We start from the raw sequence: 121,896 nt of genomic DNA, 5'->3' as shown, positions 1-121,896 counted from the left end.
AAAGCTCGGACAGTTTGGCTGTGTGACACTTTAAAATCACACATCACTTGTATATGTTAAAGGTTCAGTGTGTAGAATTTAGTGACATCTAATGGTGAAGTTGCATGTTGCAGCTGAATACTACTCACCTCACCCTCCCCTTCCAAACATGAAAGAGAACCTGTGGAAGCCTTCAGTTGTCATAAAAACTCAAAAGGTGTTTAGTTTGTCCAGTCTGGGCTACTGTAAACAACATGGCAGCCTCCGTAGAGAGGACTTGCTCACAATGTAAATATAAAGTATTTAAATGTAAAGGGCTCATTCTAGGGTAAAGAAAACAACAATTCGTACAATTTAGATGAAACACACTAGTGAAAATATCACTAGGATTATATATATATTCAATTTCTACCAATAGATCCCTTTCACCTAAATCTTACACATCGAACCTTTAAGTCTACACTGCAGACGCGTCTCACCACTGAATCACTAAAGGAGCTTCCTAAGCATTTTATGTGAGGAAAACCTTGAAGAGACGACTTCACTGTTAAACATCTGCAGTGTGCGTGGCAATAATACATAAAAAAACCCAAAGTGGATGGTTGGTGATTGTGCAAGTTCAAAAACGTTTCAGTGTTTAAAATATTTACAAAATATCTGAATGATACTAAAAATGATATGCCAACAATGCATTGCTCTCAAAAATATATAAAATTAGAACAGAACACAAACAGCAGAGGATGATTTAAAGTGCTACACTAACGTACTGTGAAGCCTCGAAAAAAATTAAATAATAATAATAAAAAAATCAATCCCTGGTGTCGTTCAGTAAGCAAATCCTAGACAAATGGACGTGGCGACACACACACACATGCACACACACACGCACACACACACGCACACCGTGATACAACCACAGAGGAGGGCCCTGATTTCGTAGTTAGTAGATTTGTGTACCGCGGCAGCTCCCTGACCTAAAAAGGCGTCTTCGCCGCAGTGGCTCCGCCTGTGGAGCGGCCGAGTCCGAGCCGCTGGGTGGGACTGGTGGCGCCCGCTGCCATGCTGTGCTGTCCATATGGCTTTGGATGGAAAGATCCCAGTTTCTCTCTCCATTTATCCGCATCTTCTGCATCCACTTCAGTTGTTTTTCATGGTGACATCTCGAGTGGGCGTCTGTTCCTCTTCGTCTTCCTCCTCGTCTTCCTCCTCCTCGTCCTCCTGCTGCTCGTTGTCGTTCTTCCTGCGCCGGTTCTCGTTCAGGTCCTCCTCGTCATTCTGAGCACAGGCGGCAGTGGCGGATGCCGCGGCCTGAGTGGAGGAGGCGGGCTTCTTCTTTTCCCTTCTCTCCTCGTCCTCATTTTCATTCTCATTCTCATTCTCATTTTCATTTTCATTCTCATTCTCATTCTCGTTCTCGTTCTCGTTCTCCTCCTCTCCCTCCTCTTCCTCCTCCTCGTCCTCCTCCTCGCGGTCGAGAGGGAAGTAGCCGGTGCCTTTCACCGTGTCCTGCCGCTGGTAGAACAGCACGTAGCCTGCTTTGGACTAGAAACACACACACACAAATTACTCAGCTATACTGCAGATAATTCACAAAATTGAGTTCCAGTTTTTAAACACTTCAAAACTATTAATTCAAATTAAGCTGGAGTCTGATGATGATGTAGTTGTTTTGTTTTTCCTGGAATATTTTAAAAGACTTTCCAAACTTTCTCCGACTTCACTGTCACTTTACTAACAATTACTGCACATGTGAACGACCGTAAGAGCAACAAAATACCTATGACCACGGAAATCAGGGTCCTCAGCAACGTATTGATGCTTTTTGAGCACAGTTGGAAATCTTTGAGATAATACTAATTCATCCCAATTCGTCACAGCCTTAGAAGTACATTACTTTGATGAAATGAAATGTTCTGGTCTGTTTCCAGTGAATTGGTTTTTGATGAAAGTACAGTGGGACGGCTGCCTGGCTTTACAAAATGGGGACACTCACCACTATTTGATCATCGTTGGCAGGAGACACGCTGCTGTCATCAAAGTTGTACCACTTTCCGTCGTCTTTGTTCTTCGCGTAAGCAGTGTCTGAGCAGGACCAAGAGAAGAATACAATATTAAACACAGTACAAGACTGTTAAACAGGTTTTCCTCTTCATAACTGCACTTTTATATACTCACACTGGTTTATTGTGTTATAAAGTGCTGACACATTTCATCAACACAACCATGATTAAGTTGTGTATGGAGAATCAATGTGACACACACAAACTTTTACTCTGAAAAGCGTATCCATTGACAAGTGAGAACATTTTGAAAGACGGTATTTCAGTGACTGTGATAAATTGTGTTTGTGAATCTTACAGTGGCCTCCTCCCATTCCGCCATAGTGGTTGGACACAGCAATGAGGTCGTAGCGACACGGCCCAGAGTTGGGGTTGATCAGGAACTCAGACATGTCCAGATCGCTAAAGGAAAAAACGCAGAAAGGTTGTCATGTGCATAACATTTTTTCTAAAAAGGAGGAATTATATAAATGTCCAGCACTCCTCAGCACAGCAGCTATGCCAACGATCCAATACATTATAGATACATACGTAGAAACTACTTATCTGATACTGTACAATTCATCCTGACTACACAGTACAATATGACATGAGTTGTGATTCAATGCGATATGATGCGACGCAATCAATATGGTTCTTCTTCAAGGGCGAGTTAGTAATTCTGAGGAACGACTGTTGATACTTGAAAACAAATACACCCCCTCCCATGACTGCCGCACCACTGGTGTTCGTGACTGGCTGCTGCCTGCTCGGTGAATTTTACGTACCGGCGTCAGGTCACCGCAGCCCACAGTCCGGAGACAACTCTTACGCCGTTATCAGACAAGACCTGCGGGTAAAATCTGGAGAATTGGCTACGGAGTTTACCCGCAGTTTGCTTTTCATATATGCACAACACAGTAGGAGGTTCTCTGCACAGACGCGTTCACAACAGCAACAAATCCTTCGCATTATTCAGGCGAGAGGTGGAGCAGCCGGGTGCAGCAGGCAGAGGCAGGAAGTGACGCATTAACTCTGCTGTGTAGATCACGAGATTTTCTTAACACACAGAGACCGGTGTCGGTTTTTGACGGTGTCTTCTACGTGTGTGTTTCTGCTTTTTCACTTTGTTTTTTCCCTTTTGCGTCTATCGCGTGTTAGAAGCATTATCAATCCCCCCACTCACTCACAGTGAATCGAGCGGTGGTTCCTCTGCTGTGTTCACACATCGAATTCTCCTGGATTTCTACAGACTTTATACTCGGGTCAGGCAGAGAAAGAAACTGCGGTGTGTCTCACAAGGACATTTGTGTTCACACATGCATCTCCTCCGGAGAAAATACAGAGAGACCGTGGAGCTCAGTGCGTGTCTGAAAGCCTGCCTCTAGTGGTCTCTCCACCGTTTAAATGGCTCAACGATGTTCACACGTGTTTCCCCTTTCGTCATTTAAATTATATATATTTAAAATTGTCCTTCTCTCTTGGAAAATCTAAAGTGTTGCCAAACATTTGATTTGCAGCGAGTCTGTGGAACTTGTAACTCTTCTTCTGTGTCTCCCCCGGACACGGCAACTCACGCACGACTTGGTCCAGAGACTTAATAAGGCCACAAACAGAAGTGGGGATGAAAGAGCATGTTTGTTTGTGTATGTGTACCTCAGTGGAAAGTCAACAAGGGAGTCCAGTTTGTCCCTCATGTAGCGGCTGTAGGAGAAGCGTTTCAGATGGACCACCAGCACTGGCGGCAGAGACCACAGGTCCAGCTTCTTAGTGGCCTGTTGGTGCTGCTTACAGTTTGGACAGTACCTGCGAAAGTGGACACGGTTTAAGAAAAGCGTCATAATGCAGAATTCGATCAGACGCTGGTGTTGCCACATGCCTGTAACTTGTGTTTTCAAAAGTGTGGCGTGTGTTTCTCACCACGGGTCCTCTGCTCCCAGTTTTTCTTTTGTGGTGAACAACTCAATGCAGTCCTTCAGCTTGAAGAATGCCTTCTTCTGGGGCTTGTACTCCATGCTCTTGTGCTTGTCAAAGTCCTGCCCACCCACACACACACACACACACACACACACACACACACACACACACACACACACACACACACACACACACACACACACACACACACACACACACACACACACACACACACACACACACACACACACACACACACACACACACACAAACAGAACTGTAAGGAAACTACTTGTATCAGCGCTGTGTCTTTGGACATAGATGACGTCCTTGTACAAAAATAGAATAAAAACTGCTAACACTTCACCACAGAGAGGCCTTATATTAGTATTATACAATTCCTGATGTTAAAACGAAGGCCTATAAATTCTCATCAAGTGTGTGACCACGTATTTCTAATTAAAGCTGTTTTACACACGATATGTTGTGTATAAACTTGTGTAATGTGTCTTGGACATTGAAAGCTTTTCTTAAGGAAGCAGTAGCTGCAGCGGACACCAAACGTCTGACCTTTTCACTACAAGACGCTCAAGCTTGTCACCATGACTCCCTGTTGCTCCTGTCTGGGTCAAGCTGCCATATTTCATTACGTGACAGCAGACTGCTTTTCCTCTACACTAACAGTCTACGTGCTATAAAGTGATTCAGCTCCTCTGATACACTAATGCTGTAATACAAGATTTCTGGGTCTGATAATGACAAAAGAGTCTGATATTGGTGTTACCTCGACAACGGTCTCGTCAAAGTACTTTTTCTTGATCTCTGGTTCCCAGTCCAAAGAGAGATAAGAGCGGTCTGTAAAAAGGTGAAGAGATGACAAATCAGATGAGTCACTGTTGAATTTGACCCTACACTCTTTAAAACCATTGTTAGGATCTAACTGCAGGATAATTTACTCTGGTGCTTCGAAAATGACTCTTGTGAATAAATTGGAAAATGTATTCAATAATTTTTTAAATATGTTTATAGCCCTTGGGTACTGAATGATGAACCTTAATATACCATGCTTGAATTCTAAATTGGTAATATTTTGGGTGGATTATTTTCTTCTCCCCGCTTCGTACCGCTGAGTCTGAGGTGTCCCTCGTCGAAGCGGATCTGCCTGGTGTCCTCCTTGATGAGTGAAAAGTCAGTTTTGCCCATGTTATTGAACTGGAATGTAAAAAGTCTCTTTCTGTTGTGCTCGGCCGTCGGCTGGCCTTTGGTGGAGTTCTGCGGGGCGACCACGCCGTTCTCCAGTTCGTTGTCCCCTCCCACGGAGTCCTCCGATTGGCTGTTGTCGTTCTCGGAAGGCAGCTCCTGATCCTGGCTGGACTCGTCGTCTTGCTCGTCAGTCTCCATCTCGCCTGCAGGACAACATAGCAAATTAAATCAAGCCAGGAAAAATAAAGGGAAGGTCCCACATACACGAATACAAAGCGAATATCGCAGGTCGAAGTTCACCAAAGTAGAACTCCACACAAAGCCACTCTGACAAACTGGAAGCAAACGCGAGGCAAAGATTCACCATTGATACATTTGCATGCGTGACCCTCAACACAAAAAGCACTCACTTGGTGACCCTTCCTCCAGGAGTCCATTAGTGGCGTTACCATTGACAGTGTGTTGTTTGGGTGGCTGTGTCTCTTCACAATCCTCCTCATCCTCCTCTACAGCAGGTCGCACAAACCGGCTGCAAAAGGAATGTTTACATTTTTATTTACAACAACTTTCTCACAAGAATGTTTTGTGGGCATCATCAAAACACACAAGCATTTGTGTCAAGTTCGTGGACCTACCAGAGGCGCAGGAGCAGCATGTTGTAGAGTTTGTCTTCACTGAGGGTTCTGGGTACAGCGATGAGGAAGGGCTGTCCGAACAGCGGCGTGCTGGTGTGGTTGTAGCCCGACTGTTTGTACTTCTCCCTCAGGTGCACCGGGATCACTACGTGGTCTGTGTCCTCCACCCTGTTCACCGCAACTTCAAACCTGCAAACACATGTGAGGTCTGTTTTGAAGTCACACTGGAGAAGTCAGCAGCAGATGTGAATGTTGAAACCTGTTTCTACTATATTTATATTTTTTGAAAATAAAGCAATTTAAACAGTTGGACTGGCATCTATTTTATTTTGTTAATTTTCTTCAGTCACATCTATTAGATATTACTAAGAACTTATATCTTCATATCAAAACTGAAGCTGATTGATGAGACAGAATTATTTAAGTTTAGTACATATGGTGTTTGACCTGTTTGTTCTGTGGTTGAGTTTTTTTGAGTAACTAAGGATTTTACAAAAACACTTTCCCTGGATGATAATGTCCTGTCAACAGAATTTAGACAATGAAGTGACAAAGGCAATGGCTGAGGGTAGAGGTGAAGATGTGTGTGGATGAATTCAAGCTAAAGTGGGTTTGTAAATTTGTAGCAAAGAGACATGGAAGCAATATCTTAAATATGTAAAAAACTGGAATGTGTTTAATATGTTTAACTTTGCCCAGTAAACATTACGTTGAAGATCAGCCAGAATTAATGCGAAATATCTGAAATTGTACCATGAATTAGTTACAATTAGTGCTCAAATATGGTAAACAAAGGCCATAGACTTCACATGAAAGGACTCTGTTTGTAATCTGAATGTAAATAATGCTGTTGTCGTAATCAAACTTTGATGAAAGAGTTTTCTTGTCAGCCATGCTCAACACTCACACGTAGATATCGTCTCTCTCCATGATGCTGCTGAGGTTCTCGTTGGTGGCAAAGATACGGTGGAAACGGTGGTTGTAGATGTCCGTTACAATCATCTGGAGGATTAGAGACGTATAGAAATACAATGAGTGAAGAAAGAAAAAGTCAGAAACCTAAACTGGCATATGAACCTAGCCCTTAGATTATTAATTGTACCTGTATACACATTTTAATCCAGATTCTTTTCTTTTGATTCATTTAAAAGGAAATGGGTTAAACATTTTCTCCACTCACTGCTGGGGTCAGTTGGGCAGGGTCAGTTTAAAAGGGAAAGGACTGTTTTGTGCTGTCCAAGCAGATGTTCAGCATTAGAATGTAATGGCTAATACAGGGTTAGAGCGGAGCTGAGCTGACTGCGATGATTATACCTTCTCAGCAGGAACCCCAGACAGGCTGGAGAGGGAGGTACACAGATCAGAGATGTAGCCCACCTTCGGCACAGTCAGCTTGTACTGAAACAGAAACACAAGGGCTTTACTCCCAACTGTCTTCACATGAGATCATTATGTTATGATACAACACTGACGTGTGTTTGCATTTTACTTGTGTGGGTTTGGCCAGAGCGTCCAGTCTGACTAGATAGACCTCCAGCGTCCGCTCCTTCTTCATGGGAAGGGGCAGGGTCAAGTAGCAGAAAGGATCGAAGGTCACAGACACTTTGGAGCACACAGGACACACCAGAGTTGACTTGAAAAGGCCGTGGAAGATATCCACGATGATGGAGTTGTTTCGCTTGATGTGGTTCTCCCATGCTTCCTCTGCCACGACCTGGAAGAGAGCGCACAACACAAACCTGCTTTTACAAGAGACCTCAAAACTGGAAAACCATTAACAATTGAAATAAAAAACTTGCATCCAAAATGGAAACTGTTGAGAAGGGATATTTTCTAGCAGAGAATATCTGAATGCTTGAAGAATCAATGTATGAGAAGGTGAGCGGACTAACTAAGTTATTAATAACAATAAGCACATCAAATATTAATGATCTTTAAATGGAGATTATTAACTTGTATAACTAGAATGACTGCACTACGGTTGTATGCCACATTTTTGAGGCCACTGTGACCTTGACATTTGACAACCAAAATCCAATCAGTGAGTCCAAGTGAATTGTGCCAGATGTAATGAAATTCCCTACTGACAGTCCCAATATATCACATTCACAGGGACGTGAGGTCACTGTGACTTTTGACCTCCAGGCACAAAAATCAAATTCATTCATCTTTGAGTGAATGTTTGTACCAAATTTTAAGACATTCCCTCAAGCTTATCTTAAGATATAATATCCACGAAAACCATAAACATACTTTGTGAGACCATTGTGACCTTCACCATTGACCATTGGCTACCAAAATGAAAGCCAAGTTCCAGTGAATGTTTGTGCCAAATGTGAAAGAATTCCCTCGAGGCGTTTCGGATTTATCGCATTCACAAGACAAAAATGTGCTTTGTGAGGTCACCGTGACCTTGACCACCAAAATCAAATCAGATCATCCTTGAGTCTAAGTGAATACGACTTCCCTCAAGGCATTTGTTGAGATTACGTGTTCACGAGAATGGGACTGACGGAAAACCCGAAAGCGCAATACATCTGGCCACTGGCTGTTGCTGGCGCGGATGCAAAAACATGACGACATTTTTATTCATATCTTTTACAGGGACTGATCAAAACTTTGGCACAAAGTCACAGCACTTTCAGATCTGGAGATGATTTAACACATTTTTGTGGGGTATTTTCCAAAAGTCCTGATCATGACCTTATCGGGTCTGCCGTTGGCGTCCTTGAGCTGGATGTAGGGCTTCTTCCTGATGCGGTTGAAGTCCTCGTGAAGGCCGTCCAAGAGAAAGGCCAACAGCTCGTGGGAGTCCTGCTGCTGGTAGCCTGAGAACTGGGGGGCGAAGCGGCCCACCTGGGTCTGGAGGATAACAACATGTAGACAGATTGAAAAAAAAAAAAAAATGACAAAAACAAAAGGAAGAATGAAAAGCTCAGAGGATTTCCCCCCAATATTAGACAACCGTAAGATTAAATAATTCTATATTTCCAAAAATATAACACACTTCCTAGTGTAGCCTGTTAGTTTTTGTGTCTTTTTAAATGTTAGCTCCACACATTTAGTGATTCATCCCCCACAGTTTCATGCAAGACTTTTGTTTATCTGTAGGATTATGCGCTGGTTATTCTATTATGGTTATTTAAATTATGGTCTAGTTTCCTACTTGTGTTTTTGTATCTTTCTATTACTTATTGCAAAGACATCCTTTTTCAGATATATGAAAGATAACAGCTACTCTATTTTACAACTAATTTTCTGAATAAAATAATAATATTGTGTTATTGTTATTGAACTTAACATAACGAAATACTCAAAGATACTCATGTATTTGTCTCCATGCAGTCACCTTGAAAGGCCTCGGGGTGACATAGCTGTATTTGCCCGACCACAGCTGCTTGATAAGCTCAGCGTAGGCCCTGGCGATCTCTCCTTTCATTCCCAGCGGGTTGTCCTCGTTTAGCTCGTCTGTGTACTTGTCTTTGAGGAAGAACTCCGTCAGTGGAAGGATATTGCTTAAACACTAAGGAGGAGCAGAAGCATGAGAGGACAATAATCAGAAGAGGGTCAATTTAGGCTCTGCATGAGATCAAACCACCATGCTGTCACTGACTGCTAGCATGAACCCATCTACATTTCCAACCTTTGCCGACTTGGAAAGAATTACAACAACTTTCTTCTTAGAACTGTGTAGAGCCCCCTGGAGGCCAGCGTTTTACCTGCACAGCAGAGTTCATGAAGCAGGTGTTTCCCAGGTTGGAGAGTCCACAGAGGCCTGAGCGATCACTCTGCCTGCTCTGGTCTGAGTAGTCGTAACTGTTACTGTAGGGGTGGTAGGAAGGCAGACTATAGCTCGAGTTCTTCACACTGTGCAATAAACATACAAACGCACAAACAGGCAGGTTATATACGGATGGGTGGATGTTGGTCATGAACATCGATTCTACACAGATATATTATACTACATACTACTATCTATGTTAAGTTGGTAATAAGTCGGTGAAAAATAAAGAAGACTCAACCAAACCACAATCCAAACCTATAACCCCCCCAGAAATATTTGCTCAGGCTCTCTTAACAATCAGATAGAGCCTAAAGCTGGGCCTCCCCAACTGCAGCACTCAGCAGACCTCTGGGGTGGCTGCAAGTCAGTATTGGTAGTTTCTGACTCCCACTGGTCAAGGGAAACAGCTGTGATGGCGGTGGAAGCGGTGGCCTCGCAGTTCAACACGCGGTGATCCACCCTTCTGCTCTCCAGCTCCACCGCCTCCGGTCTCAGGCACCACCAGCAACACAGGAGCATGACATCTCAGCACCACCCCGGCCCATGCCGGCCCACATGTCCGCACAAAACTAACCGACCAGCAGCCCAGGTGAGGTTTGGTTCTGGTCCGACGCATACAAATCCTGGGGCTTGAGGGGTCCGGGAAGGTAAAGTCCAGCTCCAGTCTTCCACTGTTGAGTCCTCAAGATAACTCAGCTTAATCTAGTGCAGCTCCTGCAGCAGCTTCAATACAGTCCAGATCAAGTTTAGGCCTGCGTTTGACTTTCGAGTCCAGCACGGGCCAACAACCAAACCACAACGCACATAAACACACAAACACACAAACACACACTCTTTCTTTCTCAGAGCTAACTAAGCATCATCCCTCTTCTATCCTCCCCCCTTCGTCTTTTTCGGCCTCTACCGCCTGTCATCTTGTTATCCTCTCTGCCTCGGATGTCCTGTCCCGTCCCGTCCTGTCCTCTGGTCTCCTGCTCCTCCCTCTGGCCTGCCTGCTGCTCTCTGCTGCGCTACAGCTACCAGCAGATATTTATAGCAGCATCAGCAGCAACAAGGATGCTCAAGACTACCGCTACTGAAGCTAGAGGTGCACAGAGAGAGAGAGGGAGGGAGAATATAGGGGGAGGGGCGGACAGTACAAGGGGGAGAGGCTGACAGAAGAGAAATGAGGGGATGGAGGGGGCAGCTGATCCACTGCATCCAGCTGAGGCTGCAGTATTCACAGGCCTGACTCTATCTTAGTATCTCTCTACCCCTCTCTCTTACATACATTAACATGTTCACTCATGTCGACACAACATTTATCTCCTTTTCTTACACTCGGCTACACATTACTCTGCAGCTCGTCTCAACACACACATTTCCTGATCTTATTTTCCCTCTCCTGCTGTTAAAATGCACCATATGACAGTTATATCACATCGAAACACACACACACACACACACACACACACACACACACACACACACACACACACACACACACACACACACACACACACACACACACACACACACACACACACACACACACACACCCTCCCCTCTTTCCTCCTTGTTAATATGCCATGGGTGTCTGTATGAGAGCTTTTTAAAAGGAGGGTTTAAATAAATAAAACAAGACCCAGAGAGAGGGGTGGTTTCATCACTGGGTGTGGAGGCAAGCGATGAGGGGAAGCAGGAGCAGATGAAATGTATTCTGAAGGTCACTTAGAGACTGCAGAACATGTGCATCGCAATGAGTTCAGGGGAGAGGGAAAGAGACCAAGAGATACATGGACACAGCGAGAGAGAGAGAGAGAGCTGGGGGGCTCGCTGCCAGAATCTGGGGACACCACCTCACGAGACGGTGACACTGCTACTGCTGCTGAGCGTCGCTACAGAGGCTAAACTGGCCGCAACGTAACCGCACAAATCAAATGGACAAGTGTTATGTAATGTGGGAACACTTCAAATGAAAAAAATAAAACAGACTCCATGCATAATTTAGAGGAAACGACAGCACTGGCACTACAGTGAATCAGTGACAGGAGAGCTGATTTGACTCAAGATCCAATTTCCCCCAAGTCACCCACTCTACGCATTCCACCGACAGGAAACTGTGACGCTGCTATCAAACAATATAATGCAGAGAAATGACAATGTGACACCACGTTACCAAGCTACAAGCCAGTACTGAAAAATAACTGGTGTTTAAAGTAGAGGAAGGGCGGGCTCGCTTCACTTTCAACACCTTCCTTCTTTATCAATATTGATTTTTTAGGTGGCGAGCTTGTGGTCGTTATTTATGAATTCCAACAGTATTGAGAAATGCAGTGCAGAGTGTCTATATATAAGACGCACACAGAGACCCACTCCAGCATGCAGTAAATCTCACACACATTAGGTGGAAGGAGGGGACAGTAACAGTCTCCTGGACAGCAGAGGCACAAACGCTCCACCCACAGTCGAGCAGTGCTCTCTAGCAGAGGGCTGACAAATCCTCTGGGGCCCAATTGCTTGGGAGGAAAATCGGGTTACAGTTACGTTTTCAGAAAACAGAAACTGAAAGCTGAAAGCTGAATAGAAACTGAGCTGTGATTCATTTTTGGCAGAGCAAAAAAAACAAGACTTGTGTTGCAACATTCCTGTCACCTCTGCCTCAGGTTATTAAATGCTGAACAAGACTGTGCTTTATTTGTCTGATTAATTTTTGATATCTCTGAAAGCACTGATTTTCCCATTAATTCTGTGGACTGTGGTGACCCGCCATTTTCTAATTTGTGCCGCCACAGTTTCATAATGAGCTGAAAAATGTTTTCCACTTCTCATAATAACATAAAAGATTTAGAATTTGGTGTTTTGCTCTGTGTGGAAGGAAAGCTACTTGCCTCGTGCTCGCTCTCGCTAATGTACTACCGCTTCCTCGTTCTATCGTCCATAAAGTTGTTACTGTCCACGCAGACAGTTAAGAGCTCATAGTTTCACCTGCAGTTTTGTGTGTACCCACAAGTGGTATGCAATGCAGTTCTCTCTCATGATTCTCAAACACAGCTGGGAAGGCGGCATTTAACAACAAAAACTAGAGTAAAAACAAATGATAAAGAGATCTGAGCGGCCAAGTCTTGAAGAGGCCATTTATCTAATAATCGATCAAATAATTCCTGTCTGTCTGTCTGTGGCTCACATATCTCAAGAACCGTTCATCTCATCAGCTTTGAGGGCCTAAGGAAGCACAGTATTGGACACGCAATATGTTCAATATTGCTAAACTTTGAACAAACAGAAGACCAGCTCTCTGTAGCCGCAGCAGCCGATTTAAAGAACGTTAGTCAAGTTGTTGATCTCGACATCAGTGTGTTCACAACAACTGCAACCGATTCTCCATTACAGGGTTGTGCACACTGATTCGAGCTTCACCAAACTTTGTGCAGCAGTGGTGGTGCAGCTTTAGGGTTCAGCGGAGTCCAGCAGCCAGTTTTCACTTGCCGCAGGTCACTTTTACAGCTTTAGACAGAAAGATGCAACCAGCATTACCACAAGCCAAACAAACAGCCCATTCCAAACAGACAGGTAAGAACAGGTACTGCACTCGTCTTTTAAAATGAAGAAACAACTAAATCTGAGTGAAAACACTTTCGTTAATCAGTGACTTAGTTTCATGAGGAGAATGTTGGTATTAAAGATAACAAATAGGTCCAAAGATTATGGAGCAGGTCCTCTATTACGGTTTCATTATCTTTGTACTGGAATTATGTGCACATTAAGATACAACAGCACTGCAATAAAACAACATAAGGGGCTGCGTTGGTGTTCGACTTCTGTTTCAGGTAGCAGTGAGAGTACACAGAAACATCTACTGCAACAGTAGAAACACACAGTGAAACAGGTCAATTTTTATGCCTAATGGCCCTGTTGTTTCCTGCATTGGCTGCGTCACCAAACTGGCCAAATGAATAACGGCTGTGTGGCTGATCTGCTGCATCTCCCAGGTGTCGGTTGTTCACACCGGGAGCTTGTCTGCTGCAGAGCTGGTAGGTGAGGTTTCTAGTATGACTACTGTATCTCATTCAAATTAAAGTCAGCCTATGTACTTAACTAATTGCCAGGACTCTACGGTATGAAGCTGTGTATCTTCCAGTCATGTCAATATGTCACAATCACTGTCACTGACAGTGATTGGCGTGTCTCACACAGGCTACTTGAACCTGATAACGTGGGCGAAATGAAAAGCAAGACATTGCACAACACACACACGCGCCACTCACGCGTCAAGTGTGGCTTGGGCGTAAGGAGATTGTGTTTTTTCCCCTTAGGACTTAAGTGAGTCTGAATGTAGCCGAAAAAGGAGATGAAGGCCAAGTACCACATAGAGGCCATTTTTTGAAAAAATTAAGACCAAGCACAATAGGAAAATTCATCAGACTCAGGTAAATCAAACCCTAAAAGCTTGAAAACAATTAAGTTTGATTCATTTGGTTGTGTGATTTGGATTTATCTACGTTTTGAATCAGGGAACAAGCAGTATAAGCATTCTGTCTTTCTGCGACTTGTGATTGCATCGCTAAACAAATTGCTGACATGTTGTGATCAACTCTTGTATGAGACTAAGATAGAACAGACCTTGTGGCACAGATTAATGGGTAAAATTATTTTCACATCAACCATAATCATGCAGCCCGAGCCGTAGCTATCAATCAGTCACGTAGAAAATCTGATGCAAACTAAGAACTTAACACAATTAAACGCTGACTGAGGCACCAGTGGGCCATTTATAGAGAGCACTGCTGTCACTGAAGAAAATTCCAACGAGATCAATCCCATGTAAGCCCCGACCCCTGCCCTGCTATCAGCTGAAACTGCATCATCAGGAGAGTTTTAAGCCCCAGACCACAGCCAGAGATAGACCTGTAGAAAACAAACTATGACACAGTTTACCATGGGATAATGTAAACTGCTTGACTGGTTTGTGGAATGTAAATTGAGCTGAGACACAGTTTGCATCAATCAAACTTAATCCATTAAATTTCAGCAAGAATTAACGCAGACTTTCTTTAGCCCGCTTTCACTTTGGAAGCCAGCACTGAGCTACATCTAAAGGCTCCATCTCTGGCTGTCAACATCCACGCCCACCCCTCAGCTATTCAAGCCCACTACTGAGCCTTACTTCCTGCTGTTGAAGGTGCTGTTATGATTGTTTGTGAGAGATGAAGGCGAGATCTTTGGCAAAGCAGAGAGATTGGAAGCACCAGATGACCTTCAAAAGATAAAGAATAGATCATGAGTTAGAGTAGAGAAAATAAGGAGCCTTTCCAAGAAAGGTGTGTGAGTGTCCATTAAATTAAACTGAGATGAGATCAAATAAATAAATTGAGGGATATGTAAGCAACAAAACGTCAAGCAAAAGAGGAAGTCATAGAGAGGAGGGAATTTTTTAAGATGATGAGGTGCTGTAGTGACAGAGCATTGAAACTTTACAAAGGGTTTTGCAATTTCCAAAGCAAAGGCAATAAAATACAACTTCCAAGAAAAGGAATTCTGGTGCTGTGTCACATCATGTTACATTTGTATCCCTTCATACCGACCAAAACAAAGAAATTCCTAGGCAATTAAAAAATTCACTGCTTACTATCTGTAATCTTTTGGAAAAAAATCACCAGCCGTGTTTGGATACAGAGTGGAAATTGCATTCCACTCCTGAGGTAACTTCCTTCTGTCAACAGAGAAATATAAGCCAGGTGATGTTTTGTGTCGATTCACTTACTTGGGGGCCGTGGAGCCTCGGGGCCAAGAGCCATCCTCGTTCTTCTGCTCTATTACAAGAACCTGTGGGAGACGGAAAAGAAGAAGGGGGGGGATTTCAGCGAGTTTCCACCGTGTTTCAAAAGAATAGTTCACCCAAAAATGAAGAATTCTGGTTGAACTATCCCTTTAGGTTATGTTTATGTTTCCATCGGTTTCGGAGAAATTAAAGGTTTTTATCAACGTTGGCAATTCTGTCCGCTCTTCAGAAAACCCCGGAGTGCATTTTTATCCGCTGCGGTAATGGGTTAAATGCATTTATCACAACTTGTTTTTAAATGCAACGCTGGATTTTTTGAGAATAAAGATTATTGGGTAACAACCTGTTTCAGCTGCAGCTAAAATGTCAGTGGCTGTTTCAAATGGGACAAAGACAGGGATCTTATCTGTCGTTTCCCTTGGTGAGGATTTGTCTAAGACTTAGCGATCCTCAGGAAACTGATGCTGGTAAGCGGGACGGCCTGTTGCCTCACTGTGGCCAGGTGTCCGAATAAATCTGTGTTAAGAGTCAACTGCCAGGTGGATGCCAAGACATACATGTTAAGTTAAAGCAGCTTACGAAGAGAGGTTGTGTCCCTCGCATGGCAGCTGACAAACAGTGTTTTGACACTGTAACCATCTCCTTACAGGAGAGTCAATCTCAAATGATCTCAGCACAACTCCACCTTCACTATCAAAGGTGATTGATTATAATTACATTAATTCATTTTCTTCTAAATAAATTAAAATTTTGGTTTTTCATTTACCCAGGAGTGAAATTTGGGAGATATTAGATTTCGTAGTACATTGTGAAAAAACTGAGTGCACATCTTTGACTCGATGTTCAAATAGGTTTTTGAGGGCCTGAACATTGCACTTTGATTAGTCATTGTGCCCTCTGCTGTTCAAGATAACCTGTCGGACACAGATTCAAGCTAAGTAGAAAAAGACGCGATTGTTTAATCTCCACTCTGCTGTGACCAAAAAAGACTAATTGGTAGAAGACAAATGAGGAAAAGCTAAACTAGAGCTTTCACTGAGCTCAGGAATACTAACCGTTTACAAAGCAAGTTATATTTGGAGACCTCTGTGTCAATTTTATCAAAAATGTTTGGTCATAAGCCATGTCGGGTTATTCCTACCTGTCCTTGGTAGAGGCCAGCATCCTGGATGGTGCTGTCAGGTTTATTGAGAGGCTCGAACGTGTTGCTCATGTACCTGTTCCACAGCCTGGTCTCCTGCTCATCAGGAATGCTGAACAGCTTCCTCATCTCCTTCTCGATCATATCTGCAGCAAAGTGTGAACAAGAAAACATTAGTTTGGTTTAAAACAGAAATAGGCAGGAGATTACCAACACTTACCTAGAAAATGGGAAGTGAAAAGATGTTGAAACCGTTCCACCACACATAAGGAAGTAATCAGTAAATTCATCTATAGCCATGTTTGAATCAAAAATTGCAGAACTTTTGGAGCATGAATAGACATGGTTGATATAATGACATTTAAATGAAAATAATAAATGCACTGAAATCAGGACTTTTGAAGCAATCTTGTGTTTAACTTATGGCTCATTAAGGGATATTAGTGGTGAAGACAAAGAAATAACAGCAGTAAAAGAATCTTGTGCATGTTTGTTCAAACATCGAAAAAAAACATAAGAACACTGTGTATAATTGTTACCTTTTGTGAATGTGTGCACCTTGTGACTGCATATGTTAAGAGTTTACAAATCCTCTGTATTCCATGAACAAAATTATGACAGTCACTGTTACTTAATGTTTTGAGCAATGTTTTAAAAAGCAAGACAGCCAGTGTGAATATATTTTAGTGAAGTCCTGTATCTTTCACAGTGTCCTTTAGTCAGTATGTGTGTGTTGAAAAGAGGGTAAATAAAGATGGCTGAAAATCAACTATGACCATGCAAGTTTAAAGACAGATGCATCACAGTGACTCGGACCTACCTATTGTGTCAGCTTTACTGAAGCGTCTGGTGATCACATTGTCGATGTTGCTGTCATTACAGAGCTTCAGCTCCGTCAGGTACACCTCCACCTTGCAGTGCTTCACAAACATACCCTGCTCGACCACCTGGAGGAAAGAAATGGGGGTATTATTAACTATTCAAATCTTCTATGTTGAGTCCATGATTAATTGTACAGTATACTGCAGTTATACAGGTGTTAATGTGTCTAATGACAGGTAAGCTTTCTATACAAGTAACCCTAAAGAGTATTCAAGGTATTTTCAGCTCTTTCTTACTATCATCAAAGTCAAAACAAATGCTAAAAGTCTGATGCCACCATAAATTACATCTACATATCCCTTGAGCAGATAGAAAGTAGTGTCTTGCTTGACAGCTAGTAACCAAGGAGAGAATATCCCCAGGAGTAGTAAGCTTCCAACTTTACCAGCACGTCAGATGCAGCGCTTATATGTTATTCTACGTAATTTCTATGTTAAACATTGAAATTAAATAGGTAAGTTGTGGATTGTATGCGCTGCCTTTTTCTTGTGGTTAACAAAGCAGGGTTTGCTGCCCTGGTTGCCACTCGTCTGGTGTCCTGATAGGAGCACACTCAGACTGAAGTGCCTAAATTAGCAGCACCTCGTGGAAACAGCTGAGGGGTCCCAGCCTATTTATTTCACCACTGAGCCCCTCTGACACACACGCTCACACACATACACAGGGTAACAACTTCACAAATGTCCCTGAGAACTGCAGTAGTCTTGCACACACACTCGCAGCTCATATTCTCCCCCAGCCCCTCCCCTCCCCTCCGCTACAGAAGCCCCGATCCCCCCGGTGGGCCCATCCTATCCCTTAGCACAACACCCATGTGTTTTTAGCTCCGAGCTAAAAGCTCAACTCATCGCCAAACTCTTGACAAGAATTTCTCAAATCAGAGCCGAGCCAGAACCAGTCAGCCCACCCACTCCTCCCATACTGGTTATGCCTGTCGCACTGATCTCGCAAGCTTCCCTCAGTGTGACCTCAGCCGGCATTCCTCCACTTCAAAAAACAAGGACGCGCAGTAACAATTCACCGGTGCTGGCAATCAGACCGGGACACAGGACAGTGGAAGGGAACATCGGACCAAACATTTAACCAAAATCCTCTTACATCCTTTTTTAAACGCGTGATCCCCCGCACCTCAGGATGACAACCCCATAGAAGAAACACATAGCTTAAAAAAAGAAAGAAAGACTAATAATGGACCTCCTGCATGTTGTGTCCTGCAGATCGCTCCATGTAGCCTTTCAGTCATCCAGAACGATGCCTGAAAATAGAAACCCGGCGGCCACCCGATATGTCCCACTACATACATGGCAAAAGAGGAGGGTCAATGGAAGGCAAGGGGGGGTGAGAGAGTATGATAGAGATGGAGGGGGGAGAGGAGCCTCTTCTCGCGGCCATGATGCCATGACTAGTGAGATTTGAGGCAGGGATTTGATACTGTGGGTTCAGTTGAGTTGTGGCCGCAATCATGAAGTATTCCACTGACTAAACTAACCACACACGTTCAGCCTTACAGTGAAAAGAGAAATGAATGCGAAACTGAATGAAATGAAAGAAAGACAGCATTGATGTTGCTTTCAGTTGATGCTAAGTAAATATCCACTAGATCAATGTTATCTTTGTTTCATGCTGCAGTGGATCTTTGTACGTCAAACTGACACATCCGCCAGCTTATCAATCCATCAATTCTCTAATGGCGTAACACAAACTAAATATAATGTATAATGAGCAGCAGAGGAGCCACATCATACAATTATAAAGAATTATAACTCTGCTGTTACACATCATTTTCCTGATTCAGAACTCAAATTTGTCAAGAACTCTTTTACTGTAGAGACACACACACACGCGCACATTATCCCTTCCAGCCTGACACAAGCCACACTCAACACAACCAACTACTAACCACAACCATTATAATGTATCAGAGAAAACCACCATTGCTGGCATCACGTTGCTCGACTGGCACACGCTCTTTCCCTCAAAATCCATTCATACTCCCGAGCGAATGATTGAACCTTTACCTTGCGTGCGATTGGCTCCTGCCCGTCTGTCAGCGCGTACCAGCTGACGAGCTTGTTCCAGCCCTCTGTGGGGACCAGGATGTAGTCCAGCTCGTCGATGAGGTTTTCCTTGATGGCGAGCACGTCCCCATCTAGATGGAGGGAAGGAAGAAAGGCACATTCAGTGAGACTACAATAACTAGTCCCTTACGCTACTGACCCTGCGATGACTGTCTCACAAAACACAAAAGAAGACAAAGGAGCTGGAGAGCTTTCTATGAACGCCCCCTACCCCAACTCGGAAAAGCATTCACCAACAATGTTGTTTTCATCCCCCTTTTCCTCTGAACTCTTTGTTGCCACTTCCAGAATGAATAAGCCACACGGTCCGAGGGGCCACGGAGTAATGTTAGCTCCACAGACTATTTAACAATAAATGCAACAAGGTCATTTGAGTAAAGAGCTGGATCATCAGGTGTCTTACCTCTGAGAAGACCAGCGTTATCAACCGGGCCAGGGTAGACATTCTGGTCACCCATCTGGTATTTGTCCCAGCTGTCAAACCCCACATATCTCTTCCACTGTTTAAACCAGTGACTGTCCACCAGGTACCTGCAGGGAGGGGCAGGCAGGGATACATCAGTTCAGATACAGCAAGGTTGTTAACGGAGACACGTCAAGAGTCACACTTTATTAGTATGCATGTATATAGTGACAACAGGTAAATGTGCCTGTGTCATTACACAGATAGTTAGATGTAACAGCAGCTCTGTTGACGCCGGAGTTGAGTTCAGGTCGCTGCATGCCCGTCTCTCTGGCTCTGTGGTTTTGACAGGTGGTTTTTCTCCCCCGACTCCGCCCTGCCGAAGTCGACAGATGAACCCGCTGACGGGGAAACAGCTTGGAGCTCCGGTGGTCTAACCGGCTAGCTCCACACTAGCCTGCTAACTAGAGCTAATAACCGATGTGTAGCCGCGCCATCAGACACAAGTGAGGCGGTGGTTAGCAGGAGCTCAAACCAGTCGCCAAAACACAACATTTAAAAGACAAGCTGCGGTTCTTCATTGGCAGTCGCGCAGCTAGCGTTAGCTCAGGCGCCGCCGTACCGACACACATGAAGCTGACAAGATCCCGTTAGCTAGCTCGCGGCTAACTGTCAACACGGGTCGTCACCGCGGCTTCCTCCTCCGCCATGGCGCTGACAGCCTCGGCGGAGGAGGCCGACGGCTCCGCTGCGTCTCTGAAAGGCGTTCAGCCCGGGCCTCACCAAGTGTCCCCCTTCCTCAGCTGTGTTTTCAGCAGCGCCAAGACCTCTCCTCTCTGGGTGTCCAGATCCGCCGCTCCTCCTTCCGCCATCTTTCCTCGGACATCGCCCGCTGCATGGTGGGTAAGCGCGGGGCGTCACAGAGGCACGTAGGGAGCGACGCCATCGCCGCCGCAGCCAATCAGCGCACTCGTGTCCGGCGCAGGATCTGTGTGACGACACCCAGCGGTGAAAGTTATTATTCTGGAGAAATGCTCCAAAAGTGCCTCATCACGGTGATGCTGATCCACCTCCACACTGACAGTCCATAGACTGTATAGATTATATATATATATAAAGAAAACATGGCAAGAGTATGAATAAACAAATAAATACACACATGAATGAAAATAGATACAGTTTCTATTTATTTAATTCTTTATAAATGTTTTACATTCATGTATTTATTAATTTCCACATGTATCTATTTATTTCTGTATTTCTACATTTATTCCTAAATTTATTTATTTATGTATTATTTATTTATTTACTCAAGTATTCCTGTATTTCAATATGTATTTATATACGTCTATGTTTCTACATTTATTTACTCATTTATTTTTGTATTATATATTTATTTACTCATTTATTCCTGTATGTCAACATTTATTCATATATTTCAACAATTATATATTTCTAGTTTTTTTCTGTATTGCTACATTTGTTTATTTAATAATTTCTAAATATATTCATATATTTCAGTATTCCTACATTTATTTATTTCTACATTACTTTATTTATTCATATATTTATTTACAGATTTATTTCTATATCTTTTACATTTATTCTTTTATGTTTTTCTGTGTCCATATGTTTAGGTAGTTTAGGTAATCAGGTCGACGGGCTTGACTCAGTCTGAAGCCTGATTGGTTGTAGCACTGTGATCATTTGGTCTTCAACATCTGTCTTGAGTTGGCAGGTACACGGGAGAATCAATAAATGTAAAAATACAGAAATAATTCAGTGTAATTTTTCATCACATTCTATCATTCATATTCTTTCATTATTTATTTACTCCAGATATTTAGTATAGCACTTTCATAAAACCTAAACCTAAAGCAGCACAAGCAGCAATATACAGACTTTTAGCCCCAGCATTGACCCACAATCCAACTCAGTGGTATGTTATCATTAGAGCCACCCAGTCTGATAAATAAATAAAGTATATAAAGATACCCATGCCTTTCAGACTCCATGCCCACAGCTCATAATAGAGGATTTGTGTTACCAATTTGAACATAACACTCTACAAACGTAATAATGTGAAAAAGTGAAACAATGGGACAATAGTTCAACACAACATGAAAATTAGCATCTTTATTTAAAAATGTACTTACAAGATTCATATTATACAATATGAAACTACCCTGTATGTACCATGTTAATCCTCAACCTACTGCACATCTACAGAGTAATATATATAATTTTCACTGGCATTCTACATTTCCACAGTCTATTCACGTAAAATATAACATTTTAATTCAATTCTCGTAAACACAAAAAAAAATCTCCACAATCAGTTATGATAATACAATATATGATACAAATATGACCAAGTAGCCATGAAGTGATGTTACAGATAGACAAGGAGACTTCATTTAACAGTTGTAACCTGCACTCTAACTGTCATATGCATTTGCAGAAAAACTTTTTTGAAAGTTTTAGTGGCACCTGTGAAACCAAAATGCCAATGACTCATGAATTTCATCTTACATTGTATTGTGTTATTTACATCATCGATGAAATGCAGAGCCGAACAATCCATGCCAGCATATTAATGGATTTCATTTTGAGTAGAGCAAATCACTTTTGTCCCTGAAAAAAATGCCCTTGTCCCCTCCAAAACGTCTACATAATCCAATATATGAAAAGATACTTTTTAATCTCCAGTATCAGTCTTTTATCATATTACTGCTATCCCTGAAATGCCGGGCTCTGCCAAAACCCAACACTGTCGGCCTATTATCTCCTGAGTCCTCCACAAATTAAAGTAGATGATGTGACACTTTGTTACACCTTTCCCTGCAGTGATCTTAGGGGCGGAGGGAGGATGCAGCAAGTGATTGATGGAACCAAAAAACCCACACGTCTCTTTCGTACGTATCACCAGTGGAGCCTCATACGGTGGTGTCTTTGTCTGAGACGGGGCAGTAGCCGTTTTTAGTCATGGTGGCGTCCACCTCGGGAGCAAAGATGGCCAGCAGCCTCTCCTGCTCCCTCTTGGTTTTGGGTAAATCATCAGAGGGAGTGATGAGCAGCTGAATGCGCTGTAGAAAAATGTATGAAATCAGCGAGAGTAAGACCAGAGAAACCATTTCACAGTTAATAAGTACTCAGGGTCTTTTCACTGAGAAGTCGTCATAGTGCTTTACGGATTTAACGTTACCTCTCGGAATGTCCCCGGAGTCGTGCTGATCTTGTACACCATCCACAGCGGGATGCACATTATGGAGGAGAGAGCCAGCAGCCAGCCGATGGCATAGCCCCACCATGGGTACACATACTCGTTGTTGTACTTGAGAGGAGTGTATTTGATGATGGAGAAGGCAAAGGTACCCTGAAGAAACAAGCGCATAAATATTATGACTGTTGAAGAATGAACATCTCATTTCCTATGTTTTTTTTTTCTTATTATTTTAGAGCTTGGTCTTTCAGTTTGAGAGCAGGACTTATTAATTTCATGTTCAGATCTTGAAACGCTTTCACTCAAAACACTGCCCTCACATTCAAATAGCCTCTGCTTGTGCTCACAATGTGCACTTGCACAAATTTTCTGCGCTTCAGCTTCAGCTCTCCTCCGATCTTCTATTTTCTTTCCTCTGCGCTTAAACTTTTTTGTGCAACAAGTCTGTCAAAATTCTCCAGGCAGGTATAATGTTGATGAAACAAACTGTGAGAACACACTCTTAAATAAATATAGGAGGCAAAAAAATCCATAAATTCTTTTCATTTCTGTACGAGAAAAGAGTTGTGGTCGGCCTTTGTATTTTTGGAAAGCGGCTGCTGTTTGTTGATACTCACGATGCACGTGGCCGGGGTGAGGAACAACCAACAGTACTTGATGTACGGTCCTGGCCGGTACCCAATCATGTCCTCAATGTTGTCATAGAAACGTTCTGCACCTGCAAAAACACATACAAGACATTTCTTTTAATATGCACACGATCTTTGGAAAATACTTGTGAATCCTTCAGTATGTCTCCATTGTCACACTCACCGTAGACCCATGCTATGCAGACAGTCTCAAAGATGGACATGAAGAGCAGACACATCCCACTGGCTGCATAGTAGTCAAAGAGCTGGAAGACGTACATGCCCCCCTGAAGAGAGAGAGAGAGAGAGAGAGAGAGAGAGAGAGAGAGAGAGAGAGAGAGAGAGAGAGTATTAAGTCATTATTAAACAAGGATAAAATACTTAATTAAATAATCAAATGAACTAGGCAGAAATTTTGTTCAGGTTATGCTCGGTGCAACAAATCTATCTCAAGCAACACAAAAAACACAGGGAAATAAAGAATTGATATAATTAAACAGAGAAAATGACCTGAAATCCATTATATATATGAATATGTGATGAGTTATGGCTCTTGAACTTTCACGTCACTGTTATTCTGCGAGAGAAAGCAGGAATACAGTTAATTTACCATTCATAGTTTAAACTTGACCTCAGTCGTGACTCAGGCTGCGTAACAACGTTTGACACTCACCATGTTGTACAAAACCTTTCACTTGCTCGTACTTACAAAATGGCGACTTGTTGACACCTCTGCAGAGGATTCATGTTTCCAGCTGTGCAGAGGTGAAATCATGTCAACTGTGTTGGACTCTGTGAGAATCTATTTTAACATAATCCTCTCTAAACAACCATCTGCTGCCTTCTCCTCCTCGAGCATCAGCAACCTGGTTTGGAGCATATGGGTGTGTAACATATTTCATTTGCTTTAGTTTCACATGATCTGAATGCTGTTTTGGAAATAATTTCACCATATTGGGTCAAATATAATGAGTTAGAATTTAAAACAATATTTGATATGACAGTGAATATGCAAGTTATTATTACCTTTACTATGAAAATACTGTTATTTCCTGTTGAAACCTGAGTTGATGCTTGCAGATCTTGGTCTCTGCATGCATCTGTGAGTGTGCGCGTGTGAGTATGTGTGTGGTCCCAAAGTGTGACACCCCCCCACTTACCTCCGTCAGCATGATGAGGCCCATGAGAAAGGAGACGAAAGCAACAACCAAGAGGAAGAGCTCCCTGCGGTTCTTGCGGCGGAACACAGCGGGGTACATGTCCACGATCGCCGTCACGAGGCTCTCCACACACACAAACTGATGACAGGTAAACACAGTTCTTGATCAGTAATCCTTGATATTACAGAAAATAAAAAGTTCTGTAAACATCATTTGTGAACATGAATGAGCACACAGTTGTCTACCTGGCTGTCCAGCCCCAGAAACACAATCATGATGAAGAAGAGGGCGGCCCACACAGGAGAGAAGGGCATCATGCTCACAGCACGGGGGTAAGCTATGAAGGCAAGGCCAGGACCTACAGAGAGATGAAAACTGACTGAAAACTAGAGCTAACAAAAAATAAATGATGACCCTAAAGATAACGTAAGGATTATTGATGCTGTTCCTTCGTTTACAGAAGTCTCACCAGATTCTGCTACTTCTGAGATCGGGACGTTCTGTTCAAAAGACATGAAACCCAGGATGGAGAAGATCGCAAAGCCCGCCACAAAACTGGTGCCGCTGTTCAGACAGCACAGCGCGAGGCAGTCTCTGCAAAACACAGCACAGTTGTTTACATAAGACAAGAACACATATACTGTAATCTATAGAAAATGCACATGGAAACTTTTCAGTATCATTTTGGAGCATATTGTTCAGTGGAGGACGATGTTGTTCTTAAACAACATATGTGTATAAACACATTTATAAAAGAATAAAAACACTAAACAGGAGACAGACATGAGTTCTTATTTCAAAAGCTATATATAATGTTGATATTCATATTATATTGCAAACTGTACTATACTTCCTATAAATGAATATCAGTCTCTCTCTCTATACATATGTGTGTATATATATATATATACACACACAAAGACAATATTGCATAATATACAACCTATACTATACTGAGCAAAATAATGCTTTGTTCCACAACTTCCCATAATATTCTGTCTATAGGGAAAGGTGTATATTATGTACATATCTCTATATTTCTTACATTGTATTTTATTGCCTAGTTTTATTCTACTTTGTACTTTCACTTGTTATCTTGTCAACCTCTTTTTGACTATCGGCTGCTGTAACAAGTGAATTTCCCAAACATGTTTATCTGTTCTCATCTTGGTCAAATCCAAAGCAAAAACTGAAGAATTATGTTTCAGCAACAATTACTGATTTGAAGTATTTCTCCTGTAATTGGGTATTTACTTGTAGCAGTTATTGTTGTATTTGTTGTAGCTGCCCAGAGCTGTCAGCGACCCTAAACAGATGGCATAGGAGAAGAAGATCTGGGTGCCGGCATCCATCCACACCTAACACAGAGGAGACATGTAACAGGTGAGAGGGTGCTGAGCTGCTGCTTCACAGTCATGTGATGTATTACATACATGTACATCCAACATGGGAGTACTAATATACTCAGGCTGATGTATGGACGCAAACGTGCTGCTCAGTGTTTATATAATCCAAAGGAATTCACGTGCTTGGTTGTCACACATGGACTCATTGACCACAGCTGCTGCACCATAGTAACTGGTGAAACTCTTCCTGCCTTAAACACTGATTAACAAACCAAGTTTCCATACATATAGAAAGTGCAGGATCTGTGATTGAGCGCTCAATAGGAAAACAGATGTTTTATCATACAGAATAAACAAATTACATGTCAGCCATGGTTTTGACCCCTATAATAAACTGGGACAAGACTGAGCCAGATTAAGATGAGGAAATAAAAAAGGAATCTAACCACAGGAGAAAATTATGAAATGTTTTGAGCCCGGTTGAAACTCTCTCTGAGCCTGGTTAGCTGACTGTGTGCGGCTCAGTCCTGGTAGAGCTTCATGTTTACAGTCCCAGCGGCGTCCTGGCCCTGTGTTCGATCCCTGTGGTCTCTGCCTCTTTCATGAAGAGCAGGTGGGCCCAGCAGAAACTAGGCTCCCCAGCAGAGAACCATGGGAGACCTGCACCTGGTGCGCCATCGCACACAGGGACCAGAACACACACAGGCCCCTTCATTCGGGATTTTATGATTTTGTGGTTGGATCTAAGTATTGTATAAACAATCTGTGTGTATATGTGATGCATATGTCACGTTCCGCTCATCTTATCGGCTGCACACTTCACATGTGTATTGTAAATTGCCACAAGTTCATTTTGATAAATGGATTATTTTCATTTCTCCCTGTCGTCAGACATTCACCGGAGCTGATCTCCGTCATGTCAGCAACTTTCCTAGAATCAATTCCTCTTTAGCAATTTGCCTTCAAAGTAAGAGCACAGCGTTTGTTTTGTTGCTGCAATGCTTTATACTGAGCTTTTGAACTCAGAGCTTTTACTTTAAAAAAGTCGTAAACTTGGGTCTGAAGATTGTGTCTTTTATTTATTTCTGAAATAGCCAACATGCAATGTATAAGAACATAACAGTTCAGTAAATCTGAACCAAACACGTGAACAGTAATAAAGCAAATTCTGTTTAATTTAATGAAAAGCACTGACTATGAATTCTTCACTGCAGATAAACCTGGTGGGATGAACACACAGTTTTCGAACTTCACTCTGCACCATAGACTGTTTATAAAAAAGCTCTGCATACAAAGTCCAGCACAGAAACAATAAACAGTGACATAACATTGTAGAACTGTTTGAGGAGGACTCACTAATGACAGGGAATAAGTCTGAAGTCGCTCCAGCACTTAAACACAGGACAAGAGAGCAGCCCATTCCAAACAGGCAGGTTTAGAACCGACGCAGCACTAGTTAACCCAATAGTAATCACAAACCAGATATATGCATTCAACAGATTTTCTCGTTTGGTACCTGTGGGTCCGCCAGGCGTCCCAGGTCTGGGTAAAGGTAGAACTTGATGCCGATCGCAGCACCGGGCAGAGTGAGCCCCCTGATCAGCAGCACGATCAGCATCAGATAGGGGAAGGTCGCAGTGAAGTAGACCACCTACACACAGACACACACAGACGCACGTTATAAATGGAAACAACAAACATCCCAACTAGGAAGAATAAATACCAGATGTCATCCTGGAACTGTTATAATACATGTATTTGTACATCTCAGTTAGATGCAAATTAGGTCAAGACCCAAAGTCACCCCTCACCCACCTTTCCTGTGGATTTCACCCCCTTCCAGATGCAGAAGTAGCACATGATCCAGGCGATGAACAAACACAGGGCCAGGTCCCAGTTCAGAGAGCCCATCTGGTCGATGCCGGGGGAAATTCTCAGCGCTCTCCTCCTGCAGAGGCAACGGAGACGTATTATTATTATTATTATTATTGTTATTGTTATTGTTATTGTTATTGTTATTATTATTGTTATTGTTATTGTTATTGTTATTATTATTATTATATAAGTAATACATCGTTAGTGAGAGGTTAGTCTGAAAACTCACTCCCAGAACTCCAATACAGGAGAGGTGGCGTTGAGTGAGGAGTTGGAAGACAAGTTTCTCTTCTGGAACTCCATACAGTTTTCTAACAGGGAAAAAAGAAAGAAAAAGTATTATTAAATGTGTCACAGACATTGGGAGGACACCGTGTCGTGTTTTGACGCACACGTGTTACCTGTGTTCCACGTGTTGTTGCAGGACGACCAGGCCAGGTCCCAGGAGAAGGAATAGTACAGGTAGAAAATGCCCCAGGCCAGAACGATGATGTAGTAGAAGTTCAGCAGAGTCACTATCACCTGGGTGCCGTAGCCCAGTCCTGCAGGGAGTAAATACAGTTCACAGGTCAGATATAGAGCATAACATAAATAATTATGATAATGTTCCATATATCTACCCCCAGAATGAGAAGATATGGTCATTGTTAATCTCTTTGTCATCACTGCTTGTCTGTCTGAAGTTGTATAGAGTATTTTGTGGTCATTTTGTGTCTTTTAGTGTTTTTTTTGTTTCTTTGTGGTTATTGGTTGTCTCTTTGTGGTTATTGGTTGTCTCTTTGTGGTTGATTGTTGTCTCTGTTGCCATTTTTTGTCTCACCTGTTTGTGGTAGTGTGCTTGTTAACAGTTTGCCTACTCCAGCACAGGGGCACCCTGGCCCCTTGTGCCCCTGAGTGTGTGTCCAGGAGACTCATTCACTAACACACGTGCGGCTGAAGGTGACACATGTGTCCTTCTTACCTTCAAACAAGGGACTGATCTTCCTCCAGCAGGTGATGCCTCCCTGGCTGGTGAACTGGCCCAGGGCCGTCTCCAGGAAGAAGACGGGGACGCCACAGGTGAACAGGAAGATCATGTAGGGGATTAGGAATGCACCTGAGGGGAGGAAGAGCCAAGGATTCAGGGTTCAAGCTGACTGAAGCATGAAGTACAACATTACACATACTCAGAAATATTCCAAATGAGTGGAGTCAGAGCAATCAGAGCATCTAGAGGAACCCCCGACGAGGACGACGAGTCAGAGCTGAAATAAAAACACACACCATGGTCATCTCGAACCGCGACAAATGTGGATTTACACTAAAAGCCAATGATGAGTCCCCTGGAGTATCTTTCAGGTTTTATTCTATTTTCAATTTATTGTTGTGCACAGTTCTATTTATTTCATTTTTATTGTTTCTCTCTTTCAACTTTTTTAAAAGTTTTTAAATTTCTTTTACCTCATTTTACGTCTTTTAATCTCTTTAAATGATGCAGCTGTTTTTGTGAGATTGCCTTTAAATGATCTTTGATTTCAACCAGATTAAGTTTGTTTGAACAAACCTAAAACACAAACACACAGATACAAACTATAAACATGCATTTATTATCTCACAACTTAATTACTGCAACAGCCTTTTCTCTGCTCTAAACCTGACAATACTGAAATGACCGCAGTCTGTACAAAACTCAGCAGCTCCACTTTTAGCTTGAATACTAAGAAGTATTAATAACTACATGGAAGAACTCTATAAACATGTTTCATTAGTGCTCTTTTCTCTTATAGTATAATATATTTGGGCCTGAATCCCTGTCTCTCATGTCTCTCTTTCAGCTCGCGGGCTGACGTCCCGTCGGGCGGCCGAGGATGTTTGCTGTGCTCAGATTTCCGTCTCTCCACAGGGACAGCTGCTGCGAGCAAGGAGCAACAACAGCTGTCTGACCCTGTTCGGCTCTGACCCTGTTCGGCCCTGACCCCTGACCCCTGACCCCTGCCACCCCATGGAGAGAGGGGGAGAGACAAAGGCGTCCAATTTAGCAGCCACGCAGCCACGCCGCCACGTCCAAAATAAAGGAAGAATCACTGTGGTTAATGAAGTACTTGAGTTCCTTCATCCCACTCTTACCTCCTCCATTCTTGTAGCAGAGGTAGGGGAATCGCCACATGTTGCCCAGGCCGATGATGGAGCCTGCGACCGACAGGATGAACTCCAGCTTGTTGCTCCACTGGCCTCGCTCCTCCATCTTCTCCTCGGAGTGGGGCACCAGGTCAATGGCTTGGCTCGTACCATTGGGGACGCCTGCTTTGGCCACGTCTCCTGCAGATTCAGAGAAGAGGGGGAAGTGTCACAGCAGGATGTCGCCTGAATAAAAGCTGATCTCCTTGTTCTTAGTCATGCACCAAACAATGGCAGCTGCAGAGGCGGCAACTAAATATGTAAATGCAGAGCAAGTCATTAATGAGGAAATTTGTAGAAAAAAACCATCGCAAGAAGACAAACTCTGACCTTAGCGTACATTATGAACTACTGCAAGGTCAATGCAATCCTTGTGAGTTAAATCAAACAAACGGAGTAATCAAATTTTAAGAAATAAACTAAAATCTGTGAAAACAGTCAAATCTATTTCTACGAGAAATTGTTGACATGCGTCACTCACCCTTCATCGCTGTGTCGTGCAGAACTCTCGTTTCCAGCCCGGAGCTGCAGTCTCGGGAGATTTGATCTGTCAAAAATGCTGAAGTTTTAGTATTTAACACAAGCGGAGAGAGGGGCGAGGTTTGTAATGCCAAACTTAGGCCCAGCCCCCACCTTGCTTCCCTGGGTCTGCCCCCTTCAGAGCAAAGTCTATCGTCTGCCATCACTGGGTGGTTTTAATCAGGGGACACAGCACAAGAATCACATCAGATTACATTGGAACATCGGAACTCTGCTGAAGACACATTGATAAGGTCATCGTGTGAGGTTACGATTTTAGATTTCATGTATTTCCCTCCTGTAAAGATACACCATACGCCCATGACCTGCAGTGACATCGTTATTGAAGTCTATAAGGAATTTAAGAGACAAATCTTCCATCCCTGTGGAAGGATAAACTGTAGCCGTGCACAAGCAGCAGGTGGCAGGGATGTATTTGCATGAAATGCCGAGGGAGGAAAAGGAAGTTATGCAATCGATTATCTATTATCTCAGATCGTGATGCCACGTCCCCCTCCCAGCTCTATCTTCAGGGACAGAGCCACTCAGATGGAGGCTGAAGCAGTTGAGGTCAGTTCGCACCGGATTTGAGTCAGCTGAGTTAGGAGTTGATATGAGTACACTCACCCTCTCACACACACACACACAACCCAGCCCCCCTCTAGACACACCTCCCCTCCGCTCTATTTTCAGCCAATACCCATGTTTCTAAATTTTACAAACTGATTCCTTTGATCTTTAAAGACTCAACATGGAAAAAGAAATCACACAATAAATGGATGTTGAGTTTAAAAAACGAGACAAATCTATTGACGGATGAAAACAGTTTGTAAACAAAACTAAAAAGAAAACACATCTCATTTAACTTGCGTGTATTCATAGCAGAGCTCCAGAACATGAAACCACATCCTTCCTGAAATGGAGCCAATGAGTAACACGGGGAATGTGAAGCTTTAACTTAAAACTTGAAAATCAATCAACCTCTTCAATAGCACGACCATGAGTCACAGCTGAGTCCCTGAGCATGACTCCTGAGTCCAATTCAGATTATTGACAGGAAATAGAAGCTACAAATATTTTTAATATAACAGCCTGACCAAGATGGATTTTTTTTTTACAAACGAGAGGAAAAAACTTCCAATACGATACATATTTATTCAAAAAATTTGCAATAAGTTCCTGAGATGTCGTTATCAAAACCATATGACAAAGAAAATGTAACTGAGGTCTGATGTTTTACAGTTTAACGAAAATAAACATTTGCATTTTTTCTGCATTGTTTAATTGTAAAAATTCATATCGGCAAACATAAACACTGATACCGACATGTCTGTGAAAGGCTGATATGGGTCGACATTATTGGTCAAACAATAAATAAGTTTGGCTCAATTCTATATAAAGCCTATTATTTATTTGAACGTTTGAATTTCATGGGTGGCTGATATTACGGTTTAAAAATGTTTAATTTTGTTTTGGAAATCTCTCTCCATTTCCTCTGACAGACAACATACTAACGTGCCTTTTTTTAATCTTCACCTCTTACCATTTGTTTGTTTGTGAACAATAATACACAAAAACAAGAGAACGGGTTTCCACAAAACTTGGTAGCACGGGTCAGGGAAGAAATCATTACATTTTGCAGATCACTTTCTTCAGCATTGCTAAACAGGGCATTTTCACCTTTTTATAACCATTTTCCAAGGAAATAATTCATGAATCTTGACATTTTGGGAACTGATATATATGAATGTGTGTTTACTACTAGTAAAAGCACTGTAGATAAAAGCAAAAAAGTGAATTAAAGCAAAAATAAATACAACAACAACACAGTTTTCACTTATTTGACTAGGAATAGTTTATTAAAGGTGAGAAAACAAAAAAGCCACAATCCATTTGTTTAAATGCTTAAAAGCTATGTACATTATAAATAATTCCACTACATTACAACCATTTGTTTTTTTCCTAGTCTGACATCCTACATATTGAGAAGTAACCATCTGAAGGGCCAGGCAGAGGACAGAGAGGAGCGGTTCAGGGTTTCCAGTACAACACGACCGACGGGAACATGTTTGTTTATTTGCCAGTTTGCACTGAACACAACAGCTGGGGTTTGTTTGACTGGACGTTAAGTGACTTGTTATTCCAGAGGGAACTGGGGGAAATAGCTGGTGGACGTTTCTAGACGTAAAACGGCTGCAGGAGGACTAAGTGTCGTCTGTGCATTAACAACCTTTGCTGCACATCCGAATAGATCAGAGAGAAAATGTCTCACGGTCAGAGCGGGATTCTCCCAGATGCATGTCGTCTTTTTATCTTGTGCTCTGTAATCGATGCAGTCACAGAAACACCCTGAGTGTGGCCCTCCTCTTCTTCACACGGGGTTATTCTCCAAATCCGCAGCTGTACAGTCTTATAGGTTGATGGGTTGTAATGCTCGCCTGATTCCAGTTTTGTATTAAACTCATTGCGTGTGAGGTACAGTCTTCAAAGTCAGTCCTAGGCTGTCGTTTTAGCGCTAACTGCCTTGCTGAGGCTCTGGCTGCTGCTGCTGCTGCTGCTGGTGGAGCTGCTGGTGTGACGTTGTTGGGATTAGATGAGGGGCCGAGGCCACGTGAGACCACGAGGCCACGACAGACGAGGGCAGACTCTGAATGGATGTCGCCAGCACAACCACGCTCTCCTCCGCCACCTCCTCCACGGTCATGCCCACGGTCGCCCCGGTGGCCTTGCGCGAGCAGTCCACACAGATGTAGTCCTCGTTCTCGGCCATTTCGCACGTCACGCCCACGCACACCTGGTGGAACCACTCGTCGCAGCCGCCGTCACACTGCACCCAGTCCACCTGGAAATACACACACGGAGACAAATGCAGACGCGTGAGTGAGGAATGACAGTGCTGGTGGTTTGAATCCCTTCGCCAACTGGTCAAGATGCAGTTTATGTCCTTATCTGACTCATCGTATACAAGTAGTAGGGTTGTCACTATTTATTTGAAATCCGAATATTGATTTGAATGACCTGTTCAATTTAAAAATAAACAGTCGAGAAGCGCATCAGATTGTCTGAACTAGTTTGCCTCATGATCCAGCAGAGGGCGATGACTATCAGCTTGACCTATTGCATGACCTCTTGATTAAAGCTGCAACAATGAATCAATCAGTAATCGACTACTAAATTCATCTGCAACTATGTTGATAATTTATCGGTTTGAGTGTTTTTTTAAATGAAAAATAGTTAAAATTATCTGATATCAGCTTCTAAAATGATAATACTTTTGGATATCTTTGCTCCTAAATTCTTTGGTTCATGGACAAAACAAGAAATCTGCAGAGGTTCAGGAGACACAGATCGTTACTTTTTACAATTTTCTGACATTTATGGACAAAACAACCAATCAATACAAAGTACATGAGAAGCAGCGTGTGGAAGTATTTTGTATACTACACGGTGAACTGCAAAGTAACGTTCAAAGGTGAGGCCGTTTATCGACTTTGTACCATGTGGGCTCACCTGTTAGCTTTCCACCTAACTGAGGCAGCGGAGGAGGCACCACAGACAAGTTGATACGTTGTCATCCTCATCTGACTTGTGTGGTTGTGTTATTGTGTGTGTGTGTGTGTGTGTGTGTGTGTGTGTGTGTGTGTGTGTGTGTGTGTGTGTGTGTGTGTGTGTGTGTCGTGTCAAATTTTTCCCAACTTGATTTCTTTTAGAGAAAGTGACAGGCCAATGTGGAGACTCTTGAGGACAATAATTAATTAGGTTTTAAGCTTAATACAAACACATTATTCTTGAATCTTGCGTTATGGCCACAATGTGTTCTTTGAGACCACACTGACTGGGACCTTTGACCACAAAATTTCAACCAATCCCCCTCTTGAGTAGCAAATGGACATTTGGAGCCATTCAAACAGGCAGAAATTCCCTCAAAGCGTTCCGGATAGCAAAGTCACACGATGCCCAAAGCCGTGGGGCCGGCTTTGGGCGTCTCTCTAAAAACATGTGGCAGTGGTTTGTCAAGTTAAACACAAATTTAAGGAAAAAACATCACTAATGTGTCATTTTTTAACAGCGTGCGGCAAAGCTGTGAGTCAGTCATTGTTGTTTGATTGACCGAATACTGAGCCAAAAAAACCCCAAACTGAACACACACGCTAATTTTCTCTGCGCAGAACACAGATAAACTCCATGTGGTTAAAAGTGTTGTGTCGTGCTTCTTGCTTCCACCCACAGGACAGCAGGCTCATGAATGGACACTTTCACAAACACACACTCAACAATACACTATGAACTTCAGGAGCTGTTGCAATAATGTTCACCTTAAGATTCTGCTGCTGCTTTGCACAAAATATAATATGTGTATATATATTTTCATATTTGTTATTTTCATCAAACTTTATTTTATTTGTAAGCCAATCTTTACCCTTGTGTTTGACCTTTTTCTTTTGTGTTCAATCTCTTTTTTAATGTTTAATTGGAGGCCTAGCAAAGGAAGAATTTCATAGTACAGTGTGACGCCTGTTTCTATTGAACATATGACAATAGGGACTCTTGAAATTCAAATCTTTAGTGTTTAAGATTCTGCCTTTTTAGGACGGGAACTAGGTTTATTTTACATGCTAAGTTGGACATGAGGAGAACACGTAAAGACACAGCTCATCACATCCTGGACGAGCTCACTGGCAGTGAGAAGGAAACATCATTCTTATTAACACCACACAACTGTTAATGATCCCAGCTTCGTGTGCTGCCTGCATATCTCAGCACCTTCGTCATTACATCATCTGTGCTCCGCCCACAGAGCTGCAGGCCTACCAGTTCCTCCGCTCCGATTGGCTGCCCCGTGGGCACAGAGGGGGGGGGGGAGGAGACTGGCCACTGGTTAACTCGCCGCTGAGTCTGGAGCTCCGTCTAAAAAATGAGTCCCATCAGCGTGTCCTGTTAATACGTTATATGTAACTCTCTTTAAGGTGTTCCAGTGCGGTTATCAGCTTTCTGCGTTTCATTTTGAGATGTGTTTGTTATTAACTCTGTCCTCAGCAACAAAAGAACATCATTCACCAGGCGTTTACAGTTTCAACGACCTGTATGCTTGTTCCTATCAAAGAATCAACCGGTATTTACCGCCTCTCGAAGTGTGGGGGCGATGTTACTGAGCAGGTCAAGAGTTTTCCAACTGATGATGTACTCAGCCAACACTGTGGTCCAACATCAGCAGAGCACGCACAGAGATTTCACTCTGCAGAATGAGAGCGTTTGCCGAGAGCTGAATGGCAAAAAAATGGCAGATGCACTAAAATAATGCAAAACTGTCACAGCGGCAGGAGGGGTGTTGAGTGATCCGAGAGTGATGTTGTGATGTTATACGATCAAATGATTGCATTTTACTCAAAAATGAATAAATGTGAAAGATCCCAGTCTCCAAATTAATACATGAGGTTGTGCAATATCTTACAGACCAGTTCGACTTACTATTAGAAGAAATGTTCCGATTCCCGCATAAGGAATGCATTTACTGCCGGAAACGGCGGGTCAGGCATCGGCAAGTAAGCAAATCTATTAACGGATTTGTTACCGCGCAGTTCATTGAGATAAAACATCTTCTTCTCTGCTCCAAAACAACTAAGCTGTGTCTCGATTCAGGGTGCACAGGAGACCACGAATGCTGAACCAAAATGAGACGCTCTGGTCAACAGAGGCTGTCTGTGATCGGCAACAAGCTTGAGTTGCACATGAAGAGACATTTTTAATGTCCCTTGGTTTTTAAACTTGTGTAACGTTAGCTGCTCAGTTGAGTTGAAGAGTGACACTTGAGCACAGGACGTTTTGTCACTTGCCGCCCTTTGAAAAACAGTTTGTCACCAAAGTGCAATAAATCCTCAGATAGGTTGGGACGGGAAAGATTCACCAGTTGTATCCTTTGTTTCTCGGGAATGCGAAGCGACTGCATTTGAAGGAGCCTTCAAAATGGGACAGTAGTTGGACTTTCTGGGCAATATATCATACTGGAAAGTCCCACAAGTAAAACAACGACATGTACCATATGCAACACTACAATTTCGAGGGGGTGGCACTAGTGTTTTCCCAGGTTTATACATTTGTTTTTCTTTCTCAGTTATGACAGTCAAACTGGAAAATAAAATATGTTCTATGTCATTCATTCTCTGTATCTATTTGTTTTTCCAAGGGTTTAACCTGTTCAAGGTCATACAACAAGGAAGCAGTCATCACTTTGCAAGCAGGGTCAGTAGCAGAAAGCTATTACAATACATTATATAAGTTATTCTGTTTTTTTTTTAAAAATGCACTGATATCGGATTGGTACTAATTGAATCGGCCAATAAGCAAAGTCCAGGTGTCGGAATTGGAATAATGGTATTGGAAATTTTTTCATTATTACTCCAACATATTCAAATGTATTTCCGCAGAACATATAAATTGAGATGTCTTTTTTGAAAATGATATTAGAGCTGTAACAATAAGTCAACTGACGTAAAATGTAATCAACTATTACTCAATCAATCATTTAAAGAAAATAATACAAAACAATCTCTGGTTTCTGCTTTTTTCCTTTTTCAATATTAGATTTATATATATTATAAAGTGAATGTGCTTTGGGTTTTAAAATGTGGTTTTGGATTCAGAAAATAACTGACAGAAATATAAAGTTGCAGCAGGTCTTGAATCAATGAGACATAAGTGAATATTACATTTTAGAATGGGATTTTGAATTAAATTAAAAAAGTCACATTAATTGTGTCCATATTTCTACTAAATGCATTGCTTTGTATTTAAATGGAATATTTAATTGATTATAATAATATTTAAAGGAGACAGAACTTTGAGTTTTAAAAAGGTGCACAGTCACATGGTCACTTGACCACTGTTAATTGCTAAACCAACGCTGTGCCTATCAATCATCTATGATTCACCTCCTTGTGCCTCTTTCCCTGAAACACCCTCCCAACACAGGTCTTGATCTAAGGAGTGGAAACTCGGACGTATCTTAGCAAGAGAAATATTTCACAATATTATTTTTCATTAAACCAGTGGAGGCCAATGACCTGAGTTCTTACCTTATCTTTACAGGGTCTCTGGCAGTTCTTAGCCGCACACACAGCGTTCTCATCATTGGAGTCCTCAGCTCCGGACCAGTCGTACTTGGAGGGAATGTCGAGGATCTTCTTCTCCTTCCTCTTCTCCAGTCCCTCTCGGACGGCCTCTGCCTTGGCGGCCGCCTTCTCCTTTCTCTTCCTCTCCTTCTCCTCCTTGGCTAACCGTTTGGCGAGCTGCTTCATCTCTCGGTTTTTGTCCATGTTGAGCTTTAGTTTCTTTTTCTTGGGTTTCCCGCCCAGGCCGAGCTCCAGGCCGACCCTTTTCAGTTCCTTGGACTTGGCCGGTCGCATTTCTCCCATCACCTGGCCCCCGCCCACGGCTGCGGCGGCCATCAGCATGTGGTGGTGCTCGGCTCTTTCCAGCTTCCGTTTCCTCTTCTTCTCGGCATCTTTGAGCTTGAGCTTCAGGGGCTTGTCCATCAGAGAATCGTCGGGCTGTAGAACACAAGGAAACGATGAAGCTATAATTCAGTATTTCTTCCAGGGACTACTTTCCTAAATTTGACCTGCGTTTGCAAAAGTCTTCACCAGAACCAATCACAACAACTGACTCAAACACGATCCTGAGGTTGCGTAACAAATGCCCTCCCTACCTCCATGACCTGCAGGAATCTCTCCTCAGAGGGGGGGTGCGTGGCCTGCAGGATCCTCCAGATGTGCTGGGTCTCATCCAGGGACACCTCCAGCAGGTCTCCCAGCATCATCAGCTCCTCCAGCTGGGCCTTCGCCTGCGGGGACAGCTCCAGCACCGGCGGCTCCAGGCTGCGAGGGATGAGAGGGGTCTTCCTGGGCTGCTTTCTGGGTGTGCTAATGTCTGAAATGATACATTTTGAGTGTGAGGTGACAGAGGCACAAAGAAAAACTGGAGTCTCTAATTTCTCAAGAGTGTAATTAAAAATGTGAGTATGAATATAGAAAAACTGAATTTGAATCATTAAAGCTTGAAAGGTCAAGAGAAAAAAAGAGAGAGAGGGATAGATATGCAGAGTCAACAAAGCACATTGAGTGACGGGGGTGGAAAAAGTTAATGGGGCCTCACTTTGCACACAGGACTTGGAGGCGGAGGAGTAGGCATGCTCGGCACAGAAGGAGGGCGTGGCAGCCGGCCACATGTGACTGACCACCTCCTCGGATTTGACGGGAATCTCCTCGTCACAGAACAGGTAGGGCTTCACCTCACCTGGGTCCTAAAACAAAGAGAAGAACAGAGACAAAAGAATTAAAAAAAACATCCTGCTGGCTAACATGGGCTTTGAACAAGGTCACTCAATTCTGCCTCACTCACCTTCATATCGTAACCGTAGGTCTCCCTAATATCCTCGTCTGAGTCCGTCTCCTCGTCATCGTAGTCCAAAGACTGGCGAGGTGACGTGGCTCTGCTGAAACCCGACTGCTGGAAAGTCTGGATGTGGCCCTGGTGAGGGGGGGGGGGGAAACTGACTCAGCACTTGTAATGTTTAGCATTAGATTTCCTGTGCTCCAGCTTCAGCTCTTCTCCTTGTGCTCATGCTGCTTCTGTGTGAATGTAAAATATTTCTCCTCTGCTCTTGGATTTATTTAGTGCAATAAATCTGTCAAAATCCCCTAACCAAAAGAATGCCAGGCGAAGTGATGACAAATTACATTATCCCACAATTAGAAGCGAAATAGATCGATGCTCCGGGTCATTGTCCTGCTGCATCACCCTTCTTCATCTTCTACTGAGCTTCAGCTGGAAAACAGCCAGCTCGGGGATAACCAGTTAAAATAATTCCTTTAAGCTGTTACTCAACGATTCCTTTTATTTTTACCTCACTGATCCCTCTGCTCTGTGTCTTTGGACTTCTACAGTTTCTTAGAGTTTGTCTGTGAACTGATGAATGTCTTGTCTCTTTGAAAGTCTTCTGAGACCCTTTTTGAGTCGGAAGATGCTCCATGTTGATGGCATATTTTAAATAAATATTTTATTGTATTTATGAGTCAAAGTAGCTTTGATTCACCTCCAATCTGGTTTCATTGACTGGACGCTAGGTTTGCAAACTACTGCCCCATAATTTAAGACCAAATTTTATACAATCTGAATGTTTACTACGATCTGATACCTGTAAGTCCCTTCATTTCTTCACACTTTAGACTGTGATAATGTGTTATTAGTGCCATCTTCTGGTCTATTCCATACTTACATCAGCCCCAGTAGAGGCCATGAAAACTACACTACACAACCTAGAATCTGACTGAAGTATGAGAACATAAACGAAGATCATTTAAATCATTCAATCTTTCAAAGTTTGATACCTGTAAGTCAGGGTTGGCAGCAGCTTTCTGAAGCTCAGCGTTGATGATTTTCTCTGTTTTCTCTCTCGCCGCTTGCTCCACCATCCGCTGACTCAGCACAGACAGTTTTGCCAGTGCCGAGGACAACTCCTCAGTGGCGAGAGATTGACGCGCTTGGTCCTAGTGGGACATTTAGACCAGTGAAAAGGTGAGTGCTTAGTAGAGATCAAAAGCGCTCACAATAAAGGTGGTGCAACCTGAGAAGCTCTGATCAGTAGTATAATTTCTCTGCGTACCTGCCAGCTCATTGCCCTCTCGGTCAAACACTGGAGAGCCTCTCCTTCTGGCAGACGCACCGGCAGCTTCTGCAGCGACACCAGCAGCGACAGAATTGTCTCTAGTCTCGGCCTCCTGGACCGCTGACACAGCGGACACAGGAATTTAGAGTCTTTGCTGTTACTCTGCCAGCCCACGCCCACTTTCTTCTGGGTTCCCGTCTTAGGCAGAGGCACGCACGCTCCGTGGAACCAGTCCTTACAAAGCTCGCACTGCAACATGAAGCCGCTGGCCGTCTTTCGACACAGGCAGAACTTTACCTCCTCGATGCGGTCGGCCATGGCCATCTTGGCAAGGTTGGCAGCTCGGAGTGAGTGGATGGCCTCCACTTCTTTCTGCTCTTTGGATTTGAAGGCTGCGACGACAGTTGAAGGGTCTCGTACCTCCTCCAGGCTTTCCTCGAGGTCGCTGAGTGCGTCAGGGTCAAAGCCGCCTCTCTCCTTCTCCATGAGCTCCTTCACACGCTTCCGCTTGCTTTTGCTGTTACCGTACACCCCAATGTCGACGCGAGGACTGAGAACCTATGAGAAGAGACCAACTTTTCATTCTGCTGTTTTTCCACCCCATGTGTAAATTTATTTTTCACCCAACTTTGTCGTTTTGTATTCAGATCCACCATCATAGCCCAATGTAATTCCCACCTCCCAGCCAAGCATCAAATCAACAACAACTCCCTCCTTGACTTATGATTACCCACCTGGAGCAGCGTGTACGTGGAGTTCTTCTTGAGGAAGGTGCGACCAGTTCTCTCTCTCCAGGCTCTGGCTGCCGCTACCTGAGACTCTACCTGGGTGAGCGGATCTAGCCGGACAGGGATGGAGCGACCCCTGGCCAGCAAACTCTCCAGCTGCTCCAGGTAAGCGTAGCTGCTGCCGCTCTGGATGGCCTCCACCTTGCAGGTCCACTCCTTAGCCTTCTGTAGGGCCTCTCGGAGGGCCAAAATATTTGGCAGATATGCTGGGATGTTACGAGCTTCCAGCACAATGCTCTCCAAGGTCACCAAGCTGTGTCGAGGCCTGGGGTTATATGAGGACAAAGAGACATGGGGTGATCACGTATGAGTCATGGAGCTATTTTGTACAGACAAGTTCACACGCCATGACTTGCAGTCGTTGTAGGTTAAAAAACATGTGGAGGAAATCACAAAGCAGTTCAGTTGTAAAGAACAGCGAGTGGGTTGAGCTGCATTTTTATTTCCAAACGTAACTCGAGCACGAGAGAAAACTGCTTTTTCTTTCCAAGCCCGATGCAGTTAATATAAATTGCGCTGGGTGCCTTTGACTGGGATTTTCAAAAGTGACAAATCTGGCTTAAAATCTGTAGCGTGTGAACAGTTGTGACTTACATGCATTTTGCCTGCAAAATGCTTTCATAAATGTTTAACACCACTGTGGGAAAGGAAGTCTTTACAAATGTGTATCCTCATCTGAATTAGTGCAGCCTTACCTTGCCTGCAGGCAGCCACGAGCCTTATCCTCCCATCTCTCTGAGACAGTCAGGATCTCTTGTAGCTCGGCCATGGCCTTCTCCACGGCGTGGTGCGGAGCCAGACCCACCCCGGAGTCTATCAGTCTCTTCATCAGCTCCAGGGTGACCCGGTGGGGATCGGCCAGGGTGACGCGAACCTGGGAAGGACAGTATGTAGCATGAGACCTCAGTTCGTTTTAACCACACAGACAGACAGAAGCTCTTATTCCAGTCTACCTCATCAAGCCAGCGGGCCTGCTGGAGCTCCTGTTTGAGCCTCGGAAGCTCAGGCAGCTCAACGTCCAGCCCGCTGCCCAGATCCAACAGCACCTGCAGCTTTGAGGAGTCAGGCATCTCGTCCGACAGCGCTGCCTGGGCTCGCTCATGGAAGTCCTCCACATTTTCCAGTAACTCCTGGAGACGTTGGAGGTAAAAGACAGAGATTGGGCCCAAAAGAAGATAGAGTCATCGTTTTGAGAGAGAAAGAAGGGGGTTTATAGGAAAAAATTTGAAAAAGGGAAGAACAACAACTGAATATGACTATTGGAGTGTGGGTGTTGACGGGACTAACTTTGACTTGTCGGGCCTGGCTGATGATGCAGGGCAGCCTGAAGAGCTGATCCACAAAAGCCTTGAGCTCGTCCACCGTCAGCTTGGTGCGGTTACGAGTGTTCTCGGAACGCAGACGACCGCTGCACACACACACATGGAAAAAGAGTCCTGATTTAGTTTCTCCTCTGAACCTGAGCAGATAATGCATCGATTTCCAAGCTTGTTTTTGGGTTCACAATTTTAATTTGAGGGGGCACTACTTGAAAAGGTTTACAGGCTCCAATGTTCAGAAAACGCTTTAGTTTCTTAATTCTATTTATTGCTGCAGCAGCAGGAGACTGGCTGGATTCAGCTCCTTCGAGATGTGGCGGATTAGTATTAGAAAACGCTGCTAGGAGCCGTTTCATCACCCTCCGGAAAAGTGTTTACTGTGAGAGAAGAGCTCCCCATGCTGCAGACTTTTGAACCCTGCACACCGTATACATTCACAAAAAACACCTGCCGCTCACCTGTGCCTCTGCTTTCGGCTGAGCAGCAGCTGAGCTACAGAGGAGCACGTCTCCGCCTCTTTGACCATCTCCCTGAGGCGTCGGAACAGACTGTTCTCTGGATACTTTCTGTCCTCGGCGTCCTCCAGCAAAACCTTGAGCTCAATAAGATCTGTCAGACACAAAATAATCATGAAGTGGAACAATGAGACACCAGAACAAGAATAGATTTTTTGGGGAAATGTATTTTGTTGCACTAATAAAGTATAGAAAACCTTTCTTGTTCTTCTGGTCTGCAGCCAGGGCTTCTGTGACCCTCTTTGCCCACGTGTCATAGGACTGAGCCCGTGTCTTCACCCCATAAAGCATGGACGGAAACTCCTCCAGATCATAACGATACCTGAAATATATCATGGCAAACACTAGTTGATATGGTTTGTGTGGCTACAGCTAGTATGATTATAATTACAAATACTTGACTTAAAGTTATTCTTTTATTAGACCTAACTAAACTGGTATTGTGCCTAAAAAAAATTCCTCTCACCGGAGACACTTGTTGCCGAGCGGACAGTCGCACAGATCTTCTGCGTGGTGAAGACAAACCAGACGGTCGGGGCTGCAGGTGCAAGTCAGTGCGGACAGAAAACAGGTTGTTTTACACTTGTAGCACTGGCGCTCATCATCGGGCACCAGTTCAAAAACCTCTTGTTCTGAGGAGAGCACCCCCTGTAGGTAGGGGGGAAAGAGAACTAATGAAAATATGAAACTTAGGCATACTACTACAACCCACAGATGAAACCCAGCTTTAAAGCCAGACTACCATCTTTTACCAGGACCAAAATCCCTCTTACCATTTCTCGTATGGCGTGTCGGAGCTTTGTCTCCTCCACCATCATATCTCCCATTTCCTTGAAGACAGAAGCAGCCAGTTCCACGTCAAGGCTCTCTGGATCTGCAGCCATCTTGCACAGCAGCTCCTCGTGTGAGAAGACGCAGTAGCGGTGGAGTCGCCTGTAGTGGGCCACACACTGACGACCCATAGGCAACTGAGGAAGAGCATGAGTGAAAAATGAACATCCATGTTCAATGAAAAACATTGTTTTAGTAGAACACTTGTAGAAGAAGCAGTAGAAGGAGTGGTTGGGGAAATGAAAAAGAAGAGGAGGAGGAAGAAGAGGGAGATGAAGAAGAAGAGAAAGAGTAATAACTATAAGAGTAAGCAGAAGAGGAAGAATTTAAAGAGGAAGAAGAGGAAGAGCAAGAAGAAGAGTGAGAAGTGTGTTTCCCCTCACCCAGTCAGCAGTGCAGAAATTAACAGCCTCAGCGAAGTTGTATCCCTGGTTGAAGCCACTGTGATAGGCTCTGGGGAAGGTCACCACAAACTCCCCTGCACACTGATTGGTCCTGTACACCTGAGGAGGGGAGGTACAAACGTGTGGTTGATAAACAACATGGAACATACAACCAATAATCAGATCAAATATCAACCGCAGGCCCAGGGACACGTACAGGGACACCGTGCTCCATGAGGACGTTTGGATTCATGATGGTGACCAACTGATGGAGGAGGTCTGGCTGCGAGTCAAACAGCTCTGGAGCCAACTTCTTCATCACGGCCTCCAGCTGCTCTGCTGCAGAGGCTGGCACGCCGTACCACGTCTTCGGCTCACCCCTGGAAAGAACAGAAAGGAATAAATTAGCATTAAAGATATTTACCTCAATTTCCAGTGGGACAGAATTAAATTAATTCACATGAGCATGAATAACTCAATTACTTCGTTTGACTTTTTCAGTTGTCAGCGTTATTTATTGTAATATATTGTATATTTATTTTTGCTTTAAACAGTGGATTTTATGTTTGCTTCTGTACAAAAGTATCAGAGGTAGTGAAAAAAAGTCTCACCAGTGCAAGAAGTTGATGGAGTAACTCCAGTGGTCCTCGATGTGCCAACAGAACGAGGAGAAACACATGCCCACGTAAAGCCAGGGTACCTTCATGCCTGAGATGTCCACATTGATGTGGGTGAGCACAGACTGCTCCAGCACCGGCATGTTGTTCAGGTTCCAGCCCGAGTTGGCATACTCCTGACAAGAGAGGCAATATTTCACTCTATTTCACTTTAGAGAAAACGTCATGTTTTTACATCATAATAGTGTAATTTAATAAAAGAGAAAAAGGATTTTAGAGCATCTATTAAATTGAAGTCTGAGGAATTAAATAACGCCGGTGGTGTCAGTAGCACACATTTGAATATCAATTAACAGTGTTGTATTGTTATAACGATTTTATAGAATATTTAAGAAAATAATTAACTGATTGTAAAGCGTCTTTTCCACTTGTCAAAAACCCACAAACATGCATTAACGTCTGGGATTTTGTCTGCAATAGGAATAGATACAATCAGCTTTTATCTGCTCTGATCAGCAGTGATGGAAACGTGAAACCCGGGTGAATGTGCTAAATTGGCAAGACAGCGAGGTGAGAGAGCGCCTCAGTTTTTGGTGCGTTCATGATGTTGAACAAGACGTACAGGGGAAAAAAACATTTCAAGATTAGATGTGGAGAAATAACTAGAATTACTGCCCGGAGCTTGTATGCCTTAGCCAACCAGTTGCAGTTGCTCTCACCTCTTCGTCGCCCAACAGCCTCCTCTTGCCGTCCCTGACAGGAAATCCGCTGCCCACCTCTTTGGAGCTGATGTCAGCGCCGTACTCCACGATGACATCTTCCTCGATGCTGCTGACCAGGCGCCAGAACTCCTTCTCCACCAGCTCCGTGGGAACCATCTGGAGGCACAAAGTGGAACTAATGAGAATCCCGGCCTTACCTTTTCACTTCAAAAGCCTGAAAGCAACACATTTCCCTTCTAAGGGCACATCTGTACTAATACGTTTCAGTTCTCAAACTAAAATGGGGCCAGCAGCATTTCCAAACTTCTCAGTTTTAGTGGCTCTAAAACTCTGAAGAAGGGTGGATGCAAGTCGTATCTGTAGCACAAACGAAAAAGTACAATTGGCGTATTCTAGCTTAAAAATGTGGATTTGACGTACGTGTACGGGCATGTTGAAATAGTCCGACTTGAAGTGGTCAGCCATCTCTCCGAAGCTCTGCAGAGTGTACTCTCTTACAGCCTGCTCGAAGCCAAACGCCTCCCTGGGCTTACTGCACTCCTGTGGGGGAGGTGGACAACAGATTGATTACATCAGGAGTTTATACAGCAACAGGGCAATAACCACAAAAATTATTTATATATATATATCATAGATACGATTAGGATGACAGAGCGATAAGAAAACAATTCTTATCATACGAGACAATACCACAATGTGAAATTACATCGGAGGGGTTTTAGGATGTTTGTTTTCACATTTGAGGATTGGAAAGAATCGTACTTTCCATAATCAATACAGAATCCAAAATCGAAGAGATTTTTGGGATCAGATATTATAATAAATCTTTCTCTTCTAACCCTAACTTTATTTTTGTTGAATATGGAAAGAACAAATGATAAACAGATTGAAAAGTATGAATGAATATAAATGAACTTTGAGAATCGAAATTGGCCAGAGAGCGTTACCTCGGCAACACACTTAGGGCAGCGCCAGTCCCCCTTGGGCACATCCTGCAGAGGTGGGATCAGACAGAAGGTGTGGTAGCTGTCGTCACAGCCGTCACACAGCAGGAGCCGGTCCTCCTCGTCGCCACGACCGCACACAAGGCAGAGGTAGAGGTCGATCTGCGCGCAGGGTGGGGGGGGGGGTTGGTGTTAGAAAATATACAGGGATGGTCATATACAGAGTTACTGAGGATACAATCAATGTCAGAAATCAGGCAATTGTCAAACATACAGGACTACTACTCACAAAGTTCACCTCCAGCGTCTCCTTGCGAGGTCTCATTTTGATGGCAAAGGCCTGGGCTTTTAAGTGACGCTGCTTCTTGTTGAATCCGTCATCTAATTGAAAGTTGCAGATACAAGAAAAGAAATTGTCTCAGTTACTTTTTTTTATTTTTGGTGCCTCCCATGTGTTTAAACATACACGTCAATCAAAAACTTTCCGTACCAGCTGACACGATCTCCAAGCCCACCATCTTGGGACTTGCGCCGAAGATTTTCAGGCCTTTTGGCTCCTTGTTTTCTCTCTAGGAGAAACACAGCAACAAAAATGGAAAAGTGTGAAACAGAGTCACTACATTTTGTTTGAAACCAGCATTTTTAAAATAGACCAATCTCGGTCCACATGAGTGTTTTGGCTCTATATCCCTTTTAATCCCCATCTATAGTAACACGCCTGACAATGCCCATCAGTTGACCACTCACATGCACATATGCATTTACAAACGAGGAAATAGTATTGTGGATCTAGGCTAAGACGGCCTCAGGGGAGCATATCTGCCACGTCTAGGAATCTGGGCAGGGCAGTGACAGAGATGCTAAAAGGAGATTAGCCAGTTTTAAAACAACTACGACCTATTTGGAGCAGGAATTAAACTTTCTATCATGTGACACAGTCTCCCAGCCAAACTGACAGTTATTAATAAGTCATGTTGTTGTTTTCTGTTTACCTCAGACTTAAGGCGCCTGGACCGCCTCTCAGGCAGAAGCTGATCTTTGGTTTGCGTAGCATCACCCTCCCCGTCTTTATCCTCCTCCTCCTCCTCCTCATCTTGCTCCTCTTCCTCCACCGCCTCGTCACCAACTCCCTCATCTACTTCCTCCCCATCATCGCCCTCATCATACAACCTCTGGATGCCCTGATTGGGGAAAACATGAGTGTGAAAGAAAACCTTCTTATTTTCTTGTTTATTTGCTATTTTCATGCAAGTGACAGAATTGTTTATATCATGCAGACATGACGTGAATGAACAGCAGTAAGCCCCACTCACGGTAAGCGTGGCTCCAGACTGAAAGAGCTCGTAGGGGTAAAGAATCCTCTCATAGTGGGAGCGGAGCAATGAGCCGGCGCCTTTCCCAGATGGAAAGCCCATTCGGCTCGCCACCTTGGACCACCTCTTCTCTTTACACACCATCTCAAAGCCACCCTCGGACGACACAATCTGAAACACACACACACGTATGCATAACAAAAGGTAAGGCAACTGAATCAATACATGCAGCAGCAGTCAAACATAAGATCCGCCCAAGTTTTGACAGTATTTATCCACATCGTAAAACAAATTACAAATGTCATCGGAGTAGTGTTATTTTCATATCCGTCTAGTTTTACCTTGCTAAGCTGATAGAGGTCCAACGTCTTTCTCTCCACATGAGGGAATCGAATCTTGGATCCCTGCAGCTCCCAGAACTTTGCGATTTGATCCAGAAAGTTGAGCTTGACCCGAGTGAGCGCCTGGACGTGTAGGAGAGAGAAGGAAGAGAGAGGACAGACTCTAAATGCAGGAGCCTTACGTTCTGCTGTTATGCACACTAGACCGGACACCTCAGGCAATATTATACCAGAATGGCTGCACTTTGATAAACGAACACACTGAAATTAAGTGAGAACCTTGTGATAAGTGATAATTTGTCTGTGTGCACCGCAGCAATTTCAAAACTGATCACTGCATAATATGTTGTCATAGTAGCTCTACGGAATCCATGAATGAATCGATTCATGGATTCATTCGATTCATTCCGTCCCTCCTGAATTCTCTCTCTCACACAGTTACAGACACATCTGTTTACTCAGACTGGGTAAGAACCCCATAATTTGGTCTTCATGAGCACAAATGACATATGTGATTATTTTCATATAGAGCGGGAAAGTGAGCTCTGATCACAAGACACACTCGTGACACATTTTAATACCAGGTCAGAACAGGGTCGAGAGAGAGAATTGATGAGTTACTACCAAATCATGGAGCAGTGAACAATGTTAAAAGACTCTTTCTCATTTCTAAACTGAATGCAAATGAATGTTCATTTTATCCTCTTAACAAAGCAACGCTTGAGATTCACCTTTGCTCATTATTACAGTTATTATGGCATGATGCATCTTCTTGGCAAAGACGCATGTTCTTGGTAAACTCACCTCGAGCTCGTTCAGCCGTTGCACCCTGGGAGTGAAGCGAAAGTTGCGTACGTCACAGGCAAATGGAGGCTGCCAGTCCTGATAGACAGGAAACAGAAGCATAACAACACTCTTCCTAAAAAATCACATCAATAATGAGTGGGTGACAGATGCAACGCTGCAACTTGGAACGAATCAATGTCAGAGGAAAACAAAGAACATGAGCAGATGTTATTTAGTGAAGTTAGAGATTAAAACTGTATTAATAACATAATACTCATGGCCAAGTGCAGTTGAGCCTTTTATCGTGCAGTACAACTTTGTATACAAACTGACAGTTAAAGCTGCTATAGTTTAATTTATGTCACACAGACACATTCAAACTAATTAAAAGTCCTAGAAAGTAAAACTGTGCTCTGATGGCTATTTGTGTGTGTATGCAACACATCCTCTAAACATATTATAGCTCCTAGAAAGTTAAAACGTGGTCTGGTGGTTATTTACATGTGTATACAACACATCATCCTAAGATCTTGGAAAGTTCAAACGTATTTTATTGGTTATTTGCATGTGTCTACAACACCATCCAAACATATTAAAGGTCCTGGACAGTGAAAACGTGGTCTGATATTAATTTGTATACAGCACATCATTTACATTACATAAATATGGGTAATGCTCTGACAGGGGCTACAGGCCTGCGCGTGGCTCAATGTCGCATCTTCGCAGCTAACGTGGTACAATGGTTGTAGTGCAACTTGGCTAGCCACCAGGAAAACAACAACAAATGGACCTTTTTTGGAACTGCTGAATGTACTTTGTCTTTTACAAACTTTTTTCCTGAGCAACAAATGAAATCCAGTGTCATTCAAATGCAAAGATGCACATGATGGCAGATAAATTAAGCCTCATTTGACCTCTATTAGGAGTAATGGCAAGTAGTCATGTCGCAAAATTCACGCAGGCCCGAAGCAAAGCAGCGTTGGATCGTATCCTCGTAGATTTTAATCAAGAGGATTATTATTTCAATGTGGGAAATGACAGGAGTTTACCTCTGGGGGTCGGATCTTGCAGATGCCCGTTTTCTCTGCAATGGGTCGGATCTTGTTGATGAATCCTAAAGGGTCCGAGAAATCCTCCCAACTGGGCTCAAAAACCGGGCATTCGGGCGGGGGGACGAACTCCGCAAACGACATGTTGGAGCAGTTTCCAGTGAAACAGTCTTTAAGGATAATATGAGAGAAAATGCACCGAGTGGAGCTCAACAGCCCATGGTCATCACTTCCAATGATTTTCTTCTTGGGGAACTTCCTCCGTGTCCATCATGATCCTTTGAAAATCCTCTAAACAGCAAATCACTGATCAATCAAGGGTCGATCGCAAATCATCGTCTGATGCTTTGACAGCGGATGCATAAATAAAACGGCCAATTCCTCTGATTAGTCTTTTCCCATGATCCGTAAACGGAGGGCCAGAACAGGCCGGGCCGGGGAGTCTCCACCGCCGCCACCACTCCCCTACCTGGGACGGAGGGCAGGGTCAGTCCGAGACGCGGTCATCTCGCCTCACGGATGACAGCTTCACATAAATCAAGTCCGCGGCAGAGACCCGATCCGGGGACGTCCAAAACAATGCGAAACTAACTTTGTAAACACAAACACACACGGGCTCTTCCAATCACTGGCCGGTGACACTACGTTACGCAAGCTAACCGGGCTACGGCTAAGTCTGTGTACCTGGGCAATGCACGATTTCTTCGCGATGATGCATTTCCCCACAAACTTATACTCCACAGGGCGAAGTGTTGTTGGCCGTCCGTGTTCGGTGGCGTTCGCAACGACGCGAGTTGTCGGGTTTGCCCGAATAAAGTCCACTGTTCTCGGGGCACCTGATAGCTGAGGACCACAGGGAGGAAGCTAGCAGGAGCAGCCGTACATTGTTGACTGATGTCTTCACTCACTGCATCCACCCCCATTCATTGAGGCATTCGAGGCAATGGAAAACTAGCATACAGCTAATTTGACTGGCTACAATCAGCTTAGCCCGTTGCGCAGCTAACGCGAGCTGAGAAAGTGGATGGCGCCGCCGGTCCGCGGGGTCCTCGGTGGGTTCCCCGGAGTCACGTGGGAAATGAGCGTAAATCCATTTGCTTTACTTCGCCGAATGTCGCTCTCTGTGGAATTTAACGTCGTCTGTAGCCGCGTTAGCCGACGTGCTAACAACTAGCAAGGTTGGGAGAGCTGCTGTGGTGCGTTCACGGACACTCGGACTTTACTCCACTACTTTCCAGTACGCTGGTTATGTTGTTTTGTCAGTGACTGTTTTTGCAACAACTTTTACTTTTTAATGCTATTTTATATTGTGAACGCGACAGTGCAGATTTCATAGGTATCCTTAAATCGAATTGACGACTAGAGCATTGGAGTAGAAATTAAACATACATGCACAACAACAAAACTAATGTGTGGATCATAGACTGTGTATAAAAAGGGTGCATATATGCAATTACTGTTTCTAACATGGCCAGTACGTGATCACAATTTAGGCGTCATATGTAACTATGTACGGTTGATATGAATTTGACATTCTTGTACCATTTTGTCGGACAACATTAATATTTCCAACAGCACTTGAAGGCAGCGTTGTTTTAAAAATGTTCGTTGAAACGACGAAAACAAATCTGCGTTCAGGTAAACGCGAGGTTTCACTGCCACGTTAAAAATGTTTGATTCATAAATATCCACTTTCCCCGAAAATAACGATAATATTTCCTGTGGCTAAAAGACATGTTTACAACCATAAGAACACATCCTCCACTTCCGCCTTATATAAAAATTCCGTCGAGAGTGCGGTGATGAACGCTCTGGTACTTCCGGGTTTGCCTTTGATTCCTTTAGAGATTTTTTTCTAAAGATTAAGACGATTTATATATATATATATATATATATATATATATATATATGAATTGAACCCCCCCGAATAATATCAGCAATAAGATGCAATATGTAGAAATAGTCCTGTACATCAATACTAATTTTCATTATAATTATCATAACATATGTCATAATTATAATACTTTTTTTTAATCGACAATTCAAATATTTTTATGACAATTGCTATAATAGTAGAATCTCGAGTTTTTCCTTTTTTTTCCTGACTGCAACCAGCAGAGGGCGCTCACTGAAGGGGCCTCAACTCAACCAACCCTCTGCTGGTATTTTGGGGAAAAAAACAGTCGGAGTGGGACCTCTGCATTCGTTTCCTGTCTCTGGTCGTGCCTACACCCCCACCCCCCAAAGACACAGACACACATCAGACCGTCAGACCGGAGCCGGAGAGGGAGGAGAAGAAAACCCGTCTCGCCTCGCTGTGGTGGCTTTTGCGCACATGTCTGTGGTTTAAATCTGGAGGATTTGACACCGTGACAACTTTTATTTTGCATCTCCCTGCAGCGAGAGAGCAGAGACAATAGAGGAGGAAAAATCGTGAGCGAGGAGCCGATGTGGGATTTTTACATTTTACGCAATCAGAGCATGTGAGTTTCAAGCTACCGTGGCTTTTATTCCTCATTAATCTCAGTTGGTTTTTAAACTAAATGCTTTAACAATCACTCTTTGCCTCCCGATTTTTCTTCATCCCACACGTGATTATATATGAGTGCACATGTTAGATAATGTCTCTGCGGCGATATCTTCCATGCGTAATTGGATGATTTAGATACGCAGGGTACAGAATTTCTTTTTCTTTTTCCTCCCATTGTTATAATTTAGTCTCCGTTTTAGTGCCACTTGTGTTAAGATGAACACTAATGCCACCAGGCACATTTTTGGATGCGGGGGGGGGGAAATAAGGATGAACGTCGCCTGTGCTCCTCAGAAACCAATCCACGCACGCAGGGCTCCAGCATCTCATACCTGCCACATGTCACTTCCACTGAGGTCAATCGAGGAGAGCAGCGGGTTTAGGGAACTGGGGAAAGGTGCAAGAGGTGTTTTTTTTTTAATGTTCACAGTCAGGGTGGGGTTTTTGTCTCGCTTTATTGCGGCCACGTTTTACGCGCACGTCATTTCTCTCTCTCTCCCCCCCGTGCGCTTTTACGCACAGCGACACAGGCTGAATGGAGATCGAGGCTGAGACACTGGAGTGAGGAGATCTTTCAAGAGGACGACAGAAGGCGAACAGCTGCTGAGTAAAAGAGGCCAGGCGCTGGCTGAGGTAGTAGTTTGTGCTGTTGGTCGGGTTGTCACGTTGCTCCCGTTATGGAGATGACTGCGCAATCTACTGCCTTGCCGGCGCTGGCGACTTGCGACAGAGGAATGGAACTGGATCAGGATGAAGGGAATGCAGAGGAGCAGGCATCCACAATTATCAAGTGTTGTGAGCTTGGACAGACATTTTCATCTGAAACACATGCAAAGCTAAAATATCCCATGCTTTCCCCCCCATTTTCAATAAAGCTTATTTTAATGACATCACATGGATTTGTGTTACTTCTCTCCAAGTCTTGTTTCAATTCATTTTCAAGCCTCAATCTCGGGTGAATGATGTTGTCCAAGAGTCAGTATGTAAATGTCAAATATTAAATTACAAGTTTGTATTCAAAATCATACTTAATATACACTAATATTCCAATAGTAATCTGATTAAGACAATCTGAATGAAACACTGCCACGTATTCTGATTACCAGAATAAGGTCATAATCAGAAGAAGTAGCAATATTAATAAACTATTCTTTTGTTTCTTGTTCCTTCAAATTTATTTGGTCTGAAGAATAATTTGAACTGGGAGAAGAAGGATTTGGGGAAATATCGATTGTGGGCACTTGTGTGTTGACCTTAATTTCTTCCTTTTTTAATGACACACACAACTTTTTCTTTTTACATTAAGCTATAACATTTATTGTCATTTTTTTTTTTTACTTCTGGAAAAGAAACACTTGAGATAAACAAAGATTTTTCTCCCCATAAGTCAAAGTTGCACAAAGAAACATTAAAATATTTCATTTTTGACTTCATAAGTTATTTTTGTCTTATACAAAATGTACATTTCACATTCACAAACAAGAAAGGTTGAGGGTAGCACAATGGTCACTTTACTGTAAATGGTTCCCCATTGGGCTTTAACTTCCCCTTTGCTACAGAAAAAAAACTCCCAAGTTCTTCTCATTTTTCCGATTACGAAACTTATAGACTAAGGTAGAAAAAAGAACAACATCAGTCACTAAACTTTAACAATATAGCAACTTGAAAAAGGGGAATTCTACAGTCGGGCAGAAAGGACAAAGCAAAACTTACGTCTGATCTTGTAGCACACACTAATCCACTACTATTTATTTACAAATGAACTAATAAACCATCATGAAGGACCCGTCATCCTTATCAACCACTCTTCGAACAGCATTTCCAGTTTAACTACACCATAGTTGAACCTGAGTTGATGTGCAGCAGTTGGATGGCACAGAAGGATGAGAAAAATAAACTATATTTTCATTCTTTGACATTCATCTAAGAGAAAAAGGCGTAATGACGGGTAGAAGGATGAACATTCAACACATAGTCTGGTTTCCCCCTTAATACTTTGTCTTAACACGATCACAGTTCAAAACATTCAGTTACAGTCCGGCTATTTCAATCAGCTGCGTCCACCTGGAGCCCGTGTTAAGACAAAGCCTAGGTGGCGGCGGGTCAGTTTTAAATAGAACGAGTAAATTAAAGCAAAAGGAAAAATCAATAAACAATTAGATTAGAAAACTAACCGTCGTACAGCTTATATGATGAGAGAACAGATGCAACTCAGAAGCTACAACAGCACATAACAGATATTTAAAATATTTCTTTTCATGGAATGTACAAGAGAAAAAGTGCACCATATGAATTTCAGGTATTTGTAAATGACTGCTGCTTGTAAGAGGAATGTAGGTAATAATTGTCGACTGCAAAAAAAGCTAGATGATAAATAGCCCATGTGATGCAATGGCACATATCAAGAGACTCAAAAGAACAGTTCGACATTTTGGGGCAAACACTGTGTGGCTGAAAGTTAGCGGAGAAGACTGGAACCACTCTTGAGTCTGTGCGCTAAAATGCCAATGGCCGGCAGCAGTTTAGCTTAGCTTAGCATTAAGCCTGGAAAGGGTGGAAAAGTTCGTCCAATCTTTATACTGGGCTACGCTAAGATAATAAAGCTGCTAGCTGTGGCTTCGTGCTACTGCGCTGACCTCAGTAGAATCAATCTTACAAGTAAGTGTATTTCTCAAAAATTCAAACTACTCCTTTAACAATGGCTTCCTCATCCTGGCACTGCACAATTTTCAAATGAACGTCTTTGGATTCAGTCAATCACCTGTACTCCCCGTTTTTATACAAGGAGACGTACGCTGCCTTCAAATGGGGTTGTGTTTACAAGGATATTTTTTGTATTCCCCAACGGCTTCATCTTTTCCTAATCATACCTTTCCTGCGTTACATTACCCACCTGCTTGCTCGCTACATTTTCAGGCCTTGTGGGTTCTGGACGGCAACAGTAACGTTAATATTAGCCTCCATGTTGCCATTTCCTAGCAGCTGTGGTTGCGTCGTGAGAACACCACTAATAGGAAATGGGCCTGCTAGTTCACTAAATTGTTAGCCCTTGTGGCTTCTGGATGGCAACAGCAATTTTAATATTAGCCTCAATTTTGCTATTTCCTAGCAGCGGCGGTTACGTCTTAGGAACACCGCTTTGAGGAAATGGACTTGCTTGCTCGCTTAACTGTTGCTAGACAGCGGTAACATTGAAATCCATGTCTATGTCGCCATTTCCCAGTAGCAATGTTGTCACAACGTAACCACCTAAACACCAAGCAAACCATATACACGATTTCACACATCGTAACCAAAAGCTCGAGATTTCCATTTGAAGGCAGCAATGAATTCCCGCTTTCCACTCGAGCCTAAAGTAAACCAGTGCTACTCCAAAACTCTACACATCCATTTTACAGGGAAAAAAATTATCATAAAACATAAGCAATTATTTTTTCAGTCAAGGACTAAATCGTACCTTTAAAACATGCAGTTTGTTTATGCTGTCAATCTTTTTTAACTCAGTTTGGAAAGAAACTTCTCCAAAACTTGTTATCGATCCTCTGCCGTGTAAGTTTCTCCTTTCCCCAGACAACTCCTTATGTCCTGCTTATATTCAGCGAGTCTGGCTGAGCAGAGCAGCCTCCATGAATATAGAATAATAATAGAGGGAAGGGAGCGAATGCTCATTTTTAAGTTTCTGAGGCCATGACAGTTACGAGACTGCACAAATCGAATCGCTTCTCCAGTCAACAAGATGAAAAAAAGTAAAAAAATTTAAATAAAACATTATTAGGTTCCCTGTCTGGCGATAAGGGTTTCCGTTTCATTTCATTCTCTTCCTTTATAATGAATCACATCAAGCTATTATGCTAAATGTCTGGGATGCTAATATTCCCAAAGGAACGAACAACCTAATAAATATATGCATGGTTACGGCACATTAACAAACAAATAACATTACCATTAACGCTTTGATACAGTACAGAAATGTAAATTCAGTCCATATAAAACAAACTGCAGTGTAAACCATTGCACCGTCGCTCATGTTCCCAGGCCTACAATATATCCCTGCATGCACTGACACACAGGAAATCACTACATCCAAACACAAAACCTCATTGTTCCCAAACCTGTTCCTTTCTAGACAAACGCGATCTGTTTTGACGTCTAAATCTTCCGAAACATGTTCAAGCAACAGGAACATTCTGTCTGTCTCTGTGGACCTTTGATTCAGCTTGATCTCAATTGTATTTCATGATTTTCTAAATCCTCCCTGCTGCAGGGAATATTTTCCTCTTTGTCATTACAAGTATCATGACCCCTCGATGAGTATTGTGGGTCGGCCTAAAGTGCTACTACACTGCTGGGCAAGTCATTTAATCTAAAGTTTAATCTTTCACTGTTTAGGAATTTTAGTTGCTAAGAAGGTAGGTCGGAAAAGTTGGTCTTAATGGTATTCCATTCCAAAAATCTGAAGTTTGTCACTGTTCGTTTAGAAATAAATTAGATTTTTAAAAAGCTATTTAGTGCATTTTGCCAAATGTTAAACCAATGTTTTCATAACCCATGTCAGCAAACAGCATAGCTATGCTGCTAATCACCAACTAAGTGCAATCAAACTCAAGCTACTGACAACAACATCAGATTAAATGACTTGAAACAGTGGACATGTTCCTTCTGTGCACATGTTAAATGAGTGATCAGTTTCCATATCAAACTCCATCAACCATATCAAACTACGTCGTTCTTCTGGCTGATCATCATAGTTCAGATCCTCTAGTGAGTTTTCTTTTATTCCATCAAGAAAGCAGATTCCTCATGAGTCTAGCTTGCTACTATAAAGGTCGACAACTTCAAGTCTTCATCCTTTTTCTTCTTCTCTGCTGCATCCACATGTTCAGTGGTTCTTCAGCAAAATGATCCTTCGCGGCCACACTGTGGCAAAACAGAAAATGCACCTGACCTGTCAGCTCCGTCCACAGTCAGGAGATGTAGGAGGTATTCTTTTTATAATAAACCAGTTTGACTGTGCAGTAAAAGGGAAGAGGAGTGTACTAAAAGAGAGGGTAGAAAGAGGAGAAGCCAGGTGTTGTACAGCATAAGAAGAGAGGTAAGAGAAGGAAAGAAAGAAAAAGGTCTTTCCTTCATTTTTCGTTCGGTTCATTCGACTATTTTATATTTTAATTTTATAATCTCTGCAGAAGTTTAGGGAAAGTCACCTCAACCATCCTATGGAACTGCTTTTACTCACTACAATCAAAGATTTACTCACTAATTATTTATTTTGATTTACGACTCAAATAAAATAAAATAACCATGTGTCTTGTGGTTTCTGACACTAAAAACTTCTGCTGAAAAAGCAGGGTGGACTAGTTGCTCTGACCCGCCCAATTGGTGGCTGCGCAATCCTGAACTCTAGCTGAGAAATCAAGCACCAAGAAATCTAAAGGTCGCATCTGACTTTGGTCTAAGGAGGAAAATGAAAAGTGCAAACGGCACAGGGGAAACTGAAAGAGGATTCTGAGTTCAGTTCTGAGTTGGTTTAGGAGCCTACAGGCCCTTCAGGGTCCTTGAGTGGCAGCATCTCTGTCGGGCTCCTCAGGCCTGACGATTGCCGTACATGAGCGGTATGATGAAGACCGAGATGTCGTCTCCGGAGCCCAGGCGCTCGTTGGTGATCCGCCAGCCTCTGTCCCTCAGCACGCCACGGGCTCGCATCACCAGGTCCTGTGCAGCCATCGTGTACCTGGACAACAGAAGGAACAAGAACAAAGCCTTCAGTCCCTTAAAACTGAAATATGATGACCTAATATGAAACTGAGGCTTATTTATCATTTTTTATCCTTAAAATGGAAACAGTGCCTGTTGAATAAAATCTGCAACACAGCTTTCACTTTCAAGCAAAGTAATACAACATGGTGTAGAATTGAAGAAAAGTATAAGAAAAAAGCGGAGAAAAAGTGTCCTACCTGTGCAGGTCATCAGGGTCACAGTTGGCTAGAAAAGTCGTAACTGCCTCAGCTACATCCTGGTTGGAGAGGACGTCCCAGAGCCCGTCCGTTCCCATTACCAGCACATCATCAGCCCCGTGCTCATACTGGGTCAGGTTATACACCTTCACCTGCACGATAACCACAAAACAATAACACTTTCATTATTAAAAAAACTACTCATTAATACATGCTAACATGCACCCATCTTAATTTAGTCTGTAGGATGTAAGCATTTGTTAATCATCAATGAATCAAGTACAGTTGAGGATGAAGCAAATCACCCTAAACCAATAGTTAATATCTAATATAGTTGATCTTTCCGCTGGACCGACAGATGCTAGCATCACTACGAATACTTATTTCAAGCAGAAACGTGCAGAGTGTCAAGACCACAAGCTCATACAATTAGATATTTGATAATTATTCAGTTACTATTACTTTCGCTGTTACAACTGCAACAAAAATATAAGTGAATATCAACTAAATATAATTCATCAAGAACCCATAGGTTGAAATTAGTGCAAACATCTGGACAAGAGTGCAGCTCGGGCCACAATTTTCTACCCGAAGAGAAAATTTGCCAATATTTTTTGTCTGAACCTGATTCGAGCTGCAGTGTAAGAAAATCATATACAGTAGATAGCCCAGGCAACATGATGACACGAACACAAACCAAACCATTTCAAAAATTTTGTCCGAACCGGGCCTGACGGGCTCGGGTCGGGTATCCACACTTTGACCCGGACGAGAAGCACCAAATATTGGTCGTCGCTCAGAAACCAGAGCAGCACATATATAGCATATTGTCAAGTTACCTCAAAGTGAAAGATTTCTTCCTCCACTGTACTTAATCTATGCTGACCGAGCATTTACACAATCTGATTAATTAAATGCAGTCTTCCTTCAATCTAAGCTTTTTCAAAAACCCACTCGAGAGACTTTGACAAGACGTGAGAGTTGTCTCTGTGCTAGACAGGGAGGCGCACATGGAAAGTGTTGAGCGGCGTTACGTCTTCCGTGTGAACCTGGCGTGAACCCGGGCATTAATGAATTAAAGATTAAGAGGAGAGCTCTGGGAGGAAAAGTGCAAAACTCTGCAAGTCGAACTACATCGGGAGATGAAAGCGCTTTGAAACCAGACAGTCAGACAGGTGAGCTCGGGTTTCTCCTGCGGCAGAGGACCTTGTTCAGACAGAGAGGAAGCAAAATGCTACTTCTGGTGACTGTGGTGCAGATATGACAGGGTTAGAAACAGTCATGTGGCAGAAGTCAGACAGGACAAAGTAAGGAGTTGGGGCTGGCAAGAATAAAAAAGACGAGATGGAGGAAATGGATTCTGTAATAATTGTACCAGCTACGGGAAACAGCCCAAGTCTGAGGGTAAACAGGCTTAAGGAGATAGATGTCAACAGGTTTACCCACAAGTCCTTGTGTTTGGAAAACATCGAATGACAAAATGAAGCGCAGGCCAGCCGCAGACGTAAGCTGATATAATGCATTTGTCAATGTGTTCTTGACTGCCTGAGCTACAGTTACAGTTACAGTGGGATAACGAGACATTAAAAACTGCTCATGAGCACAATGTCACTTTATGTGGGGCACTGGATCCTAAATGGCCTAAATACAAAAAAGGGAGGAGGATAAAAGAAAAGGAAATCGCATAAATATTGCACCAAAAGTCTTGAATTCTTAAAGCAGCAGTTTGGCGTTTTTTGGATGAACATGAGGATGCTATAAATCTACCAATCTAAGACAATTTTCAAAAATGTAAAACTATTTCTTTGGCAATCAGTCAACATGTGAAAAGTTGCCATTTAAATGTGTATACATGTAAAGCAAACTAGGGAGTAAAGATTAGCCTTTGTCTTTTATTCTTTCTATCTGCAGTATCTGAATGTGAGTCAGCAGGATATTTGCTGCAGTGCCGTGGCTCTTACCTCGGGGCAGCAGGACAGGAACGGCTTGATGTAGATGTTGGAGTCGTGAACTTTGAGGTCGTGGTCACCGAGCCCGCGGGTCACACCGATAGTGGCCAACACCCGAGCCTGTAAAGTAGAGGTTTTATTTTAATGAAGAATATTCAGAATATTTGGAAAGAAATTGTAATATTTGTCATAATGTCAATGACCCTACTTCTCACTTGATTATAATGTCAGCAACTTTTTCCCTTACAAGCTTATAGCCCCAATTACTAGTTTCAAAACAGCATGATGTTCATTTCGTAAATTACGGTCCCATTAAGAGTAAACTAGACGATAAAGCACAGTATGCATCCACACCCCCATGCTCCTCAAAATATGGTTACTTCTGGTTTCAAAAAAACAAGATGGCGCTGGACCAAATGTCAAACTTAAGGCTTCCAAACTGCCGTTTACAAACCAATAGGTGACGTCATGGTGGGTTGACACTTGTACAAATACGGTGTCTACATGGACTATCAGCTCTCCCACCCACTCATGTAGGTGGTAAAGCTGGAAACAGTAGCTGACTGCACAGTGTGTTGAAATACAGATTTGCATTTTAGGGCATATGCTGGTGTGCTTGTTTTTTAAAAATCAGTGGAAACATGTGTAAATATAGATGCCTTAGATGTCAAGTTGCTGCTGGTGCAGTTTGACAGAGGGAAAATCTAACATCTGTTGAAAAACATCAGGAGTGAATTAAGTAAAATCAGAATATGACAGCCTCTGCTGTTTTCCATAGGTGCTCGTTTAGTTTCTTTTCCTCCATTGCATAATTGATTAAAGCTACACTTTACACTAAAGGTGGCTTGGTTGCATGTCTGTCAGTCAGGCTACAGATATGTGACGCTGTTAGAAATGTAGTTAAGTATCCAGAGGTTACTGAAACCCCCAAAATGTCACTGTTCTGTTCCTTTAATTATCAACATCTTTTTCAGTCTTCTTCCACCCTTTCATCCCTGTGTGAATTTGAAACCCTGGCGCTGCGTAGCAGACAGAGGCTTCTCCCCATTCTGATGAAGACTTGTTACGTTCTCTTCTTCATCAAACTGAGCTGTTTGAACGTATGAAACAAACTGACATGACTCTGAGCGTTTTGTGTGATTTACTTGTGTGATTTTGGTTTCAATCTCTTCCTCACATTTCTCCCAATGATGCACCAGTGGGAATTAACTTCACGTCTAAAAGGGACGACTGTCATCTCCCGAGTGGTGTGTGTCTGCCTGAACGCCTGTTTGTTTGTGTGTGTGTGTGTGTGTGTGTGTGTGTGTGTGTGTGTGTGTTTGTGTATTAGACATGGCTACTGGAGTGGAACCGATGGACCGACTCCTCTCTCCTGATGGTGTGCATTGACACACACACTTGCACATCAGTTCGCCCACTCTCTGGGTGGCTGGCAGGCATGTAGTGTTTGTGTGTATGCATGTGTGAGTGTATCATACTGACAACATTAGATCTGGTAATTTAGTTTTTCCTCTACAGCTCTGAATGCCTGGCATGGAGTGGACACACGCGTGCACGCTCACGCACACACCCACACACACACCCACACACAAACACACCCACACACACACCTACCTTTTTCCCTTCACCATATATTAGTGGAAACTTGAGGTCGTCATCCTCAATGGTCTTGTAAGCCCTGTGTTTAAAGATAGGAAAGATATGAGTCTTACACTCACACACTTTCAAAAAGAGGTGCACAGGTGTTGTGAGAAGAGCAAATGGAAAGGTCTCTTTAATTATACTGCATGAAATGGTTTTCTTGTGTCACATGGTGGCCATTTTGGATCTCCAGGAGATCAGAGTCCGCACTTTGTATTCCCTCTATCACCCGACCTAATGTAATACAACCGCCACCAGTCGGACTCCTGGGCCATTTAGTCTCTTACTTCATCTCAAAACGTCCCTTTTCATACAATTCTCTAATGTAAACACAAATATCATCATTCACGCGATTTATCTTTTGATGAGAAAACTGAATTAAAGCTGCACTGGTTATTATTTGTTTATTTTTAAATGTATCAAATTAGCACATATGCAATGTGAAGAGTGACTACCCAGTTTCAGTTCCTTGTTTTAGTTTAATGAAACACGGCTTTACTCTGCACAACCTGCCCAACACCAAACAGACAAAGTTATCAAGCAGCTGGTTGACAAAGTGGAGCCTAATCAGCAAAATAGCTTCATATTTCTCTGTGGAGATGGTGGTGACCAAAACCGGAGCTAAAAGAAGATTACATATTGTACTAACATTTGTTGTTTGGTTGTTTCATGGATAGTCTAGGTGTAAATAAGTAAACATCACCTTGTTGGCCGAACTACTTTATGAATTGACAATGTTGTAGTTACAGCTCGTCCTGCTTCCCCTAAGTACCCATAAAACCAGTATGTTGCTTTAAGACCATGTCCTTTTGTAAATTCATCAGATTCTTTGTTCTGTCTCCCACTGTTAAAATTTAGTTTTGAAAGTTCATAAAACTGGGGGAGTACATTTTTAAAAAGAACCGTCAAAACGGGTGCAGCAGGAGCTAAGATACTCTTACTGACTTTTGAATCCTTGTACGGTACTCGGCTCCAAAAATACACTTCCCAAAATGCAACATGACAGCATCTCTTTGTTAGAGCCTCCCCCGTCTGGTAACAGCCCACATCTCTCAAAGTCCACACCACCTCCTCTTGAATAAATAATAATGGAGGAGGATTATTAATACGCTTAAAAGCGGGGAAACAAAGCATCTGCCTGTCTTCTTGCAGAATTTCCAACACTTTGATTTTGCCCTAAGTCTCAGTGAAAGAGTCTGATGTGCAATAACAAGTGTTTTGCTGCTGAAACATTTAGGTGAGAGAATGCGGGGGTTCGTATGATGCACAAGCAGACAACAGAGAAGAAGTTCAGAGGTGCACAAATGGAAGCAGAAGATCTGAAAAAACACTTTGAAATGGTGCTTTGATGTCAGAGTGAAAGACTCCATGGTTGACGCTGATGTATATAAATCAGCTCAATTAGACTTGGCGTCACCAGTCAGCAGAGAATACTTCAAACAGCTTCGTATCGGACCCGGGTTTGATCCCTCTGTCAGGCTGCGTCTCTCACCGCTTATTTGTCTGTCTCAAAACTGAGATGTGTACCATTCATGCGCAAACACAAAATCTTTCTTTTTGCCTTTGTGCCGGAGCGGTAGAAATATGACGTCTTCATCCATCAGCCGCCCTCCCATCTTGGCTCGTCAAACGTTGCACCTCTCATAAAAGAGAGACGACGATGAGTCACACGCTGCACTAATTTCTCTTCCCAGTGTCAAATCTGGAAGGAGAGGAGGCTGCGGAACGTCAATACTCATTTTCGAAATCGCAAGTTATTTTTCTGTTTCCAAGGTTTCAAGGTTTCACTGGTTTATACTGAAACATGTTTTGAACTGTTGGCGAGACAGAACAAACGCCTCACATGACCGTAGGCTCAGCAGAAATACTGCTGAGCACTTCAGCCCTTGAGAAGCTCCAGATGAACACTGTCGTGCTCAAGGGCACCTAAACACTCGCTGCTTCTTGTAAACAAGCCACGGTGGCCACAGGCAGGGTCATTACCGTCTCCTGGCTTTCTCAAATCTCTCGAAATGATTCTCTAGCTGCTTCAGCCTGTGACCCGGGTAAACCTTCGAGCCGAGGGGGATTGAGAATGAGACACACTAAAGGACAGCGGAGATACAGGGCGACGTCTTGAACCTCGCTACTTTTTCCAGACTGAGACTGAAAGCCTGTTCAGACTCTTGTTTACTTAAAGTGTTTTTTTACACATGTGAAGTATCTTGTACAGCAGCTTCTCTCTCATTAACATTTGAGACATTTTGCTTGATAATACAAACGATTTTATGTAGAAAAGCTACTATAATCATATTTTCATATCAGTCAATGGAAAAGCGGTTTGTACAATCAATAATGCATGATGTACGATCATTTGATATTTTGTGACACTATTATCAGGTGTAATCTGGATAGTAAAATATGGTACGACGCTGCCCTCACAACTTAGTGTAGAGCAAAAACCGAGCTGAAAGGAAAGTGAAAAACTGACTTGTGTATATATTTGTAAGGTGGATACAAACAAAACTCCAAGTGAATGTGTAAATTCTGCCATATGTATTAATGATAATGTTCAAGTATAGACAAAATGTAAAAATGACACCGAACTGCTTCCTTACGTCGATGCTAAGAGAACTATAAGAGTAGTCCTAACAGTGGCTGGCTCTGGAGGGGGCGGCCACATTGTGAAAATATACATCACACACCACAGTACGAACACAGTACACTATGTGCCTCAGTGTGTCAGCGAGGGAGAGCGAGTGTCAGTAAAAGCACATCTCATTACCGGCTTCCACTGCAACCACAATTAAACAGCATGGTGCCAGGCTCAGCCACGTAACGCTGCACATGTCTGCTGCAGTATCATTATATCGGATCAGGTTATAGCCTGCTCCCTTGTTACATCTCTTCAGCTCTCACTGTGCGGAAGAGTCGAAGCAGCAGTGGAGGAGAAGCTCCCAGCGTGAAGATCTTTCTCAGAGTATTGTCTCATTTAAAGGTGGATGCAGCTGGGTTGCAATCCCAGAAAATGAGCTTTCATTTCAGCTTTAATTTGAGATCATTCTTGGTGAGTCAGGCTCTTTCCTGGATGAAAGGGTCTGCCATTTTTAAGTGCTGGGTGAGAGTAGTGTGTAGAAAGAGAGAAAATTAGAGAGGCAGAGGGAGACTGAGGGGACTCACCACCCGTTCATGGTGAAGTCTCGGTAGAGCATCCTCTTGCCCACCTCCTTCCTCTGAACTCTCCGGGGAAATTCCAGGTGCGTGAACTCATTTCCTAACAGGTGAGGCTGCATGAAACCCTGGAGAATAGCACAAGGAAGGACTTGGAGTCAATCGAGCGGAAAAAACGACTTTCAGTTTATCTGCTAATCTGCTTCACATTTAGCTAAATTAGTTTTTAAAATGCTGCTAACGATACATTGGCAACTTTACTCTTTTTAAAGCAAGACATATAACAAAGGAAAAGTCAAATGCATTCATATTGTATATTGGGTTGGCACCATAGACTGTATATATGGTTACAATCCACAAATTTACTTCCTATTTCACCAAGGCAAGATCAATATAATCATTGATACAGACTCCTGGTTAAAACACATTTTACAGTTGAAAAGAAAAGCCTGTAAGTCTGTCTGCAGTTTGTTTTTAATGTCGGACATAGATGTTAACATTGATGTACCTGTAATAAGATGTAATCGGCTTATATTTATCGCTAATTAAGCATTGTTCAGGCTAGTAGACTGTATACAAAGATGGACGACATGACAGCTCCCCAAAGTGAAGCCAGAGCTTCTCGATTGCCCCCTGGTGGTGGGCTACAGAATAGGTCATAAAACCCGCCTCGTCCATGTTAGTGCATGGGACATGGACAAAACTAAAAAGTTTAAATTCACGTCAAATGAATTTAAAGTAGTCACATAAAATAAGTAAAATACTTGTAATGCTTGAAATGTCTCCTCCTCTGTTACATGGTCTTTTATAACTCATGCATTAATGTATAAGCAGCGTTAAATGTTGTGGCTAATTAGTTATTTTATATATTCAATAATAAAGACATATACGTGTGTTTTTCTTACCAGGAACTGGAGTCGCTGTCGCTCTGATTCTGGTGTGAACTCTGTTGACAGGGGAATGATCTCATTGTTTCTTATAACGATAGCCCTGCAGACAAACACAGAGAGTGGGAAAAGTAATGTACATGCTACCTTACATTCAAAAGAACAAGCAGCTGCTATTGGGACCCCCTGTCTCTGTCCCAGCATGTTGATGCGCTGCCATTAAATGTCCCTGGAATCCTGAGGGTCTAACTGCCGTGTAATTAACCCAGCGCTGTTCACAGAGCCTTTTATTTAGGAGCACAAGAGCACACACCTACTGTCACCTGCATTCCCCACGTATAGTTTTCCTAGCAGGTAAACCACAGTGAGAGCAGTGCATCCTCCTGTGATGTTGTATTCCTGCTTCTCCTTCTCGATCTGGGCATCCTGGGAAATAAGGGAGACAGAGACAGTTTTTTTAGTCCTTGTTCCACAGGGTACAGCTAGAACGGCGAGTGCTGCTTTCCACTGCCATCTAGTGGTGATACTCAGGGCGCCAACACCTTCATCAGCATCATATTCAAGGACTTTCCAGGCCCCATCGCCTCAAATTCAAGGGCTCAATACACAGATCAAGGTTAATTACTGTTGCAACATTACAGATTTTTATAATGAGGACAAGCTGTCTTCACAGAAGCTCAGAGACAACAATTAAAATCAACGAGAGGCTTGAATGTGGGAGCACTTACAGAGATGTCAGACTACAGCACGAGGTCTCGAACATAGCGGAGCAAAACAATATCTGGTGTAAGTTGATCAAAACAATGAATTATTTACTTTTTGAAAAGCAGAGAGACGGCAGGAGACCGCTGAAGTCGTAAATTTACTAACATTAAGTTAAAAAAAATTATCAAAAAGAACTTATTGAACTATTTATTTGTGCATAAAATATAAAAATTCAAGCTCTTTCAAAGACCCATGTTTAAATATGTCTATTTCAAAAAACTGTCAATACCTCTTACTTTCAAAGATTTCAAAGACGCCCGAGTGCTGATACACTTTGGTTCATAAGGATTGAAAATGAAAAGGAAATGCACTGAATCATATAAATGACTCTGTTCTGTTTCGGAGCATTAATGAATGATTTTTGATTAAAAAAAATAATACATTTCCTGTCGCCGTTTCTTCTGAGTTGCATTGGATTTAAAAGCAAATGATTCGAGACATTTAGCTTGAGATGCTGCCTTTGAACTAGACAGAGCCACAGTGGGATGTGCACGGCTGAGTGGCATTTCGCCAGGAGACATCGTTTCATAAGCTGCTTCTCTGACGCCAGATGCCAATTTGTCAAAAACAAACCGTGAACAGAGAAGCTAAAGGTTGTGGTTTGTGTGCGTCTCCGTGAAGTGTGTGATTAAATATGTGGGGCTTCCGGTTCTCAGGTCAGAATATCCGTATGTGAGTAAGTGCAGCTCCATCAGTATCTGTATGCTTGGTATCCATGTAAATGTTTACTTCTGAAATATCTAATTTAACATATATTGCATTTAAGTGTAAATTATTATCTAAATGGAATTAATTAAGAATTAATTATCAAATCTATTGGAAATATGTTACCCGACCCACTGAAATACACAAGTAAGCAGGAGTTCTTTTTTCATGGCAGGTACTTTGACATGTAGTCTGGAAAAATAATGATATCAATGATACCATTTTAGACTCAGATTAAACATTATGACGCACTTAACCTTGTTCATGTCACAGAAACGCAGCCAATGTTTGTGTTATGAATCACACTGTGAATTCTTCAGTGATATTTTTCGAATAGCTGAAGGTGGATATTTTTAGAGTGTGGAGCTTAGAACAGGAAATAAAAGTGGTAAAATGCTGGTGACAGGCCGTTAATGCGAAGGCAGACAAGTGATCCCTGGATGATTAACAATTTTCTGTAACCACGTACAACATTTCTCTGCATAAGAGCATCATCTCAAATCCAAAATATTAAGTAATAATGACAGGGAGACTTTCAGGGAGTGTGGAATCTTTCAGGACTGATCGGGATGAGTGGAGTGGACACATCATGACATTCTACCCGTCTCTCACCATCTCTTTGAATGCGTTCTCTATGGCTCCTATCACCAGGCTCTCGTGTTGGATCTTCTTCTCCGTGAAGAAGCGAGACGGTGGCGGGGTGTTGGACGGAGAACCGGGCGCCCCCGCGGCCCCGCGCAACGAAGCGGCCCGGGTCAGGGATCGGTGAGGGCCGGGGGTGTTTCCCTGGAGGTAGGGGTTGGTATCGGGCTCTTCCCCCAGCAAGGTGGGAGGGGGACACCCCTGATTGCGCAGGATCTCGATCACGGCCTGGAGCTGGCAGGCGATGTGGTGCTGCAGCAGGCGGGAGGCGACGACGGCTGCACCTGAACCAGCGTGACCATCGAACAAGGCCCAGTAGTGGAACACCAAACCTTCAGTGTCCTGGAGACAGAATTTAGAAAATATATATTTCAGGATGGGATGATTAGCACAGAGAAACTAACAAAATTAGCAGCAAAATTAAACATAATCATGCTGTCAAGTGCATTTGGAGGCAGAGTCTGTGCAAAAGCGATTGAGCCGCTCCATCGAGGTTATTTCGATACACACCCTTGACCAATCATGAATCGGTCTCAGCTGTCAATCATGATGTTTCAGCTAATTTGCATCGAATCAATTAACTAATTAAACAAAACTTACTGGCTTCACTTTTGCGGAGCAGTCATGTCGTCTATCTCTATGTTCAGCCTATGGTAATGTGGAGTAAATCTCATTTTGAGTGGTGTAACTGTGCAGAGGAACTTTTTACAATAAATTTAAGCAGGCTTTAAAGCCGGTGTCATTTAACAGCAGGAACAATAGTATACACTGTATATATTGATAATATTTAAAGATTTGTGTAATTTAAACAATAAAAACTATATTATTAATAAATAAAATGATTGCTTTTGAAAATAAAGTTGACCACTCACTTACAGGGAAGAGTTGAAACAGGGAAAAAGTTGCTCCCAGTTAACAACAGCTGAACTTCCAGCAGAATACCAGGATATTATTTGACAAAGAATGTGTATTAAAGGTCAATTAACACCAAGCAGAGTGTGCGACGACACAGGCCTGACAAAGCACCGACAGAGAACCTTGTGTTCTTTCCCCCTACGGAAAAAGAAACGAAGCGATAAGGAGGTTCGACCTCTGCAGCTTCTACACACAGTTGGACAGAATGAGTCATGATGTTTTCTCCTGGGTCCGTCCACTCACAAATGACTCACCCACATTAAGAGTCCATGTCCATTACAATGAGCTACAGATCTGCTTATTTTGCCGGATCAATGAGATAATTGCTCATAATGCAGAGAGATCATTTTCAACATTGATTCATATCGGTTTTGATTTCTTGTTTTGGTTTTACGAAGGTAGAGACTTCGACTGTGTTTCCGATGACACACTGTTTACATTGGAATACGGAACCTTCCTCACCACTTTGTATCATCTGGGTGTGGTGTAAGATGAGATCATAGTCTACATATAAAGATGGACCACATGAATGATAAATCCGGCCTCTTCCATGGTAGTGGATGGGACGTGGGCCAAATTCAAAAGTCAAAGTACACGTCAAATACATTTTTATCATGGATGGTTCATATAATTTTAGGTAGTTTGGATTTAATACAAATATTTGATATATATAAAAATGGGGTGAAACGTCATGAGACTGACAGCTGAGACACATTATTGGTCGAGTGCGTGTTTATCGGCAGGACCTCGATACCACAGCACCACACCACCATCACTACTGACTACCACAGCGACTATTGATCACTATGTAGAGTGTATACTTTATGTACTCTCTATTCCCTGTGTAGAAATACGCGTGTTATCAAGACGTTCTGTGTTTACTCACCTCCTCCAGCTTGTTCTCCGCATGGAGCCCAAGGCCCTCTCCGTTGGGCAGGGAGTTGCGTCTCTTGGCAGTGGGCGTCTTGCTGGGCGTTGAAGGAGGGCAGTAGCTCATTGGCCTCCTTCTGGCCACGACCACTGTGCAGCACGCCTGGTCCTCATTTAACGCACTCTTACCAGCGTTAATCACCCTGTGAGAGGAGGGAAAGGACAGTGGACATGTTAATATACAGGTGGAGTTATATTTCAGTTCTGTGACAGTTAGCTCGTCTGTCCATTTTGAGGTCCCACTGCATAAAAATAGACGATACACTTTTGGATTTAAGGGTTCCAGTTCAAATTTTGCCACACACAACAGATGCACAACTTGCTGAGATTTGTCAGTCGGACATCTGCGGTCGGGAGGAACAAGCGGTTGAATGAAAGCCGACATCAGATGCTTTTTGTCGGATGAAACGGCACCGTGGTCTTTCATGGTTATTATGGCTCACTGCAGGATCACAACAATTAGTCAGAGCCGCAGCCTGAGGTTCATCTCCGTTCACCCAGTGAAGCAGCTGGCTGTGTATGTTTAATGTTCCCGATGAAGATCAAACGGCAGCGCTTGTTTGTGGCACCGCTCTGCAGGGACAGTCCTGATGCATCGGGACAGTCACTTCTGGGTGAATTAGAGGTCTTACTTTGTGTGGGACACATGCCCAAAGCTGTGTGTGTGTGTGTGTGTGGTCTCATTCAGCCTGATCTGTCCCTTATTTAAGCATTCAGACCACAGAAAGATGATGCCATCACCCATTGACAGTTAAGGCCAAAAAGTAATTATGTGGATTGCATTAACATAATATGATGTCTCCATTTCCTGTTCTGCCGCTTTTTTTCATTTGTGGTGTTGTTCAAATGATAAAGGAAGTTGCCTTTTTTCCCACAAAATATGAAACAGCTATTTTGTTGTTGTTTCTTTACACTATGCCTCAATTTCACACTCTTAATGGGACTGTAGCCAGGATGTCGCACACACTCGGGTCATGAGTCAAAAACTTATGCCAACCTCTCAAAAAGGTTTTGAACACTCACCAAAATTCACCTGATATTATTTAGATTTTTTGAAATTTTCTTTGAATAAATTTGAACAAATTGTGTCATGTCAAACTCGTTCAAAATAGATTTTTGGGACAAACTGACAGCCCTGGTTGGTTCTCCATAATTTTCCACACTCAAGGGATAAAATGTAAATTCATATTTACTTTTTGGGGTTCGGCTAAATCACAAACCCTGAAACATTGGATCACTGCAAAATGTAAAGTTTTCAATTTGTATAAAATGTTGGTTTATTACCAAAAGCAAGAGAAAAATGATAAAATATGCTATTCTACTGAACTTTGTGCTTAGCATGCTTACACACTGGTGTTAAAAACAGTAAACATCGGCATATCAGCATTGTCACTGTAGGTATTTTAGCATCCTTGTACTTGTACATGATCATAGTGTCCATTTATGTCAGCTACAGCTCGGACTGTGTTTCCAGTTGTATAAAAATGGACAAAATGAAAGCTCCCAAAAGTGAAGCCAAAGAATCTTAATCTTACTTGCATCATGTAAAAATGGCTCTAAACACAAAGCTCCCCTGCTTTCAAGTAAGCAAACATCTTATTTGCAGCCCTAAGCGTTTTCTGACCACCTCAGCAAACCTGCAGAACAAGAGCTACTGATAGTTAATGTAATAGCGGTTTAAACAAAGGGTGAAGAGAGGGAGATTGTGGAGATGGCTCTGATGAGACTGGCAAGTGTAACAGACATCTCTGGAGGGTGTTGTGAATGTCTGTACGAGTTGAGAAATTGGCATGTCTATTTATAGCCTCAGACTGTGGGATGTTTTCTGCGAGGCAGCATCGTCGACTGGCTCTTAGCCTCAAACGCTTGTTAACATTGGATAGAGAGAGATAGAGGACAGGTAGATGAAGAAACAGCAAAACAGACAAAGAGCAATAACGCATGTACATGTGTGTTTATGTGTTTTTAATATATTTTTAGACATTTTGCTGTTATTCATTCATTACAAGGGTTAATGGTTTAATATTTGGTTAATGGATGTTTATTTTTGCATATGTTTTTGCGTTACATTGTGCCATCCACTTGCTTTTACCACAACGGCCAAATAATCTCTTTAAAGCCATGAGTAGGTGTCCACTGCATCTGTTTCAAGACAGAGAAGGGGGAGGTGGAGGGAGGGTGCAGAAGAAAATGTCTTTCTAACTATGTGCAATGGTTAAATAGGAGGTTATCACAATAATAAAGGCCTTTGTAGTGTAGAAACCTATGAAATTGATTTATTTTCCATGTGTATTCTTATGGCACGCTTGTCTGATCAGAGTGAAAAAAGTTAAGCCTCCAAAAACATAAACTGGTTTCCAGCGTGTATGCTCATGGTATCTCATAACTTAGTCTTTAATTAAATTGGTAGAATTTGAGCTGAAATGATTATCTGAACGAGAGACAATTACCAGCAACAATTTTGTTAAACGATCAATTGTTTGTCATTAATCAAGCAATCCCAACGACACCTTAGTTTAGCTTCTTAGTTGTGAAGATGTGCTGTGTTCTCTAATATAATATGATAATAATTGGGTTCGGGCAGTAAAAAAATATCAATAATCATCACAATTTTCCTCAACAGCAATATAACAAAAGTTCAATATGCATCAACATATTGTATTTGCATTGTGCAGGCACAGGCGCAGGGAGGAGATACAACACATAATTGATCTACCTCAGATTTGTAAAATGTTTTGCTGTTTATAAAGTGTTTGTCATTCACACAAAGAAGAGTTTAAAACCACAACCTTCACTCGTCGGGAAAAATCCATCTTTAAATTTAACTGAAATAATAATGTGAAATTTAACCCGTAAATCAACTGATTCGAAATTTTTTGTCTTGTTTTTTGTATATTTGGCCTTATAATCCAGCCCTAATAATAATATATAATAATGTTTTGGGACTAAATTATTCAGACTAAATTACTAGTCTTTTAAACAACCTTGTGGAAAACCAATGTGCATTAAAAAACTGTTTTTAAATTGTTAACCGTGTCTTGTGGTCTTGAAGGAGCTAAAACTTGCTCTGCTTTGGTCATAATCTGTCATTCGTCGTGCATGGTATAAAATTCATTATGTCCAGAGAGCTGGTTTTCACTCTGATTACTCAGCTCCGCTTCAAACCTCATGCGTTACAACTGCACCCATTATTACAGCGGAAAACGCCCTCAGGGTTGATGTGGCCATAAAACACTTTTGACACATCAACCACTTTTGAGCTTGTGTGATACACTGAAGTCCAGGACCCTGCTTCATCTAATCCATTGTTAACAAACCCAGTGATGTAACGGTCTGTGAATGTGCGGCACAAACAAGCAAGTGTGATAAAAATACACATTTGTGTAAACTTTTGAGCCCCGAATATATAAAACTGGCAAATCAGTAAAAGCAATTCTCGTCCTCCATATAACCACAGTGCATTTAATTTAATAATCCTATTGTGTTTTCATGAAAAGTGCAGCTGGTGCCGTTGTGTGTGTGTGTGACTGGGAGTACTCCTGCGTCTCATTTGTCCTCATTTCACCATTTGCAGGAAGCACGATCGCCATTTTATTTCCCATCAAATGTTTTGTTTCATTCGGAACAATTACCTTTCTTCCGCCATTAGGAAAGAAAACCTAATTTTCCCTCCATTGTCAGGCATCTAATTCCCTCTTTGTTTCTCCACCCTCAGCAACAGATTCTGGGCCAGACATTGGCCCCAAGGATGGAAGAAATATTTGGTGAAGCACAATGGTTGAAAGCGTTGTCTCCGTTAAACTTGGAACACGAGAGGAAGAAGAACATCAGTCTTGCAAAGAATGTTTTCTGGAGGATTTTGCTCAGGATTGCACTACCACCTGAATATCACAGATATGAAAACACAATGGGAAAGTGAGAATTTGAATGCACTGTCATAATGAATGTTTCAGATATGTTGTTCGATAGTAGGGAGGCACTAATGAGATTGTAAGGCACATCGCTAAAAAGACACATAATTAAACTAACATTAGCTCCAACATTAGCATTGGTTAAAAGCTATTATGTCTGCAGCAAACTTTAATGCGTTTCTCCTCGACTCTTGAGAACCCTGTAAAAGGGTAAAATAAAAGCTCTCAATATAGTGAAAGCTAAATGATCTATATCATAGAGCTTATAGCTAAAGACCCGGATAGAGCTACACGCCACTGTCAGCTACCTCACCAGTTTTTTGATCAGAATGAAAAGGAAAAATGGAAGATCATTCCGGTTGAGTCTAACGTGGAACACCAAGGCAAGAGGTTAGATGTACGCTTTATTGCTTATTGAAATAAAACAACAATAAAACAAGCCTCATAGTGTAAAGTACAGATAATGTTACCTTGCAGTCTGATATGTTGTTAGGCTAATGAAACCATAAATACTTGGGCTAGTGTTAGGCTAATGAAATTAAATATACTTGGGCTAGTGTTAGGCTAATGAAACTATATATAGCTATATAGCATGTGGCATAGTATTCAGCATGTAAGTGCTACCACACAAAAAAGGGGCCCTTAAATGCTCATTGGCCTTGGAGTCACGCTTGGTAACTACTGTAGGATTGAGATTGTAAACTGGAAACGATAATATTTGCATGTTAAATATATTTAGCATAGTTACAATATTTACATTAAAACCTAAAACACCATCCTCCAAGCTCTTTGTACACCAACTATCACACATTACAGTCCAATGTGCAAATATTCAACATGTAGAGAAATCCAAACCCCACCTCCCCGTGCAGAACAGGCGATATAAGTGATGAATGAATGGATGGATGGATTAATTCCCAATACTGTTGATCGTGAGTGTCTGTGGAGCGCAGGGAGGAGCGACGACACGCGAGGTGGCAGAGGCGAGAGCCCCGAACGGCTGCTGTAATGACAACACGAGAGGCTTTAATTACAGTTAAATGCTGATAGGAGCTGAACTCATTAGCCACGCCGGTCCCAAAGAGACACTTCCTGCCTGCTCTATATAACAGTGTGAGTGTTATAATCCAGGGGCAGAGAAGAGAGGAAGGGATCTTATATTTTGAACGATGAAAAAATGGTAGAGGAATCAGAGAAAACGTTATATCCTGCAAAAAGACCTTGACTTTACAGAGGATGATGTGATGCACCCCTTTACTTGAGGAGACATTACAAGTATGTATTTGTAATGAGGAAGTAAAGGAGGCGGGGTTACAAATGGGAGCAATTATCATTATCAGTGAGTATCGATATCTACAGTGCATCCTCTTCTCATCTACTTCCTGACTCATGCTTTGGTGCACCTCATCGTGAAATGTCATCCACACACATTAATGGTGTTAGGGTGGAGAAAGCGATTGCTAACTTGGAACTGACCTTTGTGATCCATTACCCAAAGGAGCACGAGGAAAGGGATGCAGCCGGAGAAAGTCCAAAATCTAAATCGTATCATGTGCTCTGTGAGAAGGAGAAGCTGTGGTGTAGGTTTTCATCTGGTTATCATGAAGGGTTTTTGAGGTAATGTGTTCAAAAAGAACCCAACGGACGCACAACCACATTCAGATGCATCATGTGTCATGTGTGGTGAAATAACGATAGAAGGCCTTCTCGCTTTGAAACTGACCGCTGACATTTAGGTCCAAGTCATCATGCCAACTCACTGTGATCAGGTTCCGCCACCTTACACAACTTCTGACCTTCCACCAGTATTTACGAGGCAACTCCCTGTACATTGATCATACTTTGACTGGTGCTCCACTCGCCCAGGTGAAGTTCAAACCAGGACCTCCCTCCTGCTGTGTGGCACCCCATGCAGGCTACATCCTGCAAACACGCTAATTAGGATGTTAACAGAAGCACAGCATGCGAAAAAATGTCCGGCTGCAGCCACATATGAGCCTTTTGCACACAAAATCTGGTGCGTAGTTTGCTTTTCACACGTCCGGACCATTCAAGTTAAGAGTGCTGCCTGGGTAAAGGAAACGATCTTTACCCAGGCAATCTCGTGTTTTTGTTTACGCCATATCGTCACCCGCCACGGACCTTATCACCAAAAGCTCTAAAATGTTATCGTTGTTCCAAGTTGACATCTTCGTCAGCACTTTCTACGTGTACGCCACCTGTTTTTCATCCAGAGATGTTTGTTGTTTCTGTTTCACGTCACTGATATGCCAACATACCGACATTTTCCTGCTGTATTCTCACACGGGCTCACTCCGACATTTTACTAGTGGACTGGTCGGAAAAGTTCAGAAGCAACTGATTCGGACATTTGCGTTCTTGAATACAGTGCCTCTGGAAAAATTCGAGAAAAGCCCAGAAACCAGCTTTAAGTATAAATTCGTAAATTAGAAACTTCTGTACTGACCAGTGTTTTCACTTAATCACTTAATGTTGCACTTAAATTAGACATTGCTGTTTTTTAAATTGGTGCTATATATTGTTTCAATACAGTTTTTTTGTATATATACAGTATTTTACCATTTCTAATGTTTCTTTCTTTCTTTTGATGCTTATTTTAAAAGTGCACTGAATGACCTCTATGTATGATAATGTGCTATACAAATAAATTGACCTTGCCTATACCTCACACTGCAGGTCTGTCAGGCCACTTTCAAAAAATAACTTACTACATTCATCTTCTCATCCAAAGTTTTGCATTTAACAATTTGTTATGACCATTTTCTGTAAATCATTACACTCCCAGCTTTAGGAGGTGCACACTTAGAGAGCACACTCATCAAAGCTTTTAGCACTACTCAAGAACTTCTATTTGTATCATGATATCTGACGCTATCCACAGTATTAATTTTTAATGTTTTTGCAAGACTCCACACATTTGTGGAACCAGGTTTGTGGAGGGAGCGTATCTACGAGGACAAAACTGCTGTGCACAGATGTAAAGTGTATGTAAAAGCCCCCTCCTCGCTAAACTGCATCTAGAGACTGGTCAGCAGCACAGTCTGAAGTCTGCAGAGCCAGATTATAGGGTTGGCTCTGGTTGAACTGGTGACATGCACTCACACACTGACACAGAGGGAGCCACAAATAGAGCCCAGTAGTAGACTTAATACCCAGATGCTGCTGGCTCGCACGTGAACACCAGCTTGAGGGCTGTGATCCTCTGGGTGGATGTGGTCGTCGTTTTCAAGGCAAGCACGCGATTTCAATGTGGTGCACAGCAAAGGGAGGGTGCGTGTAGCCCAGAGTGGGGGCAGCTAGATGGGGATGGGTGCAGGTCACAACAGGTGCACGCACAGCCGGAGAAGGGGCACATGCCTGGGGTAAAGAAGCTGACAGCTCCTGGGCCTCCACAACACTGACCTCAATGAGAGACCAGGAGCCGCAGTGGGATCAGCTGCAGCCGGGGTTACTTACTCAGCGTATCCGGTGGCCCACGGTAATCTCCTGGTTTCCTTCAGGATGAGGATGGGCCGGGAGACGTGGTCCGCCGAGCACTCCACCTCATCCGGGGACAGGCCGAGGAACTCGGGTCTCCTGTACGGGAATTTCAACTGGAGGTCGGAGCCGGGGTTGCCGCCTCCGCCGGAGCTTCCCCCGGCCACGATCCCACCCATGAATCCGGCCACGGCGGACTTGACCCGGGTGAGCATGTTGGTGGCGCGTCGCGGCGGGGTGTCCGTCGGCCGGTGCGCGGCGCCGCGGCTGCCTTTGCCCGGATTCCCCCCCAGCTCGTCCGCGCTGGTCGACGACAGGCTCGGTGGAGAACAAGCGGAGGATAGACCCTCAGATGGTCCGGGCTTCATTCATCCAGAGCGGGGACACGAGCCGCCACCGGAGGCCTGGGTGGAGAACACAGCAGCGATGCTTCGGTCGAAACCCCGCACACCCCCATGGTGACTCGGTTATTACAGCTCGGCCGCCGTGAACGCGGAAATACGCTGAAGATTAACGGGTCATGTGATGCAGCCATGGATGCACACTGCAAAAAAAGAAAACAATCCAAGGATTGTACCAGGTTTATTAAAATAGCCTCATTGAAAGTGCTGTTAAAAATTTAAATTGCAAAAATAAGATTACTAATACATAAGATAACTAATGCATGAGAATAAAAAGCAGTGCTCAAATCACTGCTTTTTACTCTTATGCATTAGTAATCTTATTATTGCAATTTAAATTTGTAACAACATTTTTAATGATGAAGTGCAGACAGGAGGAGCACAGCTTTATTTTCAATTGGCACACGTAAACCACTTTACTAGTAACAAGTTATATTGATATATATATATATATATATACCAATAATTTAATTTATATACACTGAACAACATTTCAAGGGTTGACAGGCTACAAATTAATGAGACATTTTTTACAGTGCGGATGAGCATAGATTAATAATGGTTGCAGAGCAGCAGGTCAAAGGTGAATCAGGCCTGTGGTCATTACAGTAATAGAAACCTGAGCTCATGGTGCACAACACTCTTTCCTTGAGTGCTGCACAGTGTGTTCGTGCTCAGATGTTCAGGGAACCATCCTTTCCTACACCCTAATTGTAGAGATGTCCTTTTAAACTCACCTGGGTGGTAAGACATGGTCCTCGGGTCATGACGAAAACAATTTGGATGCTCAGAATTAAAATGTGTTTGTAGTTTCCCCCCCAAACAAAAGTCCTCAAATCTTTCATGGAGCTAAAATTATTCAGCTATTGAATTGCTTCTGGTAGATGAGGCTCACAACTACATCAGTGCTACTATTTTCTGCAGAAGATCAGTGTGGAACCCAAACAACTGATAAAAGCCACGGCAGCCGAGACCAGCTCTAGATGTTTGTGGCTGAGGAGAGCCATGCAAATGGAACCCTTCTGCAAGTGACGGCCAATTCAGTCTTTGCAGTCCCACTCAGGTGAGACGTGTGGGTTAAGAACCCGAGGTACCTGGAGATGCAGAAGGGCTCCCAACAGAGATGTGCAACATCACATCTTAGGCAGCTTTTTGTGTTTCTGCTTGTCCTAAAAAAGCATCACTGGTGTATATTTACCTAGAAGATGTTGGGGAGCAGGGGTGTGGCAACTGGGGCCCACGAGCTGAGAGAACAACAGATTATGTTAGTCCGTAGCAATTGTGTCGTGCCCTCCAATTTCCTTTTGCATGGGGCCCCCAAAGTCCCTTGAAACGCCCCTAGATCTTGGGTTTGTGCATAATTTAGCGCAGCACATCATTAAAATATGGACTATCTGCAGCTGAGATGCAAATTTGATTTCTACTGCCGTGTTTCGACTACAGGTCGCTCATCAACTGTACAGAAACCCATATAAAACTTTAAAATGCCTAATATTTATTATTATTTATTATCATCCAAGACAATTTTTTTGTCTTGGATATATAACAACATAAGAATGCTTGTAACACTTATGAGACTTTACAGAGAGGGTTTATAACTTGACATGGGTTTATTGCTTGTTATTATATCACAAACTCAACAAAAAATATAATATATATTAATATGTTATCAATAAATAATAATCTCCAGAATAACTGAAATCAGAAAATGTTTCATTGTTCCAGTGAAAGATCCACTTACTAATAACTTGTAAAAACTAGTGCCTCATTATTGGATAATTAACAGCAGACTTAATAGCTCACTCTGCTATAAATAAACCCCCATAATTAATTATGAAAGGCTTCTACTCATTATCACCTGCCACCATTGCACCTGATTGCTGTTGTGGAAACAACTACAGGTATTGTAATGCACACACATTCCCAGTAGATAGAGCCATTACACAAAAGTAGTGGGACAACGTTTGCCCACAGATGAGGATCTTTTTTGGAAACACTTCAAACCCACATCTGAGAAACAAATCAGGAGTGGAAACACAGTGAACAGGTTCATCTTATGTCAATAAAGCCGTAATGGAACTTTGCTGGAGGTGTGGGTCATGTCTTTATGGTGTGACCTCATCTCACATTTTACAGTATATAGGGAAGCTGAAAAGGCTGGGCTTGGTACCATATATGGAAACTACTTTGTAATTGTTTGTAATTGACTTGTATTCATTTGCCTTGTACGTGGGGTTTTGTGTCCTTTGTGTCTACTATTGGGTTTGGCACAACATTGGCAACATAGCTGGCTTATCAACATTGTTCAAATATCAGACCCATGTGTAACTGGGGTAAACCATGTCGGTGCGTTTCTGTTTATTTTCAGAAGGTGTTTCCTCGGGATGGAGCGTTTTTTCCTTTATAAACCTGTTTATAAGGGCAGGGTTTTAACTTACTTACTTATTACTTAACTTGTGTCAACTGCTTTATGGTCCTGTGGATGCTATTGCACAACACTGCATTTAAAAGAAGTGCAGAGCTTGACAGTAAAACACAAGTGAAGCTATATTGCTCTACCAGTTTTCCCTGGGGTTGCTGCTGCTGCACAAATGTATAGTATGCCTCTCTTTACCTCTTTACAGAAATGTTGTCCACAAGTAATTAAGTGAATCAGGACTATCAAATAACCTGTGATTATGTTGAAAGTGCTCGGAGGCTGTGTTTGGGTAAAACTCTTCCCTGACTCATTCCCAGCATTAGGCCATCAAGAAGTTCAGATGTTGCCTCAGGACACCCCAGTTGTTTTGCGGGAATCGCTCTGCGTAGCAGCACATTCTACACCGGTTATTATCATGAATGTCTGGATGAAAACAAAAATGTATTATATCTTTCATTGCAATTATATTGCAATGTAAGATATAACAATTTGGCTTACTTAAAAAGGTTGTCAACAAGTTTCCTTACTTTTTGAGTAAAACCAACTTGTTCTGTTTTACAGTGCGCAATATTTGCTTCAGCGCTTTATGTTACTCAGTATTAGAGGAAACTTTACGAGTATGGAGAAAGAAAAGAGGATCAAAATAACCCCCAAAATTTTTAAAGTATGCAATTGTGTCGTGCCCTCCAATTTCCTTTTGCATGGGGCCCCCAAAGTCCCTTGAAACGCCCCTAGATCTTGGGTTTGTGCATAATTTAGCGCAGCACATCATTAAAATATGGACTATCTGCAGCTGAGATGCAAATTTGATTTCTACTGCCGTGTTTCGACTACAGGTCGCTCATCAACTGTACAGAAACCCATATAAAACTTTAAAATGCCTAATATTTATTATTATTTATTATCATCCAAGACAATTTTTTTGTCTTGGATATATAACAACATAAGAATGCTTGTAACACTTATGAGACTTTACAGAGAGGGTTTATAACTTGACATGGGTTTATTGCTTGTTATTATATCACAAACTCAACAAAAAATATAATATATATTAATATGTTATCAATAAATAATAATCTCCAGAATAACTGAAATCAGAAAATGTTTCATTGTTCCAGTGAAAGATCCACTTACTAATAACTTGTAAAAACTAGTGCCTCATTATTGGATAATTAACAGCAGACTTAATAGCTCACTCTGCTATAAATAAACCCCCATAATTAATTATGAAAGGCTTCTACTCATTATCACCTGCCACCATTGCACCTGATTGCTGTTGTGGAAACAACTACAGGTATTGTAATGCACACACATTCCCAGTAGATAGAGCCATTACATAAAAGTAGTGGGACAACGTTTGCCCACAGATGAGGATCTTTTTTGGAAACACTTCAAACCCACATCTGAGAAACAAATCAGGAGTGGAAAAACAGTGAACAGGTTCATCTTATGTCAATAAAGCCGTAATGGAACTTTGCTGGAGGTGTGGGTCATGTCTTTATGGTGTGACCTCATCTCACATTTTACAGTATATAGGGAAGCTGAAAAGGCTGGGCTTGGTACCATATATGGAAACTACATTGTAATTGTTTGTAATTGACTTGTATTCATTTGCCTTGTACGTGGGGTTTTGTGTCCTTTGTGTCTACTATTGGGTTTGGCACAACATTGGCAACATAGCTGGCGTATCAACATTGTTCAAATATCAGACCCATGTGTAACTGGGGTAAACCATGTCGGTGCGTTTCTGTTTATTTTCAGAAGGTGTTTCCTCGGGATGGAGCGTTTTTTCCTTTTATAAACCTGTTTATAAGGGCAGGGTTTTAACTTACTTACTTATTACTTAACTTGTGTCAACTGCTTTATGGTCCTGTGGATGCTATTGCACAACACTGCATTTAAAAGAAGTGCAGAGCTTGACAGTAAAACACAAGTGAAGCTATATTGCTAACTTGTTCTGTTTTACAGTGCGCAATATTTGCTTCAGCGCTTTATGTTACTCAGTATTAGAGGAAACTTTACGAGTATGGAGAAAGAAAAGAGGATCAAAATAACCCCCAACATTTTTAAAGTATGAAACAATTCAGTGAAATTAATTAGCAATTTCTCATGCTACGATATTTTAAAGACATTGATAATTGATATAAAGCTGCTACAACCAATATTTTGGACAATAACACTGATCAAATCACTACATGTACTGTAAAGCTCAGGATACGTGCAGTATGCTACCTGCTTGCGACACACGTTAGCGACTAACTTTTGCAACTAGCGGAAATCCCAATCCACGTGAATGCGTATGCTGCCCACGTTGTCACATGTTGCTAACAGCTTTTCCATATCAAGATAAAAGGCAAAAACACATCATAAAGAGATAAAATTAAAAATATGGACATAACATTCCAAATGTTTCAGGTTAGTTAACCTTCAAGCTAAATTTAGCTCTGCAATGTGTTGGCCTTGGGTGTGTGGTATAAGCACAGAGCCAAGAGGAAGTATCCTTTCTAAATGGAGAGATAAATGTCAGCAGTTATTATTATGATGAATCAATGCCTTGGGTGAAAGTATTTTTCTTGTTGACACATAAATCAGGTGCTTAGAAATGTGACACCCTTTAACAGTTCCTCAACAAAATAAACTTTTCCCCCAACCTTTTCAACCCTGAATCTCAAAATTCAATCAGCAATAATGTTCCCTGCAAATAAATAAATAAAACACTCCTACCTTACCGTGTGGTTAAAAAAAAAAGGGTTGGACAAGGTGAACACGACATAGTGGAACATTAGGCTTGTATCAAGTTACAGCTATTAAATCCTTGAGGTGACTGATTGAGTAGGATCCAACTGTTGGGGTATTCCCCAGTAAATTACAAGAAGAGGTTTTCTTTCAGTAAATGAACGGTGTCCGGTAATTCTTTTATCCTCATATTAGAATTTTTCAAGTTGTAACATTTTTTGCTCCTTTTCTGTAAATCCTGACAGACTTACTGCTCGTTCTTAGTCACAGTTCTTTGCTGTGACACTCAAATGGATTTTCTTTACAAAGATGTGTCATTGGTGCTGTCACAAGAACAAGAGGGTAGGAGGATGTTCAATATGACTTGTATGACAGCAATATTACACAAGTAAGTTCAGAGAGCTCCGCCTCCAGCTGCTTGTACACTGTATTTCCCTCTGTCCCTGACTCTGCCTCAGTGCATTAGACTCTGGATACCATCACAGTGAGGATTGAATAAACAAGGAAACCTCCTCACCATCCATCCATCCATCCATCCATCCATCCTACAGCAGGTCTCCCCCGGCCTCACCTGACCCTGCCACTCAGAGGACAGAGAACAGGAGCTCCAGCTGCTGGTGGTGAAGATGATCCTGTGGGTTGCCCTGCTCACTGCTCACTGCTGCTTGGGTCTGAATGGAGCTGCAGCAGAAGGCACAGGACTGGACAGGATTGAAAAATGCAGCACCAGGTGTTCTCAGGTAAAACTGCAGCCTCACAAGCCTTAAAAATCACATAGTACGGCTCATTAGGTCTACTTCATACAAGAAACACATGTATGTTTACCATCATATCTGTTACAGCTACAAGCACACTTAGAGCTACTGCTAATTTATTTTAAATGTTCAGCATTGCTTTTGAGGTAATCCTGTCAAAGTTTGAATATATCAGTTTACAGTCAGTGTCTAAGCTATAAAACAAATTCCTGTCACTGCATGACTCAGCTAATTGAGCCTTTGAATCTAAGGTCAGCATGCATTCAGTGCTGCAATTAATGCCTACATACAAGCAACTTCAGCAGAGCTCATGTTAATAGGGGAGACTGGTGTGAACTTCCTGGAGGCTGAAGTACCTTTAATCATTTGCTCGAGCCTGAGCAGGAAACAGCGAAGGTTAGCACTGATATGGCCGCAAGCAAAAACTACAAAACAGATTTTTTGATAGCCGGGAGAACCCTGTTGCATTCAAGGCATGACAGGGAACTCCTTCGTGCAAACTCATCATTCTGCACTGGAACAACAGCTCATACAAATATCTGGAATGGTTCTCGCAGGGCATTATTTCCTGGCTGATGAGTAAACAAGGATGTGTTTTTAAAAAGCTTTGTGAGCGAGCCTCTGGAACTGTCCTCAGTGACACACACACACACACACACACACACACACACACACACACACACACACACACACACAGTTGATTGATCTCTCTTGTTGCAGCTTCCAAATGCAGAAAATAAAGGTGGAATAATTGGTTTGAATATTTTACCAGTGTTGTATAAGTAGATCATACAAGAAGGTTGGGCTTCGCCGTGACAGAACAATGAGGATATAAAAAGCTCCTTATTGTGTTGCCCTTGCTCTCCTTGATAATAACAACTTGCTTCTCACAGGAGGTAATCACGTCTCTTTTTTCTTCTCTCCGCTCAGGGCCTTCACTGCAAAGCCAAGCCAGATTGTGAGTATGGAGACCTGTGGCCATTGTATCTCATGCATGCACACAGGACATGATCTAGCACAATAGAATATTGTGTGTGGCTGCCAGGAGTCAATACTGTCAGCACCTACTATTTTGTTGAGTGTCATGATGCCAAAAGAAACTACTCCACATGCAGTGACGCAAAATAAGTGTTTTCCAATTCATGAGGAACTGGTGATTTCGAAGAATTCAAAGTCATGATGACTTGATGATATGATGATACATCACTCATCCCTATGAATAACAGAGGGAGATAAAAAGTTAAGTGTCACTTCCTGTGACATGACAAAAATCACAGCTCGTCTAAGTCTGCAGGCTCCGTGTTACACAACTTTTTTTTAAACATTTCTGTCCCTGTCCTGTGTAGATATCTTTCATCCTCCGTGTCAGGAGGCTGCTGGGGGTCTCAACACGTCCTCCGTGTTCCACAACATCAGCTTCTCCACAGTCATGATGTGTGAGGGCAGGCAGAAGTGCTCACTACAGCTGCGGATCAAAACTGCATTACAACTTACAGGTACGTGACTGTGATAGATGACAGTTTACAGCTGTTCCACTGGCTCTGTGCGGTTGTTCCTATGTATATGAACAAGCTACCACACTGATGTAATGTTTACCATTAGCTAAACTAAAAAGTCAAAGTACACATTATATCATTTTATGATTACTGTTATTTTAGCTGGTTCTTATCACATTAATGAATAATGTATTATTAATAATAATTAGATGCTATGAAAATGGGGTGAAACGTCAAGATTTTATATATATATATATATAATAAGTTTGTCACTGTATGTTTATGTTGTAGGATTACTGCACATTCTCTTTAACGAAAGGGGTTACTTAAATATTTTAACCATGCCTCAACAAGGAAGTTTTAAATGCAGCTCTCAGTCAAGCCAACCGGGGTCTGGACTTCGATAGAGATGGTTATCACTGGTGACACATTTGCAGACTAACTGTGAAGGAAGTTCTCCTTCACCAATCACGTTCCACAAACAAACTTCTGCTTTTGTATTTTTACAGTCAATTGACATTTTCTGTTCCTAATTCTACACACGCCCCCGCACATTTCTGATGAGGTGTGTTCAAAACGCACACACTGGCTAAAGCATGCACACGTGTCCATATCAGCAACCATGATTTCCTCATTGATGGATTTCCTAACTGTCCGGGCTGGGAATCTTTAGTCCACTCGGCTGATTAAATGTTACTGCTACTGTCTAACAGTCATTGTCTGGCCTCTGACCTTCTCTCCACAGAGTCCATCCAGGGCGTGTCAATCTGCACCATGACTGCAGGGATGATGATGAGCTGCAGAATCCTCAAATTCACCAGATCGTCGGGGAAGAGAATGTCTGGGCTGCAGGTAGCGTTAACGGCTCTTTGCATCAAAAACATGGTTGTTGGAGGAACTTAATCCAGAGTGTAATGCAAGAGGAGTTGTCTTCTGAGTCAGTTGCATGAAATGTTAAAGTCTGATAAGGCAAGAAAAAGTTAGTCCAGTATAAAAGGCAATTTCTTTATATATATTATTCCAATAGTTTTATATGTCAGCTACGAATTCTAAAAACTAAAGTCGAAACCAAAAGTTCTGCACAACGTTACTGTGGGTTGATGATGGGCTCTTACAATACAGTTTCCATGATGATATTGATGAAATGACACGTGATACCATTTTAAAAATTTGCCCTTTCTTTGAAGGTGGAAGTTGAAAACGACTGCACTTCCGTTTCTCCGAATCAAAGGGTGCAAGTCGTGGTGAAAACTCTGCCGAGCTACTGCGGCATAACCTGGACTGGCACCTACAATGCTCCAGGTGAGAAGGCTACCCAGCATATTTGTATAATTGTGCCAATGCACGCTCATTTGCACAGAACAGATCGCAGACAGGAAAAGTAAAAACGGAAGATGAGACTTGCATGCTGCTGCAAGTATTCCAATTGCAAATGTTAGAAACATTATAAATTCTATCTAAGTCATTATGATTGTAAATGATTTACAATAAGAAAAGTGCAGAATGTGGGTGTAACTTAAAAGTTACACACACTAGAGTTATGTCACGTTTCTCTTTTTTCCACCAAGGTGACCATTAGCCTTTTCAAGTTTGTTACTTTTCTCCGCAGCATGCATCAGTGAAGATATGAGAAGACATGTCCCTGACTGCATCAGTAAGTTCATTCCATTCTAGGCAATGCATGCAAATGCATAACATACAGTATTACAAGTATTTTGAGCCTTTAAAACAAAACCTTTGTAAGCTACAACTCCTCACCACAAGTTAAATATTCCAGAACAATTGAATCAAAGGTTTATATTAATAAAAGTTTATACATTTTAGAGGCCTTACGAAATAACCTTACTCTTTAATACTAGACTCTCTAATATAAGCTTTTACAAGTACATGAGTTGAAAATCTCTATTATCAATACTGACTTCTGCTTCTTTCAGCTGGCAGGCTATCGTATAACGTTAACCCGGTGAGGAAGGAGCTCAGCGTCAGTGTTTCAGAAATGATGGAAGATCATAACTACAACCTTCGTCTGTGCTACAAAGATTTCCTCTGCTCCGGCGCGGGGACAAATTTACTGGTCAGTCCCTCCATTTTTCGGGGCATTCAGGCGAGGGGTGGCGTCTGGGTAGACCATGCAGTATTCAGGGCATGATGTATCATGTATATTAATTGTGGCCGCATTATGGCCCCCGATTTAGAAAAATCCAAGATCCACCACTGCATCACTTTAACAGTGAATCACCCTTGGTACTGATAATCAGTGTGGTCATACTTACCATTGATTGAGACGCTCATAGTAAAACTCACCGCGAGTAACCTATTGATCATGTGACTTAAGGATCGTTAAACAGCAGATAGATAAACGTGGGACACTTGTTTACCTTTCAGATAAAGAAGGAGGAACCTGTGAAGAGCGTCACCCTCCCGTACTCCCGACCTGTGCCCTGCCTCTGCATCGAGGTAAAGTTTCTGCCAACACTCTTTTATGACCCATGCAACAAATTGTGGGAAGGACAATGTTCCATCCAAATTAATTAAATTCCTCACAGGGGTGGTCAGCGGTGATGGATGCCCCCAGAGTCCAGGTCTGCCCATTCAAAGACCGTGAGTCACTTAGTTGCGTTTAGTCACCAAAAGCTTTGTGTGTGTGTTGTTCGATAACGCAGGATATGTGATATGACAGCTTATCTTTTCCCTTCTGCTCAGGTCTCAAGGAACTATGGTTTGGAATTACCTTTGACCCACTAGAGGAGACGCTGTCCTGGGAGCTTGTCTGCCCAGTCGCGACTGTTGTGGCGTTGTGTCAAACAAGAAAGGACGGCGTGTGTGTGGACCTGCCAAATGCCTCCCGTAATGTTAGCAGAGGAAAGGTACAAACCCTCATGGAACACTTTGTGTTTACTTTGTGAGGTTTTGTAGTAGCCGCAACTGGCCACCTTTCGCAAAATCACGAAACCCAAAGTTGGTTTCTGGTATCGAGATGAATCGATACCAGAAATGCCACACACACACACGCGCGCGCACGCACACACACACACACACACACACATACACACACACACACACACACACACACACACACAATGCCGTGTAGACAGGATCCAGACCATGGAGAATGTCAGGACATCTGAAAAGATATTCCCTTTTGTGGCACTTGTATCACCAGATGAGTGATGGCTGCCGGGAATCTGAACATCTCGTGCAAAGTGTTTTGCGATTCACCAATCTGACATCTGTATTTTACACTTAACCTTTAAACGTGCCAGGAACATCGTTAGAGTGAGAAGTGATAAGATACTTCTGTAACAACAAGGAAGTCAAAGTCTGAGACTGTGCTTTGAGAAGAGATTATCATCTGACTTAAACCTAGAGCTGCGTCACTTGAGAAGGGAATTCTCTTGTTGATCTAAAAATATCCAGTGACGTAGAGAATCTCCCAACCGCAAGATGACCAAAACTAAAAGAGAAGCGTTGCATTTAATTAGTCGGATCTAGTAAAAATAAAGTGTGGACATCCACTTGAGAAGTTGCAACGCTGCTTTATTGGATTTATTTGAATTTCATTTCAAATTTCTATTCATTTCATTAATAACTCTCTCATCACTCTTTGATTTTCAGATACGTTTTACTGAAGTGGATCCACACCCTCAACTGTGCGTAAAGGTAACAATCACTTTCTCTTCCTCAGGCTCTTTAGGAGTTTCAACCGTAGAAAAACAACAGGGCTGACATAACACATTGGATTTTATATTCATTGTAGTCGACGGTGCTTGATTTGTGTCTAGTTGTGGTGATATGCTGTTTCCACAAGCTCTGGCAATAGTGCATCTCTGTTTAAGTAACTTTGCAATTAGGATTTTGCTATTTGGGGAAATTGGGGAAAGAAGATTGATACCAGGGCAGCACAGAGTCGAGAGTTTCTGACAACAACAAACATGATAGCTTAAGAAAGAGGAAAAACGGACGCTTTATAATATTCTCTCCTTAAAAATATTCCATCGAAATTTCTTCTTGGTGTCTCATGGTCATCTCGCTTGAACTACTGACTACCCCCCAGCGCGATTACCGGTAGTACTGCTCCGTTATGTCTGTTTTATCCGTATCCGAAACTTTCAGAAGACGTAGACAAATACTGAACGCAGACAGAAGGCTTTGTCCGTTTCCATATATGCTTATCTAATGTTGAAGAAGAAAAAAAAAGGCAGTGGAAAGGGGGGAAGTTCAAACCCTCATCCGTTCTAGCTTATTTTAGCAGGAAGTAATAACTCTGTTCTCATTGTTACTGCATGCACTTTACTGCGATTAAACAGTTCACTGGAACTGTTCACTGTGGGCTTTGCTTAACCTTTAGAAAAAGTAGCATTTTTTAGGAGACTGCACTTTTAGCTCAACGGAACTGAACAGATCTTTTATGGTGTTATTGTTTTAGTGGAATGGCTTGTTATTTCCTCAAATAAATCAAATTGCCTTTGGAATTAACAAAGATTGTATTGTATTTAAATCTCTAAAATCTTAGCAATAATGCTCGTTGTATCTTTATGTAACCGCTGCAAATCAACATCTTATGTCCTCTGCAGTTTACTGTCGGCTCTCAGTTCTGGACCAGGTGCCCCTTTGCTGATGGAAGACTCCAAGGTAGCACTTTCTCTCACTATGACATTTTTCACATCATTTGATGGGATGGGAAAATAAATCCACTCACAGTTCTTTCAGGACGAACGGTAGATTATATATGAAGCTAACGATGGACTTTCTGCTATGCGGTGTTGTGTGATTGCTCATTTTAATCACAGCTCTGTCATAATTTCCAGCATGGGATGTGGTTGTGACCAGACAGCGGGATCGTGAACAAGTGGCAGTGACGTCAAGGATCAACGCAACATTTTCCGTGGGGCTGTGTGTGACGTCTGCCGGGCCTGCTGGGTGCCAGATCAACAAAACACACAGGGTGCATGTGGTAGGTATCACACCCTTGCCAACAGAGCCAGAGGCACAAGTTCCAAATGATATTTCCTTATTTGGTGTTAGATGACGGTGGTTGAGGGTGTGGACACTTTGCTCCAAAAAGCTGCCACAAGTGACACTATCAGGTCACTGCCAATGCCAGAACATTTTATTCACACAATTTCCCTACCTCTCAATGACCCAGTGAGGCCTGTATGGATTCATCCGTCCCTGTAACAAGGAGCTGTCGCAACAGGTTTGCGATGTTTGCACGTCAACTTCTTGGCTGCTCTATGTTTGTTATATATTTCAGTTTTTGGTTTCCAGGAAACAATAATTTTCCTCCGAAGGTTGTTGGAAGTTTGAACTAGCGTCTGATACAAAACAATCGAAGGTAATGTTAAAAGATCCTTAAACAAAATGGATCAACTATCGACTGGAGCAATGTAAGGGCCGTGAGCAATAAAAGTTTTATATTTCTAAACCAAACAATAATTTGATTCAAAAGTAAATCACGAAACAAAATGAGTTGGAGATCTCCGCCAAAAAGAACAAAAGAAGGATTAAACAGTGAGCCAGCCACACAATGGGCCGTCGCATTCAGCTCATCCCCTTTAACTACTGGTGGAAAAATATTATATATATTATGAGATAAAAGAAAACTAAAAAAAAAACAGAAAACCTTGAGGCCAAATTTAAACAACAAACTAAAGCAATGCTCTAAACTCCTGCTGGGAGACAAAAGAACCACAGTCAGGACAGGACTGGGAGAGCAATTCCCAATGAGGCAGTTGTCCCTCCGAGCGAGCACAAAACACACCCACAAGTGAAAAGCAACCTACATCCCTACATGAACCTATTTTACAATGGAATTAGCAGGTATATGCAGGTTTTTCAAAACTCCTTTCCCATTTCCAGAAGAGGAGTTTGCATTTCTTTTTTTTGACATCGTGAATTCCCTGAAAATGAATTGGAAAAACACACAAAGCGTCCTGAGCTTAGGTAATTACCACTTTTAAATCTGTCAGCGCATTGACAACATGTTTTTCGGCATTGTTGTTGCAGGGAGCCGTTGATTAAGGCGTGACCTTAAATCCTTCTTCAATCAATTCCTCTCTAGTACGGAACAGTGACTTGGCCTATAGCGCATAAAAAAGCAAAACAGAAACCATGACAACGTCCCCAACACCTGCATGATTCTGCTCCTGAGGATTTTTCTTTTTGTTTCTTTTGTTTGCTTCTCAGGGGGAAAATGAGGCCGTCGGTTTGAACCTGTCAGACGAACTACACAGCTCTTGTGTCCAGGTATGTTTGCACAGCTAATATCTCTTTTTGGGGTAAAGCCCGTGTGTTCCTTGAAATCCCTGCTGACTTTGAATGCTGTGTGTTTGAACAGGTGAGGAGGCTGGATGTGAAGTACACTGCCACGGTCATCCACTGTGTTGAGCAACGCAGTAAGTGTGGCGTTGCTGATACGGGGGAAATCACCTCTTATCTTCTGTGTGATCTAATCTGGGTGTATCTCCACTCTTTCATGACATCACATTCAAATGCATGTTGCCATCTTTTTATCTTGTTTTTTTTCTTAAAAGTGCTTTGAAGCAGTAGAGTTTATATTTACTGTCACGCGACATCTGAGACGCAATCACAAATGCATCTGTTTTCTTGGCATCGTTTGGAAAAATACACCCAGCATACCCTTCACAAATTCTGTGTGTATTATGGCTGAAAGCATGTAAACACCAGGGCTCTGAGGAAAGGGAACAATTACATCTTTGATTGGGTCTCTGTGATGTCATGGGAACTCCGATTTCTTTCATAGCTGTCCAATTTCACGTAACTGATAGAAAGTACAAAAGTACAACGGAGGATTCGGTCCACTTGAAGGAAAACAGAAATCCTGGATTTCAAAAATAAAGGCGTGATTTCCGACAGAAATAAAGTTGTAATTTTAAAAGAATGAAGTTGTGATATTATGAGAATAAAGTCATGTTAGAGGGGTGGTATCGGAAGATCATCCTGTTGCCAAAGTTAAAATTAGAAAGTTTAGTTATACTTATAACCCTTTGGTTGGATGTTGTCAGTTTCCTATTGAAAAGCCAGATCGAAGAGTGGTGTCAATCTTCTTATCTATCTCCTCCTTTGAAAGCCTCATGTAAAACCCTCTCAGCCGAGTGCCACGTGTCCGTCAGTCATCACACTGTCTCTCCTCAGATCGGACCGCACATCGCAGACACGTCGTCGCCGGTGGAACCTCCTGGGACTTGATCTGGGCCTTTGTGCCAGTCGGAGTCTGCCTCTCTGGCATCATCAGCGTCACTCTGCTGCTCCATGTGCTGCTGACTGGTAGGGAGAATATTACACCATCGGGCTCGGGCCTGCGGTAATGTCTTCTCTGTTGACATAGCAAATGTAAGCACTTGAAATTAAATTGATTCAGGACCGCTTCCAGCAGCCACTCTTTCAACTCTCTGACTGTGTCGCTCACTCCTAAGTGAGAAGTGAGAAGAGCCGAGGGCTGCACTTCCTTTGCTGATTGATTAAGGCTTAAAAACGAGGAACAGTTACAGCAGAATTTGTGAACATGTTAGTTCTGGTTGGGAAGTGTATAGTTGTATGATTACACAATGGACTTAAAGCAACACTATGCAACTTTTCCCCCTTAAAATAGCAGCTTCAAAATTACTTTGGGGATTCACTGACTTAGAATCGGACAAATGGTGCCCATTTCATTTCCACCCCTCTCCTCTTGTGCATATGACCGTGATAGTTGTTACAGTTCAGTAAGTGGGACAACACACCACTTAATCGCTCCAAGTGAACTAGTGTTGATTTAAAGCTTGACTTCTTTTGTGAATGGATGGTTCTCAGTAACCTAAACCTGAAGATAAATTCTGTGAATGTATTTGATCGTACAAAATACCTATTTGTATATTGATATGTTTCTCATCCGTTTCCCCTCATGTTTTATTTCAGTGTATCTGAGGAGGAGAAAACAAAGAGGAAATGAAAAGCAAAAAGGTAAGAAGATCTTTTTTTAAAATCTGACTTTTGATGTCTTTGCACGTAACTGAAACCTGACACCGTTCGCTGTTTCGCTGCAGATCCTCCTCACGACTGTGTGGTCCCTGCAACTCATCAACACGGAGGGATCCTCATCCCTGATTCGCCGCTGTGTGGGAACACGGAGAAGGCCAACTTACTCTCAGAATAACCAGAGGAGCGGTGCTGAGGTCACAAACAACTCAAACAACTAAACAAGTTCTCTGTTGAATGCAATGCCAGCATTGTGGGATTAAATATCCAAATATTAGCCTGTGTCTGTTCGTGTCTATGTGCTGGTTATTATGCTTGTTTGGGGCGAAAGTTACAGTGCGTGTTGTCATGTTTTAAGTTAAAATGTTCATTCAGCTTGCAGCTAAACCTTTCTCTTCCTTATTTAAATTTATATTTTCAATAAAAAAATGCAAAGAAAACTACAGATTTCTTTTTTTTGGATTCGGTGATAGAATACAGAATAATACTGTTTCACAATATTTTAAACACTTTTATGTCCTGATTTATTTATTTTTTCGTAAAGACGCTTCCTTGTACTCGAAGCTCACTGTTGCAGAACATGACACAGACTGAATCAGTGCGTCTGACCCTTGACACTCAACAATACACCTGGCATTCACTACTTTTGTCTTGTACTGAATTGCAAGATGTTTTTCATTATTGGGTCCACACCCAATGGAGGCGTCCTGCCAGCCCTGAAATGTCTCCTTTGGTATTTAAACTGAACCGTTTCTGAGGAATTAGTGTTTACTGGAGTTCCCACTTTGTCACTTTGTTTGCACACTTGTTCAGACACGCTTTCACATTTGCTCTGTTTCCTTTTTCAGTTTCTTTATGTTACATAATTCTGGACCTTTGTACCAGGATGAAAAAACACAACACAACACAAGACATTTTAATTTTGTGGAAGCTCATAAAGCATGAATTAAACTCTAACATTGAATTATTAAAGCTTGGATTATCATTATTTGTACATTAACAATGGATAAAATAACTAAGTAATATGTATTGACTTAGTCACAGAGACTCAGTCTGCTGCTTCAACAGAGGTGGAGGAAGTATTCAGATCCTTTACTTAAATAAAAGTACAAATTCCACATTTTAAAATACTCCACTACATGAGAAGTTAAATTTCTTTTGATGCAGTCATTTTTCTTACTATTCTATCTGATGCTTTTGGATTACTATTACTGTTGCACACAAGTGTACGTTGCATTTTACTTCCGCAGATGTTTCAGTAGATGTTTAAGGTAGTGTAATCAACAACAATGCATTGTATTCTATAAGCTCATCATATGTCTGTGAGACGACTGTATGTCAACTTTACATCGTTGTGTTTCACAACTGTTTCAGCTTTGTTCCAAAAGGCTTCATTTAAAATGTTCTAGAATTGTGACTCATTACACAACAAAGCTCCAAAAGTGATGTGAGGCGCAGTGAGGTGCAGAGATCAGATTAGATGGTGATGAGACCGTCTTCAGGGAGAATCACAGAAATGGAGGAAGAATCAGGCCGAAACCAGGACGGAAACACGGGGGTTTTCTGCAGGGATGATCCTCTGCAAAACACATCGAGAATCACTTCTTGGAAGGTTGGCCTAAACACGATTACGGTTGCGGATGATCGCACGAGCTGACGGCTGATCGGCAAGTGGGGAGGCTCCAGAGCTGTGGCAGGTAGAGAGAGGCATTCAGCCTCAACCTGGTTCACAGCCACACAGACAGGAGAGAAACATGTTAATGATCTATTTGAAAATGACCATATTAGGAAACATACAATATTCTGTTTGCATATGATTAGCATGTGGGGCCTACCTGCAAGTTAAGTAGCCTACTGCTTGTTGAAACTATAAGGGCTCTATATCTATGGCTGCCTATCTGGATCTGCTCGAACATTGAGTGGGTCCATCATGGGTCATACGTCTCCTCTCCACAAAAATGCATGGAACTCCATTCTGTCGTTTTTGATTTATCCTGAAACAAATGGCGATGAAAACACAACCTCATTGGCGGATGTAAAAAATAACCCAACCATGTGTTGCTTTGCTTTGGCTCTCATCACACGTCACCGTCTGAACCCAGGTTAGATCACCTCTATGTATACTTTCATGGCTAAGCCCATAAAAATAATAATGACAATAATAATATACACTCATTTATATGTAACTATAAGGTGTCCCTCGACAGATACATTTCCATCTCCTTCCTGTTACAGGCTCTTCCCGCTGCTCTTCACTGCACTGCCAAGATCTTTTACCGCTCTGGAATGATTTCCGCTTGGTTTACATAAGCAAATCAGGTTGTTCAAAAACAGGCCACCATTACAGTGAGAGAACAGTGGCGTCTCTGTGCAGATAGCGGCGCAGAAGGCCCTGCAGGCGTGCGTGAGTGCAAGATCCACCCAGTGACGAGGCTTTCACACACGCGGAACTGTTACTGTTAAATTCTAAATGATTCAGGGTGCGATAAAAACCCATTTCCCAGGAAGGTGGCTTTTTCTTTTTCTTTTTTTTAAACAATGTGTTTATTGAGTTTTTCATTTGTTTCTAGGAAGAAACCCGTACAACAACAACAACAACAACAACAACAACAAATTAAATTAAATACCAAAGGAAAGTATGCATGTATATTTCTATTTACAAATTCTCTGTTATAAATCTGTGGCACACCAAAAATTGCATAACCCGCATCATTCAGCACACTACACCGAAGAGCAAATACACACTATATATGGAAGGTGGCTTTTTGAATTTGCATTTGAAAGGCATGTAAATCATCTGGTGGGATAAACAGGGTACAAAACAGAATAACACAATGTGCTCATTCAGGTTAAACACGTCATCACCTCACCGCAAGAAGGACAAATAAAAAGCAGTCTCTCTTTTATTCTTTACCGGAGACAGAACCCACATGTGAGGAATAAAACCAACAGGCCAAAGCGTCGCGCTCTTTCTCGCATACAGGGAAGCCTTAGTAATGAAGAGCTTGAATCATGAATCATAAAACATGTGCTCGGGGAAAATGCACTGACTTTTGCTGTTTCATTGTTCCAAACAACTTAATCACACTGAGGAAATCATTCGATTTAACCAGCATCTGATTACTGTAAAAGCACGTAGCTGTATTTCATGGTGACAAAGCAAAAATATGTGCAGCTGATATCAGGTGGCGACCCCGGAGCTGAAGCAACATTGATTCATGTTGATTATGACTATTGCTTCATGAGTTCATGAATGCCTGGTGCGAAGGTTTATATACAAACAGCCCAGAACATTAGAGATAAGCCCTATATTATCATGTTGGATCACCGCAACAGGAAACGGTGTTTCCCAAACTGACCGACTACAAAGGTTTGTCCAGTAAGCGCCAGAGCAAGGTCAACGGAAATCTGTCACGTCATGTTGACAATACTGAACACATAGTTCAGGTGGAGCAAACAAATGGTGTTTGAGTTTCTTTGACCCCTCCATCTGCCCAAAATAAAGATGGCCATTATGTCTCCCTCTATCCAGAATATCCTGGATACAAGAAGTGATCGAGGGGTGATAAGTCAGCCTCTGCTGTCAACGTTTCACTTTGTTTTTATAGCATCAAATAACTCATTAAAACCAAACTTACTGGAGAACAAGGGTTCTTTGTGTAGGAACTACCTAACATGACACAAACCATCTACACTGTAGGCAGCCACCAGGGGGCGATTGAGACACTTTGGCTTCACTTTTGGGTAAACGTTGTGTCGTCCACTTTTATACACACAGTCTATGATCCACCCTAACTTCCTCCTAGCATGGATTTTGTCGCATGGATAAGACGACCTATGGGCTTGTTTCTTGGTGACGTTCAATTTATTGATTCGAAAAAAAAAAAAATCTATAAATTACAGAACACAGTTTCTAGGAAAGCATAGTGCTAGATTTAGCCATGATAGCAGCATGTTGGCTAATGTCAGCAGGGATTGGCTCCAGTTCCCCTGTGGCTCTCAATGATAAGCAGCTATAACTAATGAATGGAAGGATTTCTGTCCTCCGATGGATGATTTGTAAAAACTTTGGTGATTCCTTGCCCTTTATCAAGCTGCATCTTTAGGTATGAATTCAAATCCGACCAGTGCTTTGGTTTAGGGCCAATATCTGCAAAACTGATGTGACCATAATCTGATTTTTAAGTCTTTAAAATAAAAGTGAAAGACGGCACTTTAACTTCAGTCACTGTTTTTACAGGCCAACAAAAATTTGGAAAGGATTCTTGAAATAGCGACATCAAGACCCCCTCACAAAATAGTTGACCAAATAAAAATGAAAACCTGTCACAATTTGGATTTGTCCTATTCTATTGTTCGATTTACTGTTAATTATACTGTAAATATTTATTTTCTCCATTGATCAAACTTTTTTATTAGCCTAAAAGTTAACACATTTTACCATATTGAGTGTTAAACTTTCATATTTAAAAGTTACTCCATATATATAAATGTTTAACTGTACAGTATATGAACTCCTCTGTGGTTGCTACACCAGCAAATTTCCAGAAAAATCCCAGAGAACATGACGCACCATGCAGCCGTCTCTTCTGGATAAATTCTGTATGGGAAAAGCACAGTAACACCTATTTATGAACCATGGCCTGTAGACAATTATCTTTTAAATACGAGCCTCCAGGCGAGCAGGTATCAGCTTCTGTTTTTTACGTAACATGATACGTGTTTACCTCGGCACCTGAACGCTGCTCATGGAGGAAGCAGCGGAAATGTCTCTGATTATTAATGAGTGTGAATCCTCAAAGACCTGCATGGATACTCTACCACAGGGAGATGAACGGAGGGGAAGAAAACAGCTCATGTACAAAAAAGAAGAGGAAGAAAGAAAGAAGGAATGGAAGAAGGAAACAAATCAAAGCAAGAACTCGTTCTGACAACAAGGTTGCAGGAAAAGACGTGAAGAATCACATGATCGTGTACTCGTGACAGTCTGACTGAGTCATAGGATGATTGTGTATGAGACTGTATGAAATTTCATATGACAGTTTGGACTTTTCAAACCTCCGCAATTATCTTTCCTTATCAGTAATCAGGAAAGAGACATGTGCAGTCTGGCGGCATCAGACAGAGGCGTGACTCAACCTGACCTTGATGTACCAAAAACACAACATCACAACAATGATCTCACATTGTGAAAAACCACATCAGATTCAAGTGGCATTATGAGCAGAACCCACAAAAAGAAAAACACTGTGCAGACATGTCATACTGGGATAATGATTGTATTTATGTTTGAAGAAAGACACTTTTTAATAGAATTTGTTTACATTTCATAAAATTATTTTAATTGTTACGCATTTACAGTAACAATAAGATAAGATAAGACTTTATTAATTCCCAAGGAAATTCTTGGGCCAGCTTGCTCCAAGATTACAGCAACTGCACAATATCAAAAAAAGAATAGAAGACAGTGAATAACAACAATAAAGAAACAATAAAGAATTGAGTGTAAAAACATGAGGGGAAAAATAAAGTCAAAAAGAAGTGTATACCAAGTACTGCAGATCCAGTGCCTTATAGTAAATATCAAAGAAATTATATAAAAGAGTTAAACGACACAGAGAAACGATAAAGAACAAAATAATATGGGATAATGCACATGGCCTTGAAATAATAAGATAATGGTAATTACTGCACACAAGTGGTAATATTGCACATGATAAAAAACAAACGGGTGAGATATATGTGAGAGGGGAGTGCCCCATTAAATACATGGTGAACAGTGCCATCTTCAGGACCACATAATGTATGTATGTGTGTTTCATTTCATGGTTCATGTGTCTTTATTTTGCTTCACTCATCATTAGTATTGTCATGTGCCTTCCATGTGCTACATGCCTTTGTCCAAATTTTCATACGTGCCTTCAGTTATGTCAACTATTTGTTATGTGTCACTGTGTTTACACCTGTGGTTTCTTTGTACGTGTCTCTAGTCAAAGTCAACTTTATTGTCAATTCTGCCGCAGGCACAGGAAATGAAATATTGTCGCTCTCTAGTCCGCGGCTAAAACATATAAGTAGACATTTAATCAATCAACATATAACTAACAATCTCAACATATTAGTACATGTTAAGTACTCGAAGTGACATAAGTACACAACATAGTATGCAAAAGGAAAACAGGATAGATAGGATGTGAGTAGTGTTTGAGTATGAGCATGTTATTATTTTGGCTAAATCTGACACATTTACACACTAGATTTAAGCTCAATGTTAATGTGCATTATCAAATCAAATTAAAATAATGATAAAAATGTAAGATCTGATCATTCCCTACATCTGAATTGTATTTAACTTCAGTGAGTACTTAGTGCCCCAGTCAACACAGAACCACCTCATCTCCCCCTCAGGCCGACCACTCAGAGTGTGGTAGTCCTCCACAGTGGCCACAAGATGGGGGCATTCACCAAGGCTTGACTGTTACTTTCTGTGAAAGATGGGTTTCTGCCTGTGGTGCGAATCAGTGGAAAATATTACAGTCACACTCACATTAGAAAATTCCAGCAGTGGAATGAGACAGTGATAAAGTGTCGACTGACAAGCGGCTTCAACCGTCTGAGATTAAGTGGAGTTTAGCTGCTACTGGAAGTGCGTAACACAACTCGTCTGTGTAGTTTAATGCAGTTACGATTGTTTTATAAAGTCTCTTAATTTAGTCTTTTGTATAGTTCAAATTTTTTTTTTTACTTTCCTTTAGCAGACTCCTTATGTGGTTTGACCTTGATTCGTGCTGATGCTTTTGGATGCTCTCTTAAAAAACTCAGCTCTGTATTCTACGCGTACAAAGGTAAAACATTGGTGACGGTGATTCCACGAGTTTGCAGTAAAAGTTCGAGATGCAGCGTCAGATTCAAACGTCTTGAAGCTGCATTGAATTTAAATGTCTATCTTTTCAGAAAGTCCTACAAAGACGGGCGAGTGTTTATTCAAACAGATGAAGTCATTTCCTAAAATCGAATACGGTAGCTGTGCTGGACTTATCTGCACATCTAAACATGATGTCATGCTGACTACGCATGGCCGGATATTGACAGGGATGAAAATGACAGTAGCTACAATTAAAAACAACAGTAAAGAGAAAAACAAAACTAAATACTGAAGCCTTTTTTAGCACTGGCACCACGGATGATACTTTTACGGCCCTCAGGTGAAACGGTGCCACGCTTCCCCCCCCCCCCTCCTCTCTATCTGCGTGTCCGTCTCTTGTCTCTAAAGCCCCACATGGTGAAAGAATGACAAACACAGAGGCCAGAGACAACAGACAGGGATGAGCTAATCCTTGTTGTGTGGAATTCCAGACATTCCGACTGGGTGTTGTTCCCGGGGCCGGACTAATCGGTGAGCGCAGACGCAGCGCTCGCGTTGGGGCTTTGCGCTGTGCAAACAAACACGGGGCCTTTTTAGAGCTGCGGAGAGTGTGTAAATGTGATGTCAAACACACACAGAGGGAGAGAGAGGTGCTCACACACTTTCAGGTATGCACGGTACAGAAATGTACACATGTGAGGAGCGCTGGTAAGTGGGACAAAGGTGAAAGGTTCAAGAGTGAAAGAAATGACAAGAGGGGAGACGAGAGACGAATTCGTGAAGGAAGCTGCTGTCACGCTGACATTTAAAATAGATGGAAAGTATGTTTTCAAATAACACTATACATACCACGTACAGTCAAAAACATTGTCTTCTTATAGAATATCTGGTTAGGGTGAGGCGCCCAGACATCCGGGTGCAGCTCGGAGTGGAACCAGCGCTCCTTCACGTCGACAGTTGAGTTGGTTTGGGGATCTTGTGCCGGGATGCCTCCCCAACCGGGAGGACACCCCAGGGTAGACGCAGAACTCACTGGAGGGATTTCAAATCCAATGTGGTCTGGGAAAGCCTTGGAAGAAAGCCCCAGGAAGAGCGGGAAAGCGTGGCTGAGGAGAGGGACGTCTGGAATACCCTATTATACTCAATAAAGCCGTTTTTAGACGTGACCTCCAGAGGTTGTCCAGAGAATCGGGGCCGGAGTTTGCCTTTCACACATGAACAGCGCAGCAGGGGATTCTCTGGTGAAGCGCGTTCACAACTGTAGAAATCTAGGTGAGGGGTGGTGCAGCATGTAGGAGGAAGGACATAGTGTTTTAACTCTGCTGCAGAGATCACATGTTTTCGTTTACAGCACATAGACACCGGCGTCGGGCCTTATCACCACAAGCTTTCTCGTCTTCTACCTGTCTGAGAGTTCACTGCATGTCTACTTAAGAGGAGGATTAATGGATGGATGGAGAATATCTGGTTTGCCTTGTCTTCCATCTGCGGTTTACTTTTCAAGTGACACATGACAAATGGCTTAGTCGCAAGGTTTGAAGCCTGACAGCGTCCTGACCCGCGAGTTTGGTTGCTACTGCGGGACAATAAGTGAAGAGTGCAAGAGCAGGTGGAGGAGCATGTCAGTTCAAAATGAAGGGATAAAGAGATAAAGCAAAGAGGAAGAGGCTAAGAGGCAGTGAGGGTCAAAGGGGTAGGGGGCAGATGACAAGGTAAAGAACCTGCGGTGGATGAGAGGATGAAAGGAGACAAGATGACGAGATTATCAGCGAATGAGAGAGCGAGAGAGAGAGAGAGAGAAAGGGTGACACTTTGGAATAAAAGTAGAGTTGCGCGTCGGTAGGTCCTGTTGAAGAGTAAAAGGAAAAGCTCTCCCTCGCACACACAGAGGCCTCTTTGTTCCTTTGTGAGTCATTCTAGAAAGGGCACAGCTGTAAACAGTCGAGATCAGTCCATTAGGCCCTGAGGTGCCGGAGCTCCAGTGTTGACTGTGTATCCGGAAAGAAACGGCAAGCTTGAGTCATCAATAAACAGAACAGTTAGATGAGTGAGTGTGTGTGTGTGTGATGGAGGGATAATAGGAGGCAGAGAGAGGAGGAGCGCAGGGTTTAGGGGGGATAATGGTGCAGAGTAGCACGGGGCAATGATCTCATGCCTCTCCCAGCAAACAAGGCCTTTTCCATGGGCTCCTATCGCTCCGTCACCCCTCCGCTGTCTCTCCAAATCCCTCCCTTTCTCTCCCGCACACTCTTTCTTATGCTCGCTCGCTCCCGCTCCCTCTTTCTCTGTGCTCAGTGTTTGTACTGGAGAGAAATATTTTGTGGTGCCGGTGGTGCTGGTGATTCTTTCCACCCCTTTGCCTCTCTCTGTAAATGCCTCGATTTGAAGCGAGCGAGTATCTCTCCCTCGGCAGGACACGAGCACACAACACGGTCAAACTCGACCTTTAAGATATTCCTTGCTAATTTTTTGAAAGAACTCGGGTCAAATTATCGGGGATCGTGGCATAAATGCCAGGTCACTGATAGCGCTGCAAGAAAAGACTGCGTGCGCATAGCCAGGGGAAGCCGTGGCCCTGGTGACCTCAGCGGAGTCGCATGGCCTTTTGTCCGGCTGACCTCCGACCCTGTTATGGCCACGGCACACGCCAGGGTCCCGCCCCTGCTCTTGTGTTTGTTGCAACGTTAAAACCATGTGAGGACACAGACACAGGCAGCTCTCCCAACTTCCCCACACACACAGTATGTGGAACTTCCACAGCTGGCCAATCGGCACGTGGCTTGACCTCCTCTATTGAACTGTCAAGGGTCACAGGTTGCCTTCCAACAGATGGACTCTGGGGTGTGTGTGTGTCTGTGTGTGTGTGTGTGTGTGTCTGTGTGTGTGTGTCATGTGGGCAGGTGAGTATCAGTACAACAAAGCTGTGGTGGGACACAATGAGCTCGCTCAGCACAAACATTGAAGACAGGGTAAAGTGCAGGGTCACTATGTGGCTCCGCAGGGACTGAGAATGTTACCTTGGTGCCAGAAATATCAAGAAATGTCTTACATGTTTTTCTTGCTTCACAGTGATAACACTTATCCAACTCAGTCCAGCACAAAATCACAATTTAGCTCTTTTATCCTTATTCTACAGATTAAAAAGATATATAATGTATTCAGATTGAGCTTTAAATGTGTGTTTTACACATCTCTTCTGGGCTCAAAGTCCGAGTGGTAGTTTTCATTAACTGATTCTGATTAAGTGTGTGATTCAACATGGTCCGGAGCATGTTGCATGTTGCGTGTGTGTGTGTGTGTGTGTGTCGTCAGACTCTTTGATCCTGTTTGAGATGTCTTTGTTAGAGTGAAAGCTCAGCAGAACCGCATCGCTGCTGTCTTCACTGGAAAAGAAGAATAACACGACAATAGAAGAAGCAGTTTTTTCTGCAGGGGGCGGATAGAGTACATGCATGTCTGTGTGTGTGTGTGTGTGTGTGTGTGTGTGTGTGTGCGCTGCCCCCCACTGTGCTAAACAGAGAGGGTGGGGGTGGAAGTAAAGAGGCCCGTGGGTGGATGAGTGCCAGGCCTTTCCTGCAGTTCTATAAGCTCCCCACTTGTCGGGCTTTGCTTGATAATCATTGGTGTGTGTATGTGTGTGTGTGTGTGTGTGTGTGTGTGTGTTTGTGTCACAGGAACTGGCATGGCATCAGAGGAAACTGCCACCCCCCCCCATTCACAATGGTATTTGATAGAACAGGCCTGCACCAGACCACAGTCATATTCCATACAAGATACCAGAATCCCATCAAAGACAGATGAGTGTGTGTGTGTGTGTGTGTGTGTGTGTGTGTGTGTGTGTGTGTTGTACTAATACTAAGTAACTGAGAAAGAAGGGTAAGACGAATGGGAAAGGAAGAAAAACTGCTTAATTACAGCGGAAGAAAAAGGAGACAAAGGTAATAAAAGAAAGAAGAGTTACAGTAGGAAAAGATAAAATCCGACTGGGGAAACAAAAGAATGGTGAGAAACAGAATCAATCTAAGAAAATCGAGTGTGTCAGGCTAACCTCACATGTCAGTGTGTGTGTGTGTGTGTGAGGTTGTCCTGACACACTCACCACCTGCCACACATCACAGGGATGGAGGAATTCAGCGGTGGTATTCACATATAGCTCAGGACCCGACCAGATATACGAGGTTGTCTCTTAACTGTCACACTGATAAATTGCTGCTCTTCAAATGCACAGCTATGCCAAACCCGAACTCACAACTCTTTTATCTTGCAGACAATATGGACAATATAGGCTTTTATTTCTGTAGACACACAAACTACTAATTCCCATTAGAGCCAGACCAATATACCTCTGCCTGTTTGCATCGAGGTCAGCCGCTAAGTAAGTCGGGAAAAAGAAATTGCATCGAAGAAATGCCTAAGATGTGTCTGAGGTATTTTAGACATTTGTCTCCATCACACAGAAAAACAGGACAAGTTGGTCCTGATTAGTGCATATCTTGGTCACGATCGTCTTATAACATACTTTAAGAAAACCCTGTTAAAAATGTTTGTTCATTATATATATATAATGGTGAAAAAAGTAGGAATATAACTGATAAGATGAGCAATTTTCCCATCTGTCAGTAAGAAACAAGAAAAGCTGATACAAGGCTTCAAACGTCTGAAATAGACAAATAAAAACAAAACTTACCAAGGTCTTCTCGGTAGAAAGTTCTCTTTTTGGCTTTGGGAACAAAGCTCTTCTATCCACTTTTGACAGGAGCAAAAGCTGCAATGCACATATCTGCATCTGAGTAATGTTTCAAGATACACTTGAGAAAATATGAACCCATCGTCTAAGGTTCACACAACTTTTTGTTTTTCCTGCAGACGATCTTTTGTTGGAAAATTAAACCTGTGACTCAGCTTGGGCCTCGTCCAACATTCCAGCCTGAACAGTATATGAGGATATACAATCCTGTGCTGGCAGAGCGCCCTGACAGCTACCGCACCCTCCAGTTACACTGCAGCAGCGGTGGGATGAACCCATTAGCCTTTATCAGAATCAGGATCAGAAGATCTTCATTGATCCCCACAGGGAGGTGGCTTTTTTACAGCTGCTCAACACAAAGCTAAGTAAATACGTGTAAAACTAATTATCACTATAAAATAAAACACTAATACTAGTGAATACACAGTAATTACACCTGATTTTGACAAAACGGACAAAAAAGGAATCCTTGAAATGTTGGCACAAATCCAGAAGCAGCCACACTTTCTTTACAGTTACAAAATCAAATAATGTAACGACCTTGATTAAATAAATCAGAGGACTAATATTTATGATTGAATGCAAGTTGGTGCAGATCCAATTAAAGATCCAGATCTAGTGAGTTAAATGTGGTTTCATAAGGAGACAGGTGGCAGTAGACAGGCAATATGGAAGCTGGGTCAACGTCAGCATGACAAAGCAACTTTTCCGTAGCTAGCTACAGCGATGCATCCCTCAAAGATCCCAGGTTTTATCCACAAAGCCAATTTACTAATGTCCCAAATAAATGCTTGACAAACCAAAAATGTTCACGATAGATAGAAGATTTGTAGTGAAGCTAGCGTCCAGAGACAACATCCTACTGCTGCCACGAAAGGGTGGACAAAATGGAAGCAAATCGGGTAATATCAGGTTCTTTATGGGACATAACGCTGTTCTCAAATGTTAAGAGACCCTCAATGTCGTTTTAAATGTCGGACTATTAGCATTAGCTTATCAAGCACTGCATGCCTCGCTTCTCCTGACGGCATGCCACTGCTCTGCAGCAATGTTTCGCCATCATCACAGCATATCCAGATGGTTGGCCTATATTCCAGCCTGCATCCTCTCACATATAGGGCCCCTGTGGGAATTCACTTCCAATGTAATCATAATGGTTGGATCCCCCGAACATACACACCACATCACCCCCCTCCAAGCCTTTATTATTATTGTCACCTCGGAGGCCACATTTGGCCCTGTTGGCCCTCAGACCTTTCTGAGGCGTACATCCCCAGAGATCACACAGCTACAACTTGTACAATTCATTGTGATGCATGACGTATGAATCCTGAGATATTCCTACATGCATTTTAAACACGTTTGTGGCTGTTTGGTGGAGCGGCCTGTACGTGTGAGCCAGCTGTCATCCATGCATGGCTTAAACAAACCTGATTTCACATGGCAGAAGTCCTCTCTTTGCAATTTGTGCTGCCCCTCCTGGGGAAAGCTCTCAGCCTGGACATGGGAGTGGCCCTGAGGGTGAATGCCCTGTAATTATACGACAATACCCAGGGGGCAGCATGGGGCCGGCCCATTAATGCCACAGCACTGATAGACTGTTGGTGATTGCCATTGCGGAGGGGTGGAGGTATTGGAGGAGGGCTGGCTGAGGTCACACTCCAACACCTTCAGCTGAGAGATGCTGAGGTGGCAATTTTCAGTGGAGCTAAAAATGTTTATACGCCAGCTGTGCCTCATATGTTTGCTTTCTCATTTTTCATTTTGCTGCTGTGGAAAGTGAAAAGTCACCCACTCCCCCTCGTAATGAGGGCACAGGGCCACAGAGGCGGGCGATACTCTTCTGCCATACTCTGCATACCAATTAAGGAAATAAGTGGTGAGAAGAAGGACTGCAATTATACATAGATCACACGTGGTAGCATTTTTAAAATCAAAACAGCAGAACCAGACATAATCCTTGTTAGTTTCTTCCTGACTAAGACTTTCGTTTTTTCATATACCTCTAAGTGACATTGTAAGCAAATACTTTGTAACAGTGTAATAGTGTTGTTTCATAAGTAAAATCCCATTCATTTTCTGAAAAGAGATTTTGATTATAAGCCTTAAGGTTGATTATCAGCCATAGGGTGGTAACGCTTCAAAAGCACAACAGATGCAAAACTGAAAAGAACAAAAAGAAAACAAATATCTCCCGGTGAAAAGGCATTGACACTCACAAAGAAGACACCGACAGAGACGTCAAGAGAGTTTCTGGTGATATGAGCCGACGGCGGTGTCTGTGTGTGGTTAGGGAAATCACGTGATCTCCGCAGTGGAGTTAATACGTCACTTCCTGCCTCTGCCACCTCTCGCCTGAATAATACGGAGGATTTGTTGCTATGTCGGCTACGATCAGATCGTTCAGAGTTACATTACGCTTTCTTACTGAGAGACCATGATTGTCCTTTCTAGCTGTGGGTTTTTTAGAGATGAAGAAAAGAGGAAAGGAATCATTTGCAATGGTTTATGGGATGTGTAGTTCCTTCACTCTTCACTTAACAAAATGTACACAATCTTGTACCTTTGGTTTTTTATCCAATATTTCTTGTGATCCAAATCAAATATTTTATGTTCTTGATTTATAGCTGGTCGACTAGTTCCAGGCTTAAAACTCTTTTTATGAAACCTAAAAATAAATGGGAATTCATCTCCAGAGCGCTTCTAAAAAGTGGGCGGACACCATTTCACTCTATTCTCTCCCATTCTTTTTTATATGAGGTAGAAATTCAGCATTTTCCGACCGAACCACGATAACAACTACATGTCAGTTAAGGATGAATGGCTGTTCTGTAATAGAACATACATGTGCGCGCACACGCACACACACACACACACACACACACACGCACACGCACACGCACACACACACACACACACAAACACACACACACTTATGCTCACTCACGCAGCTGGGCAACCTATTTCGAGGCTGATTCACAATTCATCTAGTTGTCAATCACAAACCACGACAGGCTGTCTCCTTCTGCTGATGGGACAATACATCAAGACACAAAGAGCCAAACACTTGTTACCACTCTCACTGAGGATCCTGCCTCTCTGTCTCTTTCTCCCTCAGCCTTTCTTCATCCCTTCTTCTTCTTCTTTATTCTTCCTCACATTTTTTTCTTTTCCTTTCCACCCACCACCCTCCTTCTCTCCCCATCTCCCTCTCACTGCGCTGTGTATTTTGTGGCTGCGGTGATTTTTCCATCCTTCAAGTCACTGAATGCCCTAATTCAAACGATGAGCATGTGTTTGTGAGTGTGCTTCTGTGTACATGAGTCAGCCCTGCACTCACACACACACACACACACACACACACACACACACACACACACACACACACACACACGTGAGTGTTTAAACCATTGTGTTGTTTTTCTTTTACACCGCTGAGTACACATCATCCATTTTCAAACAACCAAAGCGATACAAATACACGTGTGCATCATTTGTGAGATGCAAAGTGTGTGAATGTAATTGGGGGGCGGGTCTCTTGCTCACTGAAGGTGTTGGTGTTACATGCACACACACACGCACAAGCACACACACACACACACACACTCATAAAAATGCATTCACATACAAGGATTACATTTGACAGCAGAATAAAAGCAACAATCCCCCTGTGGACCCTGAAAAAGGCGGGAGAGATGGATGAGGGTGGGGCAAAGCACGCGGTTGGAGGTGAAGGGGGGGTCAGGAGTCAGAGCAGATGGCAGACTGCGCCGTCACCCCTCCCCCTCTACTCTTCCTCTCCTCACACCCCCAGAACCCCCTCACTCCTCCTCCCCGATGGCGGCTCAGCAGGTTTTGGAGTATAGTGGCAATTAACGACAGAACAACAGGGGGGAGGAGGGCCCCCAGTGCACCGACCCGTCTCCACCCAAGTGTGTGTCTGTCGCAGAGGACCACTCCATCAAGATGTGGTGGGGCTAAAGTGCGCGCACACACTTACTCCACCTCCTTGGTTTGCTGCTCCATTAGTGATGCCAGAGACAGGGGCAAAGAGGCTCCACACCTGTCAATCAAAAATCCCAATTTTTAGGCACAGATCCGTGTGTGGGACCAGAACGTCTGACTCACGCACTCACATGCACAACAGACAACAACACTCAGTCAGGCCCCATTTGAAACAATAACTCACACTTACCGCCCACTTTTAGAGCGGCTCTGGATCTGGACGTAAATTTCCCGTTCAACAGTTTTATGCCTGGAACCAGGCCGACCAGCTACGAGATGAATCGTGACGATAAAACGTTTGATTCGCATCTAAAAGAAATATTGGAAAACGGATTAAAGGCAAAGAAACAAGACTATACATCATTATTCTAAGAGTGAAGAAACTACGCATCCCACAAACCATTGCAAAATGATTCCTTTCCACTGACTCCCAGTGCGCTTCTTTTCGAATTTAACCTAGTTGTTCATATAGCGATGCAACATACTGTAGTTTGTGTCTTGTGTGTGTCATAGCCGATCATAGTCGCCATGATTTTTGTGGTTGTGGTATACATTTCCATGGTAACAGCGAGCTCTTCCAATCAGCGACTTCGCTATTACACCTGAGGATTGTGGGTAGTGTAGTGACTCTTTACATTGCGAATGCAGATGCTATCATTTGGACTTGTGGCTTCTATAGGAGCATATCACATTGTTTCACACTAAGTCTCCCTCGGATGGTTAAAATATTATGGCTGATAATCAGATTCTCCTTTTAGAAGAGGAAAGAGATTTTTACCTGAGGAGCCTCACTGATGAGCTCTGTTCAGAAGCACAGGAGGTGAACTTCAACCAGAGAGTGATCAGTTCATTAAATCTGAGCTTTCTCTGTGGAACAATGGGGCTCATGTAGAATCTCCCACCTTCAAAACGACCAATAATAACCCAAGTACCTAAGCAGTCACTTGCAAAAGGGGTCTCCTCCACCTTGTGTCCCTCCCTCCCTTGTTTCTCCTTTTCATTTCATCCCCCTCTTTGCTTCTGTCCCTCCGCCTCCTCCCCCTCTCCTGCCTCTTCCCCTCCCAGTGGCACGGCCTGTCATGTACAGCCTATGATTAGAATAATAGGACTAATTAAATCCATATCACTGAGGCTCTCAAGCACAGCAGTACATGTGTGTGTGTGTGTGCATGTGTGTGTGCCTGATCCTCTGCTACTGTTGCCTGCTGCTCGAACCAGGCTCCACATGTGACAGTGGGGTTACTGTGGAAAGCCCTTTTTAAACATAAACAAACCATTATAAATGCTCAGCTGTTGAACAGAGTTCTTAGGCCTTTGCAAACAGGCAGCATGTATAGACTTTCCATTTAAGGCTGCGTCCGACAGTGAGAGACTCTTAAAAGAGCCAAGAGAGGGAACAGTACCACTGTGTATAAATAGAGGGAGAGGGGGAGAGAGAGAGCTGCTAAAGCCAGGAGAGAGAATAGTAATACTGTGTATCAACAGAGATGGAGACAGAAAGTGAGACAGACCGAAGCTGAGACAGAATAAAGGCACAGTGTGTAGGGACGGGGACAGAGACTAAAGCTGCTTCCAGACTCGCACTGAACCCTGGACATTATCCGGAGGGGCTGTATGTGAGATCGCAAATGTCCAAGTCAGTTGCTCTGCACGTTTTCCGAAATGTCCGGAAAATGTCTGAGTGAGCCCGTGTGAGAACACAGCAGGAAAATCTCTGAAAGATGCACAGCGAGTGAGTGGGCGTGTTGATGACATTTCTTACACGTGATGGACAAAAGATGAGTAATAATTATAATGATAATAAAAAATACAAATAGCTCAGGATGAAAAGTGGTGTCATACACGAGTACATTAAAGGAAGGTACTTGTACTATTATCAAACAGCGTCTGAAACCCCCACACACACTTCATTTTCATGGTTTGTACGATCATTTAAAACTTAACACAGTCCCATGAAACAAGTACATCTATGTCACGCGGTTCGCCGGATGTGCGGAGGTGAGAAACTAACCAGCCTCTTTCCCAAGCTCTCTCTCTTTCACACGTCACGCAACAACTTCTGTCCCTTTCCGTGCACACAGCTGAGTGCATGCACGCCTTCAAGGAGAGACCAAAAGTCCCCATTTTGCACAATTCAGTGCATGGTGTCAACAAAGACACGCAAACGAGAAGGAAATAGTCGAGAAGCCGCGAGAAAAGGCTGTAACGGCGGCTTTGTGTACAAACATGACCTTTAAACGTGGCATGACATATGACCTGGGGTTATATCCAGCACCCTGAACCTTTATGTGGCTGAAACAACAGAGTTTACACATGCTTGTGAAATAGAGGCTTGGTGACATAGATAAAAGACTTAATTCAAGTTAAAGTATTTGCATCATTCACTTTTGGGGAGCAGTCACTCGTCCATCTTTATAAACAGTCTACTGCAGATTCAGTGTTGTGATCCAATTCAAATTTTACGGAAATAATTCTTGACATTTCGGATTTGATGTTTCTGTTATAAATGCTAAAGTACAAATCAGATCATCAGCTTAGAAAATATGACACGTTTAGTTCTGCACTCATTAACAACAACATGGGTTCTCAAAGTGGGGTCGGTGGACCACCAGTGGTCCTTGAGGGGTTCCATCCCTGGCAAAAAAGTGTATAAGTATTTTCATCCTGAGTCCTATACACGTCCTGTAATAAAACATCTAAAAACTTTGTTTGTGTCAGTTAAGGGTCCTCAATGTGCACAAGTTTGAGAACCCCTGCACTACAACCCAATGGTTCCTGTCATGCAAATCAATCAGATTCAATCATGCAATTTTGGAAAATATTATGTTATTATAATTCTGCCTGTGTACCAGCACTGAGTCCTTTGCTTCTGTTGATATAACTTTCAGTTTACTGGACCTCTGCGTCATCTGGACTTGAACTGGAGTACTTCATTATTGTTGCACAACTTCTTTTTCTCACGTAAATCATCTGAATACGTCTTTCAGCGCTGACAGCGACGCAGACGGCGAGCGACAGACAGGAGGGAGACTGACTGAGCTGCAGGTTACAGAGGACTCTTTCTGTCCACAGAGAAAAGCTCGACTTTCCCTCTCTCTGGCCCTTGTTCCCTGTTCGGGAGCGTTTACGTTTTCTATTAGCCATGTGGTACTGACGGGGGCAGCTCAGGGGATCCCCTACCTGATATAACACACACACACACACACACATGCACACACACACACAGTGGGGTTCTGTCAGTGTTGCAGACTGTCTGTCTCCTTGTCGATCCAGCGGTGACTGTAACTAGGTGTAATGGCCAGCCTGTGGTTAGCAACTCTATGGGCCTATTCACAAGCCCTCCCCGCCAACCCCTGCCACACACACACACACACACACACACACACACACACACACACACACACACACAGTGTTTACAGCGGTGTATTTGGACGGAGCTGCTAATTGAAACATATTTCTTTTTCCATCCAAAGAGTAAAGGGCATCCCTATTTTCCCAGTGTGAAGGCGTGGTGAGTGTGTGTGTGTGGGTGTGTGTGTGTGTGTCTGTGTGTGTTCTTGTGGAATAACTCAACTGCAGGGTCCATTTTGGCTGGGAGCCAAAAGCATTACCATACAAATCCAAGTGGCGCTGCCCCCACATTCTCAGCCAAGTTATTTGGGGTATATTGCACTCAGTGACACACACACACACACACACACACACACACACGCACACGTATGCCCACAGGTACAGATTCACAGACACTATTCCATACATGGCCAGCAACTTAAAAATGTGTTATGGATTTTTTTTTTCTCAGAGCAAGTAAACATTTATGTACTGGCTCATAGTTATTCCCAGAGCTGTATGTGTAAGAGGCTTAGAGCTGTGAAGCCTACTGTATATATTTGGCAGAGGCTTGGGAAACATCACATAACTTACAGGAGAGAATATAGCATGGATATATGTGAACATGTTAAAGAAATGAAAGAAAAAGTCTTCTTCACTGGGGTTTTTCAGATTGGTCCGAGTTTTGGAGCGAAGCACAAGAAGGAGAATCTTCTGGTGACTGTCCAGGTTCTTTTTTTCTCCCTCTGCAATGTCCACCTGTCCTGTCTTTACCTTCATCGTTCTCCCTCCGTCTCTCCGTTCTTCTTTCTAGGGCCTTTTCTTTGCCATATTTGATAGCCTTTCATCTGCTTGATTTGTCCCTTTGATGGCAAGTCGTCTTAAATTGAGTGTTAAACATGAAAAGTTGAAAGAAATCACATAAAATGTCTTCCTCTTCTGTTGGCTCAGGAGGATCAGAGGGTCGTCCACAGTCGGCCGGTGGTTCGATCTCCGAAGTGCCCCAGGGTGAGATACTGATCCCTAAATGTGCCGTCAGCGTCTTAACGACGTGTGATAGAAAAAGGTCTGTATGAATGTGTGTGTGCATGCGATATGTACTGTAAAGCATTTTGAGTGGTGGATAAGACAAGAGAAGAACTATATGAATAGCATCCTCTTGACTTATTGACAATATGACATTACATAAGTCCCTATGTTATTTTGCTAAAGCTATCTGGACGTCTTTGTCTATACTAAACTGACAATACATCAGGTAGCAATTCAACGTTATTAATGTCTTCTTTAGAAAACCATGTTTCATCCAGCTCTTCCATGAGGATGTGAGATACACAAGCCGAATTGACGACATGCAGACACACACCCATCTACCAACCAATCATTGTCGAGTACAGGTAGACGCCCACGTTGTTGATGACGACAGGACGTTTGTATGTCATAGAAAAGTCTTTCGTCTGCTCCCTAAAATTACAATTTGAAACCCAAACTAACCAGATCAAAAAGAAACAACGTAACAAAGACATGAACCTTGGTTTGAACCATGTTCCGACCTTTCAGGTGAGAAAACCCCCTCAGAGCGAACCTCAGAAAAGTAGCTGCACTCATCAGATTTCACATTTTTGTTATCTTGATGAACTTATTCCAATTTATTCTAAGCAACATTTTCGACTAAGTATTCTGCCTATAGTGAAGCTGTAGAGTTTTTAAAGGACAGAGCACAGAGTGTTTAGCCATATATTTGTTAAAAATATACTGAGCATACAGATAAAGAGCAGAGGAGCAGACAGGGCTCTTCGTGGGTGAGGGGGGTCTTTGGATAATTTATCGCTTCTTTGACAACTTGTCGCCAGTGGAATCCACAGTAGCAAATATGAATTAAAGAAAACAACAGCTGCTCTTCTTTGTTGAGTGGTTAAACCGACTTTTAACAGCCCCTCCGACACTCCTCCAGTCCACAATTCAAGGCGCTCGCAGACAATGGGCAGTTTACAGCTGCTCGCTCCTTCGACACAGAGTGGCAGCTTTACGATCTCCAGTGGCAGCAGCAGTCGGGTTAGTGGCATCTGCTCGTGGGTATGTGTCGCCATTGCTCGAGTTGCTCGAATATCTGAACATATCCAGCCGAGTGTCTCTGTGATCAAAGATGCTTTGTTGTTATGGCACGGCTCAGTAACCCTATAGGATTACTGCCCTATTGGACGATTCGGCACCTCATGATGATTTATGTCGAGTGCCAACATTCAGTGCCCAGGCAGGACGTGATGCATCATTTATTCAGTGAGGCGGTCTGTAAGGAGGTCGGCGTCTTGGGGCATGTACCATGTCACTGACATGTTCATTCTTACTGAACATTAAAACCATCTTTCCCCTGCCTCAACCATCCCTTTAAACATTGATACACCTCTCCATTTCTGTTAGTCTCTGACCCTGAGAGAGGGATCCTTCACTTGAAACTCTCTCTGAGGTTTATACTATTTGACTATTTAAGTAACTATTAGAACAACTATTTGAACAACTACTTGAATGACTATTTGAGCCACTATTTGACAATTTAAGTGACTATTTGAGCAATTATTTGAGAGACTATTTGAAGATTTGAGCGACTATTTGAGTGAGAAAAAAACTTATTTTCACCAGGGATAAACCTCAAGCAGAACCGAACTCAATGTGGGCGGCCGTCTGCCTTGACTGGTTGAGGTGAGAGGAGAAAAATGGGAGAGAAAGAGAGAGAGGAGGGGTGGATTGAAGAGAGAAAAACCAGGAATAGTTGTGTAAATGTTCTATTGTAGCTCCGCCAGACTATTTTAATGGTTATAATTAAAATAATAATAACAGTGATACTTCTATATAGTAGTGGTATTAATGGTAGCAGCACCAGTTATTAATAGCAGTAGCAGTAATAATAATTTCCCCTCACCCTAGTATAGGGTTAAGAACAGAGGATGTCGCACCTTGAACAGATTGTTAACCCCTATGAGCCAAACTGTGATTTGTGAATATGAGTTATACAAATAAAGTTTGATTTGATTTTAACCATATGTTTTAGAAAGTGAGAATTTTATGATCAGGATTATCTTTTCCATATATATCTTTTTTCCCTCATTGTCCATGAATCCACGTTGCTGCTCTGTTGTGTACATTGCATGTCTGTCTAAAGTGGAAGAAGAAGAAGCTTCTCTGTGGAGTTTCTCTTCATCTATTTCCAGCGTCTGAGGACAGAGCTCTTCTGTATGTGGAGCCCCCTGAGGCAAATTTCTGATTTATGTGTAGATAAAATTTAATCGACAAAAAAAAAAATAAAAAAGGAACTTCAGCATTTTTAACAGAATCCAATATTGACGTATTTGTCTAATGACAGGGTCACATGGCAAGAGCCTGCTGAAAAACTGAAAACAACTGTACTGCAGTTAGTTTATAGGTTTCATAAAACTCTGTGATTTATTACAGCAGTGACATTGATGTGTTTCAAAGATACAAATACTGAATTGTACTTCATTTTTAGATCTCGGTTTGTTCGACACACTTTGTATCTGGGTGCAAATTCTTTCAGCAGAGCGTTAGTTTTAAGTGTGTTTTTACGAGACTACCCGTACTGATGTTTTCTTTGCAGGAGGAGCACGGTGGTGTCAGTGCTCAAGATAATTAAAACAAGTAGAATAACAGTAAGATCCAGAAGTTTAAAAGAAAAGGAAATTAGACTAAGAAATAAGAAGAAATGGGACTTTTTACTCAAACTGAAACGAAGAAGCATAAGCCCACTTCACATCGTGTGACATTTAAATATGAATCATTAACTACCTGGTACAACCATCACTTATTATGGGCAGAACAGATTGTGCTACACTATTTTTATTCTTCTTCACGAATGCAGATTTGTTCTTATCCGTATCTAACTGTCTGTACATGCTGTTTCAACACTTGCTACCACCGCGGTCATTTAAGGAGAAATGCAAATGACTCCCTCCGCCAACCTCCCTGACGACCGCAATCGCAGCCCTCCAGCTCTCCTCCGAAAAGCTGCTCTCGTCCCGACTCACCTCGAGAGCCCCGGTCATTTACGACGGCCCCCCGAGTTCTTTTCTGAGTGGATTTAAATGGATTAAAGAGAAAGTCAGGCATCGCAGAGCTGTTAAAGGGCCGCTGCAGGTCACTCTGGCGACATCTGTTTTCCAGTTCACCTTGCGTCCTGTCAGCTGGATTGGAGATTTGATTGAGAAGGTGTGTGTGTGTGTGTGTGTGTGTGTGTGTTTGAGTGAGTTCTCCTCAGTGCTCCGGTGCGGGGGGGCGAGATAAGAGGAATATGAACGGTGATTTTTAGTAAGTAGGGTGAAATTAAACCCTTTTTCCTTCCCGCGAGGTTAAAGGAAGTCTGGATTTGTATGGAAATCAGCTGTGGGAGACGGTGTCCTAAGATTGGAGGTCAGCACATATATGTCTGAGCTTTGATGGAAAGGTAATTTGAGGCCATCTCACAATGGGAGCTATAAAGCAGCGGGTTTTCATTTCTTTTGACGTGTCAAGTCTCATTTATGGTGATTTTCAAGTCCGCTTTCTAAGCCGCACCAGCCGAGGAACGTTTGTTTCAGATCATCGGTGGTGGGCAACAGTCAGAGAGAACACTCTGTCCTTCACAGCCACAGAAGAGGAGCTGATCGTCGAGTGTGATGAACACTGCGAGCGTTTAGAGACCAAAAGGGCAAAATAGTTGTATAGCTTCGGCAGTGAGAGAATAAGAAAAAGCGTCCTCCAAAGACAAATGGAAGCATCAGCTTTCAGCGACATCATTTCTATACATCAAAGTGACAAAGACCTTTAGCCGCCACATGAATTATGACTCACATCAGCAGCAAAGGAGGAAAAAGAGTGAATGGAGTCTAAAGGAAAAAGGCGAATGGGTTAGTGGTTGTATTGTGAGCCCGCTCTTATCTTCCTGCAAAATGAAACACAGAAATTATGTTGGCCTTGTTCAACTCCTTTGCATCGTTTTGCTGGATTCCCAAGTGTTGGCATCTTTTCTGCTTTTGATCCAAACTGAAGGAAGTAGTGGCATTTTATTTATTTTCCAAACATATTTCTACGGTCATATTTGCCTTAATATTACTCATTTTATGAAATGGGGAGAGAGAATTGGGGAAGACGCAGCAAAGGGTCAGACCTTCACATATTGACCATATGACATTACATAAGTCCCTGTGCAATGTTACTCTGCTGTGATTGGTCAACCAGGCACCTCCGGCACTTGAAGGACATGTTGGCCTCTGCTCTCGAGAGCCTGGCTTTGTTAGGGGGCGTCCAGGCTAGCTGCTGAGCGTGCATTATGCTAATGGGGCGTATCGGCTGGACTACCGACAAGGTGTTTCAGGAGCAGTGTCTTCAGTGGGGGAGGAGCTCCCTTCACTGTGCAACTTGGGCATTAAAATCTAACTAACAAAAACAAAACCCCATGTAACACACTGAGAAAGCAACGTTTTATTCTTTAAGAATAATTATTGACCTTTTGCCTTTATTTTAAAAGATGCTGTGATGGACTGACAGAAAATTGAGAGACAAGCACTAAATGGTCTTTCAAACAGGACCTGCAGTGCTCAACCTAACCATTCCGCTATCAGAACTGTGGTCTATTGTATAACAAGAAAGAAAATGGTAGATTAAAGGCAGACAAACAGTAAGAGGAAGATATTTATGAATATTTAGTATTCTTATGAAACAGTGTAGTAGTAGTGGTAGTAGACGTGGTGCTGCCTTGTTGTTGTGTTTGCAGACACACCCACATAAACAGTCAGAGCTCACCCACGTGTACAGAGCCCGCACAGGTTTATCCGCTCACACCCACACTTAGTCTTTACGAGAGTCCCTGTTTGTTTTGTTACATTGTTAGATTTCCTGTCACTAATTACGCGTGAGGACAACTGTTCCCTGGCACGCGGGCGGCTGCACGTGCAGGATCGACAAGGTTCCAGCTCAGAATATGGAACATTTGAGACTGACAGTTGACCCAGGAAACAATAGAAACTGGAAACAAGTTTTTACCGTCTTTAACAATGTGAGATAGGATGAGAATTCTTTTTGCAGGGGCAGATCCAGGGTTGGGCCCGGGGGAACTGGCCCCAGCTGAAATCTGATTGGCCCCTGAAATGCTCTTGTCCCGTCAGTAGTCAGTCACTAATAATACCAACCATTTTCTAGGCTTTATGTATTCAACGATGTGTGGCTTTGAATCAAAGCTATAGAGCTCACAAGGAATGACTTGGAATGTGCATGTTACTGAATCAGGAGTTGTGCATGGATGTTGGACATGTGACTGTCCCCTCTCTGTAAGATGTGGCCCCTTTGTGTCCCGATTTAGAAAAATCCTAGATCCAACCCTGGGGGACTGGTTTCTAACGAGTGTGATTTGAATTTAAATACAGTTTAATAAAGGGACTGTTGGGCCTTGGAGGTATTCACTTCAATGAGAGCCATTCTTATTCTGTATGTATATGATTAAACACAATGAGGTGTCGTGATATAAATAAAAGCTGAAATAAAAGAGACAAAACGTCAGAAAGCAGGAACGTTCCCTCTCTAGATTCTTTATTTTCCCTGCAGGACGTCAGACTAGAGCTATGGTCACACACTATTTTTGTTTAAAATTTGTAACAGCCAATCAGAAATGTGCAACTCCAATCATTACACATTTTAACGTGTGGCACGGATTATCCAGACACGCTGTCTCCCATCGTGTCAGAAACATTCGGCGCCACGAATCAGCTTAAGTGATAAAGTCAATACTTCTTTCAGCGCCAACGTGCCGTTGTGTTTGCTCTCATGAATGGTAAAGTCCTCCCTCCAGACAACAGGTCTCAAGGACGAGGAGACGAACACGGTGCGGGTTCAATACATACATGCAGTGTCCGTGTCACGCTACCTTTCTCTGATGCAACAAAAGGAGCCATCTGTAGCCCTTGTCTTAGTTTGGGGATAAGCCGAAGCCAATCCCGCTCTCTCGGGACTGATCTGCGGTTGGGCCGGCGTCCTCGTAATCCTATTAGGAGCGGGTGATTTCTTCAGATCGAACTGGGGGTATGGGAGGCAGATAAACTGAAGCTCTCGGACAAAGAGCCGCACAACAGTTTCACTCTATTAGGAGATAACTCGCTTTTGTGACGATCTGATGAGGCGAGGGAGGAAAGCAAGAACTCGCCGTTGAATGGGACTGATTAACTGATGAACTACCCAGTGTGAAGTACTTTAAATGAAGAGTTTGGCTACAGCTGCACTACTTCATATTTTTATGTTAAAAAAATGTCGAAAATGTCTGGAAAATTGTTTTGTTGAGATTCCCTTTCGCATATGAAGAACGCAGCAGGAGGTTGTCTGGGTCAGATGTGAGGAAGCAACATAGAAATGTCACCTCGACATTGTGTCTTTCAGCTCTCATCAACCTCATTTCCAGTGAATAAACTGGGATGAAAGACTTGTACGATACCTGTCTGGCACCAAAAAGGCAAACAGACAAAGTTAACATGGTGCCTGAGCGTTGTTTGAAAAAAAATCACATAAAACCTGAAGAGCTGACAGATTTGTCATTGTTTGCAAACACTGGAAATTATCAGCCTCTGAAGCAGATAGAGACAAGAAATAAGACACATTTGATGGCTTAAAAATGTCCCTCCTCTTCCTCCTCAATCCTACAGATTCTTTGTGTTAACTTTTATTCCCCCCTCAGCGAAGGGGCTGTTATTTCTCCTCCAAACACCTGAAGCTAAAAAAACATTTTTTCTTATGTTGTTGAATAATTTCTGGAAAGAGGCTTTCAAATGTTTTGGCACGTGATCAGAGTGAACGAGGCTGTTTTCGGAGAAAACAAAAGGCAGCAGCATGAGTCCGACTTATCAGCTGCGGGTAAAGCAGCGTGCTTATGAGAAAAGAGTGCTAAGGTGGCGCGTCCGTGCACGCGGGGTGAGCGCACGCACGTGCACACGTCTGTTATTGTTTTGATCTGACCTAGCCGTCACCTGATTCTTCTCATGCGTTTCTGTCACATGCTGCTCCTCATGCACTCTCTCGCTGTCTCTCACACACTCACACACAAACACACCCTGGGGCTACACCTGCTGACTGTAAGCAGGGAGGCCAATGAAAGAAGACGAGAAGATCATAATAGCTGAATCAATAACAAATAGTTTGAGCTGAGAGCAGGGTGGCTTTTCTGGGAACGGACTGGTATGATCCTCCTGAAGAAGAACCACCACACACACACACACACACACACACACACACACACACACACACACACACACACACACACACACACACACACACACACACACACATTCCCAGAAGCTTGCATGATCATCACAGCATATTTTCACTTGTGAGTGGAAAATAAGATTTGAGGCACGGGTGACTGTGTGTAGTCTTACACTCTGCATGAGTGTTCCCATTTTCTGCTCTCCTCCTGTTCCCTCTGTACTGTAGCCGTCACAGTTATTACATTCAGTACGGCTCAGACCACCTGTGTCGTTCCAACACTTACAGCTCAGTTAGTGTCTGTGTTTACAAGGTCCAGTGTGTAGGATTTACTGGGATTGAATGTAATGTTTGTCATTTCTAATAAAATGTATTTCTAATTGTTTGCATTAGTGTATAATCACCTATGGCTAAATGTAGTTGTGTTTATGTTACTTTAGCATTCGCTTGACTCTATGGGAAATTAGCTTTCTTGCAGAAAATTAGAGAGATAAATAGTCACCAGTACTGTGCAGTAAAATATGAAGCTAAATCGAGTTAGCTTAGTTTAGCCAAAGACTGGAAACAGGAGGAAACAGGCAGCAGTTGCTCGGTAGCTAGGAGGTTAACTTTCCCAGCCCCCCCCAAAAAAATTGTGCAGCCCCGTAAACTCACAACGTGTTGTTTTTACAGGTGAATATCAGTACGATTTGTTGTATTATGAAAGTTAATACTACTTCATGCCAACAGGTGGCACTATGTGAATATTGATATATTGCTCGTGAAAAAGACGACGTTTTTGTTATTGTAATGTTCGCATCACAGGAAAGGAAAGGAAAATGTTATCCTCTGACTCGTGCTTCATTCCTAAGTGGTTTACTGAAATCGCACAACACAAAATAAACCAAGGAAAAAAACAACATGTAAATCAATCAGCTGTCAGGAAGTAGTGCTCGGTGACACACATTAATAACATTAATAAAACCTGTCCGATTTTTATCTGTAGTTCCCGAGCAGGTTGTATGTTGTAAAGTCATACTTTACAACATACCAGAAGCATTACAGAACAGACATACCAGCACACGTATCAATTAGAACTTTACAGGAACAGACAAGGCTGAAAGTACATGTGACTTGCTCTGAAGAACTCACATGTTTTTCCGGTTACATTTCACTCTTTCCACAATCAGCCACTGGAAAAGCTCCAAGTTTTCACTGCAGGTGAGTTGGTTGAATAGCACCTCCCATACGCAAATGTAATATATTTACATATATTGAACTTCCACAATTGAAATATATGTACAAATGAAGTAAAAACATATATCCCATATGTGTAAGAATTATATTAAAATCCCATTTATTCCAACCCAAATAAAAATGTCTGTTTATATATGAATAAAACACACGTTATGTATATAATTTGTACACATAACATATATTTATTTGTTTAAATTAAACATACATGCAGAGTGCATAT

General features: G+C 42.6%; 5 protein-coding genes and 1 long non-coding RNA gene across 11 annotated transcripts; 2 read left to right on the top strand and 4 right to left on the bottom strand.

Annotated features, from left to right (window-relative positions):
* Positions 1–296: 296 nt before the first annotated feature.
* LOC118101821 (ubiquitin carboxyl-terminal hydrolase 15) lies at positions 297–20,713 on the bottom strand. 6 transcript variants are annotated; one of them, XM_035147828.2, is made up of 22 exons: positions 20,606–20,713; positions 19,823–19,950; positions 19,360–19,490; positions 17,280–17,406; positions 16,460–16,605; positions 15,301–15,362; positions 14,704–14,793; positions 9,493–9,640; positions 9,123–9,296; positions 8,477–8,635; positions 7,263–7,487; positions 7,088–7,171; positions 6,681–6,775; positions 5,774–5,962; positions 5,549–5,667; positions 5,060–5,341; positions 4,720–4,790; positions 3,939–4,054; positions 3,675–3,824; positions 2,338–2,441; positions 1,973–2,061; positions 297–1,521 (listed from the first exon to the last, which is right to left on the bottom strand). In XM_035147828.2, the coding sequence occupies exons 1-22, from the start codon at positions 20,692–20,694 to the stop codon at positions 1,117–1,119; spliced, it is 3,183 nt and encodes a 1,060-aa protein (XP_035003719.2). In that variant the 5' UTR covers positions 20,695–20,713; the 3' UTR covers positions 297–1,116. The 6 variants fall into 6 exon arrangements, with proteins under 6 accessions (XP_035003719.2, XP_035003720.2, XP_035003721.2 ...); XM_035147829.2 differs by having other exon boundaries at positions 9,493–9,595; XM_035147830.2 differs by lacking the exon at positions 14,704–14,793.
* Positions 20,714–21,931: 1,218 nt separating this feature from the next.
* Positions 21,932–30,743, bottom strand: LOC118101822 (sodium- and chloride-dependent GABA transporter 2). The gene is made up of 15 exons (XM_035147834.2): positions 30,694–30,743; positions 30,162–30,353; positions 29,017–29,151; positions 28,457–28,597; positions 28,285–28,366; positions 27,996–28,128; positions 27,697–27,831; positions 26,089–26,192; positions 25,304–25,428; positions 25,080–25,192; positions 24,835–24,972; positions 23,859–23,961; positions 23,663–23,763; positions 23,028–23,198; positions 21,932–22,908 (listed from the first exon to the last, which is right to left on the bottom strand). The coding sequence occupies exons 1-15, from the start codon at positions 30,698–30,700 to the stop codon at positions 22,759–22,761; spliced, it is 1,830 nt and encodes a 609-aa protein (XP_035003725.1). The 5' UTR covers positions 30,701–30,743; the 3' UTR covers positions 21,932–22,758.
* A 1,818-nt stretch (positions 30,744–32,561) lies between these two features.
* Positions 32,562–51,216, bottom strand: kdm5a (lysine (K)-specific demethylase 5A). The gene is made up of 28 exons (XM_035147827.2): positions 50,004–51,216; positions 48,973–49,050; positions 48,169–48,291; positions 47,828–47,998; positions 47,507–47,695; positions 47,005–47,083; positions 46,804–46,895; positions 46,518–46,676; positions 45,991–46,110; positions 45,568–45,726; positions 44,843–45,024; positions 44,449–44,611; positions 44,232–44,351; positions 43,791–43,985; positions 43,484–43,665; positions 43,215–43,339; positions 42,961–43,111; positions 42,471–42,591; positions 42,137–42,313; positions 41,879–42,057; positions 41,130–41,448; positions 40,393–40,953; positions 40,118–40,276; positions 39,129–39,257; positions 38,883–39,030; positions 38,437–38,657; positions 37,805–38,278; positions 32,562–33,573 (listed from the first exon to the last, which is right to left on the bottom strand). Exons 1-28 carry the CDS (start codon positions 50,145–50,147, stop codon positions 33,247–33,249), a joined length of 5,247 nt encoding a protein of 1,748 aa, XP_035003718.1. The 5' UTR covers positions 50,148–51,216; the 3' UTR covers positions 32,562–33,246.
* Positions 51,217–52,085: 869 nt separating this feature from the next.
* Positions 52,086–53,426, top strand: LOC118101687. The gene is made up of 2 exons (XR_004694574.1): positions 52,086–52,486; positions 53,056–53,426. It is a non-coding gene; the product is annotated as an uncharacterized LOC118101687 (long non-coding RNA).
* A 595-nt stretch (positions 53,427–54,021) lies between these two features.
* LOC118101692 (protein phosphatase 1H) lies at positions 54,022–78,014 on the bottom strand. Its single transcript, XM_035147645.2, has 10 exons — positions 77,457–78,014; positions 70,025–70,211; positions 68,194–68,565; positions 66,425–66,537; positions 66,130–66,214; positions 65,234–65,352; positions 62,048–62,111; positions 60,446–60,553; positions 58,485–58,636; positions 54,022–58,261 (listed from the first exon to the last, which is right to left on the bottom strand). Exons 1-10 carry the CDS (start codon positions 77,843–77,845, stop codon positions 58,114–58,116), a joined length of 1,737 nt encoding a protein of 578 aa, XP_035003536.2. The 5' UTR covers positions 77,846–78,014; the 3' UTR covers positions 54,022–58,113.
* Positions 78,015–79,162: 1,148 nt separating this feature from the next.
* On the top strand, positions 79,163–93,704 carry il17rel (interleukin 17 receptor E-like). The gene is made up of 18 exons (XM_035147646.2): positions 79,163–83,773; positions 84,719–84,746; positions 85,135–85,284; positions 86,030–86,136; positions 86,472–86,586; positions 86,894–86,938; positions 87,219–87,358; positions 87,670–87,741; positions 87,831–87,885; positions 87,988–88,151; positions 88,900–88,944; positions 89,859–89,916; positions 90,093–90,238; positions 91,471–91,530; positions 91,622–91,679; positions 92,440–92,571; positions 93,202–93,246; positions 93,330–93,704. The coding sequence occupies exons 1-18, from the start codon at positions 83,660–83,662 to the stop codon at positions 93,437–93,439; spliced, it is 1,644 nt and encodes a 547-aa protein (XP_035003537.2). The 5' UTR covers positions 79,163–83,659; the 3' UTR covers positions 93,440–93,704.
* Positions 93,705–121,896: the final 28,192 nt, after the last annotated feature.

The sequence above is a fragment of the Hippoglossus stenolepis genome, chromosome 22, assembly GCF_022539355.2.
Source record: "Hippoglossus stenolepis isolate QCI-W04-F060 chromosome 22, HSTE1.2, whole genome shotgun sequence".
NCBI classification, from domain to species: Eukaryota; Metazoa; Chordata; class Actinopteri; order Pleuronectiformes; family Pleuronectidae; genus Hippoglossus; species Hippoglossus stenolepis.
The sequence above is the reverse complement of the archived record's forward strand: the minus strand, read 5'-3'. Positions and strand labels throughout refer to the sequence as shown.

Bases quoted from the DNA above. Each gene is read 5' to 3' on its own strand.
- LOC118101692 (XM_035147645.2), bottom strand. From the start codon at position 77,845: ATGAAGCCCGGACCATCTGAGGGTCTATCCTCCGCTTGTTCTCCACCG. The intron at 65,353-66,129 runs GTAAGAAAAACA...GCTATTCTCCAG, and splicing joins GACAGCGACTCCAGTTCCTG to GGTTTCATGCAGCCTCACCT. The intron at 58,637-60,445 runs GTAAGAGCCACG...GTTATCGTGCAG, and splicing joins TCCTGTCCTGCTGCCCCGAG to GTGAAGGTGTATAACCTGAC.
- il17rel (XM_035147646.2), top strand. From the start codon at position 83,660: ATGATCCTGTGGGTTGCCCTGCTCACTGCTCACTGCTGCTTGGGTCTG. The intron at 86,587-86,893 runs GTGAGAAGGCTA...TTTTCTCCGCAG, and splicing joins TGGCACCTACAATGCTCCAG to CATGCATCAGTGAAGATATG. The intron at 87,886-87,987 runs GTGAGTCACTTA...CCTTCTGCTCAG, and splicing joins GGTCTGCCCATTCAAAGACC to GTCTCAAGGAACTATGGTTT.
- LOC118101822 (XM_035147834.2), bottom strand. The intron at 25,429-26,088 runs GTAAATACCCAA...TGTGTTTTGCAG, and splicing joins TACAACAATAACTGCTACAA to AGACTGCCTCGCGCTGTGCT. The intron at 23,962-24,834 runs GTAAGTGGGGGG...CTCTCTCTTCAG, and splicing joins GCCTCATCATGCTGACGGAG to GGGGGCATGTACGTCTTCCA.
- kdm5a (XM_035147827.2), bottom strand. From the start codon at position 50,147: ATGTCGTTTGCGGAGTTCGTCCCCCCGCCCGAATGCCCGGTTTTTGAG. The intron at 43,666-43,790 runs GTAAGAGGGATT...CCCTACCTACAG, and splicing joins GACACGCCATACGAGAAATG to GGGGTGCTCTCCTCAGAACA. The intron at 40,954-41,129 runs GTGGGTAATCAT...CTCTTCTCATAG, and splicing joins CCACGTACACGCTGCTCCAG to GTTCTCAGTCCTCGCGTCGA.
- LOC118101821 (XM_035147828.2), bottom strand. From the start codon at position 20,694: ATGGCGGAAGGAGGAGCGGCGGATCTGGACACCCAGAGAGGAGAGGTC. The intron at 19,951-20,605 runs GTGAGGCCCGGG...CCCTCCCTGCAG, and splicing joins CTGAGGAAGGGGGACACTTG to GTACCTGGTGGACAGTCACT. The intron at 5,668-5,773 runs GTAGGTCCACGA...TTCCTTTTGCAG, and splicing joins ATGCTGCTCCTGCGCCTCTG to CCGGTTTGTGCGACCTGCTG.